This window comes from Pelecanus crispus, chromosome 6, assembly GCF_030463565.1.
Source record: "Pelecanus crispus isolate bPelCri1 chromosome 6, bPelCri1.pri, whole genome shotgun sequence".
NCBI lineage: Eukaryota > Metazoa > Chordata > Aves > Pelecaniformes > Pelecanidae > Pelecanus > Pelecanus crispus.
The window spans coordinates 17,347,354-17,490,298 of record NC_134648.1 but is presented as its reverse complement, the minus strand read 5'-3'; the positions used below and the strand labels follow the sequence as shown (position 1 = coordinate 17,490,298).

Below are 142,945 nucleotides of genomic sequence, written 5' to 3'. Positions count from 1 at the left end.
CTGCACGCAGAAATGAGAACCGCAACAAAAAGTTTCATTTCCAAACCAAAATCCTGCCCGATGTGCAGTCACATCAACATTCAACCTAATCTCTGGATTAACCATGGAGGGGATGAAAACCTATCAGCACTGAGATTAAAATCTTCCAGACAAGTGTCTTCCCCTCGGATGCAGAAAGAAGTGAGGAAATTTGGAGCAGCAGTTCCCCCGCAGCCGCCTGGCAGCGGGGCAACGTTTGCCTGCACCAGCCACTCCCAGGGGAAACCACCGCTCGGGTCCCTGCAGTGCGGCAGCGCGCCTGGGCACAGCGGGCACGGCATGGCCACTCAGCTGAGCGGCAGCAGGCGAGCGTCAAGAACGGGATGTTTTGTACCGAGCCAGCTGGGGAGCACGTGAGCAAGGCTCATCGTGTCGCAGGAGTGCCAGCAATGTGAGATCGCAGACGTGGCTGTTGCAAAGGTCTCTTCATGATGTTTGCTCTCCAAGTGTGATTTCTCTGCCACAGACTGCTGTCTATCCCTAGCCGTAGGCACTGCTCCAGATAAGTCTGTGCTACCCAGTGCTTTACCTTAGCCATGCTGTGATCTACCACCAAACCCCTTATCGTCTGTTGTACAGGAGTAAACTTCTGAAGGGGATTGTCTTGGATAGGTTTTAGGAGAAAACTGCACTGAACACACAGCGTATGAAGGATGTTTAAATAAATGGCTCAGAAAGGTAAAAGAGAGAAGCATTAGACAAGCTTTGTGGCCTTCTCCAGAGGACAACAAAATAGCTACAACCGTGAATGGTCATTGTGCCATGGTCAGGGAGGGAGACGAGCTATAACAGGCAAAGGTGGCAGGCAGCCTTCACTTCCGCCCCTTCCCAAGTTAAGGCAGGAGGAGCCAAACTGCCACTCACATAGAAATAGCAAAGCCCATGTTAGCAAAACTGCAATATTAATACAACAGCAGTCCCATGTTGTCTTCAGTTGCTTAAGGAAAAAATAAAAAAATGCTGGGTGCTGAGCAGTCACACTGACCGTGCTCACAGGGCTGCTGATGAGACCAGTTTGGCTCAGCAGCCAATGTGACCTGGGAGCTCTTGGACATTGCAGCTCTCTGCTGCTAGACCCACAAGTTAAAAAAAAAAAAAAAAGCATCTGCAAACACCTGGGATATAAGATAGTGTGGGAAAAAGTCACAACTAGGAAACTGGAGTCTCACCTTCAAAAGGCTCCTTGCAGGAGGCCTTAGAAGTGTGACAGAACAGTCCCATAACAGCCTAAAGTAGAGGCAGGTGGTTCTGGAGCCAAGGAAATAACCCCTACCACATCAGGGCACTGCCTGTGCCACATGTTCCATCAGGAGCCCACTCCTGCTTCTTGCCTTTTAAACAATGACATTGCCCAAAGCTATCTTGAGATACTGGACCACAGTGTTCCCTCCAGCAATTAAGGAGGTTACAGCATCCATAAAGGTATCTCCTGTACCAAATACAAGAAGAAATCATGTTACTTTGGCTAACTGTGGTCAACAAGCTATGCAACAGTGTCTCTGGGACCTTCCTCCACTATGCAGGACCTACTGCTATCAGGCCAGGCTAAGTGAGATACCGCTACACCAGCCAATACCTTACAAAGTCACTGGGGTAACTGCCCTTGGCTTTCTGGGACTACAGGGAAGCCTTCAAGACTGTGAAGCCTTTCTTTTGCAGATGTTAATTCATAAAAATCGAATTACAGACAAACGCATTTCACCCTGAACTGAAGGCTCAGCTTGGATGCATGTGTTTTTGCCAAGGCTTGCTTTGGTTGGGTTGGTTTTGCTTTTTTCCATTACCAAGCATCATCTGTCCTGTGTACCAGACAGGTACAGGACCACAAGCAGGGCTATTTTAAAAACCTTTTCTTAACCTGCGGTAGCAATGATTGACTCCACATCTATAGCAATTCTATAGCTGTCAGCAGTTTTGGAGATTGCCTTCTGAGTATGGTTGGCAATGTACCATTGCCAATGACCAACAATGTTACACCAGTCAAGAATTCAAATGTCTGTAGGGCTGTAGGAACTGTCACATACTAATGCTTTCAGGGTAGTCCATTGGCTCTCAGAAATTGAAGCAAAAACATAGCATTTGCCTACCAGCATCTTATCTCAGAGCAAAGATTGCTTTTCCCTCCTGGGATTCTAGATCTTCCTTTTTGTGTAGCAGAAAGCAAGCCTCTCCGAACATTTCCTTTGCTGTAACACTCACAAAAGAGCCCCTTGCAGATGTTTAAAAACCTGAACCACAATGGCTAAGACAAAATGTCTTTTCATTTTGCTCATCAGAGCTTCAGTGCTGCCACCGCAAAGGCAGGCACCCTTCCTCGGTGAGTGAGGTCAGGTGGGGCTGTGTCCCCTAGTGCTGCCCAGGACCTCAGGGGGATGCTGTGAAGCCACAGGGAACTTCAGGAGCCAGCCAGCCAGCACCCTGAAATGCAGTCAGTGGCTGTCGCAGGCAATTCCTCTCAGCACGGGAAGGGGCAGTTATTTGGCTTGTCACACTAAAATCCAGATAAAAAATTTCTACTGCTTATGGAAAAGTCTCTGCAACTCATCCTGGGGATGGTTTCCAGGCTACAAGCACACGTTCTCAGACTTGTCATTATTTATATCACACTCTTCTGTGAAAGAGAATGCACTCTTCTGTGAAAGAGAATGCAGATTTCTGTTACCCAGAAAAAAGTAGTCTTAGGTTTTATGTTGCTCTAAGCATTACCTCGGAGGGGCTAGGTAAGCCCAGCATGCCAGCTGTGGGGCACAGGGCCACAACAGAAAGCAGCACCCCCTTGCAAGGCTCGTTGCTGCAGACAAGTGCCACGCATTGACATCTGCCCCACAAGCTGTGGGGCAAGACTGGGACCTCTCTCCAGTCTCTCTGAGATGGGTGCAGACCCAAAATAAAATGCCCCAGGGAGAACTGTCAGTTCTTTTCTTGTCAGCAACAAGGCAGGCTGAGCCTCTAGGTAATAGCAGTGAGGGGTCTGCACGCAGAGTAATTTGTCCCCAGAGCTGAAATCCACCTTTTGCCTTCACTCTCCCATTTCCAACCTTATTTGCACCCCAAACCCCAACGCAACATTTATGCACTTGTTGGAGGGCCCCAGCCACCCCGCTGCTCAACCACAGCAGAGGGGATGCATGGACAATTGGGTGCTCAGGGAAATGGGCATTTGCCAAAGCTCTACCCCGCCACATGCTGCTTTGCCGGTAGGGATTCATAATCAGGAGGAAACGGAGGCCCCTCCATCCAAAAGCAACTTCTTCAGCAGAGAAGACCTCATTTTACCTGCAGTCTATGGGCAATAATGCAGGTCTAAATGAAGAGCATTGCAGACATCGGTGCTGTCACAGCCCCTTACGATAACAGCTCAAGAGCCATTAGTGCAGCAGAGAAGGCAGGTGGCACACGCCAGGCTGTACCAGCCAATCCCAATGACATGCCAAAGGTCAAACCACCTCCAGCACCCAAAAGGCACTTTTGTGGCTCACTCTTCTGGCTCACACACCAGACTCATGCACACCTGGCAGATGAGGTTTTTGCAAAAGCAATGGGAAGGCAGAACTGAGAGAGCCGGGGCAAGCGGCTGCCAGTGGCTGGGAAAGCTGGCAGCTCTATGCAAGAGATTTTCGCTGTATGAATCATCGCAAGGAGCTGCAGTAAAATCAGCAAAATCTGGCAAAAGCAAGCAGGGCTGCGCTGGGAAACCCAGGAGGGACAGCTCAGCTTGTCTTGTGCCTAATGCAAAGCTGAATGAAATGCTCTACCTGCATATCATGTCCTGCAGACTGAAAGCTTGTGAAACACTGATGTTAAAGAAAATTAGAAGGGAAAATAGCGATGTACCCCAATAAAGATATGTATTTAGAGAGGTGTCACTCTGGTACCTTATAAAAAAGCAGCAGCCCTCCTCACGTTATCATGGGACCAATATGCTTTAAGAGGCAGGAGGAGGTAAGGTCAAAGTATGACAGTAGAGCCAGAGATTTTATTTCCAATATCTGTTCTCATGCCTAGATGTTGTGACCTGGGCAAGTCCGTATCAGACAGAAAATACATGAAGATAAATTTGACTTTCACAGCCAGTCTCAACAGATGTGGGGTGGGCAGGTGCAATCACTAACATGTGCAAACACTAGCCCATGCACTCCTAGGATTCACACTAATATATCAAGGGTTTCACTTGCAAAACCCCTGCTGTAATCGGGCTGCGTATACAAATGCGGACCACGCTCACAAATGAACGTGCAGCTGCTTAGCAGGGATGTTTTAGTTACTGCAGTGCTTGCACAGAGTCAAGGCCTTTTCTGCTGGTCACCCCACCCCACCAGCTGGGGTGGGCTGGGGGTGCACAAGAAGTTGGGAGGGGACACAGTACGGACAGCTGACCCCAACTGACCAAAGGGATATCCCATACCATATGGCATCATGCTCGGCATATAAAGCTGGGGGAAAAAGAAGGAAGGGGGGACATTTGGAGTTACGGTGTTTGTCTTCCCAAGTAATCATTACGCATGACAGAGCCCTGCTTCCTTGGAGATGGCTGAACACCTGCCTGCCGATGGGAAGTAGGGAATGAATTCCTTGGTTTGCTTTGCTTGCACACACAGCTTTTGCTTTACCTATTAACCTGTCTTTAGCTCAACCCATGAGCTTTTTCACTTTTAACCTTCCGATTCTCTTCCCCATCCCACTGCGGGGGGAGTGAGCTAAGCGGTGGTGCTTGGCTGCCAGCTGGGGTTAAACCACAACAGGGTGCAAGTCCACAGATGCATGGGACATTAGCCAAGTGGAAACTTCACAAATGTCAATTAAGTGATAAACTTGTCATCATGCTCCTTTTACATCAGAGTTGCAGGGAAAAGCCATGCAACTTGCTTAGTTTCTCTTGTAAAGGAGCACAAGTCAGCACTGCTATCCAAGTACCCTGGCTGGCTCTGATTTATGCCGTAACAAAACTAAAAGACACAAGCAAATAGGGATACAGCAGCCAAGCTATGGGCACAGGCTCTCAGCCGGCACCAATCCAGTTCTGCTGAAGCCATGGGAGACAAAATGACTCACGTAAGGCTGAGGATCTGCCCCGTGTGTCTAGTATGTGCTGAAAAATGTGCAGCTCGCTTCACTTCAAACTTGCCCTCAATCTCAAGCAATGATTCAATCAGAGGCTACTTGCCACTAGCAGAAACACCCTCATTTTGATATATAATCAGACATGTAATGCCTGATGGCAACTGGCACCATATCTGTCTCCAAAGCTGGTGACGGGCAAAAAATGAAACCTCACCATTCAAACTTGACAAAAGTTCCAAGGCTAATTCAGTAACATGGCTTGTCTCATCTCCCCTCAGTGTTGGAAAGTACATGTTTTGCACTAATCTACAGAAATTAGGTTTTGGGAGAAAGTGTAGCCTGCTGGAAGAAACAAGGCATTTCCGTAAGCTCACAGCAAGGTGAATCAAAACAGCCACTGTCCTCATTAACAGGCAGACTTGCAACACGACTCAGCCTGCAACATTAAATTAACAGAAGAAGAGACACAAGTTGCACTTAACGCAGAGAGAAGCTGCACCCTGTGCAATTCTGAGTCAGAGTCTGCGGTGTGAGGCCCCATGCAGGTATCTGAAATCCTTCCCACCCCAGCACACTTGAAATCTTCCAGGAAAGCTCCCTCCCAGCCCACCTACAACCTTTCAGCTCTTGGTGGCAGGTAATCCTCTCCTAGACACAGTTTTCCGCTCCATGTCGCCTGGATACTTGTTCACGTTCAGCATTCATGGAAGGATGCTCCAGACTGACACACTTGTCATAAAGAAACGTGCCATTAGCTTAAATGCTATTTAGATTATGGCAGTATAAGAAATCAATATAGGAAGGGCACAAGCAAGCAAGAAGCAATAACCATCACCTTCATTTTGGGCATGCTGCATAAGCAAAATCTACATCTCTACTGTAATTACAAATCTATCAGGCGTTGTGTGACATGAAGGGCAGTAGGAAAATGAAGTGCTAATATAGTAGCCATTTAGGCCTCCAGGAAGGAAAGGAGTTATATAACTAATAATCTTTTAGCGGTTCAAGGGTTTCCACATGCTAGCAGAAGACAGGTTCCAGATGCCATCTTTTTCTAAGAGTCTAATTTCACCAGAGTTATTTCTTTAGTATTATGCAGTTACCCACAAAGAAAGAGAACTTTGGCTCTTCTGTCGCACTCAGTGTATTCTGGATACAGATACTTGAACAGGAAAAGAGAACGGAAGAAATGCATCTCTCTCCATTCAGAGGAATTATGTAGAAGTACAGGCTTCTGAACTGGACCCATAATCTTAAAGCACAAAGCACACTTTGAACAACAGACGCATGAGACTTGAGTGAGATACTTGAGTTAATGAAGCCTTTAATCTACAGCACTGCCCGCAGCAGTGATCGGCACTAACTGCTTAATGCAACCCCAGTGGGACTGGGAAGAGCGTGAGAGAAGCCCGCACTTTCCAGCCTCCAATTTCAGTTACCCGTATCTGAGCCCACCCTCTCATAGCAACAGCTACAGCAAAGAATGTCAATGTCATAGGAAGAATGCACAAGTTCAGTCTGAAAAAATAAATCATGGCATGTAACACTATGCCTGGGCTCTAGCTGGCATAAATCAGCACAGCTTTTTGCTCAGAAGGACCAAAGCTTTTAGGCTTCTCCCAAAAGGAGTGACTGACATAAATGTTACTAAGATCCTGCTAAGCTTACCTAAGGTGATGATTCCCTCCCTTACTTCACATAGTTCAGATATTTAAACATCTTTTCTATGATTCATTTAAGTTGGCTTGGTTTTTATACAAGTGCTACATTTCCATTATTGTCTAGATGGTATATAAATGTGCATGTTTAGAAGCCTCCTGTATAGTAAAATCCCAATTTATGATGTCTTCAAGTAATGCGGAAAATTACAATGAAAGCAACAACGTTGGGTATAAACAAAGACAACAAGTAAAATTAACCTCTCTACCGTAAGAGTTACTTCTGACTTGGATGGTTGCTAACACTTTATTCATTAATGCAGAAATAATACATCCTCTATTTAAGAAGCAAAGGCTGAAATAGTTCAAAGTGTGATCTGGCTTTCTTGTTTTCAACAGCAGTTTGAGGATTATAGAGCACACTTTCTAATAATAAACCTTTAAAACTATGCTTAGACCTACCACTGCTACAATTGCGCATAGCACAGAGTCTCTAAGCAACATGATTTACATCAGGTTTCTATATTCACCTGGATCAGTGTGGTTTGGCCGCTCCTCAGAAACTCCAATGATACCCACCCAATTCTCCAGCCCTATTCAGTATTTGTTACACATGATTACCTTTCCAGATCATACCTTTCAGATTTTTTTGCCCAGTTTTTGTAAGTCACCTTCATACTCCCCCCCAGTGACATCCTGCATCTACCCAGAGGGTCGACAAGGGCTTTTCCTGGGAGAGTTGCTGGCTGCTTCCCACCTAGCAGGGAAGGGGCCGAGGGTTCAACTTCCTTGATGCAGCCAAAACAACATATTCGTCCCCAAGCCAGCTCTCTCTGTTTAAAGATGGAAATACGTCGGAGGACAAAAGGGAAGCAATGGAGATTGTTAATATACGGCTTCTGGGCAAAAACCTGTCCCAGACAGGGTGTTTCACCTCCCTCCCATGCACAAGACTGTGCTAGGCCAAGTAAAAGTCAGGTATGGAGGGGATATTGGAGGGATGAGAGCCCCTAGTTCATCTCGCTCAAAAAGACACACCAGTATCATCTATAACTGCCTCCCAAAAGGAGACCTAATCTCAGCCAACTAATGTCTTTATATTTCCCATGCCCTGTTTTCCTCAAGGTGGTTTGAAGCCCTATATTAAGTTTAGCCCGAACTTTAGGAGGAAACAAAAAAAGTCCCTTTGAGCAAGGAGCATTATGTAAATGCCAGAATGACTGCGTGCCTCCAGGCTTACCTCCTACACGCTTGCAGCCCCTGGAACCGTGGTGCCTGCTGCGCAGAGAGGTCCTTAAGGCAAGGGTTATCTCCCACAAGCTCACGCCCAAAACTGCTTAACCAATGGGGGCGGGGGGGGGAACACAGGACAAAAAAGCACTAACAAGGCAGTCTCAGAAAGGACTTTTATTAAGATGGGACCAGCGATGACTGAACAAGAAGGGAATTAAACCTCACATATCCATGAAGCAAATGCGCCATTTATTAACACTGCTCTCCAACCGCAGGCTCTCAGCCCACACAGCTTTTTGCAGAAAAAACAGCTCTTAATCAGAGCAGTATCAAGAATAATAATTTTTTAAGCAGGATGCTCCTGCTTGCCTAGCAGAGCAAGCAGTGAAAGCTTCCCTCCAAGGTGACTTCCAATGGGAGTGAGCGTTGCTCACCAGCTGGAGCACGACCGGCAGACAAATGCATCTTCTCTGCCACAGCCCAGCGCCATGCAAATCTAGACTCTGGCATCAGCGGGACCTCAGAGCTTTATCCCAGCTGAGGACCTGGCACAATACGTTAAAAGGTATTTTGGCCCCAGACTTGTTTATTTGTGGGCATGCTCCCCCCTCAGCACATCTGAATTGTGCAACACCAGAGACAACAGCTTGGCTAGCTCTGCACAATGCCACGGTATCTCCTTGCGCGTGGGGCAGACATGCCAAACCCCCTGGGCCATGATGCACACCTGGCAGCCAGCAAACAAGCAGTCCTAGCCGCGATCTCTCCCTAGCTTCCTCTCCATGGTCCGTGCCTCCTTGCATGGTTTCTTCCAGCTACCAGTTGTACAGCAGACCTGGAGCTCAGGGTTTCTGACTCCTGTTACGAGAGTGTCCTAAAGAAGGAAAGAGGGGGAGACGCAGGAGACCAGGCTGTGCGTAAGTAGTCAGGACCATCTGCTGCAGTTATGTACAAAGGCCATCGCTTTGAAAACGGGAAGCAAAATCGTGCCACTCTCAGCTGTGCTCTTCTAGCGTCCTCCCCACTGAGGCTGATGCTGCAGCGTACTGGGAGAGGACATACACTGTAGACAAATCAATTCCTCTGGCTAATTTGATTATGCCTCGGGTACTGCCCCTGCAGAGAGCGTCCCCATCATATCACGGCAGAGCGTGCCATGCTGGCTCCAAACACCTGGTCTATCTATGCAGCAGAAGGCAGTGTAGTACAGAGATAAGGCCTGGGCCCCAAAGGTAGCACCTAGCTGTGGCCAGACCAATTGCCCGCTGCTGTTCCCTTCAGCAAGCGACTCGCCGGTGGGAGCCTGCCGGCTGTACAGCCACCCTGCTTCTCACCCCCTGCACGGCTCCAGCTGGCAGCTGTGCAGGGGCCACACCGTGCTCCCGGGCAGTGCACGGTGCTGCATGGCACCGTTTCAGCCTGCCCTTGGCGGACCGCAGCACAGCCGATGCCGGAGCAGCACAGCACGCTCCTTCGGAGGAGGAGTGATGTGAAAACCTGCTGAAGGAGATGTGCAAGGAACTGCTTGTTAACAGACTGAAGGCTGGCAGCTCTCTTTTTATGAGCTCTTTGGAGGATCAGACGCCCTTCCCTCCCACCTCTACAGCCACAGTAAACAGCTGCAGCTCTGGTCGCAGCTCCCAGTCTCATCGTCCCTCCAGCTTTCCGCAGCTTCACAGCGGTGTTAGTGGCCTTTGGTGGAGCAAAGAGTCAGTATGCGGGGGATGAAGCCAGAGCCGAAACATGCGTTGTTACATGTCAGAAGGGCAAGTGAAGAAAGCAGATGGTTGTTTTCATTTTCCCTCCCAAGTTACCTTCCTAAAGCATAATTTCTGGTGTAGGTAAAGCCTTCTGGTCTGAACTATGTACATCCTTCCCAACACATACTCATGCTTTAGTCATTTGCCTCCTCTCCAAGCTCAGCTGAAATATGCTCTGCAAGACCACACGGATTCACTAGCCTTAAAAGCCATGTACTGCCTCCTGTGGATTATGAAACAAATTCTGCCAGTTTTTGAGCCATTCTGGTATTGTCCCAGCATAAGATTTTACTTCTGAGGTACACGCACACAATTCACTAACCAAAAGCATTACTTAAGGATGAATTTAGCTTATCGCACAGAAGCAGAAAGATACCAGACCTCTTTAGTTATTTTTGAAAAGCATTAAAAAAAAAAAGTGTTTGGCACTACAATGGTATAATTTGCAAGCTACTTCCCTCTGTCTCTAAAGATAAAAATCATCCCCAGGCTGCTGATGAACTTACCAGGTACATGTTAGTAACTGAGGGAAAATTCATCTGAAGTATCAGACAACACAAGCTGCTGCGCAGAACTGGCAAAGCAATTTAAGTTTTGAACCCTGGCTCTGTGAGTTAAGAACTGGGAAGGGACGGGATTTCTGCCTGCAAAAGAGAAGGCAATGGACTGGCCACTAACTAAAATATTTCAAAACGGGATGACAATGGTCCCGCAGGGAACCAGGATACCAGCAATAGGCGTTCAGTGCTGCAGCACAGCACCAGGCAACTTTCCACCGAGAGTTAGCAATTCTCACAGCGCACGTTAGTCTGCTGGCGTATTCAGACAAACCCCTCGCTTTCTAGAAACAGGAACATGCAAAGCAGCGTGCCTAACAGCGCAGCTTCTCTGCTGCTCTGGCATTTTGTCTTCTTTCAGCACCGGAACAAACACACACACACACACACACATGCCATTTCGCCTGCAGGGCCAGGACCTGGTATTGCTGGTCCAGCCTGGCGTGAGCCACAGCTACTTCAGTTGCCAGCTTTGCTCCATCAATCCAGCTGTGCTGCCACACCTACTGACAGGACAGCGGCGAGTCGCTACCTTATTGCCGGTTGCGTTAATTAAGCACCGTGACTCCCGCATGAGACAGGCAGGTGACAGCATCCCCGCGCAAGCCATTAGCTGGTGGAAGTGCCAGACTGGCTTGTCAGGGGCGACGAGGTCTCGGCGGCAGGTGGCCCAGCCTACGGCAAGGCACAAGCCTGAGCCCAAGGCGGCGAAGCCAGCGCCGGGTGCTACGGCGGCGGGTGCCTGCGAGGGCAGGAGGATGCTCCCGGGCGCTGCCGCCACCCTGCAAGCGCAGGTGAGGCAGAGGTGCCGCGAGCAGGTGCAGGCTGCGTAACGCAGCCGGATGACAGAGTCTTTTTAAAAAACTTACGCAGCACAAGGAGGAGGAGACGGGAGCGGGGGGGGGGGGGGACCCCCGGGGAGGCGCAGCACCGCTGGAGCAACAGCTGCCGTGGGCAGGCAGCGGCGCGCGCCGGGGCGAGCATCAGGCACGCGGCGGGGGGGCGACTCCGCCAACGGACGCCAACGGACGCCAACGGGCGCCAACGGGCGCTGCCTCGCACTCCGGGGAGCGGCGGCGGGAGCGGAGCCGAGCACCCACCCCCGCCTCGGGGGGCAGCGGGTGGGGAGCGCCGGGCGGCGATACCGGTATGCGTGGGGGGGGGGTGGCGGGTCCCGCTCTCTCCCCCCACCCCCCCCCCACACCTCCGCCTGCCGCGCGGCCCGCACTCACCACGGTGACGGGGGACACCATGTCGGCGGCGGGGCGCGTCCTGCTCTTGCTGCCGCCTGCCCGCTGCCTGCCTGCCCGCCGGGGCGCTTTTTTAGGCAGCGGTGACGTCACCGCAGAGGGGGCCCCCGCGGCGAATGCGCTGCGGGCGGAGGGGGCGGCCCCGGTCCCGCCCCGGGGCGGGCGTCGCAGGCGGTGGCGGCGGCGGCGTCAGTGGCGGCGGGCGGGCAGGCGGCAGCGGCCGGGGCCTGCGCTGCGTCCCCTTCCCCGGGGGACGCGGCCTGCGGGGTGCGCCGGTGCTTGCGAACCGCGCTTGCAGCCGCTCCCCCGCGTTGTCGGGCGGGAGCCCCTGCGCCTCCCCCGGGGCCTCAGGCCCCGGGGGAGGCGCAGGGGCTCCCGCCCGACAGCGAGCTCCCTTCCTCGGCCGCTCACGCCGGCTAAACGGCTTCCCGGCCTTGGCGAGGGGTGCCGGCGGCCGGGTCTACCCCCCGCCCGTCGGTAAACACCCCGCACGGCAGCTGGAGGACATCCCCGGGCCGGGCAGGGCAGGCCCGCGTTGTTTGCCCCCCAGCCCCGCCCCAGTGCTGCCGGTGCCGGCGGTACCAGGCACGGGGCGAGGAGCAGCGCACCCCGTGTCCCTCGCTCTTGTCTCCGGGCCCTCCCGTCTCGGCGTCTCCCTGCCGCACGCCTGGGCGCCTGCCTGTGCCCGCACAGCCCCAGCCTTTCTCCTCCCTCGCCTTCCTCTGGCTTCCTGCCTGCCGCTCCCCTTCTCCTGCCCCTTCCCTTCACATGCCTATTTCCTGCACAGACCCCTGCGGCGTTCCACCCTTTCTGCTCCACCTCGACTCCTCACCACCCCCCATTGCCCCGTTTCTCCCTTTCCAGGGGCTTCTCTCATTTCGCAGCTGCCCCCTTAACGCTTTCCATCGCCTCCGTGGTCCTTGGCAGACCCTCTTCCCTGCAGGGCTGCCCATGTTTTCCAGCCCTGTCCCTGCTCCCAGCAGCTGGTGACGGCCCCAGTGCCCCCCCCCCCCCCCCCCCAGGAGCGGGTCCCTCCCAGCTCACCTCCCCATCCCCATCCTCCTGCCAAGGTCATCCAGAGGCTGCAAAAATGTTAGTGTTGGCACAAAGACAGGGTGAGGAACATGTAATGTGGGATACTAGGGAGTGGGACGCAGCAGCTCAGGCTTATTAAAGTGACCCTGGGACTACCTTCAATCTGTTTTTACTTGAGGATTAATATTTAAGGATGCAGGAAGCTGCTTTATGTGTCATATGATCTTGCTCAAAAGTTTCACTTCATAACAAAACAAACAGGTACTTAAATAGTAGATGATTAAGTAATCTGCTATTTGCAGCCTGAGCAAAAGTCATGTTCGGTATTTATCACATCAAGGGAACATTTTCTTCTATAAAGTAAAAAAAAAAAATCTGTGCGGTTCTTTTGCAGTCTTTGTGCAATAGGTTGGTATCAAGTTTCTGAGGACGAAATGTATACGAACAACAGTCCCGAGATCCCACACAGGCAACCCGATTTATATTAATAGAGACGTGTAAATAGAGGGCAGCGTTTGGCCCACCACCATCCGACAGGACTGGGATGGACGCTGCAGCCTTTGTGTCATTTACCGATCTAAGAGGGATTTCTACCTGAAAAAAGAAACTGCAAATCTGCACTATCAGATCAGGGAGGCGTTGCAGTGAAATCTGTGGCGAGTAAACCTCAGTCAGATCAAAGCAAACTGTTCTCTGTACAGCAAAGACCCAGGTGGCCACAGCCGGGGCATTGAGTGCTGTTCTTACAATTTTGGTTAAAATAGTTCACAAGGCAGTAACATTTTCATTAGGCAAGAAGAGAAGGATAAGCTTTCCCATTTTTCAGGGAGCTAGGTGAACTAGAGAACGGGAAGAAGTTTCATAGCTTTTCACAACAAAGGCTTCGCCTGGCTGAAATGAAGGGGGACGATCCCTAGCAGAAGCAGCACAAGGAAACAGGTGTTTAGATGTCAAAGGATGCAGTTAGTTTGATACCATACAGGATTTTCAGAAGGACCAATGGAGATTCAGAACTTGGGTTGCTTTTGAAAATCCTTCTGAGAGCTTGAGTATGTCTCATCATTTAAATACCTCAAAAAAAAAAAAAAATCTGCTCCTCGGTCCTTAGCTAAACTCTTTGTCTGCTTATCCTGGCCTTTATTTAAGTGACGAGCCAGGCAGTGCAATGGGTAGGGGCGTGTTTGCATTCGAGTATTGTCTCTGCTGCTCCAAAAGTGGGAGATGATGTTAGGATGGATGCAGCTTTGCATTCGTTCTTTCTTTCTAATGTAGTATCTGTCTTCACTGGTTAGCAGCTGAAGCTTCACCTGGTCTCACAAATGAGGTATTTCTCTGTGTCATTGTTGCAGACATTTGAAATATGTTAACACTTGGGGGTGGGTTTTCATGCTAAGTTATTAGCTCAAAGAAACGTGTCAGAAGTGAAGGGGGAACTGTGTGCACCTTCCCATCTCAAACAGGCACTGGGAAATTCAATCTCATTAGTTTTGCTTGGGAGAGGGTTGACCTTTTGTGATTTCCAGACAGTTCCTTCCACAAACCCTTTAAAAATAGAGATTCAGAAGTCCTAACGGCAAATATGGTATTTGTACGTAATAAAGAGATGGCTCCTATGACAAAGATTTTACAACCTGAATATAAGGTGAAAATTTGTTGTTGTTATTTAATACTAGATTAATTTCATGTCACTCACAAGATTATTCACAGGGTGACATCCATTTTTCCACTATCGAAATAAGTGCTACATCAATGATAAGTGATTCCTTGTAAGTGAGGGACACCTTGGAGTATAAATTAGGAATTTATGAATTAAAATGGTTTTACAATTAGAATGAATTAGAAATGTTTTACATTTCATTTTACATTTTATCTAAATTACATTTTATCTACATTTTATCTAAATAACAGAAATATTTTACATTTAATCTGAGTTAGGGTCACCTTGGAGTATAAATTAGGAATTTGGATAGAGCAGAAATATCTTACATTTTATCTAAATGCAAGCTCTGATAGAACAGGCCCTGGCACAAATCCATTCCCACTGTAAAACACCAAGCAACAGATGAAGCAAGCAAAGGGAATACAGGATTGATGGCTTCATAACATAGTCAAAATCTGTCTTGGTCTGGGCATGCCACGCTTTTGGTGGGGTATTTTGCTAGTGGTGTTCCAGTCTCCTGTCCTGACCAGTGCAGGCAAGAGAGATCTCATGTGGCTCATCACAACATTTTGTTCTCTATCAGCTGTGGGGATTTAACCAAAAATAGAAAATAGTTCTAATTTGGGGCGTGTGTGGTATTTTTAACTTGCTATCAGTAGGCAAATAGAGAGCAGCAATTACATGAGCATAAATTTATGGGGGTTGGGAATAGCGAAACACAGCATTAAGTATTTCTCTGCATGTTTGTGCTTGAAAATGCTTCCACTGGGCCATGTTTGTGGTGTGCAGGGGGAAAAAGAGAAAGTAAGAGAAGTCCCATCTTCAGCAAGGTTGCTACACAGCCAAATTTCTTCTGAAGGATCCCATGTTGTTCAATCCACTGCATATAGCCCCATGGCTCCGTGTGTGTGTAGTAGCTCCATGGCTCACGCGGGCATATTATTTCTTTTTAAAATTAACTGCTGTAAATTTCAATAATAGCTTGACCCTTTTTCTTCCCCTCTCTGTATTTTTTCTCCACTGGTTTATTCTCCTGTTGGAGAAGTGTCAGTGCATGGACTCCACCAGTCCGTCCTAGCTGGGTGCCCCCCTGAAGCCCAGTGCATCAGGAAGACTCAGAACTCTACATTGTTAAACGCAGTTCAAACACAGTCCAAAAAAGGCACAATCTTCCAAAAAGGGATTGCTTTTGCAGTGCAAGGGTCTGTAGATATTTACATGAAACAGAATACATGGGTGTTTATAGGAAAATGTTGGGACAACCATAAAGCTCTATGTTTTCTAGCTATCTATTATTCGGGGAGGTTGTCCTACCTCCAGCAACGGCTGGAAGAGCAGCAAGACATTTCTCACGCTCTGGAATGAGGGGGGCCCCATCTGCTCTCATTCTGCTGGAACGGGCTCTGCCAATGGGCCATGGAGGCACATGCTTTGTTTTGCACTTTCAGATTTGCTATTAATACAAAAGTGCCTGGGAATTAAAATACTGAGGAACCAGAAACAAGTGTGTGGTTAAGTGCTGGAAAAGTTTTATTTGAGACTTACCCGTGTGAGATGCTCCCGAGTCACCTTGCTGGCTGCTCCAAGCACAGTGCACCCCTATCCTAGGATGGCAGAGTTCATAGCCACTGCGGGATACATCCAATGTGGCTTTCTATTCCGTCATATCCAACTCTGTTTAGGCCCATTTGTGATTTGCATACTGCTCATTGCACTAGTTCCCGATACTTTTCATATTAAGTAATCTGGTGTTTCCACCTGCACATGAGGACATACTGGGCTGCTCCCTTTCTATACAGATTTATTTCCTGATGCCTAGAAAAATTCAGAAAGTGCCTTTACTTCCCTCATGATGGCAATTCCCATAATGATAATAAACATAAAGGATTAAATTTAGACTGCAGAATTAGTGTCTCAGTGAAATAAAGGGGGGACACTGCAAATTTATGCCTCCTGAGAGCACTTTTTCAGGCTACTTACTGAGCCAGAAAGGCAACATATCATCTATTTATAGGCTTTGTATTTGAAAGTTTTCTTCGCAGGCATAAAATCAATTTGCTCTTTGGGCTTAATAAATGCAGTGTGCACATGTGTGTGTACATGTATATGGAAAAGTTAGTATTTCTAGAGATGAGCATGTGTATAGCTAAGCAGGATCCAGAGTGCAGGTCCATTATAGGACTTTGCTTATTTGTGATTGGTTTATATCCTAATAGCCATCAAAACAAGCACATTAAAACCTTATAAAAAAGATTAGTAGGGAAGGAAAAATATTCTCCATTTTTTAAAATTCTCTATTTACAGCATGGAAGTAAATAATAAAATCTTAAATGTTTACAGTTTATAGAATCATAGAATGGTTTGGGTTGAAAGGGGCCTTTAAAGACCATGTAGTCCAACCCTCCCTGCCACAGGGCAGGGATACCTTCCACTACATCAGGTTGCTCAAAGCCCTGTCCATCCTGACTTTCAACACTTCTGATCATGGGGCATCCACAACTTCTCTGGACAACCTGTTCATAACCACCCTTATCATTAAAAAAATTTCTTCTTTATATCCAACCTAAGCCTACCCTCTTTCAGTTTAAAACCATTGCCCCTTGTCCTACCACTACAGGTTTCAGTAAAAAGTCACTCTCCATCTTTCTTACATACTAAAGGGCAGCAATTAGGTCTCCCTGCAGCCTTCTCTTCTCCAGGCTGAACAACGCCAACTCTCTCAGCCTGTCCTCATAGGAGAGGTGCTCCAGCCCTCAGATCATTTTTGTGGCCCTCTTCTGGGCCCGCTCCAACAGGTCTGTGTCTTGTACTGGGGACCCCATTGCTGAACACAGTATTCCAGGTGGGGTGTCACCAGAGCGGAGTAGAGGGGCAGAATCACTTCCCCTGACCTGCTGGCCACGCGTATTTTGATGCAGCCCAGGATACAATTGGCTTTCTGGGCTGCCAGCACACATTGCCAGCTCACGTCCAGCTTTTCATCCACCAGTACCCCCAAGTCCTTCTCCACAGGGCTGCTCTCAATCCACTCATCACCCAGCCTGTATCCATGTTTGGGATTGCCCCAACCCAGGTCCAGGACCTTGCACTTGTTGTTGAACTTCATGAGGGTCACACGGGCCCAGTCCTTAAGCCTGTCAAGGTCTCTCCAGATGGCATCCCTTCCCTCTGTCATATCAACTGCACCACTCAGCTTGGATTCATCTGCAAACATGCTGATGGTGCACTCAGTCCTATTGTCCATGTCGTTGATGAAGATATTAAATAGTATTGGTCCCAGTACCAACCCTTGAGGGACACCACTTTTTACTGGTTTTCATTTGGACATTGAGCCATTGACTGAAACTCTTCGGATATGGCCATCCAGCCAATTCCTTATCCTCCTATCAGTCCATCCATCAAACCCATATCGCTCCAATTTACTGGCAATAATGTTGTGGGGGACTGTACCAAAGGCCTGACAGAAGTCCAGGTAGATGACATCTGTAGCTTTTCCCTTGTCCACTGATGCAGTCACTCCCACTGTAGAAGCCCGCTAGATTGGTCAGGCAAGACTTGTGCTTGGTGAAGCCCTGCTGGCTGTCTCAGATCACCTCCCTGTCCTCCATGTGCCATAGCTTCTAGGAGGATCTGTTCCAGGATCTTCCCAGGCACAGAGGTGAGGCTGACAGGTATCTCTCACTAGACCAGGTTGCTCAAAGTCCCAGCCAGCCTGACCTTGAACACTTCCAGGGATGGGGCATCCACACCTTCTCTGGGTGCCTGCTCCAGTGTCTCACCACCCTCATGACCAGAGGCAGTTCCCTCAGCCTGCCCTTGTGTGCCGTGTGCCCCAGCCCCTCACCATCTCGAAGGCCCTGGACTGGGCCCACACCCCACCCATCAGTGTCCTTCCTGGGCTGGGGAGACCAGGAGGGGGCAGAGGATTCCAGACGCAGTCACCAAAGTACCAAATGAGAGAGGAGGAAAGCATTTTTACTGTTATTTTCTTGGTTTACTTCTGGGTTTTTTTTTAAATAGGAGGAGGGGATGGGGGATGGGAAAGAAGGGCTCACACCACCCATGGCAATCAACACAATAATTGTTGATGCTGGAAGATGGAATGGGTGAGCCCGCAGGACTGCCAGGCGCAGAGGCTGGGCCTCCCAGCTAATGGCAGGTGTGGCAGCTGGGCCGGGCACTCCTGCGGTGCCGGGTGCTCCTGTGACACCAGGTGCTCCTGCAACACGGCTGCCATGGAGTCATGGAGGGAAGCCCTGGTGCGGTGTAGGGGTGCCAGGGGAGCCATGCTGGAGGTGGATTCACTTCCATTGGTTCTTCGTGATCTTCCAGTGGATCCAACTCCATGGGCTCCACACCATCAGCCGCATGTGTCTGATGGTGCCCCCCGTCTGCAGTCACCTCCTCTTCTGCAGTTTCTGCAGCCACGCGTCTTCTCTCCCCCCACGCAAAGGCGGGCAACCATCCGCTTTGCTCTTGGACCTCTTGTTTCCAGACATCCTTGGAACTTGAGGGCCTTGAAGCTCAGCAAATTGTGGGCCAGCTGCCAGGGTCCCTGTGTTTGTAGATCCTGGAACAAACAGCAGCAAGGTGGCTTGTGGCATCAGGAGGCTGCTGTGATGGGGATGCACGTGGCCAAATACGGCTGTTGTGGGATTTGGGGTGCCCATGGCCTGAAAGATGGCCTCATGTGGGAGAAGGAGGAGGGTCAGGGGGGCTGAGGGCCCCTTTCCTGGGGATCACTCCCCTGTGCCCTTCTGCTGCCCTTGGGCACAGGGACTGCCCTCTCCCTCCCCTCATGAGCCAGGGCTGCAGCCCGCTCCTCATCCTGTGCCTGGGCTCCCCTGGACGAGATGACGGCAAGGGTGTTGCAGGAGGGTCAGGGGTCCCTCAGAGGGATCAAGATAGGCACTTGATACAGCCCTCTAGAAGTGAGTTTGGCCCTCTGCATCCAGGGATGTGCCCATGATTTAACATGAACAGTTTTACTAGAAGGAGCTTCCAAAACTACTGCCTAGTAGATGACAGCAGGATTATTGCATTCGCCCTCCAAGAGCGGCTGTGCCTGTATCTATTAAAGACAAGACATATTGGAAAACAGAGCTAGAAAATACACTTTCATTATAACAAACAAGGTGTTGCACAAGTCTTGCTTTGGTAAGATTTGGGCACTTCAGTAGCAGAGGACAGTGCCACTAAAGGATTCCTGAACAATTCAGGGATACTAACCTTTTTTACAAAGGTAGTTATAGGATAGTATCACACTTCCCTTGTCCACTCATGTAGTCACTGTACTATAGAAGGCCACTAGGCTGGTCAGGCAAGACTCTCCCTTGATGAAGGCATGCTGGCTGTCTTAAGTCACCTCTCTGTCTTCCATATGTTTTGACATATCTTCCAGGAGGGTCTGTTCCATGATCTTCCCAGGCACAGAGGTGAGGCTGACTCATCAGTAGTTCTGTGGGTCCTCGATTTCACCCTTTTTTAAATGAGCAAAAAGTCTCCTTTTTCCAGTTGCAGGGGACTTTGCCTAACTGCAAGGATTTTTCAAATATGATGGAGGGTGGCTTGGCAACTACATCAGCCAGTTCCTTCAGGACCCTGTGATGCATCTCATCGGGTCCCATGTATGGTCAGGTTCCTCAGGCTGTCTCAGACCAGATCTTCACTTATGATGGGGAGGGACTTCATTCGCCCAGTCCCTGTCTTGTTCAGGGGCTTGAGAGATGTGGGAAGAGAGATTACCATCAAAAACTGAGACAAAGAAATTGTTGAGTACCTCAGACTTCTCCCTGTCAGTTGTCACTACTTCTCCTCTCTTATTTACTGGGTGGTGGTGGTACATTTTCTTTAATCTTCTTTTTCTGCCCAACGTACCTGTAGAAGCCCTTCTTATTATTCTTCGCATTCCTTGCCAAATTCATCTTGAGCCTTAGCATTCCTGATTCCATCCCTATGCATCCAGGCAACATCCTTGTATTCTTCCCAGGATACATGTCCCTGGTTCAACTGCCTGTGCATTGTCTTCTTACACTTTAGTTTGACCATGAGATCCTTACTCTGCCATGCTGGTCTCCTGCCTTCCTTTCCTGATTTCCTCTCTTGTGCTCTAAGAAAAATGTCCTTAAAGAGCTGCCAGCTCTGTTCAGCTCCTTTATCCCTGAGGGTTGTTTCCCGGGAGGTCCCATACACTAATAACAAATGAAAGTTTGCTCTTCTAAAATTCAGGGTCCTGACTCTACTCTTCATTTGGCCCATATCCCTCAAAACTGTGAATTCCACCAGGGTGTGATCACTGCAGCCCAGGCTGCCACCAATCCTGTCATCTCTAATTAGTTCATCCGTGTTGGTAAGCAACGGGTCTAGTAATGCTTCTCCTCTGGTCATGCTGTCTATCACCTGGGTTAAGAAATTATCCTCGATGCGTGCCAAGAGTCGAGGTTACTTACAGTCATGGATTGCTTACAGCTTGCTGTGCCGCTTTTCCAGTAGATATCAGGGTGATTGGAGTGCCCCAGCAGGATCAGAGCATGCAAGCGCAATGTTTCCTGTAGTTGGAGTAAGAAGGCTTCGTCAACAGGCTCCCCTTGCTCAGGTGACCTGCAGTAAATACCAACCACAAGGTTTCCTTTGTTGACTTGGCCCCTAATTTTTACTTATAAGTTCTCAACCTGTTCATCACTGTTTTTCAAAGACAGTTCTATTCAGTCAACCCACTTTTTTTTACATGGAGGACTACCCCCCTGCCCCTCTGTCCTTGCCTGTCCCCTCTGAACAGTTTAGAGCCATCAACTGCAGAGCTCCAGTTGTGTGATTCATCCCACCACATTTCAGTGATAGTGATTAGATCGTAGCTTTCCAGCTGTACAGTGACTTCCAACTCCTCCTGTTTGTTACCCAACAAACAGTTTTATATCTCTGTATTATCCTTTAAAGCTATTGCATGTAACATGTAACAAGTTAAAAGAAATTGAGAAGGGTTCAACAGAAGCTCTTAAATAAACTAAAATATCCAGAACAGCCTACCTCAAATAAAAGTTCTGATGTGGTTACAAATTCTGTTCCTCACTCAGGTGCCCCATTTTCCAGGTTAGAAACCCACCAAAAAGAGCTCTGATTTATCTAGTGATCAATTCACTAGTGATTTAGTGATACACTTCTTCACAGCCAGGAGGTGGTGATAGCTGGAGTGTTACAACATGCACGAAAAGAGGTGAAGGCTTATCCTGGGAGACATCATCAGATGATTTGTAGGGGAAGAACACGATGCAATTAAATGGTTAGGTTACAAAACAGAATATAGGTAGGGCAAATGCTTTAGTGTCTATTTTCATTAAAGTAATCTAGCTGAGCATCTGGCAGAAAAATTGTACTCATGATGAGGAAGAAGCTTTAAGGAAGGAGAAGGAGAGGGAGAGGATCCCAGCCCAACCCAAAGCTAAGTGCTGGTGGTTGGTGGATGAGACTGACTTTTGGTGGCGTTTTAGGTTTTGGTGGGCTTATACCCATCATGAATGCATGGTGTCACATGGGATGAGGGCCAACCAGAAGCTGGGAGGCGAGCAAGGAATTGGCCTGGAAAAGGTGCATTGGTGGTCATTAGACCCATAGTAACCTGATGTTGTTCGTCTCAGGTTTTCAAAAGTGACCAGTGACCAACCTTTCAATGGATGGTTTAGGTACCTTAAGTACCTATTTGTCAGAGAGCATTTTCAGAAGTTCTGCTCCATTCTATGATATTTTCCAGTGGCCTACCATAAATTGCAGTATCCAAAGTCACTGATCACCTCAAAGTTTTGTCTGTGGGCAACAGGCATTTTCTGAATTACTCTAAAATCAGTCTGAGTCACTAATGAGTTCAGACAAAGTTTTTTTACCAGTATGTTTATTTAAAGCCAATCACTGTTACATTTCCCAGAGGAAAATGCTGCCAGCAACGTCAGCAAGCAATACATTGATTTTAAATCAGCGAGACCACCATTGATCTTAGCAGCTATTTATTGCACATGATCCCAGCAGCCACTTTCTAATGGCATTTTAACAATTCAGTAGGGTCGCTCAAAGGTCTTGAGGAAGCAAGAGAAAATTTCACCTCTTGCAGGAAATACCTCTCTAAGACAGTGCCTTCACTCGCAATCATAAGACAGAGTGGTGCACTTCTTGAGTTTTGGTGAATCCTAATGATTAGTTTTCAAGACATACATAGTTATTATTTTATTCAGCTTGTCCTAGCAATATATACACAGTTTCACCTCTGTCTTATTAAATCCCTGAGCTGCTGGTTGGTGGAGGCTGGGAATATACAAAGCAAATATGTCTAGCTTCTTGGCCTCTTCCGGGACTCTGCAGCAGTTAGCAGCTGTCAGCCTTAGGATAGACAAACCCTTAGTCTGGTGCAGTACATCTACCCTTACATTAGAAATACTGTTATAAGAACTGGTCTAAATATGCCTCTCTTTCTTCTTTCTTTCCTACAGAACATGGCTTTTTTCATTTGAGTTAAAATCTTGCACCAGAAGGACAATTTTTTGGTTGGGTATACTGTTTCCAATGGTTTAACAGGAAAAAACATGCAAAACAGTCTTCTCTGATAAAAAATACATTTGTTGCCAATCTCACTCTGTCTTCTTGCATGTGATGTCAGCTCTGAAAGTGTCACGTGGAAATGCGGGCAAAAATAGGAGTAGGAAGGGAATAATGATTGTAAAATATTTAAGAAAAATGTTAGTTTATCATAAAACTGAAAGGGATAGTGCTTGGTTTGGGGCTGGAGGAGGTAGCTGGTGTACGGTCTGAGTCGAGCTGGTGCCCTGCCTTCGGTGCCAGAAGAGCCTTGGCCAGCTCCATGCCACAGTTCCTTTCTGTTTGGAAAACACTGCATGCACAGCAGTACCTGTTGGGGACATTATGTCCCTGTGCCCCTTGGGCAGGCATCTTTGTCCCCGTCTGGTTGGCTGGATCTGCTGAAAAGCAGTATGCACACTGAATGGCCCCACAGGCCACAGAGACCCTCACTGATGTCCATGGCCTCGGGTGTTCCTGAGGAAAGACATAAGTGCCAGACCTGCTGAAAGGGTTCCTGAGATTTGTACAAATAGCACAACCACACTTTTCTCTACCTCTTACACATGGGTAATGCACATTACCTAAAAGCTACAAGTAACATAAGCACTTGACAGGTACCTGTAATTTTAGCCGAAAGTTGACCTGTAAGAGTGATGTGGTTATATTTCTTTGCATACTGCAGAATGCAACATAATCCAGCAGATAACAAAGGATGAGGGCAAACGAGCACTTTGAGTAAGTGGTGGTGTCCGTCACTTGCAAACTTCATCTGGCACGAAGCCGAACCTGGCGGATGCTCTGAGCCACTCTGGCATGCTTATTATGTGTTATGGCAAGGACCAGAAGAAAAATATGATTGTGTGATATTCCCTGGGCCCTTTTGGAAGGTCTGGATTATATGCATGGGTGGAAGTACCCAGTACAATGAATAGTGAGAGGGAAGGAGGGAGGCAACGTGTCCTAGTAAGTAAGAACCTGGGCTTTCAGCTGGGCTTCCTCTGCTGACTCACCAGATGATCATGAGCACATTTTGTTTTTTTCACACCAGTCTGCATTGGGAAACAATGGTTGAAAGCTGTCTTCAGATCTGGCTTTTCCCTTTATAGCAAAGTAAGCTTGAAGACAGCTAAACCCAACTAAAGCACGAACCAGTGAGCATATCCCTTTTTTGGAAATACATCATTTTACCTGTGATTAAGTGAAGGTGTAGTGCTCAGCTAAAAGTGTGGCTGGTGGGCAGAAAAGGTGTTTGAAGCAAAGCCCCACTGTGAAAGCAGCAGGGGCTGGGGGCAGGCTGCTCTGGAGCTGGCTGCACTGCTGAATTTCTGGCTAGCACTGGGCCTGGGCTTTTTGGACCTTGACAATGGTGCCACAGTTCCCTGTCACTATGGAAACCAGTTTTTGAAAAGGCACTATTTTTAAAAAGTGAATTGAAACCGAAACTTGGGCTTTGTCTTCATCCCTGGCTCTGGGGTTCCCCTGGAAACAGGGGAAGGCTCCCAGAGGCTGGCCTGGCCTCCTCAAAACCAAACTCAGGTTCCCCTTCGTGAGAGAGCCACAGCTGAATCAGTAGTGGGTTTTTCCATAGATATGGGCAGAAACCATGAGAGCTCCTAAGTCAGCAGGAAAGACCCCCAAAAGAGCTCAAGAGGAACCAAAACCAGTGTCAAAGTAACACAGCGTGGTCTGTCCCTCCTGCTGTTACATGGCCCACTGGGGACAGCTTCAGGGAATGCAGTAAAATTGTGTACAGCTCAGACAGGTTCATCTGAGAGTGTTAAACATATTCAGGAGACATTTCTTTAAATTACTTTGCTCTCTACAGTCTTGCCAAAGCTTAGATATAGGAGCAAATACTACTGTGTGGTTATTGAAGGAGCAGGACAACAGTATGGGGAGGCTTTCCCCTGTCTCTCTGCTCGGCATACCTGACTGCCGGGCCTTTCACAGTCTGATTCAAACCCAGCAGAGATGAGGGTAACCAAAAGGATTTTTCTTTCCATGTGTGGGCTATAAAAAAGTCCTTATTGAAAATGGCTTTGTCCTGGAGCCTACAGTGCATACTTTGCTGTGTTCATAACGCTCTGGATAGGTCATGTTTGGTTCCAGTGAGCCAGCCATGAGAAAAAAAAAACTGGCATTTTAGCCCTCTCACTGCAAAAATCACACAAGAAACCTGCCTGTGGGTGCTGGTCCCAGACTAGACCTGGTGGCACAGCCCTCATTTTAATGGTAAGTATTTATGCATTACTGCCCTGCATTAGAGAATCACACCTGAATCTTGACACTAACACTGTCATCTGGGAATTGCAAAGCACTTGCAAGCTATATTTTCAGCCCTGGAGGCATCACTGGAACCTAAAAGCCCTTTGCAGAGGCTCAGTGAGGACAGGCATTTCTCTCCCTGCCATTCCTGCTCCTTTCCTGATTTCATTGTTGTGCCCTTGTAACTCTCTGTGGGGCTCTGCTGAATTAAAAAGAAAAAAATGAGGGCTGGAGAAGTCCAGGAAGGGGGCAATGAGCAGCTTGAGGTGGAGAAAGGAGGAAGGGAGGTTTTTGAGTGAGCTTTGGCAGTAGAGGAAATTCTCAGTTAACTACCTTTCTGGGTTGAGTTCAGGAAGCCCTACATAGGGCATACCCTACCTGCAGCCCGTACAGACACCTAATTAGCAGGTGCCAGGGGCCAGGATGTGATTCAGAGTAATTAATTTCTGTATACAATTGACAGAACTGAAGACTCCCCCAGGGAAGACCCAGAAAGCCAAGTAATTATAAAGAGCTGAAAAGACAAAGCACGGTGTTTCCTTCTCTCTCTGAAATTTCAGCACCCAAACCCCACTCCCTCATCGCATTCTGAAACAATAAATTCATGTTTAGGAGACAGAAATGGAGGAACACAAACGTTATAGTCCCATACAGTACTGACCCAGTAAAAACAGTAGAAGTAAGCAGCTGGGCTTGCTTTTTCCAACAAAACTAATGCTGCTCCATTATCATGTGGCCATGCTGGATTGCCTGGACCTCTCAAGCCTTTTCACCATCCCTTCCCACTTGCTGTGTCAGCATCTTGCCATGAAGTCCATAGCTCTGCAAAGAACCTGCAAGAAGCCTGGGGAGAACCATGAGTAAGTCTGCCTGGGAAGGTGCCGCTGCAACGAGGTGCCTGCCCCTGCGCAGAATTATGGTGCAGACCCTTCTCTACAGTGCACAGGTGATTCCCAGTCCAAATGTCAGAGGCTGCCCCTTGTCTAATGCCAATGCACCATCTCCAGGGGCAAGTGGCAACCTGTATGACATGGTTGGGGACTGCTGGAGAGGACGAAGCCAGCGGTGGGAAGGGCTTTCTCAGCCCCAGGTGCCCTCCAGCAACCGTTAGACCAAAGGCACAAGCCAACAGCTACCAGCCCATGTAAGGGAGCCTTTGCAGTCCCCTTCCGCTCGCATTTATTTTTGGTCTGTTTTGCTTTCTCTCCCTTAGGGTTTTCTCTTTTCCTGGGCATGCTGTCAGGCCCTGGGCACTTTGCCAGCAGTGCAGTTCAGCATTGCTGGCCATGCTGTGCCCCAGCCTCAGAACTTCTGCTCCCAGCATCGTTGCTCCAGTCTCCTCCAGCCAGAACTGCACAGTGGCAGTTTTCAACAAGCAAATGCACCCACGCAGCCATCTGCAGTGATGCTCATTGCTCATTCTCATCAGAAGCATGTTCAGAAAAGAGAAGTGAGGCAGGATCCACGTCCAGCTCTTCTCAGAAACTACCAGCATGCCAACGTATCGGAGAGGAAAGACTGGAGAGTAGCTTAGGATAGCTAGTAGCATTGCCCTCTTACCTGGAATAGCACATTTTGTCTATGAATGTCCTGGATGCTGCAGGACACAAACTCGGGAGGAGCTCCTTTTTCAGCCACACTGCCCCTGTGCTTCACCTGTTTAAAGTTGCTAAGCTGGAAGGCATAGCCTTGAATTTGGACTAGCATTTCGTTACCATAAATATCTGTGATAGCAGCCTCAAAGACAATGATTTTCCCCTGCCTCCCTTAGTGGTTTTTTTTTAACATTTCAGTATGCTACCGAGCCATTAGACTTCAAAGTACTTTAGCGTTTGTGGTTCCCACATCTGCACAGGGAGGACAAATGCTGCAAATAGAGGGCATGAGTCTCCTGATGGGAAGGGGAGAAGCTGGCGCTGGTGCCAGACCTCATGCAGCAAGGCTTTACCACAGCTGCCAAGGGCAGAGAGTGAAGGCAAGAGGAGATTTCAGGTTAAGCAGTAGTGCAGTAGCACCAGGCTGGCACAACGAGGCTGCCTCCTGACCCACCTCACGCTCCCAGGGCATCAGGTAGAGGAAGGCCAGCAAGCTCATGTTTGCGCCCGTAAAGGCTCTGTCCCAGGAACATGGAGATGTGAGGTAATTCAATCATTATTTTTTGGTTTTGCAAGTATGGAAATATTTTAAGCTCATTTGGGACTTTTTTCAGCTCCTTCACAGGTATACCTTAAAAACATCCAAGCTTCAGACATTTGCCTGTGGGCAAAATACAGAGGAACATTAGAAATAAGATCAGAAGTAGGCAAAGCTGATATTAACTGATGTCTTTTGAAAACAATTTCAGGCCCCGCGAAACATAAAAATCTGGTTACTGGTGGTTCCCTTCTTGGGGTGGCTGTCTCTGACTGCCTTACCAGAAGATTGCTTTTTAACAAGCACTTTTCATTTTAGGAAAGAATACAACAGTTGTACCTTGCTTACAGGACCATAGGCAATCTGTGTGATGTCAGTTGCCCTTTTGCTTGTCTTGTGCATTACCTCATGCAAGATTGAGATGGTTAAACTAGAATTTTTATTTAGACTATTGAAGATTTTTAGCTAAAGAAGAAAAAATATTTTACAGAGGAAGATCTGGATGGTGTCTACAAATTCCTGTCCCTATTACTAACCAGCTGTAGGAGGCAAGTCATTTAAAAATCCCTATTTTGGCAGTTGAAAGTTAAGCAGCATTTAGGAACTGAAGTCTAAGACAATTATTGAGAAAGCATGTTAGTCTGCACTCCAAAGTCACTCTTATTGATCAGGTAAATAATGTGTCCTTGCAGTTATCATCTTCAGTGTTTCTGCTAAGCGCAGAGCTAATCTGGCTTTCCCCTAACCTTTCTTCCATAGGGCAAAAAGAAATGCAAATAGAAGATAACGAAGATCACCGTACCCTTTAGGAGAAGTCCAAAGTGCTTCTCTGCACTATTATCAGTATTGTCATGTCAGATAAATAGTTTTAAATTTTTCCTGTTTGGCACAGAAGAGGCTCTGTTTGTCACCAGAGTTCATGTTGCCTCTGAGACAGGGTCAGCAAGTGGCCAAAGCATAATGGACAATAAATCCAGCATAAATAACTGAATCTGGATTTAGATCAAGAGGCGAATTACAAATGTTTGAGAAGTTTAAAGAGATTTGAAACTTATCTTCATTGCTAAAAATAGGGTTTAAGATTTTTTTAAAGCTTTTTTAGTTTTTAAAACTTCTGGATAGTTAACGTTCATTTGTTTTCCTGAGGTAGAAACAGTCAGAAGACGACAGTGTGGTTTTGCTGTGAAGTAAACGTGCTGAGATCAGCTCATATATCTGTCCAGAACTGCTGACTTCAGGGTACACTGCTAAGTGCCTGCTTTTCATCTCATGATAACTCGTGTGTTCACGCTGCTACTGTGAAAAAATACGGCTCTTTTAGCAGTTAAGGCTAACTTTGTAGTTACGTGAGAGCATGGTATAGTTTCCAGCAGGGACAGTGCACTAACACCAATGTTTTGTTTTGAGTAATTAATGGGAACAAGGGTTTGCTTCAACTTGAGCTGGAACTTCTATGTTTTTACTACACTCAGTCACGGGTGGCTGCTTTCTAGCAGGACCATATAAACTGGGCAGCAAAAGTCCCTTCAGCTAAAGACTCTCCTCCAAGGCTGGATATTGCAGTGCATCTGATAATGCTGAAAAGTGGAATGGCAAAAGGCTTAGGCAACTTTGAGCCCTGTGAGACATGTCCACATTATCTCTTGCGAAGAGTCTTCTTATCAGGGAAACACTGGAAAGACTTATTCATTGCTGTCAGTGGCAGAGTCCATAATTGCTGCTATGCAAGCAAACAGCACTGGGGTTGATAGAAACAGCCAAGGGTCAGTCCTTCCTTTTGGATTAATGTTCTGCCTCCTGTAACATTATCAGACAAGGAAATTATTAGAGAATATTGCTCTTGTACAGGTACATGTGCTGTTGCGCCTCACTCAGCAGAACAAGAGGCATAGCTGGGAGCGGGGAGGGGGACAGACACTAAACTTGCACTTACATTAGCTGGATTTAAGTCTCAGTTCTGCCACAAGCCACCTGTTTGCCTTTCACTGTCTGTCTCTTGCTGGGTGCATGAGTGAGGCACAGTGCAACCTGTGGTTGGCATTTCTAAGTACGGTTTTAATAAATGTAGTACAGACTTTTACTTTCCAGTGTTGTGCCTACAACAGTTTGCATTTCTGCGTCAATATCATTAGTTTGATGAAGCTAGCTGAAAGAACAATAGAAACACACAGTAAAACAGGTGTTCTTGATTTCAAATCCTTGACCTGTGGCTATTAAAGCATTTACAGGAGGTCTGACCTGCAGCCTATTCAAGTTAATGACAGTCTGTGCGTTCACCTCAACGGGCTTCAGATCAAGCCCAATGAAATTAATTACAGAAACAATTTGCAGGAAAGAAACAAGAAAAAGAAAAGCATAGTACTGGAGGATGCAAAAAAGAATAGTGGCAACAAAGCTTAATCACTCAGAACTGCTTAAAGGCTTTTTTAGTTAAATGATCAAAAGTGTTGATGTAATTATTGTGAACATGATGACAGGAAAATGAGATTTTGTATATAAAAATTACTAGATTAGATTAGATTAGACTTTTGAATAACTGCATATAATTGACTTTATAGCAATAAACTGACTAAGAGAATGACCAACCTGTTGATAAGGCGGCAGCTGTAAGCAAAGATGTAAAGATGGGACAGTCTTGCTAAGGTACAGGCTACAGGCACTAATTCGACTGTTCTGGTCTAAGGCAGTGGCTTCAGAAAATACAGTATTTGGCAGCAATATCAGTTAGCGATATTTTCCTTCCCAGCTCCGGGGGTTACTCCATTTTCCCCCTTGCTCCTGCCTGCCCTCGTGCCAGCACAGACCTTGGTACAGCCTTTCCATGAATCACACGGCGAAACTGAGACCGCTTCCAAACACACACACGTAGAGACAAGCAAACATATTTTTCTGGGTTATTTTTTAACCCAAATTGCCCCCCCCGATCTGGCTCAGAGCAGGACTTTTGAGCGCTGGTGTTGAGACCAGCACCAGGATGGCACAAGGTGAGGAGAGACAGAATGGCTGAGACGGGCATGGGGCAGGGGCTGGTGGGGCAGCCCTGAGGCGCCAGCCAGCTGTCAGCATTTCAAGTCAACTTTTCCTTTGCTAAGGGGCCCACAAAACTTTCACGTGATATAAGATCACCAGAAATACCCATTCTTGGCTTTCCGTTTGTTTGTTTGTTTTAATGCAGTCAAATGGTGTTTTTACGGTAACCATTTGCTTAAAAAATTGTTTAACCTTGTAGGAAGTGATGGAGTGTTGATTACTCATTCACTGAAATTCAGGAGTCTGAATATAAATTCTCCTTGCACTCCCATTCCTAGCATGTCATTATTCCAATTAGGAGAGTGTTTAAGATATTTAAATAATCTCCCATTCAGCTACATGTATGAGAAAATGCATTCACTAAGTACAATAATGCAATTGTGCTTTTCCTCTGAGATGGCAGAAGAGGGTTGTTGGAGCCATTTTGAGAAACAGTAACTGAAAAGCAAAGGCAGTCAGACAGATTGGGCATGAGTAAACATAAAATCAAATAGCAAACATGTGAAAAAGCCCCTCTGCATGCACAGACAGCAGAGAACAAAGCTAACAAAACGATCTGTCTGAGATGAGAAACCACGTTGCTCCACCAACTAGAGAAATATGTTGATTCAGGTTGACTCTCAAACTGGCTAAGAAAACAGAGCGTGAGTGGGCTGATGCTCTTCTGACTTTCACTGATACAAATCAGGAGCAACTATGCTCAAGCAACTGATTTCAACACAGGTACACTAAAGTAAAAATTATTTAAGTGAAAAAAAGGCTCAGGCCCAAAAGAATAGGTGCAAAATCTGGCAGTCAACCCTTGCACTTTGTAATAGCCATGGCATTTTTGTGGTACTGACTTAAAAAAACACAAAGTCCCAGCAACAATTATTCACAGCACGGACACTGGGACATTTACTATACAGCCAAAAGATCAACAGCAGAGGAGTTCTATGTTTAACCAAAGAGAACAAAAATACATTTTTACAGTTGTTTATGTTTATTTGTTCTATAAATATTGAGACAGGATTCCTTTTTGGCCAGTCTGAGGATCCAATTAATTTGTTTCTCATTTTCATTTTTGTGACTGTAAGTTCAGAGGTGCCTTAGGGTTGCAATACACAGCGACCACGGCTGCTAAAAATAGACTGCAATAACATAATACATACAACAGTGTTTAACCACCACATTCCCCTATACCTCAGCTCTTTGAAGTCCCTACACTTAGGCAGACTAGCATATTTGGAGGCATGTAAACCTGATGTGGCTGTGAATTACCATGTCCAGAGTAACATGGGGAAGGAGACAAGATGAAAACAGCACGTCCAAGAGGCAGTCCAATAGGCAACCTAAGCTGCTGAATGCTGCCCTGTCCCATGGGAAAGCTACAATTTCAGCCTTTTCAGTGTTGCATGGCATTGATTTCAACTGCAGTTATTAAAATGGCAGCCTCTAAAATCAAGACAGAAAAGAAAGAAAAGGGTGTGATGGGAATCAGAATGATGCCATTTTGATGGATGTTTTTCTTGCAAAGTCGCAATCCTAGAAATAAATCTTACAAAGCAAAGTAAAAATTCTCCCCTTTCCAGTGGTGGGCAGTGGCCATTTTTATCCTTAAAGTTTTCAGGCCATCAGCTCTGAAGAAGAGCTATTAACTCAATGATGGATGGTGGAAGTAACCTCACCTAAGCTCTTGAACCCAGGGCTCTCTTATACAGGGTTTGGCCCACCTTGCCGGGCCAGGGGAGATCCAAGCAAGGTCTGCAATGGCCTCCCCAAACAGAAAGCAGTGCATCAGTGGTCTGGGAGCCGCTTAGCAAGCAGCCTGGGACCTTTCCAGCTCGGCTAGCAGTGGCAGAGCTAATGTTTTGCCCATTACCTGTTGCTCTCCTCTGGGTAACTGAGCTGAAGAGGTGGCCTGGCTGGGGCAGAAGAGCAGCCAGTAAGCCAGGATGTTGGGCCAAGAAGGACAGGACAGCTACAAGAGTTAGGGATAAGGCTGGAGGAAGTCAGGAAAGGGCTAAAATAGTGGGGGTGGAGGTGTTTAATCTTGCACATGTGTCAAAGTAGACACAGGAGAAGCCAAAGCAGGGCCAATTAATGAGACCTGCTGCCTCAGAAGCTAATTTCTGATATTGCAACTCGGAGCAGTTTCATGGCTGGTGAGCAAAGATCTGGGTGACATTATCCCATCTAATAATGCAATTTATAGTCTCCTGCTTGGCGTGTTCTCTTTCTCAGATCAGGAAAAGAAGAAACTCTCATAGGAAAAGCATAAAGAGTTTGGGTTTGTGCAAGGAAAGGCAACATTTGTAAGCTGGAAGGATGCCAGCCAGTAGGGTGGGGACGCAGCAGAGATCTCTGCCATTAATGGTCTTCTCTCAGTTTTTTCAAATGGTGCCTACCTGAAGTTACTTGTCCAAGTAACTTAATTGGTAAAATCAACAGCAGTGCAGCAGGTAGCCTGTGTTTCCTTCCTCTCTGACAGTCACCATCCTCTTCATCACTGGGGAAGAGGCAGAAATTTCTTGACTGATGGAGGGGAGGCCAATGGGGCGACACTGCCTGGAAGCCTGCCAGTATGGCAGGACAAATATCATGAGAATATATTCTCCAGGCTCTGCAAATCCAGGAGTGAGCAATGCAGTATTTGCCATGATCCACCATGGCAGGACTTTAGTTTTTTAGCTGCCTGTATTTAGGGTCTTTAACTTTGTGCTTATGGCACAAATTTGGCATTCATGCAGTACTGCAGGTGACGGGCTGATGTCCCTTCTTCAGCCCCTCTTTCCTGGCACTTTCTCATCTCTCTCTTGATCCCAGCTCCAGCCCTGGCTCTGCCAGTGTGCCAGTGATCCCACAGTTTCTCAGAGCAGCTGCTGACAGGTGGATGGAGATCCCGCACATATGGGGAAAATGTAGCCTTACTGAGATATGACATACCTGACATAATATCCCATTTCTCCTAGACAGCCCTTCATTCCCATCTGTGTCTCCAGCAACTGTCGCCTAAGCCATTCCTGCCATATCACTTCCTGCATGCAGGGGTATTTGCATGAGGCGTGTTTGCAAGACCACATTATGTGATGTGTTTGTTGTCTAGATTAGTTTAATGGAACTGCAGTATAACCTGCAAGACAGTTTCCCAGCTGGTAAATCGTGTTTGAACAGTGAAAAACAAATACACTTTCTTATTGCTCCAGTCTTTTTACATCTGGTTGCTTAGCATTGTTCCTATCTCGTGTCCACTTTGCAGTGTTTCAGCAAGATTGCCAAACAAATCGGCCAAAAATCAATTTAATAGAGATCAGGAAAAAAAAATCCAAATGAGGTATGACAGTCACTGATGGGATACACAGACATATCAATTTGGCAGCTAGTCAAACTCCTCAGAGCCATCAGTTGTGCTCATTAAATGTCAGAGTTGTGAATTTGCCCTGGGCATTATCAGCAAAGGCTTGAACGTGGCCCAGCTTGGTTGAAAGAGATTTTTCTCCCCCAAATTTCAGGCAAACTGATGAATGAGAAGAGATGTCAATAGCAACTCCATACCCCAGTTTTAGCTCCAGAACCAGATTTCTGTGCCACAAAGCCAGGTTGTAAACTTTTCCTTTATTCCAAATAAAGATAAATCTTTTCCTTAAGTATTTACAGGTGCTTCTCAAGCAGAGGCTCCCAAAACATACAGAATTGAACTTAAATGCCAGTAAATCTGGTACCAAGTTTGGTTTGATAATGTTCATTTATACGGTAATGTAAGCATTTACATAGACACGTTTGCCTCAAATCTTTTCACCTACACCGCAAAAGTGATAGGGCTTCTAAGTGGGTTTTGGTGGGTTCTTTTGACATGGAAGATTCAAGAAGCAGCAAACTTTCTGTAAACACTCAAACTTGGAAAGAAAGATGCTGTTTTGTTTTCTTTAATATCACAGCAGCCCATGGCAACTGCCAGGAGGTGACATAAAACTGAAGACAACTAGGGTGAGGTAGAGAAAAGCAAATTCGTCTATAGGTCAGCAAAGAAAAAGCAAGAGGTCCCTTCCCCACTAGCACTGTTGAGCAGTGCAGGAGAGGGCATGGCCAGCACCAGAGAGCTCCCTGGCCCTGTTAAGTTTCTCTGCTCTGCATATCAGGAGGGTTCAAAAAGTATAAATTAGAAGACCCAGGGGCTTGCTCTTTTGGGTAGGCTTTGGGAAAATTTTGGGACATGAGTGTATACTGAGCAGACTTCAGGAAGATCATCTTTTTTGCACCTGACAGGGGCCTCAACAATGATAGGATTTAAGCCAGGTATTATTCAGATAACTACAGAAATCAGTGAGGTCTCCCACTAACAAACTGATTACCCAGTGTGGCCTAGGTTGTGAAACACACACTTGGCTGAGAGCTTTGCCTCACTGAGGACCTTGGGATTTGACCTTTAATTTTGAATGTGTGGCTGTATAAACAAGCCATCACAATTTGTCTGCACTGCACTCGTCACAAAAACCATTCACATAGAAAGGACCTGGAGGCAAGTAGAAGGCAGAGGCCATTCTTATAACACCTAAGCCTGGTGACTTCTCTGAGGGCAACAGACCTCCTTACCTTACCACAAAGGTGGAGAGCTGCCCAGCTTTATAGCCAGGGCCCTAAGCTCTCTGCAGGTCCCTCCATAGGAGAGCCTTTCCCTGGGATCTTCATATATCTGGACACTGGAAAAATGTTCAAGAGTCAAGCATTCCCCTGTTTAAGAAAGAGCTACTAGTGCTTCTGGAGTGCAGTATTACTCTTGCATTAAGTAAGTCACCATCAGTGCTCTGACTAACGCTGCCTGCTTATATTTCAAAACATGCAACAAATCTGTGGCCTTTGCTGCCAGCAGAACTGTTGTGTGGATCTGAATGGAGATGGGGATACAGGCTGGTGGGAGGGGACCTGCAGACCAGCTAAACCATCCAAATCCTTGTACAAATCCTTGTACAAACAAGTAAATCGGGAGGTTTCTTAAGAGTGAAAAGTCTATGTCAGACACTGCATTTCCCTAACACTAGACCCAACGGGGACCAGTACCCTTCGTTCCACTGCTGAAACACAGCAGCACCTTCAGGAGGAAGTGGCATTTATTAAGCGAATGCTAAGTAGCATTTGCAATGTATACAAGACTGTTATCTTGGATATTATTTACCAGAAAGGAGGGTATCGATTCTCCACCTCTAGCATGCTAATTCTCAGGAAAGAGTTAGAATTGTACCTGCAACCTCAAAATCTGCAGCTATTTGCTGTTTTGTGTCAGCAGTTTGCCTAGTAAAGGAGCCCTGACCTCCTCACCTGTAGAGGAAAGTCCAAAGATATCTTCAGAAGGTTTCAGGGTTGTTTACCAAAAAGCAGAAGTGCATAAACCCACACAGGGAGGCAGCCTTGAAATACAGGCAAAAAAAGATGTTGTAACATGGTGGAAGCCTCCAACTACCAAAAAGAGAGTACAGGTCTTGACTCATAACTTTGCAATGCCCCTCAACCATTTGAAACCCCAGCGAAAGGATGTCTCCTTTGAGTGACATGAACTGAATCTTGCTGAATCTACAATTCAGTGCCATAGCTGCAATGCTTCCTGCAATCCCTCTGATGCTGAAGAAAATGACTTGCCTATTATCTTTACTGTTAAAGCCTGGATTTCCTGTACAGGGGAAGTCCTCATGTAAAAAAAGCAGAGAAAATGCTTTAAAGAAGGAGGAGAATGTGCTCAGATTGTGAAGCAGCTGATCTAAAGGCAGCGAGACCCTTAGGGAACCCTGGGCCACAATAGTTAACATTTGAGGCAGGAAATGATGGTTTATTTAACTAACTGAACTGAAAACTGCCAGGGAATTTATATGAGGGAAATGGTATTACTAAAAGCAGCATTTAGCTAAGACAGACATGAAGGCTAAAACGCCTACGATCATGGGAAATACTAAGAGATATTTGATACCTGTAAGCGGAAGTGGCCTCTGCTTTGTGATTCATCTAAAAGACAGATCAGGTGGGCAAGGGATTCCCCTGGCAGGTGTTCCTGCTTGCTCATCAACAGTTTCTTGTGATGTCTGCTGCTTCTCCGCACGGTTTCCCTTCCAGCCACAGACCTGCCTTGAAGTTTCTGAGATATAATAGCACAACTCTGCAGCTAGGCTATTCTGCTCCTAAATATGCATGTTTTTTTCAAATGCTTCAGTAAAAATCCTTTTGAACATATTTGCTGGTTACAAAGGACCTTTCTGTTCAAATAATGGCGGTTTTTTCAGAGGTTTTCTTCACTCTTCTTAGCAATATGCAGTAAACACTGGGATTTTTCACTTTTTGGGGTAGTGAATGATACCCAGGAGTCTGACTTTGCTAGAGGATCTGGCTACAGGCACCAAGCTGAGAGGAGAAAACCTCTCTAAGTCAGACAACTTTAGTAACAGCAAAGGAAATGGCATAGCATAAAAGCATTCATTAGTCATCAATTGATACCCAGGGGAAAAAAAATCCGTGAGCAGTTTTTGGGTTTCACAAACCAAATCTGACTTTGCCAGAGCCTGGCTGGTCTGAAGGCAGAGATCCCATAGGTGAAGTCCTTGATCTATGATCTTCTCCATTTTTGTGCAAAAGGGACATTCCCCATGGCCCAGGTTTCTCTCCTGTGTGTCCCTCCCCCTCCTTTCTCCAGCCCTGCTGAGGGCCAAGGAGTCAGTGTTTTGGGACTGGAAGCCATTGTCCCAGCTGCCCTTGAGCCCATTTAACAGGGAAAATGGCAGGTAGCCATCCTTCTGGAGAGCCATGACCTTAACCTTCTCCAGCCCACTGGGAGAGCAGAGTTCAGTGGACAACAGTCTGGCTGCACTGGTGAAAGTGTGGCCTTAGGGGAACTAACTTGTTTTTGTTGTTAGGTTTGCTTCCAGCCGAATGGTTCCTGGTTGGCTTCATTGTGCAATTGTACAAATCCTGATGGGGGCACAAATAAGGGGCAATGGAAAAGCCGGCAATGCAGGCAAAGCAGAGGTTCTTCTCTCAGCAGCTGCGCTGGCTTAGGGCTTCCACAAACGCTTGTGGGACGCCTGCTCCAAGGAAAGCTTGATGCAACCACGTTGAATGTAAAACCCTCTGAGATGATTATTCAGACTCTCCTGCAATTCTGCACAGAACCTAGCATGGGCTTGCTCCTCCCCTATACTGCACTTTGCTCAACTTCTGCGTGCTGCATGCTTTTTAAATATTCACATGGCACTATCTGGAGGAGAGTGCTGCAAAGGGGAATGAGTCTATAACACTAAATCATCTGCTGAGCACCACCAAATCATTGCAACCTTGGACAATCAATCAACTGATTTTGTGTTATTTATGTTGCCCTACAGGCTACATTTCAAAACCTGAAATGTATGGATTGGAAAAGCTGACAACAATTCGTTCTGCTCAAGCTGTTTAATAACACTGCACAGACCTTGTTTGAAAAGCTTACTTTCAATGGAGGGAATTTAACCAACTTCTAGACCAACTTTTCCTCCTCAGTTACAGTGAACGAAAAGTCTTCAAAATGTTTAGAATCTGATTTAAGCTAACAAGTCAAGGAAATAAGTGTTAAAACTCAAACTCCTGCTTGACGCTCTATTTGTAGTTTATCCAGTGGTAACGAGCCAGATTCTTGCCTAGTATAAATGGGCATAAATCCACTTAAGCCATGCAAGAATGTTGATTTATGCTTGCTACAAATCTGACCTTTATTTCAGTATTTCATGGTAAGCTCAAATCCTCTTTGCACTGCTCATTTATCGGAATGGAATTAGATTTACCAATGTATGCTCTGACAAAATGGATTGCTTTTCCCTTAAATTTTGGTGCCAGGAATAAAATGGTGGTCTATTTCAATGTAGAACTGTTAATAAAATAGTTTTGTTGAAGGAAAGTCAGAAATGATAGATCATTCATTACAATGCCACAGGTTTTTTTATTCCTCAGAGTTACACCGAGTACAATATGCTCCACAAATATTACAACGTCCTCCTAGGAAATCTGAGGTAACTGCAGAATGGAGGTTGAAATAAGTTTAGCTAACATGCAATTGCATAAAAGCTTAAATATTTGAAGCCAAATGATTTGCTGAGAGTATATTGGAATGAATATACCCTTACGTTTGTTTAATTGAAACTATGTTGCTCCAAATGACCTTAACGTTCTTTATTTCTAAGTCCACAATCCCTGCACTGAGGCTCAGCACACTGTACAAAGCTAGACTTACCAGAAGATGATAATCAAGAATTTATTTCATTAGTTTTAAATGTAACACTCTTGATTTTTGACTATGCTAACTGCATGGTAAATACAGCTTATCACTGCAGAGAACCGTGCTGAGAAAACTGTGTGTGAGATTACACTACTGTGAAGTGCTCGCTATGGGGGCTACACTCAAAAGACGGAGCTCATGTAGGAGGCAGCAGCCTCTTTGCTAAATTCTGTTTCACACAGGCAACATCTTACGCTGCTGTCTTCAATCTGCACTAGCTTTTGATTAGCTTCTTGATGATGATTGAAGTGTTAGTTTGTATTGAATTGTTTACAGCCTGGCCACCAGGTAAAGACTTCTCCTGTAATGTGGTGGTACACCCATAGGGATTTGACATAGATACATTAAGGTTGGTATGGATGAGGTATGAATGGCAATGTACAAGTGTGAAATCATCACGAAACAAGAAGAAGGGGCAAACACATGGTATGTGCAGCTTCTGAAGGCACCCTGTCTGAAAAACAAGGGCTGCCTCCTGGGTGGATCTCAGACTTATGTTGGAGGCAGCTTTTCTCCAGCCCTGACTCCTAGATGAACCTCAGATCTATACTGGAGGTAGCTCATCTCCAGCTGTGTCTCCTAGGTGGACCTTGGACCTGTGCTACAGCCTTGTTTCAAGCCTTGTCTCTGGTTCCACCTCCTGCTACTCCTGGACAGCCCCTGGACTTGATTCATTGACTTTGCCTTGTTTTGGACTGTTGATGGGCCCTGTTATCAATATCCAGGTCTGCGTGCCATGTTTAGGAACAGCACCCAGTCAGTGAAGGCACTGCTGTGCTGGGTCACCCTCGGCCCCTATCTTGCACCACAAAGAGTCCTGCTGAGGCTACATGGCCACATGCATCTCCATCCTCACACACGTGAAAGCAGGAGTGAGAACACTCTGTGAGAAAAAGTGTGTGTGAAATCAGTTCAAAATAAAATAAGCTTCCCCTTCTGTGTGGTTTTGCATTGAACTTTGCTACGTTAGCCAAACATAAGTGAAGGAAACAAGGTAACTCCGATCTGATAGAGAGGTGCAGATTTTTCTTTTTTTGTGTGTGTGTGCCCTTGATTCTGGAGCTTGTTTCCTGATAATATGCAAAAGAGATTGGATCTGTTAATCTTGGAGGATGGGGAGTACGTGATAAACTGGCCATGAGTTTCTTCAAGGCAGGGAGAGAATGAGATACAATAGGTAGAGGAGCAGAGTTTCAAGAAACAGTTCATTTTAGCTTGCTTTCATTTGGCAGCTTATTATGCTGGTTTTATTTTCGCGTATAATATAGTAGAGATCTGTAAAAACAGCTGGGAGCCTGACTTTCAGAAATGCCATAGCCCCCAAAAATGAAGTAGATCTTCAAATCAGGCTCTCAGCACTGTTTGGGAAATAAATCCAAATATTTCTCTAAGTGTTTGAAAAGATGCTTTGGCTGCAGAGCGATAGGAGAAAATGTACAATCCGTTTGATCCGCTTCAGATGCCACAACCATCTGCAACTGCATGTGGCAAACACACATTTCTCAGCTTCGCAGGCACGTATGATTACGAAGAGCTTATAGAATCATAGAATCATAGAATCGTTTAGGTTGGAAAAGACCTTTAAGATCATCCAGTCCAACCATTAACCTACACTACCAAGTCTACTCTAAACCAATCAAGGGTAGACTAGACTAAACCACGTCCCGAAGTGCCACATCTACCCGTTTTTTGAACACTTCCAGGGATGGGGACTCCACTACCTCTCTGGGCAGCCTGTTCCAATTCTTGACCACCCTTTCCGTAAAGAAATTTTTCCTAATTTCCAATCTAAACCTCCCCTGGCGCAGCTTAAGCCCATTTCCTCTCGTCCTGTCACTAACTACTTTGAATACTTCCAGTAAAATAGATAAACCTTTCGTATGCTCTTTTCGTCGTTTACTTATCTCTCAGCAGCCTTCTGCGGAAAGACCTCCTCCGGGGAGGCTCGGGGCCGGAGGGGCTCTGCTGAAGCGCAGAAGACGAAAGCGCCTGAGGAGCGGCCGACGTGAGCGCCAGCGGCCGGCGCCGGGGCGGCTCACAGCTGCTCGCCTGAGCCCGCCATTGTGCGGCAGCGCCGCACGCGTGGGCTCGGGCTGCGGCTGCGGCTCCGCTCGGGCGGCGCCCGCCACCTGCTGTCGCAAACGCGGCCCGCAGCGGCGAGCGCGAACGGGGAGCCGGAGCCCCGCGGGGGGCCCCACCCGCCCTGCCCTCACACCCGCCACTCCCGTGGGCCCCGCCTTCGTTTCTCAACTTCAACGTCGTCATTTCTAGCGTTGCTCTCAATTCTTACGGCTTCTTTCTTTCTTTGCTCCCAGGTAGAGAAAACAAACTCGTGTCACCGGGCATCGGAGCTGGCGTGCAGACGAGCAGGCGGCAGCGGCACTGCGCCGCGTCCTGCTGGGGATGCCGCCCGCCGTGTGAGATGGGGACGGAGAAGGACTCCTACTCAAAGTAACCGGGGACTTCAACCACCCTGACATTTGCTGGAAAAGCAACACAGCGAGCTGTAGGCAATCCAGGAGATTCCTGGAATGCATAGATGACAACTTCCTAAGCCAGGTAATAGACACCCCTACCCGAGGGGATGCGATACTGGACCTGATGGTCACCAATGCAACTGAGCTCATCGGTGACGTCAAGACTGGAGGCAGCCTGGGCTGCAGTGATCACGCATTGGTGGAGTTCACGCTCCTGAGGGACATGGGAAAAGCGAGGAGTGCAGTCAGGACCCTAAATTTTAGGAAAGCAAACTTCCAGCTCTTCAAGGAGTTAGTCAGAAGGACCCCCTGGGAGACGGTCCTCAGGGACAGGGGAACGGAACAGAGCTGGCAGATCTTTAAGGACACCTTCCATAGAGCACAAGAGCTCTCAGTCCCCAAGTGTAAAAAATCAGGCAAAGATGGGAAGAGACCAGCATGGCTGAGTCGAGACCTGCTGGTCAAACTAAAGAGTAAGAGGGAACTGCACAGGCAGTGGAAGCAGGGACGGGTGTCCTGGGGGCAATACAGGGAAACGGCCGGTTGTGTAGGGAGGAGGTCAGGAAGGCCAAGGTGAGGACGGAGCTGAATTTGGCAAGGGACGTAAAGAATAACAAGAAGGGCTTCTACAGGTATGCCAACCAGAAAAGGAAGGTTAAAGAAAGCGTACCCCCCTTGATGAACAAGAAAGGCGAACTTGTATCCACGGACGAGGAGAAGGCTGAGGCACTCAACAACCGTACAGCCGGCATGTACACATGTATGCCTGTATGTACCTGTGTGCGCACACAGCTGCTCAATACTGCTAACTGTTGCTTCCCATGCACCTGAAACAACATTTTCTCAGAGTTTATATTCCATGCAAATACTTAGTCTCTTAGCTGGGAAGCTCGGATGAAATGCAGGCAAGGGGGTTGGTTCAGAGTAGTTTCTAGGGCAGAGAGCTTGCCCGCGCTGGATGATGGATCTGCTGGAAACGGCTCGCCTGAATTGGGGCAGCTGTCTCTCGGCCCAGGTTTTCTTATCTGGGTTGCTCTCCCCAGAGGCTCATGTTTCTCCAGCAATCCAAATCAGTCTAATCCCATCATGGAGGAAAGCCCCTGTTGCTTTGCAGTCTGTCTTACACGTGCTGTTTAATTTCAACAATATCTGGGTGCTACAGCTGCTGTTCAATGTTTGAATACTGCGCTTTCGCATTTACTCTGATGGTGGGGTTTTTTCATTGCCTTCTTTTCAGCAACTTTGGAAAGGTGGTTATTCTTATAAAACAATCCTTTCTTTGCACCTTATTTTCATAATTAATTAATATTTATTCATTTCATTAATATATTGCTTGCTTAAATAGTTCAACCTACTGGCTATATATCCTTATACCACATATTACGCGGTAGGGGGTGACTATTTCCCATATACTTATCCTTCTGGATTTTTTACATGTTTAAGCAACAGGCACTTTCAAGATACTTTAGCTAACTAAACTATTGAATAAGCTAAATAGCTAAATTAAATATAAGTATTTTCTCTTTTTCTATTCTTAATCTTCTTTCTTCTCTGGTTAAGAGAATACTTTGCAAATACAGCTATTCCAGCAGCTGGTGTTATTCAGTATCATTACCCTCACTTTCTGGCAGACCTACTTTTTGTTCATGTTGTGGGTTTTTTTTCATGAAGATATTCATATTTTCATCACCTGATAGGTGATCCACAGGGTCCAGTTCTTCACCCTTGTAATAGAGTTCACCCATTGACTTTAGGGTGCACTGAATATTCACAGGCAGTCACGGGGTGCTACACGGCTGACTGCTGGCTGGGGTGCAAATTTATTTGTTTGCACTTATCTCTGGACCAGAAAGTTTCATAGCCTTTGTTTAAAGCATGAAGCTGAAAATTGTCCTCAAAAATCCAAGGCAGCTACTTGAAATCACTTTTAAAGACTAGGGAAGTTTATTTCTTGGCATCTTAAGTTTGTGTCTGTCCCCAGTGTACAGCAATGTAAAAGTGGTATTTTGTGATTGCTCTGGGTTTGAAATATATGCATTTTAGATGACTGATAATTTTAGATCATGTACAGAGGAATTCACATTCTCTGAATTTAGTTTGTCTAGCCTGCATTCCTGGGATAGGAAGCTGTACCCCTTCTGTGACCAGCTGAGCCATTAAACAATGAGCTGCTCGAGTTAAACTTCTCCCTCCGCTGACACATTTAAGTACCTAGAAAAGAAATTAGTATCAGTGAGATTACTTTGTCTAGAATAAATCACGTCAAACAAGCTCATTTCCAGCTCTGATTAGGTTCCTGTGTATAGCAGAAAAGCCACAGATGCCAGATATCTTGGATTTAGAAAGACTTCTAACACTCTCACATGACCATCTGTCTCACAAGTCACAAAAACCCACGAATGGACAAGTACACAACTGGGTGTAAACTGGTCCCAGAGAATATTTAGCAGGAGTGCGTTGTTAACTTGGCTGATGCATCAAGCAGAATTCTGCAGGAGTATCTCCATAGCACCAATTTGATATTTTCATTAAATAATTTTGATGGCAGAACAGACAACTTGCTTACCAAACCTGCTGGCTGGGAGGGGCAGGAAGTGTTGGAGGATAGGGCTAGGATCTCAATGAACTTGGAAAATTACAGTGGGGGAAAAGAAAGCGACTCAAAGGACATGCTTTCACTCTCTGCAGAATTACCAACATCACAAATGCAGGTTGTGGAATTACTGGTCTGATAGCATCACTGTATAAACAGACTTGGTGGTTAGCACGGATCGCAAACTAAACAGGAGTCAGCCACGCCACTACAAAAAAGGCAAAGAGTACCGGGGGCCATATAAAAAGGAATATTGTTTGCCTGGCAAATTAAGCTATTCTTCTGTGATGCTTGGGGCTAGTAAACCTTCAGTGGGAGTACTGTATTCTGCTTTGGCTAGAATAGAGAATTAGAGGTTTTATGAGGAACATTGGACAAATTGGAGTAGTTTGTCCTGGAGAAAGGGGAGACCCAGTGAGGGGGGGCTAAATATGTGCACTGTATTTCTAAGGGAGAGGGCAATAAACTCATCTCATCTGCTGAAAAGGCTCAGTGGGCAACAGAGATCTGGGTTAGATGTTAGAAATAGCTTTCTCATGGTGCAGATTAAAAAAACAGCAAGAGAGATTACTATGGGATAAGACAGCCTTGGGTTTTGAGTTTTCAGATGCAGATTGGACAAGTATCTATCAGAAATTACCTAAATATAATCAATCCTGCTTTTTGGGTAGGAGAAGGAGACCATTGCCATCTCTTTTTCTGATATTCCTGTCTGGAGCCTAAGGTCATAATTTAGACACCTAAGTTAGATGTCTAAATTAAACATTGTCAATACCAGCTAATTATCATCCCGAGACTCTTGCTTTCCATTTCTGTTTAATATATCATCAGGAAAAAAATCTTAGCAGTTAATAATTCAAATCAGAAGCATCTATAAAGTAGGCTGGCACCACGCTATGCAAACTTGCTTTGTTCAAACTGGTGTTTTCCAAGTCCCAGCCTACTTCTGAGCACGTACTGTCAGCTCTGCTAATGTCTAAAGAGCTTATGATCTAGAGCCCCGCCTAGATCGGTTGGACATTAGGATGATCCAGTTAATTTAATAAAGGCCATATTGGAACACCCATTTAACTTACTGCAGAAAGAATGCTGGATGAAAATGGGAAAGGAAAACTCACACAAATATCGCTCACTGAGAAAATGCTAAAACTCAGGCTCTGAACAGCCTTTGATATTTGACCTCTGCAGATGTCCTGTAATTAAGACTCTAATCCTTTAAACACTCAAACACAATTAACTTAAAGTTAATAGCATTAGTCACATGCCTGAAGTGTGCATGGCTGGAGCGAAACACTGTTGTTGAGTACAGCTGATTAAAAACTTGCAATGAAGACACTTTCTGGTGGAATATTGTCTTATATTTTCTAAGTCTTTTCTAAACAGTTCTAGTCCCAAGTAATTTCCTAATGTGAAGATATATAATAAAAATAAAACTTAACCAAGTTCTTGCTTAAAAAGGTGTACACAAAAAGAATAAATCGATCTGAACTTTCTCAGAGGCAGAAATTACGGGGGTTCTTCGGAGATTTGAGAGGAGTTATTTTGGTTTTCTGGAAGATGTAGGCTTCACTGACTTTTACAATTCTTTCAAAGCAAGTTTGAGATTAAACATGCACAGAATCAGACAGATCAGAGAGCTACAAAAAGAGGAACATTTTCTATCTTGGTTTTTATTTAGCAGAAATATCAGTTTGGCTTAAAAGGCACAAAATTTGTTTCTTCTCTTGTCGTGGACAGACTAGCTGTACTTGGCAAACCTGGCAAGCCTAGTCTGGATCAGTTCATCACATTGTAAACGTATGAAAAGATTATGAAGAGTGAACACAATTTGTGAAGTGATTTAAGATATAGGGAGGCCAGAGCTGTAGGCATAGTCACAGAGGTTCCTATTTGTTGTTGCACATCTGCCAGAAGAAGAGACTGGACCACATCAAGGCATTGTGCTGACATGTAATGTGCTAGATCTGGGTTTAAGTGCCATGGGTGCAATCTGGGAATCCTGACACAGCTCAGCGTTGTTTGCTACTGCCCTGTAAAATGCCTGCAGCATACATTTTACACAGTGCTATTATTTCTCCCATTGGCCCTAGCACAGACGTAAATCCCCCCTGCTGAAGGACATGCAATATCACAGTATTGTCATATACAGGGAAAGGTAACAACTGTGCTTACAGGTTTCCAAAAAGTGGCATGCAACAAACAACTGCAACGCCATCCCCTGGCCTGGTCGTAACTCCTCTTTTAGATGCAGGGAGAGATTTCTCCACTCATCTTCAGGATTGCAGTCAGCAGAACAAAGACTGCATTTAGCCAATTATTCCTGCCAACTCTTAACACAGACCAAAGTAAGCAAACATAAAAGCCAAAGAGCAACAATCATCGTTCTGTCAATGCTGCTGTTGTTATACAGGAATCTGAGTCATACTAAAAAGTGTCTCAAGGAAGGGAGCACTGGAGATACAAGAAATTCAAGACAGAGCAGGGAAATTCTGATTAAAGAAGCACCACAGCAGCGATGGGGTGGCAGATAAGACTACCAGAAAATGGCATCATATCCTTCTTGACAAACCACAGGAGGTAACAGAATGCGAAAAATGAGAGAAAAATTGGTGAACCACTGTTCACCAGCCTGTAAAGAGAGACTGACTACAAAGTCTTAGAATTAAAAAATACCTAAAACTGAAAATTTAAAGAAAGTAATAATATAAAGAGGGCGGAAACCAAAAGAGGTGATCTAGGCCTAAGTCAGAAGTAAAAAGTCAGTGCAGTGTCTTATGGAGATGAGAATTAAAAGGGTAAGAGAGAGAAAGATTAAGCTCTCACAGGACAAGGGGTTAAATCAGGGCTGTGGCCCAAGAGAAAGCAGTGGGAGATCGGGAGGAGTGTCTACTCTGCACAGAGCCACACACAGATACCCGAGCAGGCATGACAGAAACAACTTCAGATCTCCTGTAGTTCAAGACCTACAAAAGCCCTGCGAGTTAACTGGCGCGGTGCCTCACTCAAATAAATTGTCCTGTTCCTCCCCTCAATTAGGGCCACACTGGGCGTCTTTACACCAGGCTGCAACACGACAAACAGAAAGGAATTTCAGATATGGTAGAAATAAAGTGAGGGTAGCAAAGAGGCAAAGGGAGACTGGAAAAGGCAGGAACATGGAGGAACTGACAGTGAAGAGTGGTCAAGTAGTATCAATGTTAAAAAAGAATTTGTGTTGAAGAAGGGTAAAATTAAAGAAAAAAAGCTTCCTTTCGGTGCCCAGTTTTCTACAAGAAGCAGTGTGGCGCAGAGGAATTTTTGTCAGATGGATCTCAAGTAACAGCGATAGGAAAACAGCTGACAACCAAAGCAAGGGAAGAGTCTTCAGTCAGCTGGTGTTCTTGCACAATTTTCCGGGTTGTCAGAGACTCAGAAAAATATTTGAGCACACACAGAGCGTTTTGTTTGGCTGCTCCGAAGGCCAGCATTGCTCCTGGGAGCCCCGTTCCATCAGGCACTATTCACGCGGCCAGGAGCGCAACTGCTGCCGAAACCCTGACATGCCTAGAAGCCAAGCACCGTTGCTCAAGCCCTGATCCGCCAAGGCAGATGGCTGCAGAAACTTAACACGTACTCCGCCTTCGCTACGGGATTTCTGCTTGGCCGCCGTGCCCTCGGGCAGCCGAGCTGGCGGCGGGAGCCGGGAAGGCGGGCGGGCCGGGGGGCCGAGCCACCGCCCCTCGCCCCAAACAGCCTTCCCCTTCAGCTCCCCGCAAACCTCACCGCCACCGAAACGGCCAGAGCTGCTACGAAAGCAAACAAGTAGCAATTGATGTCGATTTGTTGGCGCGCCTCCGTGTCGAGGCCGGGGGGCCGACGAGGCCTTTCTCCGGGTGAAACTGAGGGGCGCGACGGCGCGGCCGGGGGAGCCCGGGGGGCCGGAACCAAGCGCCGGCCCCACAGCGGCGCCCGCTGCTTGCGGCGGGCTGCGGGCGGGGCGGGGCGGGGCGGGGGCGGCCCCGGCGGCCCTTATTAGGCCGCCCCCGCCGCGGCCCCGGGCCCCAGCACTCCCCCGGGGCTGCCGGCGAGCCGCCGCTCCGCCCCTCCTCCCCCGACGGACGCGCTTCCTGAGCCAGGCGCGCCTCACAGAGGAAGTGACGCGCCCGCAAGTGTGACGCCGGCGCGAGGCGAGGTGATATAAAGGGTAGGCGGCGGCGGCGCCTGGAAGCGAGCGGAGCCGAGCGGCGCGGAGCGGCGTGGCGGGGCGGGCGGCGGGCAGGGGCAGGCGGGCGGCCGGCGTCGCCTCTGCCGGGCGCGGAGGGGCGCGGGGAGGCGCAGGGCGGCTGCCTCACCCCCCCTCCCCGGGCCAGCCATGGATTTCCGCAATATTCTCGTGATGGCCTCGGAGCAGCAGGGGCTGAACTCGGTGCCGGTGAGCTCGGGGGCGGCTGGGGCTGTCGGGGCGGGGGGGGAGGGGGGAGAGAGGCGCAAGGCCGGGGCACGGCGACCGTTGCGGCCGTTGGGGCGGCGGCGCCCCCGGCTGCCCGCACTCCGGTGGCCCCGGGGGCCGGTTCGCGGCGGCTCGGGGCTGGGCCGGGTCGTGCGGGGCCCCGCGCTCCCCTCACGGGGCGTCGAGAGTCTTGTTTGGGCCTCTGGCCCTCGCCTCGGGCCTGGCCTGGGAACCCGGCCGAGGAAGCCGGTTCGCGGGCCTGGCTGGCACTCGCGGAGCCTGCCCGGCCGGCCCGACGCTGGGCCTCTCGCCTCGCCGTCCGGAGGTACTCGCTTTTGGGGGCCGGAGAAGCGTCTGTGTGCAGCGGGGCGAAGCGGGGCTCCTTCTGTCAACGTGTCTCGGCACGCTTGGAGCTGGAAGGGGCAGCCGGGGTTTGTGCCTTCTGGTCGCCGAAAACCCCGAGATCCCGAGAGCAGAAGTGGTGGTGCGGGGGAAGGCAGTGGTTGTGGTTAAAAGTCGGGTAAGTCCTTTTGTTTGCTCCGAAAACAGAAGACAGCTACGTCTCAAATGCGGCTCGGAGACAAAGAATGACAAGTTTTGGATGAATGTGCTGCGTTGTCCAACACCTCTGTATCTATTGCTAAGGAACGACCTGCGACAGCTATATGGGGATGGTTGGTGAAAGGCATTTGGTCTATTATGAATATTATTGGGTTTATTATGAATATTATTGTGAAGTCTCTATTTCATCAGTTTGTATTTTAACTCAAGCTGTCAGTTTTATGTTGATTCAGTATGAAATAACCCACTTACTTGGCTGAATGAAGTCTGGCAGTAGGAGGGGCCTGTGGCCTTTTGGTACGTTAGTATACTGGGTTTCATTCCTTTGGCAGGGCCCAGATTACAAGTCACGTGTGTTTATTTGGATAAAAAAATATTTTCTGTTTGGTAGCCACCAGCTAGGGAAATGTTTTTCCTGTCTGGTCTTTAAGGGGGTGCCAGAGTTCTGTGTTTCTATGATGAGCTTGCTTAAACCAGTGTAAATGAGAGGGGTAGTTGTTTTTAGCATAAACTGTAGGAAAACCAGAAAAAGTGTACTCTTTATTTCTGACAGAGCTGAAATGGAGACACTTGAGAATTGAGAGTGTCTCAGTCTAATCACTAGTAAAACTTTATCAACTGGTCACAATATTAGTGAACATTACCAATACGGATCAACCATATGGTAGGTATGCATAATTTGTCAGATTCCATCATGTTTTAAAAATCTTATAAAATGTGCTCTTTAATATTTAGCCCGATTTACTTTGTCTCTGACTCTACAGAGAAATATGGGTTGTAACATTAAATGCCTGTTTTATGACTCTCAAAACAAGCTGTTCCACTAAATTGTCATTGGATTGTTGTAGTTCTTACTTCAGATGTTTAAAACTTCTTGTTACCTTCTCAATTTCTCATGCAGTTTTAATGTACTGGACCACTATTTTTTGTCACAAATAGTTATAAACCATGATGGTGAATTGATGAAATATCTGCCATGTTCTCTGTTGCAGATGTGATGGTGGAGGGAGGCGATCCTACTCGTTGTGCAACAGATGAGGGTTTTGTCACTCTTTTTGGAAAAGGCAGGATTGGGATTTGCTTACCTGATTAACTCATGGAGTGAAAGTGCAATTCAATCCATAGCTGAAGCAGTTTGTTTTCCTGCTGTTCTAGCATGTTAGTGGTGCAGCTTTTGACTGTAAAGTTGGCCTTAGTCTCTGAGCAAAAGTGGAGCTGCACTTGGCACTGCTTGAGGTTATCTGCAGGTGTTAGGCTTCAAAAGAGGGCCTATGGAGGTTTTCTGATCAATGGACATCAAAGTAAATCCACTAGATTAAAGCTAGTACCCAAGATATGTTCATATAAGAAGAATATAATTAGTCTTAAATATTTTTATTAAAAATACCATACAGACTAATTACAAAATTTACTGGTATATAAAGTTAACAGGTTTCCAGAAATGTTAGTTCCTTCATTAATCAGCATATCCCTTGAATTTCCCTTTGAGAAGTTTAAAATAAACTTTACAGTGCACTAAACTAAATATTCTACACCTATTGTAATGAAAAATAGAATAACATGTGCAAGTAGTATATATATCTCAAAAGTAGAAAGTATAGAAAAACTATTTAAGAAATAATACGGTCTTGTATCATAAAAGAGGGACCTGTGTAAAACAGGTATTGCATCATGTCCCTGTAAAAATGGATCTGCTTGTTCATCTCCCTATGGTAATCCAGATTCAAAAGGAACATTGCTGAAATCAGCCTTTCAATGCACTGTTAGTTGCATCAGGTTTTTGTTTCTAAATAAAACAGTACATATATGAACTAGCGTATAAGCTATTAATGATGTGTTGCTAATGTGTCTTTATAGCAGTTGCTGAGAAGAGCCCCAGTTTTTCCTCATGTAATGTTCTGTAGGGGCTTCAGTATTGTGTGTATGTGTCTTGTTATGTGTGCTCATACTAGCAGTTCATTAGATTTCCAATGCAATCTGGCTTTGATTAGACATGATGCCAGTTATGAGATTTAATGTTGATTTCAGTAAGATTTAAATACTTTCTATGTCACTCCTCTCTTTGGTGAAATTGGTATACTCTTATGCTGCAAAGTTTACATGACATAATGGATGTGGTGAAGCACTTTGAGATGTTTGTATGGAAGATATTGTAAGTATGAAATTGTGTTGCAGTTTTTTTAAAAAAAACACTGAGCATAGTTGGAACCAAGTCAATCTTTTATTTCACCTTGTTTCTGTTGCAATTAATAATTTCTTAGAAATGATCTCTCATTGCTCCCTACTCCTTTTAACTGAGGATGAATCTTTGGTGTACAGAACTTTAAAAAATCTGATACAGAGTAGCATTTAGCCACAAAGAGGTGACCCAAAACTGAAACAGCTTGTCATCCACGTCAGCACTTGTGGAACGCTCATTTTAAGTCAAACTGATATATAGTGACCATCAATTGTTACAAAATAGCTTCCAGTAAAGTTGACAGGTGCATGTGGCTACCAGAAATTAAATATTTGCAAAGTAAAACACTAGCAAAATCCCAGAGTTTGTTCAGAGGACCTTGTGTGTTACAGAGGCTGCTCATGATATTGTGATCTGCAAACTATTCAATGTTTGCCCATAAGCAAGAGAAGCCCTGCAAGAGGAATATGGAGAATGGCTGTGGAGTACAGATTGCTGTTGTAGAATCAGACCACTATTTGATTGGGGTGTATGCGTTTATTATGTGGTTAAAACTTGTCTCAAAACGGAGCCTAGAAATGCTTTATATTATATCAGCATCCACACGAGGAGAACTGCAAGTTAATCAATGTAAAAAGTTGGCAAGGCATGAGGAGGACTTTTACTCTCAACTTGACTGAACTTGATAGTTAAGTTCCAGGTGGCTTGCAAACATTGACTAAAATGTGTAAAGCTTTTCCTATTCCTGGTCTCTCTTTTTGCATAAGCAGATGAAAATGGGGACCACAATACCACTACGTAAAGGAAAGCATAAAGTATGCTTTTGATTTTTTTTTTTACTGTGTGAAGCAACATTTAACAGAAGAAATTTCTGCTTTTTTTTCAGCTAAGGGTTCAGCTTGGGTGTTGTGACAGCAGTTGCAAAATGTTAAGAAAATTATTTTTGCATTTTTAGGAGTAAAATGTATGACCCTGTTAAATTGGTTTGGGGAGATGAGAAAATTGGTTTGGGGAGATGAGAAAAGTATGAGCTGATAGTTAAAATACTCTTATCAGTAAAGCCTTTTTCTTGGTAGGGGTTCTTAGAATATGAAGAGAATCAAAGTTAAGCATGCTTGGTAACTACCATTTACTTTGTCATGACTAGATATTGATAACAGTAGTTGAGAAAGCATCACATGCACATATTCTAAGAAAGTCTAACTGCAGAGTGGTAACCCCAGCATGGTGTCTGCAGAGCAGACAGTGCTAAGACTGTAGCAGAGGCCTTGGAAGTACAAGCACAGGATGATCGCAGAGGCCCCTGGGCAGCTAACACAAATGACCACTTATCTATTTGGAAAGCTGCCTTCTGAGGAACTGGTATTAGGGCATTGTGAGAGGAGTGACACAAACGAGGATGTATGTGTGGCTTAACTGGGTGTATGAACTGTTAATGATGTTACAAGAAAGTTATACCCTGAAGAATATTTAGGGAGAAACAGGGACTTCCCATTGGAGAAGGCTACATGTCTTGATGAATGGTGTCGTCGTGGTTTAGCCCCAGCCAGCAACTAAGCACCAGGCAGCTGCTCGCTCACTCTCCCTACCCTGATGGGATGGGGGAGAGAATCGGAGGAGTAAGAGTGAGAAACACTCCTGGGTTGAGATAAGAACAGTTTAATAATTGAAATAAAATAAAGTAAAATAATAATAATAACAATATAATAATGATAATAACAATAATAATATACAAAGCAAGTGATGCACAATGCAATTGCTCACCACCCACCGACCGATACCCAGACAGTTCCTGAGCAGCAATCGCTGCTCCCCAGCCAACCCCCCCCAGTTTATATACCGAGCATGATGTCATATGGTATGGAATAGCCCTTTGGTCAGTTTGGATCAACTATTCTGGCTGTGCCCCCTCCCAGTTTCTTGTGCACCTGGCAGAGCATGGGAAGCTGCAAAGTCCTTGACTAGCATGAGCAGTACTTAGCAACAACTAAAACCATCAGCGTGTTATCAACATTCTTCTCCTACTAAATCCAAAAGACAGCCCTATGCCTGCTACTAGGAAGAAAATTAACTCTATCCCAGCCGAAACCAGGAAAAATGGTAAGGAAGAACCGGAAAAGCATTAAAACATTGTACAGGGGTCACAACTTGCTAGTGAAAAACAAGCAAACAAAAAAAACCCTTCACCCTGTGAGAACCTCTGCAAGTTGCCCATACTGGATAGCACAGATGGAATTGTCTTTACATTGTGTGTGCAAGCCCATAGAGCACCTGTGCAACTAATCATTTTTGCTACTTGAGAATCAGGTTTGGCAGAACTGATCACTCATATCTTGCATTGCTACCTGTGTAAATATTGGGCATTGTTAAAGGTGATACTACTTCTGTTGCTTGGGTCTGGGTCTAGTGTTTGGTCTAGAGCTTCTGGGGCTTCATTTGGATGCCACAAAGCTTACAACTTTATGAAATCTGTTTTACAGTCCAAGATTTGGCACTTGAATGCTGACATCAGAACACCTGCAACTGTATCAGGATTGTGTGCCATGTTTTAAAGTCAGTGATTTAAGAGCAAAACCTTGGTTGCAGATTATACAGTTCAACTTGTGACCTGGAGCTTGCCAGCTGGCTGCTAGGCACTGGTGCTCTGCATTTAAGGGACGGGTGTCTTAGTTATATGTATATAAACTATATCTGACACGTATCTCCTGCAAGTCAGTATGCATGTGTGTGAACGCATAGGCACATACAGCTGGGGGGGAGGGGGTTGCTGTTTTAAACACAATCTTTTTTAATTAATCTTTTTGTTTTGAGGTATGCTTTTCAGAGAAAAATCAGCTTCTTTGTTGGTCATGTAACTTTGTATTCTAGATAGTCCACTGAAACAGTTTATTCTGGCTGTAAAAGGAAAACAAATAGGATTTTGCACTGTAATGGACTTTCCACCGTACTCTGAAAGTACCGTTGGTCAGATTCAGGGAGAGACAGTTATGGGGCAGGTTGTTACAAGCAAGGTTTGCAGAGATGAAGGTAAAAATGAGAAACCTCAGGAGAAATACTACTCATTGGTAGGAAAAGACTTGTTATTTCTTGAGGGTACACAGCTGAAGAAAGGCACTTCCACAGCCTTTACTTTTTCCTTTGGGTAAAGCAGTGCCCACTTTGTGTATCTCAGCAGTATTCAGTTAGAGCTGTCACTAGGTTCTACCCAGAGAGATAATCGGTGTTTACAACTTTAGTGCAGTGTTCTGGGAACAGCTTGATCTGCTCTCTCCTCAAGGCTAAACATTTCTGTTTCTCTGTTGATTTAACCAACTTGGCAATAGCTATAAAAAGCCAGAATAGTGCAGCTGCTGCTTGGATGATAAAGTAGTGACATGCCCTGGCTTATTTTGTCTGGTTTACCTGGAATCTCATGCATGTTCATTTGCACTGTAAGTAAACCACTTTACCAGTGTGTGTGGAACATGTGCATGGTTCAGTGCTTTTAAAAAGACTAAACTTAAGCTCTTATTTTATGCTATTTCTAAATGAAGGTGAACAAAACTTTTCTCAACAATAGTAGTGATTCAAAGTACAGAAAATGGGTATTCATTTATGAATCATTTAGCTATGTTTTCAGTTGTTAGTCAATATCAAGAAATGCTACCAATAGGAAGACTTTTAAATCTTGAATTTTGCACAATTTTGCCACATTAGTGGCAGTGAGAAAACAGCATGTCTGTCAAGCTGCTTTACAAACCTGCTCCTGGATAGGACTGTTGGCTGTAGTGCGGCAAAATAAAGCCTGAAAACTGCTTCCCCATCACTTTAATTCTTTATAAGGCTTCCTAACAGGATAGATCAATCTACATTTGTCCCTGTTGTTTAGCAGTTTTGAAAGGTGCTCTTTAGGCCTAAAACTCTTTGCAGAATCATAGAATCATTTAGGTTGGAAAAGACCCTTAAGATAGAGTCCAGCTGTATCCTGTGTTTTGAAAATGCTCTGTTTTGTCTGTTTTTAAAAACTGTGTAGAAATTGAATAATTAAACCAAGTTTTGCCAAATTAGGTTACCAATGGACATTATACTAATATGAGTATACTACAGAGTACCTCACATTGTTCCTAAGGTACTGATTTCCTTCAACCTTTTTCTGAAAGGATTTTCACTGATAATGTGTGGATTGCTTTACTTCTCTGTCTGTTCTGATTTAGATGAAGTGTGCCAGATTACTTTGGGCCACTGAGTCACGGGCTACATTTGGGCAAAAATTGAGAGGCAGTACTGCATTGTGGTTCAGGTTTTCTGAACAGTTAGGTCTTGGAATACTTTTGGTGTAAACAACACAAAAGTTGGGAAGGACCTCAGCTTCCCAGAAGCAAGGGGCCCAGCTCCAGCTATCTTCTTATCCTTTAAATAGTCCTAGCTATGGTGATGAAGTCTAGTGACTTCAATTTTAAGTACCACAATTGTTCAGAGGTGGAGCTTCTCCAAGTGATAAGGATTTACAAAATCAGTCCTCAGATTGTGGTAAACTCTCTTGCACAGAGGTGAATCTTGGTAAATGAACTTGACTGTAGTAGGTCTTTAACATGATGAGGCAACGTGTCAGGTTTTACTACTGCAATGTACATGGATGGTGTATCTTTATAATTTTGTTTTAGTAATTTCAGAAATTACTAAAGGCAACTACAAATAGCTGTTACTGTAGCTTCTTGGACCCTGTTTTGGCAGCATTTTAGAAATGAGTCTCTGACCCTTGCTTCTTAGTGCATGTATATACAAGATAATGTATGGGTTTGCATGTTAGTAATGAAAGTAATCGAAGGATCTATTCATGTATTGCTGTTTTGATGAAATAGAAATTAGAATGAAGGCTTCCATTGGGTGATATTGAAATCTATAGGGAGTTATGCTACTAGCTTGCCTGATTATTGCTTCTAAAACATTTGGATGTAGGTATCTTTACTGGATATTTTAACTTAATTTTTTAGTGAAGTTACATAAGGCTATATGAAGATAGGAAGATATTTATGGGAATACTGACTTGTGTGGCTTTTATTAGTGATACTGTTTTTATTTGGGACCATAGCTCTTCACAGCTCTTTCAATTGATGAGGATCCCAACTTTCCATGTGGAAGATCTTGGTTTAGGTTATAATCTATTGGTTTACTACTGAAGTCCAAAAAAACCCCAAACCTCTCAAACCTCAAATAGAATTTTTTTTTTTCCTAAATGTATTTTGCTTTCCATCTGCCTCTGAGTTTAACTGGCTTCTATTGCATGTATCTTTGTAAGTGTCTCGGTCCTTCTCATTGCTTTGTTTATTTTCTCTAGTCTGTGGGAAAGAGATAAAAAAAAGTCTTTGTTTCTTTCCATTTTATCATTCTAAAGCCCAGTCTGACAGTTGGTACATTTATGAAAGGTAATGTCTGAACAGGTATAGCACACTAGTGCAAGTGGTTGTTATAGATCCCAGTAAGAAAGCACTTGGACTCTTAACATTGATTAAAATAACATTTACTGGAGATAACAGGAGAAAGAAAAAAGGGCATAGCATAGATAACTTTAGATCTGTTCAGCTGCTAGAACCCCAAGTTGTACAGCACTGGACAGACATCCAGGCATGGAAAGTTGTGCAAAACCTGTCTCTGAGGATGACCAGCCTTGTAGTCTTTAGAGCTTTTATAGGGTGTTCTTGGAAGTAAACACCTCTATCATTTATTTCCACTGTCAAGCAAAAGGGTTGTTATATGAAAACATGCTGCTTCACTTCAAGATATAATGAGACATAGAATCATAGAATGGTTTGGCTTGGAAGGGACCTTTAAAGGTCATCTAGTCCAACCCCCCTGCCATGAGCAGGGACATCTTCAACTACAGCAGGCTGCTCAGAGACTCGTCCAACCTGACCATGACTGTTTCCAGGGGTGGGGCATCTACCACCTCTCTGGGCAACCTGTTCAAGAGTTTCACCACCCTCATTGTAAAACATTTCTTCCTTATACCTAGTCTAAACCTACCTTCTTTCAGTTTAAAACTACTACCCCTTGTCCTGTTGCTACAGGCCCTACTAAAAAGCCTGTCCCCATCTTTCTCATGAGCCTCTTTTAAGTATTGAAAGGCCCTAATAAGGTCTCCCTGGACCCTTTGCTTCTCCAGTCAAATTACACCACATGCAAGTGGTGTAATTGCCAGGTGCCAAATGGAGGCTGTATATTCCGTCATAATTAGTCTGCTGAGTTCATCCAGTGGTCTCAAGTGGTAAGTATAGTAGAGTGCAGGCCTGCGCCTATTCAGGTCAACTGGTAGGCAGACCACTGACTCCTTGATGTACAATAGTCTTTAAGATCACTGCAGCAGGAGTAAAATCAATACCACTGGTTTTAGATCAACCTACTAATTATCCTGGTAAAGTCAGTTCCAACTTACTTTTGGAGTAATTACATTTTTTGAGTTGATTTATTTGTTTTCACTGAATAAGGTAACCTGAAACTGAAATGAGCATCCACAAAAAAGCTGAAGCCCTAATAGACCTGTAAACCTGCAGTCTGGAATAGAACAGACTCTGGCAGCTTGGGCTGTGGTCTGCTTTTGTTTCCTGCTTGGTCAAAGACTAAGGCCGAACTGAAATATTTTTCCTCCATTACTGATGCATTTGTTGCATTCCTTCTCAGTCTAGTGCATTTTATTCATTTCTTTTGGTTTCCTTAGCTGTCGTCTGGTTTTGCTCTCATTCCTTCGGAAAGCTGAGTGCACTCTTGTCACGGATGAGTGGAATGCACCTCTCAAAAGAGAGAAGCAGCAGTATATTTTATTGAGATAAAATAATTTGACAGAGTTCAGTAAGTTCGATGATATTTAACAGTTTTAACAATGGTTTGACAAGGTTCAATAAGTTGGCGAGGGTCACCTTATTAATTACTGCATGGAAGAAACATACAAAGGAAAATTGAGTTGGAATGATTCACACAGAGACCAGAGATACAAAGATTAAGGAGGACCCTCCTGTTAAGTCACAAGATTCAGAGTTGTCGTGGTTTAGCCCCAGCCAGCATCTAAGCACCACGCAGCCGCTCGCTCACTCCCCCTACCCTGATGGGATGGGGGAGAGAATCGGAGGAGTAAGAGTGAGAAACACTCCTGGGTTGAGATAAGAACAGTTTAATAATTGAAATAAAGTAAAATAGTAATGATAATAACAATATAATAATGATAATAACAATAATAATATACAAAGCAAGTGATGCACAATGCAATTGCTCACCACCCACCAACCGATACCCAGACAGTTCCCGAGCAGCAATCGCTGCTCCCCGGCCAACCCTGCCCCACCCCCCCCCCCCACCCCCCCCCCCCAGTTTATATACTGAGCATGATGTCATATGGTATGGAAGAGCCCTTTGGTCAGTTTGGATCAACTATTCTGGCTGTGCCTCCTCACAGTTTCTTGTGCACCTGGCAGAGCATGGGAAGCTGCAAAGTCCTTGACTAGCATAAGCAGTACTTAGCAACAACTAAAACCATCAGCGTGTTATCAACATTCTTCTCCTACTAAATCCAAAAGACAGCCCTATGCCTGCTACTAGGAAGAAAATTAACTCTATCCCAGCCAAAACCAGGACAAGAGTGGTCCCCCTTGCTTTCTAAACTCCTTTTAGAGCCTAGGAGTGGCTGGATCCAATCTTAGTCTCCAACATGGTGAATGGTTTATGTCTAATGGAATTATCTATACAATGTTTATAATAATATTGAGTAGCTGCATGGATTAGTAGTGTTTCATAGTATTAATTCAGCATGCTATCAGTCACTTACCAAGGATCTGTTGCGGGTAAGAGATCCCTCCGCCTTGGGTAAGGAAGGATCTCTTGGTCTCAGGTAAGGAATCTCTAACTTTGAGAGGTGTCCCGGCTCAAGGGGAGAGTCACCTGGTATGCAGCCCAGCTGCAATTCAGGGAGAGACCAAACTGGGCCCATCCTGATGGTAATATTTATAGGGTGAAGTAGTTGGCGGCTAGTCAATAGTATAGACAAGATAGATGTCTTTGTTTTAGCTCTTGTATCTTGTTCTGTACTTTGGTTGTGTTGCACTTTTGGGTTTCAAAACCACCTTTCAAAATATGTTTCAAGGCACCTTCACTCCCTTGTATGTGAGCTAGGGGCTTTCTAGTTCACAAGCTCATCTCAAGGACGTGAGGCCTGTTGCTCCTTAGCCTGAACCAGAGTATGGTTAGGAGTCAAGTGTATTTGTCACAACTCTCAGCTTCAGTGGAAATTCATTGTTTGTTTATTCTGTACTATCTTTATGCTCAAAGTCAAGTACATGACTGTTATGCAACCCCTCAGTTTTAAAAACTAAGATTTTTACATTTCTTAACTTTTCTGACATATTTCTTTGTTCTTTGCAGAAAAGGTACAGTTTGGCTGTTGGTCCTCCCAAAAAGGTTCCAAAAGTCAAGGGTGTAGAGTCTGCAGCAGTACAAGCATTTCTCAGACGGCAAGAAGAAGAAAAAAGAAAAAAAGGTAACAGTCCAAAGTATTTCCTATGGGAGCCTTTCATTGACTCTTTGAGACTCTGTCACCTCATTCAAAGCTCTTGCAAATACAGCTACACATCTGTGTCTGGAATTTATGCACATAACTGATACTAAGGGAAAGCCAGGACTAAGTAAGGACTAGGGATGTTTGCATGCTTTCCTAAGGAGATAAATATTAATCAGCTACACTAGCATTTACTGTTGGAGATCAAGAAGTAGTTAAGGTGAAGAGATATTGCAAGAAACCATGTGGACTTTTGGTAACTTAACTTTGAAAAGCTTTATCTGTGTGAAAAAATGGTAAGAGTTCCTGTTGTTGTCTTAATCTAGTGTATCAATACAGTCTGAATTTGTATGGCAGAGGCTTTGTTTGAGCCACAGTTTTTTCACTGTACTATATTCCCTTTAAATAGCCTATAGAATAAACTAATACTGCATTGCTTCTGATGTTAATATTTTGTTAAAGGTAAACAAATCTGATGGACGGGATGGCCCGGGGTATTCCTCCCATCCTGGACCAGTCATGAGCCTGCTCCTTATTCCTGCTGCCAGGTCCAGCCAGAAGCAAGACTGAGCATGAATTCCACATAGGCATACATGCACTCACACTCTGTACAGTCACAGCCCTTGACAATAGAATAACATAAGCCAGGGATGGTACCTTTACAGGCACCCACAGCGTGAGTAGCCCAATCCATTTTCTAGGAATTGATGCTTTTCCTAAGTCTTTCTGGTATTTAGCCCCCACTCCCCTGGTCTCTCCAGTATTTGGTGTTCAGACCTCTCATCCTATTCACCAGCTAGCTTAGCCTGAATTTTGTCGGCAGATTACACACAGGCTCAAGATAGAGAGCATACTTATGCAGAAAATGGCTAAAAAAGTTCTGTAAGAATATAGGACAGACTGTGGCGATAGGGCACAGGGCTCTACCAGACTGTCACAAATATGGGTTTTTTACATGGCTTTGGTTTAGGAGCATTTAAGATTTATTAATATTTTTGAGATAGATAACAGAATTAGGTTGTATAATTCTTAACAGCACTTAAGCATCAGTCAATTTAAGAGCAATTTGATGGAATTTGTTACAATCAAAATAGCAACTCAGTTAAAGATTCGAGAATGGCAGGGGTCACCTGCAAATTACAGCAGGGTTGCACACACAGATGGGGTTTAAATCAAATCACACACAGACAGACTGACAGACAGCTCTAAATCAAATAGCACGCACACACAGACAAAGAGTTTTGAGTCAAATTGTGAACATACACACCCCCCAAGGTTAACCTGTGATTAAAATCTCCATTTTTGTGAGTTTCATTACTCACTTTTGTGTGCTGGTTTTGTCCCAAATAGGGCTCATTTACCCCGTGTGCAATTGAGCCAGTGGTCAGGATCTCCCCCTGCTGAAATTACCTTTCCCATACTTTCCTTCTTGGCAGATCTTTAATAACTATTCATGGTTTACTAGTCAAGACAGTAATACATCACCTTGTTCCCTGTTCCTGGACAACTTGTCATTAGCAATCTATTAACCAAACAAAAGCATAGATAGGGTAGGCCTTTACAACAGACATTCTGTAGCAGCATCAGTTTTGGATAACACCGGCATTCATCCACTAACGGTTGGTGAACCTCATGAAATCAGGCCTTTGAGTCCTCGTGAAATTGTTGATGGACAATCCTTCAATCCTTGGGAAATCTACCCTGAGAGGCATCCCAACTCAGGGGAGATACTGGGTCACACAGCCTGCTGCGGTCCTCGAGAGCTCCAAAAGGTCTCCCTTTTGGATCACTATTTATAGGATCTCGAGATGATTGGCTTTGGTCAGTATTTTACATTCTGGCCACAATTTGTGCTGAGTCATTCTGGTATACAATTCAGGGAGCAGATGGCCCAGGTGTGGACAGAGACTGCCTGATGCCCAAGTCACTGCATTTGTGACCAAGATAATAGCACAATAGGGCTTATCCTGGGGTCTGAGTGGCCCGTGGGGGGGCTGCACCACCACACAGACAAATGTAGTGACCAGCAGCTTGCTTATCTGTGGCTGGCTGCTTCTGTCTCTCCCTGACACCCCTCTACACACACCTTCAGCCTGTTTTCCAATTCTTGTCCCCCACGATATTCTGATTTCCTTCCTTTCCTCATCTTCCCTTAAACATCTAACAGTAAATTCTGTACAGTCTCAAAATTCTTTTGCTCAGTCTCAGAACTCCTTCCATTACCCAGAGATCCCTTAAGTCCTGTACATCCTCACACAGTAATTCTCCTTAGCTTGCATAGCATTCTGGAGAGCTGCTTTGGTTGAATCACCTTAGTGGGTTTTGCAATAGCAGCATTTGACTTAATTGTTTGCCTTTGTTTGTCAGAGTAGCTGATTCAGGTGGGTTAGCTTGCCCTGTTGGCACACCTCTGATTGCTTTCTGGTCTATTTTGAACAGCTGTTAGCCAGATATCCTTAAGCTACTGTCCTAAATGGTTTATCCGTTTGGAAGAAATTGAAATAAAAAGTAGTGCTTTTGCATAACTTTCTCCTGGTTTTCTTCTACAGCACTGGAAGAAAGAAGAAAGAAAGAACTACTCTTGGCTCGACGTATTGAACTGAAACATGACAGAAAGGCAAGAGCTATGGCCTCACGAACAAAGGATAATTTTTATGGCTATAATGGCATTCCTGTTGAAGAGAAACCTAAAAAGAGGAGGACTTGTGAGAATGTCGCTCAGGCCCCAGAGGCTGAGTATGCAACAGAAGATGAAACTGAGCAACTCGAATACAGTCAGACTGAATCTGAGCACGAGCAAGAAGAATATGAAGAGAAACCATCCAAAGTTGCAGTTAAACCAAAGGCGCCTCCCAAAAGTGCACCAGCACCTCTGAACTTTGCAGAGCTCTTAAGGCTTGCTGAAAAAAAACAATATGAACCGGTGGAAATAAAAGCAGTGAAAAAGGTAGAAGAGAGACCCAGAACAGCAGAAGAATTGAGAGAGAGGGAATATTTGGGACGCAAAAACAAAAGACTAGAAATGCATAAGAAAAGTGAGAAGGAGATTAAGAATACAGGGATATCCAGTTCTTCAAAAAAAGTGACTTCTCGGAAAGAATCTGTAAATGCAAAACTTAACAAAAGCTCAGTAGATAAACATTCCACACCAAAAGGCAGTCTGTCATCTTCTATGAGTGGTACTGATAAGAAATCCAAAGCACCAGCATTGACTGAAAAACACTCACGGTCATCATCATCCTCCAGATTTGATCAAATGGAAAAAAACTCACAAAATGGCTCCTTAAAAAGCTCTACTGGTAGCAGTCATAGTAAATTACCTGTCAATGGTATTGGAAAGTCCGGCTCAAGCTCTCATGTGCCACCCTCAAAACCAGCGGCCAATGGGGCTCAGAGGCTACCATCTGCTAAAGAATCCAGCCTGAAAAAGTCTGCCCATACAAAACCAGGAAACGTTGCAGCCCTTCAGCATGGAATCAACTCCAATGCAAAACGATCAGGCAGCAGCTTAGGAAAAGGAGGACCTGGACATCCAGGTGGCGGTTCAAGTGCAGGACCTGGGCGATCGAGCAGCAATTCTGGTGTGGGACCTGGAAGGCCAGGAAGTGGTTTAAGCCCAGGACCTGGGCGACTGGGCAGTGGCTCAGCCGCAGGACCTGGAAGGCCAGGCAGCAGCTCAAGCCCAGGACCTGGGCGACTGGGTGGTGGCTCAGGCACGGGACCTGGGCGGCCGGCTGGCAGCTCAAGCATGGGACCTGGGCGACCAGGCAGCAGCTTGGGCACTGGACCAGGGAGGCCAGGCATCAGCACAAACGCAGGACCTGGGCGACCAGGCAGCAGCATGGGTACGGGACCGGGAAGGCCAGGAGTCAGCCCAAGCACTGGACCTGGGCGACCAGGCAGCAGCACAGGTACAGGACCAGGAAGGCCAGGAGTCAACCCCAGTGCTGGACCCGGGCGACCAGGCAGCAGCTTGGGAACAGGACCAGGAAGGCCAGGAATCAGTCCAAGCACAGGAGCCAAGCGACCAGGCAGCAGCTTGGGAACAGGACCGGGAAGACCAGGCATCAGCCCAAGTGCAGGACCTGGGCGCCCAGGCAGCAGCTTGGGTACAACTGTAAAACCCAAGTGTACTGTTGTATCAGAAACTATTTCTTCTAAAAACTTAGTCACGAGACCTAGCAATGGACAGATAAATGGAATGAGATCTCTTCAAGGGCATAGACCTGTGTTTCCTTCACAAGGTATAGAGTTCTGGAGCAAATAATTTTTTCACTTGGTTATTTGTTTTGTATTTTTTATATATGTCTGAGTTGAGGTCCCTGAGGGCCTGACAATTATAGATGCAATTAGGAAGACTTGGTCAAATACTGTATTTGCCTTTTTAAAGAGTGTGTTTAACAGTAGAATGCTTTTTTCTGCTTTGCAACTTTTTATTTATTTTTACCTGCGCTCATATTCCTTGAAATACAGGCCTGAGGTGTGAAGTATTAAGTGAAAGAAAACTAAGCAGCCTGTGATGGATGTTGGTATACGAATGCTGTTAGAAGGAAAAGAATTGAAGGATTCACTTCCTGCATTGCTTAATTATGCTTAGTCTATAAATTTTGTAGTGGCTTAAATAACAGATGCTTAAAGTAGTACATGAAAATTAAAACCACACAGCAAACTTGGACTGATACTTAAGCGTTTTGACAAATTCACCTTACCAGTAAGCAAGCAGTTCTAAACATTTATTTCTGAACAGAAACAAGCAGCATGGGCTCTAGCAAATAAGTGCCTAGAAAACCCTGAACAAGAACATAGATTTCTGTCTGGTAGTTTCCTTGGGATGCAGTTGGTGATACTGATATGTAATCTTCTATAGCACAACTTAGAGGAAGTATTTCCTTTTACTGCATTTCTGAGAATTGCTAGTTAACTTGAGGCAGAAGTTTTCCACCTTGAAGCCCAGAGCTGTAAAATGGCTGTGCCCAAGGTGTAGCAGTACTGTTTAATGTTATATTAATGTTATTAATTAATGATTTTTTTCACTCCCTTGTCATTTAGGTCTTGGAAGACCACCTATTAGTTACAAGAGACAAATAGAAGATGATGATGATGAATATGACTCTGAAATGGATGACTTCATTGAAGATGAAGGGGAATCCCAAGAAGAAATATCAAAACATATTCGGGAAATATTTGGCTATGACCGGAAAAGGTAAGAAAAATTTCAATTTTAAGATATTGTAGAAGAAGCACCAGAACAACAGAAATTAATATGTTCAACAAATAAAAATGCTTTAGAAATAGGGGATGTGCTGGTATCCAAAAACGGTTTTGCATTGCAGAAATTTAATAAGCATTAGAGCTACTTCTGTACAGAAGGGACCTTGAATTTTCACACTGCCTGCCATGCTCTTCTGGGAAGCAGTAAAATTTGATGCAATAGGACATAGTTGGAAAACAACACAGCTTCTTCAATGTCTCACCTGTGGAATTCCTAGCAACTGTTTCCTATCATTGGATGTTAAAATGCTTTTTATAGCAGTCTGCAGTATTTCAGAATTCATCAGATGTAGCTGCCTGAATATGAACTGCTAAATGCAATGGTGTTAGCTGTTCTGTAAGAGGATCTAACTTGGTATGACTAGGAACTGCTGGAAAATGAAGGCTCTTGTTTGGCTTATTTAAATACTTCCCTCTTGTTTGACAATAAAGTATAAAAAAGCAAGCATTTTAAAGGCTTGTAATTATTCTTTCTAAGAATGTGTGTGAATTCATAATCCAACTGTACATTATCATGGTTTTTTAGTGTGCTGAAAAGTAATATTTACTTTCCAGATACAAAGATGAAAGTGATTATGCCTTACGTTATATGGAGAGCAGCTGGAGAGAGCAACAGAAAGAAGAAGCTAGGAGGTATGCATAGATTTAAACTCAGAAAGTGGGAAGTTTGTTTATTGCCCAAGTCGTGGAGCTAAGTTAGAGTGGATATTTGCTGCTTTTTATAGCAGAGGTAAATTAAGCCTTACCACTTTTTGAGAAAGCTTAGGTAAAGATGAAACTCAGCCAGCCAGTAGTGGGTACAGTAAATAAATCTTGTTCATTTTCATGCATCACAAACTTTGCTTGTGGTTAAAAAAACCACACACACAAAAAATTCAAACCAAAACCCACTTACACCCAAAAATCTTTTAAAGAATACTCTGAACTTTAGTTGAAGTGCTAAACCCTTAAATTTGTACCAAACATTACAATACTCTGCTAGTTTGAGGACTGGAAGGAGATTTATTTGTTTTTATCTATATACATGTGTCTGGGTGTATATTTCTATGTATGTACACAAAGTACTCTGACAAACTTTTGTAATTAGTGATTTCAGATATGAAGATTATATTTTCATATTGGTTTTGACCATTGCTTTTGGCCTCTAGACCGGCACAATTCTTATGTTGCTATTATAAAACCTGATGTTCATAAACTTTTTGGTTTCTGGCAGAACAAGGTTTGTGAAAGTTATAAGAAGGTTTTATAGAGAATGGAAAACATTGGAATATACTGAGTTACCAAATTTTTTTGTTCTTCTGAAATGCTTATATTGTTATTCAGAAGGTGCCTTGAGCATTGGAAACTTGCAACTTTTTGAAGTTATGGTCAGTGCCCTTATTCCTCCTTGAGCCTGGGGAAGAGCTGCAGCTCATGCAAAGCTATAGTCTGTTAAATGGAGTTAGAGGAAGCAACTGGAATTTTACAGTGATACAGCTATTGACCAAATTCTCTGCTGAATATCGAGAGTGAGGTTTTGCAGAGCTGAATACCTGGCTAACTTTTAACTACACATGTTAGCATAAAGGAAAGGAAGATAAACTTCAGTAAAAATGGGTTTAACTATTTTCAATGCTCAGCTACTTTTCACTGAGAGTTTGGTTAAAAGCATTGTGACCCTTGAAATGAGGAACTTTTTCTAACCAAGCAAGCCTACTGAAATTATAGTTAAGTTCTAAGTTGAAATGAAAAATGATGCTTCAAGCCAGAGTTTTATCACATAGATCCTTGATGCATTTGTTCTTAATTTGGATGACTGCAGTTTCCTGAATTCAAGATGACTTTGCTATGCTTGTTTAGGCGTAGAAAATCCATTTTAGAGCCTGTACTGGAATGGTTTAACCCAGAACAGTTGAATCCTCATTGTCATGAGGTCGAACATTTTGCATCGAGGTGCATGCTACACTGCCTTACGTTGTTTCATAATGAACTATGGATGTACAAATGCACTTGCTAGGGCTGCAAACGAGGCAGTAGCTGCTCACAAAAATGGTAACTTTGCCACACCCATTCCTAGTATCAAACCAGCAAGACTATCCAGCCCTTATTTATTGAAGAGGAGATCAGTGATTGCAGATACTGTTTTAAGTATCACTTGCAACATACAGACTTCTAGGAAGCTGAAGAAATTATGTAGGGATGTAGCTAGAACATGCTTTATTAATAGAGTCTCTTCCATGGGCCTGCTCACCAGAGTCATGGCAGCTAGATGGACTGAAGGTGGAGCAATGCTGTGTTTGTAGCTGCCTGAATGGTGCCTCAAGCCAGGAAGTTGCAACAAAATCTTTTGCTTCTCTACTCTTTGACATATCCATTCTCTCCCTTGCCAATGTAAAAGGTTTAGGTGGCTCTCAGAAGTTGATGAAGAGTCAGTCCTGCTATGACTTGTATGTAAGAGTTACATTGGCAAGAATTGATGGGTGTGTTTCAGCAGCTTCTTTTTGGAAAAAAACAACCTTTCGTGTTAAAATCCGAATTCTTTTCACAATCTTCATTATTTTTAATAAAAGTTTTAAATAATTTTTCCCTCAAAAGATTTGATTCTAATCTAATGATAAAATCTTGATTTATTTTCTTAAAGCTGTGTTCTTGCTATAATTAAAGAAAATTTATGATTTGTTGAAATGATCTAAAATTTTTGCTCAAACCAGCTATAATAATTTTAGGATTGCTTTTCTTGGGGGAGGGGTAGAAGGCAAACTTCATGTTTCTCAAGTAGCAGTGTGTAAAGGATTTCATCTTATTTGGCAGCTTGAGGCTTGGTGTTCAGGAGGACTTGGAAGAATTGAGACGGGAAGAAGAAGAATTAAAACGCAAGAGACAGTCTAAGAAGCTGAGGACACGTTAACTGACTTATGGTGTTGACTTTGTTCATGTTTCTGCTACCCTCTGCCTCCATACATCTCTTATTCTACTTCAGTTTCCATTTGCTTGTTAGAGGGCAAAAGAATATTTAAAGCAATTAAAGTACTGAAAAGCAAGGCTTTAGTTTGACCTAAATAAGATATTTATTTTTAATACTTGCCAGGGTTGGTTTTTTATGAAGAAATTAATGCACTAATGCTTATCAAGTGGAATAAAATTAATAGAAGTTTCCATTGATTAAACCAGTTCAAGATGCCAGCAGAAATATTGACTAGCTATGCACTAACTCGGAACTGTGTGGGCCCATATACCAGTAAACCAATTTTGCATTCACTTGAAAGAAGGGAATAGCGTTCTTGTTCCCTGATTTCTTGAGACTTAGAGAAATTGCTTTATATCATACTCTGTCTCCCAACTTGAGCCTCAAAGTATTGAAATATCATCTTCTGTACAGAAGCAGCTTGGGTGTAAATTCATCCATTGCCACAGAATTTCAAAGCAATGAAGTGCTACATATTTTCTGATTTGAGGACCCATAAAAATAATTTGAACTTCTTTATTTCTAAACAGAAAAGTGCATGTCATTTGCAAATTGTACAGTTATAGGTATGGCCAAAAGATTCTGTTGGCTTTTGCTGTGTCTGGAATTCCAATGCCAATCTAATTCAGTATGATAAATACACACCCTGAAAACAGGAATTGCTGGTGTTTGTATGTAACTTGTGCTTTTGGGCTCAAGCGGATGCCTGGGAATTCTTTTCCTGCCCTGTAAATCTTCACATTTGTTTAACAGCTTCTGCTGCTTTTACAAATTGTGTACAGTGCACATGTTTTTTCTTGCATTAAACATCCGATGTGTTAAATGATTTAACATGTGAAGCAGTCATTTTTCTAATTAGGTTTACTATTTAGAAAGCATGTCAGAATTAAGTTTTGTTAGAATGTATTTGCAGCTCTTCGATATTAACAACTTCATGTTAACTAGTTAATACTTGTGATTAATTTCATCAAACCAAAAATCTAAAATATTATGTATGGCAGGAGAGTCAGTTCAGTTACTTACCTTAATGCCCATATTTGCACATTATTTCTAACTATGCACTTAAAGACTGTTTCTTTCAGTAACTGAATTTGTTTACAATCAGCACAGGGCTCGTGTAAGTCTACAGGAGTTGTACTGAGAGTCTGAAGCTCAAATCTGGTGTTGCATCTACTTTGATTTCCCCAGGTTGCCCTTCAAAGCTCACCAGTATCACTACACAGCTTTGCCTCAAGCTCCAGCACTCTGTTGATAGTACCTCTGGCTTCAGCTGCTGAGGCTGTTATGTTTTAATGCTAGAAGTATTTGGAAAAGTACAAAAAGGGCTTTGGGTGTTTGGGTAGAAAAAAAAAAGTAAAAGAATAAAAAGGAAAAATTATCTTGTAGAAAAACGACAAAGGAACCTTTCCTATCAGGGGCCTATTCTTAACAGTGCTGCTTGTAGGAAGCAGTTCAGATAGCAACCTGTAAGGAACAATCTCAGAAGCTGCTGAAGTTTAAACATCTGACTCTTAATGTAAGAAAAAACAGATTTGCCTTTTTTAAGATGTTTTCTGTCAATGGTGTAGCATTTCACTGCCTCAGTAAAACAGACATGAGTAAGCTATTGGAATAGACTCTATAAACTAATTCAGTATTAGCTGACAGGGAGCCCAGATGAAGATACCATTGTTGCTCCTCTGTATTTTTAACTTTCTATATTAACTAACAAAAACTGTTTCTCAGTGTATGCACTTGATCATGCAAGATAGTGTAACCTCACTGCTTGTCTAGAAGTGTGTTGTATTCACTCTGCTTCATTGGGACCATCTAAAATTTTCTGTTGTAGCTCCTAGCGTTATTTACTCAAGACAATGAATGCTGGGACCATGATCAAGTTACTGTTTTTTTTTTTTTCTTTTTAATTCTTTTTGGCTGGAGAAAGGCTCTAGGTCTGTAAGCAACTTCCTGCCTGGCTGGGGCGGGGGGTAAATGTCTCTTATGAAGCAAAAAAAAAAAAAATTCAAAATTGGTTCAGTTGGGAATTAAATCGGCATTTCAGATAAATACAGGTTAAATAAAACCTGATTATTTCACCACTTTCTGATTATTTAACCATGCAAGATCAGTTAAATTTCTTAATCTGTAAAGCACTTTGTCATTTGTCTTTTAGATGGTGACTGGAATGTACTCTGCTAGCCTCCCTAAGACACTGTACAACTGTTTCTTCATACAGTGATCATTGCTTAAATTTTTTCTCTTTCATATGAAAAATTATTCAAGGACACATTTGTAACTTTACGGTCAAGAAGTACTTTCTCCTAATTGGCATGGGATGCTAATGGTTTTCAAATTTTGTACAAATGTTTGGGGTTTAATGTGTTTGCATTTGCTGCATATTTGTAAATCGGCTAGGAAGGAACTAAACTTTTGGTTTTTTAATTCCTGACCTTGTATCCAAAAACTTGTTTACTGTTTGCCAGATTAATAGTATTAATCTAATGAGAGTATTTCCGTACTTGTCCAAAGTGCATCTGAATTTGAGGTCAAGAAAAACTGGAAGAATGCTTATATTGGTTTATGAGGATCTGATGTTAAGCTAAGGATTTAATTGTATTTAATGAAATTCTGGTTTGGTTTTTAGATTTTTAAGTCACTGTTTGACAATGTGCCTTTTTTACTAAATTGTGTCAAAAAAAAAAAAAAAAGAATGTAGGAGTATAAAAAGGTTGGTCAGTTTCTGCTATCTCAGATTCTATATCCTTAAACTTGATAGTGTGAAATGACACTTTTCATAAAACCCTTCCAGGTCTGGCTTTGCACAATTACAGTAGCTACTTCTTTACTGCTAATGCTAAATCAAATGAAGGGCACTTTCTATTGATGACTAATTTTTGAAAATGTCTTGTATTTACACTTGAGCTGTATATCACTTTACAGCGATGTCTTTTGGAGGCCAGGGTTTTGCATATCACAGGAAGCCTTAGTGTGCAACTCTGTGCTGTGCTTTAAAATAAAAATCTTTCAAGAAGTATATGAGATCTCTATGGAAATCTGGATTTATTTTTGTGTAAAGCCCAAAATATTGTCCAGGAAAACTAATTTTCTATTTTTTTTGCATTTTGTAACATAATCTAGTAGCTGATGCATATTTCTAGATATAGCATATTTCTGGAGACCAAAACATGTCAGAAAGAAAATAAATATATGGAGAGACTGGTGTTTAAATTGTGATGAATGTACTTCTATTTATTTTGGTGAGTGGGTGTGATGCAATATTAAAGTGTTAGTGTGTAAATAAGGGTGCTTATAGTTTTAGCCAATGATTTTTCTTTTTTTCTTTGGGGATATCATTTGTGCACAATGTCTTTTTACACAATGTGACAAATCAGGTTAAAAATTCGTACATAGCTTAACTGTTTTCTGGTGCTTTCAAGAAAGTGTATACTTTTGCACACACCAAATGCATATAAGGTTTGCAGAGTATGTATACAATAAATTACAGGCATTAAACATTTTACTGCTATTGCTCATTGGTTTACTTTATGGAAGATTTTTCAGAATTCTTTTCTGCTGGTTTCCTCTGAGCTGTCACATACAACAGCATTAGACTGCATGTTCTCCAAGAATTGTTCCCTTGTTCTCATGTGGCCAGCAAGAATGTATGAAAAATTAATGGAGTCACTTAAGCATTCAGAAAAGATCTGCAAATCATTGGTGTCTCCTGCAGTTTAGGCTTGTGGCATAATATGTATTTGGAGGTACATGTATTTTAGAATGATAATACACACAAGTGTGCCAGTTGCCTTTAATCTCTTCCGTTTGGAGTGTGGTGTTTCATCCTGCAATTTCATAAGCAGCATCTTTCTCAGGGTCTCTTATTCCCAGGTGAAGAATCTGAACCTCCTCGATTGCTCTCTCCTGTGGAATGGTTTACTTGCTCTGACAGGTGGAGGTAAATACTGGTGACTGATCTGCTAGTGCTGTGGCCTGCTTCCAAATAGATAAATAAATACACATCAAAGTGAGCCCATCTGCCTTTCCTTTGCAGCAGCAATGCTCGCATGCTCTTGTACTTAAAAAAAAAAAATCTTTTTTGAAATCATATTGCAAATTAGCATTTAATCAGTGTCCTAAGTGTAGCTTGTTCTGAAGGTATGAAATCTTACCTTGTTTGGAATGACCTTGTATGGAATTCCCTTGATTTTTAATGTGTCTTAATAGCTGTAATCAAGTCATTATATATTCTGTTCAAGGTGGAGGGTGATTCTATGTTGAGTTGTTATCTTAATCCAGCCAGTGAAGCTGTACTTCTCTGGAAGCAATAAAATTATTCTTCTTGGGTTTGGAAAAAAAAAAATAATTACAGGTTTCCCTCATTTGAGGGCAGTTTGTAGTTGTAATTTACTTGAAATAACATTTTACTTCCACAAGACAGAACTGCAGTCATCCCATAGATAGTCTCTTCTTACTACCTGAAATGCATTTGGAAACACTTATTTATTTTTCCATGAGCCTAGGGATCCAAAAAGCCTTTGACATATCATACTTAACATACTTTGTGGGATGAAATTAAAGACAGAAGAGGTTCCTGAAGTAATGAAACACATCACCAGTTTAGTTCTAACTTCTCTGTCCATAACTGATGAATGGTTTTGTTCTCCCAAACCATCTGGTGCTTAATTTGCTTTAGGGTTTTCCTGAGTTCTTCATGGGAGTCTTGGGGTTTACCTATATGCTTTTCCTTGCACTGGCAAATTTGTTAAGTTGCTGGGGGGTTTTTTGTATGCTGGATGCAACTTCTGCCCAGTTTCTCAACATTCCTCAGGTGAGGGAAGGCAAGTAGCTGATGCCATCTCCTATCACACTACGTGTGTGAAAGTTGATGGCAACTGACAATTTAAAGAGAATCAAGAGCTTTGGTGGGTTTTTTTCTTGTTAAAGGAATAGGCTTGGTTCTGACTTGAAAAATGCTTCAGTGTAGTGTTCCAGGTTTTATAGTGCACTCAGAATGAGGGCATAGTTATGCACACACTGAGTGTAAAAAGGATGTTTCTGAGTGCCTTACATGTACTTCTCAAGGTATTTAACCTCTTTTGTGGACTTCTTCATGAGAGGTAACCAGCTTCCTTGAATGATACAACTAAGGATATATGATGTTTGTTATTGGTCTGTCCTCAACTCCCTATCACAATAATTCTCCTTCCTGCCAGCTTCTTCCAACTCTTGTGTTGCACAAATACCTTGTGGACCCTCAACACATTCAGTGTGTCATGAGATTTGTCCAGACAAAGAAGTGGTGTATATGTTAGCACTACACCTTTCAATTGACCTGCTGCTCTGCAATTGATAAAGGACTCTGCTTATCATTATTTTTGCACAGCAGGGGCACTAATGTGAGTCAATCTACTTTATCTGGTTCTTGATTTCTCTAGAACGTGCAGGAAGTCTGTTTCTGAGACCTCTACAGGGGTGTCGAATGTGACTGTAAAGATGTGTAGACAGGCAGCCCGGTCACGTAAGGTGAATCTTCAGAGTTCATGCAGAGTGACATGTTGTTAACCGTCTTCCCCCAGCCAAAATGAGTTACCAGCAAACCCTTTATTAAGCTGGCTTCGGTTTGCTAGCTGCGTGTGCAAAGGGAATATGGTGACAGCTGCGTGTAGTATGCGATGTGGCCCCGGGCTATGGGGAGCCCTGTTTATGGGCAGTGTGAGAGATGCTGAAACTTGCAGGAGAAATTAGCTATTTTCTGGAAGACTACTTGCTGCCATATGCAGCTGGCAATGAGGTCTGATGTACCTCAAAACCGCTGGTTTAAATCCAGCCTTGGTTGGATGGTGCTCTTAAACTAATAGTTATGACGTATAAAATGGTCACAGTGTAGTTCATGCACACAGGGGACTTACTGGTTGTTCAGAACAAAGGTAAACACTGAGATAAATAATGCTCTTGTGATATTTCCAGAGCTGAAGCCAGTTTGGGTTTTGTGAGGAAACTTGCTCCTGCCATTTGTGTTGTGGTTGGTCCTCGTTTATTCCCCGAGCTTCATCTGGGACAATCACTTGAGTGTATTTCAGAAGTGCAAATTTTGCCCATAGCATTTAATGTTTATAAGTTCAACTTGTAATTTCCATTCCATTACTTTTAATTTGGACAACTTGTAGTATTGCATGATTTTCTCCACTGGAGAAAATTCTTTGAAACACTTCCTGAATTGTAGTTTCACGTGAGAAAGAACCCTTTCCCTTGGCTTTGATCTAACCTAGCCTACCTAAAGATACAGGATGCCCACAGGTAAGCAGAAGAATGAGACTAGTATTTAAAGTTTAAGACAGTAAAAATGATGCCATTTTCCTCTTGTGTGGAGGTGAATAAAATTCAAGAGACACATGCTGTAGAACTACCTCCATCTTCCACATGACTGTCTGGTGGGGGTTTTTTTTGTCCTCTCCCTTAGCATCTGAGAAACTGCAGCCTATTTTCTGTATAATTAACCATCTTAACTTTTCTACCAAGTCTCAAAGAAAACATCGGTCAGTAAGAGGACCCATACTGCTGGCAAAATGCTATATTTTTGAAAAGATAGGGTGAGCTTTTATGGAGAAAGGAGTTGTGATAAGAGTTGGATGTATTGCTTAATAAATGCTAGTTTGGGAAATTTTCTGTAGCTTGTTTGGCAAGAATATATGCAAAATGCTATGGCCTCATTTGGAAGAGCACAGTGTTACCAGTTGCCCTGGCTTTACCAGATCATTTGTGTTGAAAGCTGATATGCTTTTGAAAGCTTTTCTAGAGCAGAGGCAGTGTTTGATAATATATGACCTGATCCTGAAAAGCTAAGTTTCATATTTTTACCTCTAGAAATCATAGAAACTTAGAACTGACACCAAATAAAAGAGATGTTAGTCAAAACTCTGGCCAATAGACACATAGAATAAAAGAATGAACCTTTTTGTAGCCGATTAAAATTTAGTATGTCCAGTAAAGGACATATCATTACTGTCTTGCAATCACCCACGGGTGGTGTAAGGCAAGGTGTGTTTATCTTCAAGACTGCATTTAACAGAACACCCTCGTTGCTCTTGGAGCTATTGGTATCTCTCCATCTGGCTGTATTCAACTTCAGCACTACCCCGAGTGCTTCTGGCCTGCCTCATACTACTTTGGCTGATTCAAGCAAGTGTGTCAACATACACAGATAAAGCAAATAACTGGCAGGAAATAAGTTCAGAAATGACAGTTGTACTGCTGGCTTCCTTCTTGCTTGATGCTTGGGAGGTGCTGGGCTAGGGAAGTAGAGAGCTAGCATCAGAAACTGAAATACAGAGGGAACTTCAGTAAGGAAAGGTAGATGTCAAGTGACGGGGGGGAGAGGAACTACTAGAGGGCTGGTACAGGGTGGTACCTGGGGGAGCAGGGCTGTGTTCTGTGCGGGCAGGATGTTAGCCTGCTAGCAAGGTATTTCATTACCTAGAGATTAGTTGGCATTAGGATCTGTTAATTTAATACAGTTATTCCTTGCAAATGACATTTAGAGCAGATTTTGAGTCGGAGGGTGCAGACACAGCTCTGAATTTAAAGGAGAGTTTGAACAGCGAGTACTAAGAAATTTGGATCTGTAGTTTGGGTGCAGGCTTATTCAAGGGTGACCTCTAAGTCTTGCACAGAAATGGCATTACCACTCTTATTCTTGAGATGATAGTGGTGTGTCACTACCAAGGGTATGGTGTTACTGTTCTGGTTTCTGTGATTATTTTGGTTAGTATGCACATAGAGACTTTTAAAAGTGTTTCCAAACACCTAACCTACTAATAACTGTAAATATCTATCAGACTTTCCTAGTTGTTTTTACTGTGTAATAGGGAGAAATAAAAATTTAAATGCTTGAGATTACAAATTTAAAAGGAATGCTGTATTCTCAAACATTAGTCTGTGCTAGGACCTTTGTGAAACAAGATAATTTTCAAATTGTCTCTTAAAAGGGTTTAGATAAATGTTCATGTAGATCATTCTGTAACAGCTCATCATAGGGTTTGCTATGGGTTTTGCCACCCTCCAAAAAAGCCTGTAGCCACAGAGTGTGCAGGAGGCTGGCGTGAAGGCAGCTGCCATTGCATGTGTCCCAGTGCAGAGCTCTCAGGGTCCCAGTAAAACCTTGATTTCCTGTTCCTCCTACCACAAACCCCGGGTTGCCCAGAATACTTCGCGTTTACAGAGCGTCTCCACCACAGCACCCACCACCCCACAAAATGCAGTGTGCAAGGTTATACTGGTGACAGTCCCTGAGACAAACTTCCTTCCCTCCCCTCTTCAGGGCAGGGGCTTCTCTGGGCTGGTGGGGTTAGGGACACAGCACCTAGGACGCTGCCAGCCTCGCGTGTACACTGCAGAGTAGGGACGGGGGCTTGGAGGTGATGTGCCGGGTCGCTGCTGCTGTTTCGCGCATCCTGTCCTGCAAACACTCTCCTGGAGGTCAGCAGCTTCTGCACAAGTATGGGCCTGGAGGAAGGGTAGGGCCAAGCAAAGCGAGTCCACTAGGAAGGAGGAAAGGCAGTCCTCGCCGTATCTCCTATTCACAGAGAGCCGGTCTGTGGTGAGTTTGGCATCCTACCCGATGCCTCACCCATTCAAGAGGTCCCATACCCCTTTCCCCCTTGCCCTGGGGTTCACAAAGCCCCAGCTGTCACTTGCTGGGGACTGAGTGCCAGCCTGGCTATTTCCACCACTCCCACTGCTGCTGCAGCTGTGGGACACTGTCCTCCTAAATGCCAAGCTAGGGTTTCTAATTCCGGACAGGCTTTCACAACCCTGGATGCAAGATGCTGTTGTGAATCCACCTAGCTGGGATTCTCAAGTGCAAGAAAGACCAATATGCAATGGTCCTAGCACCCTACTGCAGAAAAAGATAAGGTCTGTCTCTCCTTCAAGCTGAGTTGCCTGTTAATATCTCCTTCCTGAAACTTACATTGAATGTGGACAGCTGGAAACTAAAGTATCTGCTCTACATTATACATCAGCCTCTGATATGGAGAACATCATGTCTTAATAAACCGTATTTTAAAATAATCGGGCGCTGATTCATTGAGAAAGCTCAAAGGGCCAGGAAGCACAGATCCTCAGTGTGTGTAAGTTACTGTAAGTCTGCTGAACTACAGGAACTTATTTGGGCAGAACGCCTGTGCTGCCACTTGAAAAAAGCATTCTCTCGGGATCTGCCTTGTTAGTGGAGTGTGCAGAAACAGCTTAAAATCTGAAAGTGTTCTTTTAGGAGTTCTGCTAGTGGTGTTATGACCTTTTGCATAAAACAGATAATACCTTTGCAGGGATGCAGATTTATTTTGAACTTGCCTCATAGTACTTCTCCTCCAGTATTATTCACAAAACACATCCAAAAGGTAATGACTGTTGTACAATTGTTTGCAGAACTTCATTACCGAAGAGGTACTGTGCTTGCTGGGCAAATGGTGTGTGTGTGTGTGTAGCACATGCTGGAATCTGCAATGCCAATTCCTGATGGACTGATCTTGAGCAGTCCGGTTTTGTGGCTTTCCTTTGAGGCTGTGGTACTCTCCAAATTGAACACTGAAATGGTAAGGTCATTCCTTACATCACAGACAATTTCAGCACAGAAATAGAATGGAGTCAGTAAACACTACATCAGGTTGTTCTAAAACTAATTATTTTCTGCTATGGTGGTAGCAACAACAACCTGTGCTCTTGATTACTGTCTGCTTCAGGCCTCACATCAGCAAGGGAGGAAAAAATTGTATGACCTTTCTTGAGGAAATCTTACTCCTTGTAGAAACATGCTGCTATCATGTTTGGTCTGTTTTGTTATGACCTGGCAGTTTTCTGGTAGGTTATGGGGATAGGACTGGCATTTGTCTCCATTTACCAAGCTGAACCCACTGTGTTTTCCACTGAATTGGCCATCAGACTTGCAAAGCCCACTTTCCAAAAGGCAGTTTTCTGGTAGCTTTACTGTGTGGTAGGGAGGCTTACAAAATAAGTAGTAGATTAATGTAGGGAAAGAAGTTCATTCCAGATTTTTATTTACATACTTGTAACTCCCATAAAGTTGCAAATCAGTTCTGATACTGTCAACAGAAAGGGAAGAAATCCCTGAATCTCTGTAATACCTATGTATGGTCTTATACCTGAGATTACTTCTCTGTTATTGCGCACAGCCAGATTACATTCAAAATTCATGTTAGCTTAGTGAGAGAAGAAATAGAAAGGAAAGGAGGACAGTAGCTGAGAACGGTCTGGTGCTGTCACGCGTTAGAAACGGTCTGCTGGAGGAGCATTCGTTCATCTCCCACATGGGCTGTCTCATGTTTTTCTGCAGATTTCATTTTTCCAGCGCAGGAACACTCCAGAGCGTGCCCCTGCTGAGCGGGTGCCCCAGGAGCAGCCCGTGGGGAGCCTGCAGGACCTCTGCTCTCCGGCTGCGAGTGCCACATGTGGCATACCCTTGCCTGTCATCTTGAAGAGCGTGTCTAAGCGGGCTCCCGGATAGCTGTAAGGGGTTTTTTTCCACAGGTTTCAGCCTTTTTTAGAGGCTGCGGCCTGGCCGGCAGGTTGGTGTATATACAGCTGTTACCTGGAAATAAAGCTCCCGAAACCAAAAATGGGTTTGGAAGGAGATATTGCTTTATCCTGCGCAGGGTGCAAGGTGGAAGAATTCCACAAATCAAGCGCACCGAGTTTGGATGCTGTTCCCTTATTTATACATCGAATATACAATCTCCACACCTTTCTAATACATAATCATTAACCTGTCTTCGTTAACAGTTTACTCGCATAGTCTTTAAAGCTATAGTGTCTTTTTAATTCACTGAGCTTGTGCGGGGGGGGGGGGGGGTGTACTTGCTGCAGTCCTGAATTGGGTCGGTGGTCGCGATCTCCCCCTGCCCCAATGACCTCTTACCTGGTTTCTCCTGATTATGTTCATGCCCATTTTGTTCTGCCATCCCCTTTTCTTTGAAGGTCAGCAACCAGCCGCTTGGCCATCCTCCCTTCCTTCTTACCTGTTACCAAGGTAGCAAAATATGCATTGCTTCACTGCTGCTCAAGGACTATATTTCATTAGCATAACAAGATCTACTACTTAAAGGCAGAGGACCGTATTTCATTCGTATAACAACATCTACCACCGAAATCTACTACTTAAAGGCAATACCGCGATGGGTGGAAATGGCACCCAACCGGGAGCTCGTTGCATTCACCTGTCGCAGTACTGTACTGAAGCGTTTATTTGACCTCCCACTCGCAGATGATTCTATTAGAAGGAAAATTGAGAGGGTTGTGGTTTTTTTTTTTTTTTCCCGGTTCCCCTGGGGAGCGCCGGGGCGGGCCGAGGCCGCCGCCCTGAGGGACGGCAGCCGCGCGGGGGCCGTTGGGAGGCGCGCGCCGCGCCGCCATGATGGAGCTGTCGGAGGAGGCGCTGCGGCAGCGGCTGGGCAAGGTGCGCGGGGCGGCCGGGGCACCGGCGGGAGAAGGGCTGTGGAAAATGGCGACTTTTTAGGCGGGGTGGAGGGGACGGAGCGTGCGGTTGCGGGCTCTCGGCGTGAGAGATGCAGCGCCCGGCGGCCGGCAGAGGTTCCCGCGAGTCCCCTCATGAGGCGCTGGGAGGGGACGGGACGGGACGGGACGGGTGGAGGCGCGGGTCAGCCGCCCTCCCGTTCTCGGCCGTCCTTAATTTCGCGATCATCGCTTGTCAAAAACTTCCGTCCCGTTCGGGGTGCAGGATTTATATTGCCGTAACGCACCGGAGTTTAAAGTTGCGACACGCATAATTTTATTGCTGTGGTTCAGGACACAGGAACACCCGTGATGTGCTGCATGCAACTGAGACCTTACGCTGCATGAAGAGTCACTAATTTTCTTGGGGATTTTTGTGTGACAATCCCTGCATTACTATCTCCACGCTTTAGGCACGCTGATTTATTTTTATAGCATTCCTCTGAGGTAAAGACGTTTTAATTTCCATATGAGAAACTGAGGTATGCCTATTTAAATTTTGGGCATGCCAAATAACTTTAGGTGCAAAATGAGAAAGGTCTGTATCTGACTCGCCTCATAAATCTTCCGATCTTTAGAAAAGAACAAAATATTTAATAGGAATGCCTCACTTTGCATTACGAATAAGGGGGTCAGCTGTGGAAGGATGGCTTTGATTTCACAACCAAATGCGTCGATGCTTCTGAAAATGTGTTGTGTAGACATTCCTAATTTGAGCACCTTTGATTTTTTTTTTTATTTTTTTTTTACTGCTTGACTTTGCAGTATCCTGTAAGATTGAACGTGGAGAAGCTGACTAAAAGGTGTTTCTTTGCAGCAGCTTTGTGTTTTCTTGTACGAAGTGGAAAATACTCGTACCATCCATGTAGCTGTAGTGTTGCTGCTCTTCCTGATGGGTGCCTTACTGAAGAGATTGTAGATTTTAGCTACTACTTCATGACAAGTATTGCAATGCAGTGAGCACCTCTTTAAGCCATTGTCATGCCACAGTTGTGTTTGCTTAGGCGAGGGTTCCAGGACAACTCTGGACTTCCTAAAATGCGAAGCAGATGCTCTAATCTAGGAAATGGAAAATATTCTTCATAACTTTAAGATGGAGGAAGATGCAAATCTCTTGGAAGATCGGGTATCAGACTTGCAGGGGACAGTCTAAAGTAGCAGTGATTCATTCTTGCTGATAATTACTTTCAGATCACATTTCAAGCATCAGTACTTAGTTAATCTGTGAGCAGATTTTCTGCAGGCGGGAAAGAAGGATGCATTATTTTGTTTGAATTTTCTCAGCTCTCAAGGAGAGCTTAAACATGGAAAAAAATTTGCAAAGGCTAATTACACGTTTAATATGTTTGTGGGAAATGGACATCTTATGAAACTCTTCTAAAATGTGTGCGGGTGGATCTGAGATTTTAGTAGTAACTGAGTCAGTAATAAGATGACTTCTTTTTTCTAAGAGGTTTATTATTTTATATTGTCTTTAATTATCATGTGCAGAGGAGACTAAATTTTATTAAGCCTCTGCTCACACAACTGTAAAGGGGAAGGAATGGTGTATAAGGAGCGATGTTCGGAATTTGAGTTCTAATGTAGCAACAGCAGACCTGCGATGTTTAAAGTGCTTTTTTTAAATCAAATTTTTTGATAATTTATTTCACACCAAAACTATTTGTAATACTACAAGTAATTATTATGTTCCCCTTCTTGTGTTTCTACTTTCTCTTTGTTCCTTTTCCCTATCTCTGGTAATCAAAGAAGAAGCCTTTGAAATGAAACATTTTTTTCTGATTTTTATTTTTCTCCTCTCTTCCCAGTATAAGTTCAGAGATCTGACCATAGAAGAACTAAAGAATGTTAGCAAGACCTACCCAAACTTCACGTTCTCCATGAACACATACAGTAAGAAGTGATATAGTTACTTTGAACTAATTGTGATTCTTACTTGCCATAGATTCGGACTGTGTATAATAGACTCTAAACAGTGTGACTATCTTTCAGTTGTGTTCCTATCTTTATTTTGACTTGCAGTAGAATTTCTTATGTCATGTGACTATTTTTGAAAGCTCTTCCAAGAGCGCATAGATATGAAAACCTAAGCAACTCATTCACTAAATCTCATTTTATTTTAACTTCTCAATAATTATAGAAGATTGGTGTTCTTTTAAATTCTTTATATGTAACAGCATTTTTCCCATATCCCATGACTGTACTGAAAGCATTTTGATGTCTTTAGTTTGTCAAGCATAACTTCAAGAATCCCTCAGCCTGATTGAATGTTCCTACAACACCAGAATTACCAAGGACAAGGGATTTTCAGACTCATGATGTGCTTAGTTGTGCCAATGCAATTTTTATTAAGATTCCATTCAGGAATTATGTCAAAGCGGGAGAGGGGACCTTGGTAACATTTTAGCCTTGGTTCTTTCAGGAGCAGTGTATTTGATTTCTAAAGAAAAATTAGCGTTGTATATTGGTAGTTGTGGATGGGATTGCCATGCCAGATTTGAAAGGATTTATTATTATTATTTTTTAAAATCACATTTTTAATTTCAGCCTTCAAGGATGGATCCCAGAAGGACCTCGTGAATTTTAGTGGTACTATTCCGGTGAAATATGGTAAGATAAGTCAAATATGATTTCCTTACCAGTTATGCATCTAATTGTAAAATGTGTTGGGTACTGCCTGTCAACAATATACTGTGCAGCTGCTTTAAAGGTGGCTATAAAGGATTTTGCATGAATTGTAAGAAGGCACTTCTACTGCATAAACAAGTGCCTTCATGCACTCATAGATGCTGAAATAAGGTGGTATTAGATAAGTCAAGTAACTATTAAAAAAATGATGTAGTTTGAGACTGTGTAGGCAAACTGGTTGGTTCTCATGGAGGCTGCATGAACTCCACAAGCCCTGTGCTTGTATAGGCGGTGTCCAAAAATAACTAGTAGGTAATTTTTTATTTTTAACTTAAAGCCTTTGAAGTCTGAGGTAAAGCTCTTAATAGATGCCTCTTTGCATCAGTTGTTGAGTCCTAAAATAACTCTGAAATGGGTAGTTGTACGAGATTTCTTTGCCTGGAAAAGGGGACATGTTGGCTGATAGAATACCCTGGAAAACAAAACACAGCAAAACTTTATATTAAGAAAGACACACTGGTAGCACTTCAAGTTGATCCAGGCAAGTCTGCTTTTATTAACTAGCCTAAGTAACATAAATACTTTCCAGTGTGAGTCTAGAAAGTGATCTGGCAGGCTTTTTTTCTTTGTTATTATGAAGTGTGAATCACATGCACACACGCCTGGTTTTTAGTGCCTCCTCAATGCAGAAGTTGGCAATGGCTTTTGTTTTGTGTTGAACAGGTAATTCCTATAACATACCTATTCATCTGTGGATTCTGGATTCTCATCCCTTTGCTCCCCCCATTTGCTTCTTGAAGCCGACTGTGAACATGGGCATTTCAGTGGGAAAGCACGTTGATGCTCATGGCAGGATTTATTTGCCCTACCTGCAAAACTGGAGCCATGTAAGAGGTGGAGTCGCTGACAGGGGAGGAAAGTATTTGGGAATAAAGCATGGTATCATATGGAGATCAATGGAGAGGAGTGGGTAGGGTTTCAGGGCTTTTTGTTTTCTGCATTTTTTTGTTAATCTTAAATACGGAATGATTATGAAAAGAGAAGCAGAATGTTATGTCTCTTGAAATTACAGCTTTCAGACTGTCTGAAGTGATTGTAAAGGAAGTTAACAAGTGAATGTAAGGAAAATTATTTTAAGCTGAAGAAAAAGGGACTGACTTAGTTATAAAGGAGTATAAGCCTCATGTGGGCCCTTTGATATTTTGTTGCTATGAATAATGAATAATAATACTAGACCAACTGAGCATCCCTCAAGAAAGTTCAGTGGAAGTTCCTACATTTTGACTATGTCTCTTTCAGCAGAACTCTGAAACATTAGCATAGAGATTCAAAAGCCAATGCTGTTGCTAAATGATTTTATGCACTGTATTAAATAACTTAAATATGACTGCCAGGCCAGTAAAAATGATTTAATGAAGTGCTAGTTTTCTGAAATGGGTGGGATATATTTGTCATTACTGATACAGAAATTCCCAGGCTTTTCTTTACCTTAAGTGTTTATGTAAAGTGTTAAGGGTGTCAATACTTAAAATTTGATTAAATTTTGTATAGCTGCGGTTCTTTATGATATACTGCAGTTTACAGCTGATACCACTATATGAAATAGCTAGTCGACCGTTTTGTCTTCTGCATTGCTATATTTCAGCCGAAATCAACTGTCGTTGGATTAATCAAGGAAATGATTGCAAAATTTGAGGAAGAGCTCCCTTTGTATTCACTGTCGTCTTCTGATGCAGCCAGGCAATCAGAACTTCTCTCCTACATTGCAAAGATTACTGAAGGTGTGGATGTTTTCATTTATTTGTTTGTAATGTTCCTGCGCAATATCTGTTTTATTTATTGTTATTACTTGATATCACAAAGATGCCTACCCAGTTTTAAAATCTGACTTTTTGGTGTTTGCATGTCCACAGTGTTTGGTATTTTCTCTGTATAATTGTCGTGGTTTAGCCCCAGCCAGCAACTAAGCACCATGCAGCTGCTCACTCACTCCCCCTACCCCGATGGGATGGGGGAGAGAATCAGAAGAGTAAGAGTGAGAAATGCTCCTGGGTTGAGATAAGAACAGTTTAATAATTGAAATAAAATAAAGTAAAATAGCAGTAGTAATAGTAACAACATAATAATAATAGTAATAATAATATACAAAGCAAATGATGCACAATACAATTGCTCACCACCCGCTGACCAATACCCAGACAGTTCGCGAGCAGCGATCGCTGCCCCCTGGCCAACTCCCCGCAGCTTATATGCTGAGCGTGACATCACATGGTATGGAAGAGCCCTTTGGTCAGTTTGGATCAACTATTCTGGCTGTGCCTCCTCGCAGTTTCTTGTGCACCTGGCAGAGCATGGGAAGCTGCAAAGTCCTTGACTAGCATGAGCAGTACTTAGCAACAACTAAAACATCAGCGTGTTATCAACATTATTCTCCTACTAAATCCAAAAGACAGCACTATGCCTGCTACTAGGAAGAAAATTAACTCTATCCCAGCCGAAACCAGGACAGTAATCCAAAGTGCCTCTTTTTGAACCAAGATCTCAGATTCTCTTTATTTGAATAAGCAGCTCATTTTGCATGTTTGCATTTAAGCCTACTGAAAAATGCTGTAGACTTGGTACTGCTCATTTGTTGGAAATTACTGCAGCAAAATTCTATGTGAGGTCTGGTGGAAGGGAAATGTGATTTTATTATAAGCAAGTTGATTTTACCCAATCACATTAATTCATTCTCTTAGATCTCATTCACTCATGCTCTCGCACCCACAGTCGCAAGCCCTGAGACCCGTCTGACCACAGTCACTGGTGTGCAGCACGGAGGACAAGGAGTGCTGGCTCTTGAGCCCATATCATGTCTCTTGGGTTCTTCTTGTTCAGTGGTGACAAGCTGATTTCAGACTTGTCTTTCCCACCCTTCAGGTGTGGATGCTATTTGGCATTTTTGTTTCATTACTTTATCTCACCCATTGTAAGTCTTGGGCAAAATTCCTGAATTTCATGGTTCTCATGTTTTCCTTATCTGGGTATTTTATGGCTCCAGTCCTTCTGTTCTTTATCCTGACACGTTTTCTTCGTGTCGGTCTTTTCTTCTTCCTTCTTTTAGTGAAATCACAGATGGTGATCTGGGACAAGCAGTGCAAACCTTTCCCTTTAACCCTTTTTTGCTGTTTCTTCTGGTAATTGTGTACACATACATGCTTGTGAGCACACACGTGTGTGTGTGCGCACAATACACATTTCTGGTCAATCAGTCTTAATGTTTCTGTTACAAATCTCTGCATTATACTCAGAATGAGAATCTTGTTACCAGTTGGCTAAACAACCTCAGATAGTTGTATTTTAATCAAATTCCATTTTGGATGTCTTTTGAAAATACAAAGTATTTTACAAATTTTATGACCATGGTATATATTCACACCTGTAACAGTACCAAAGGGAGTATTGTTTGGTCTTAGTGTCTAGCTTCTTGATATTGTTATGCTCATATTTTCTACTTAGTGAAAAAACTTTCCTATCCAGAGAGGAATACTTGTGTTTTGTACCTTGCAAGTTGTGATGAATTTTCTGTGGTCAGGTTTGACCGCTAATTTGAAGAAGTTTCTGTAATTTGGTTTAACTCTGGCACAACAGTGATCCCTTATGAAGCAGCGATACCTGTGTTGATACAGTATGGACCAGCACTTAAGTTTGTGGTTTTCTTTTAATTGTAGGAGAGACTGACATGAAATCAAAGAGTAAAATTGGTGGAAGCAAAAACGAAGGATGTTTTAACAAAATTACTGTTGTTGGAGCTGGAGATCTTGGCATTGCATGTGTGCTAGCAGTTGCAGCAAAGGTACGTAATTATTATTATAAATAGCAACAGACCTGATTAATAGAGAGGCTTCCAGCCTAGTTCTTGGTGTCTGACACACAGCAGTTTTAATAGCCATGTCACTGCTTATATCATTCACCTCTTCAGTTAACTTATGGATGCTCAGAAATGTTAGTTTCTGCCTTGTTTTCTCAGTCAGCTTTTTAAATACAGAGGGTTGAATATTGAATTCACTTATTTTGAAAATCCTTAGTTAAAGGATTCTTGTCTGAGTGGTGGCCTGTTACAATTGGGATCTCCTTGTCCCCTGGAAAAGGGTAGTCTGTAGATGGTCTTCATTATGGCTATATGCTCAGAGACAACAGTAACATCAATATTTATAACTTGCGGGAAATGGTTTTGTGAGTTCTTTATGTTTGTTTTGTAGTGAGTCATTTTCCAATTGAACTCACTAAACTTAATTCTTTTTCTTGTGATTTGACAGTAAGTCTGGTCAGTAATTTTGTTTGGTTTATACACAGTACAACAAACACTGGAATTGGAGGAATACTGGTTCTTATTCCTCACCCCCACAAGAACAAGTTTTGGTTTGTTTTATTGTTGATCTGCATTATTTTTATTCATACAGGGTGCTGCAGACAAGGTGGTTCTTTTGGATCTTTCTGAAGGTGCAGCAAAAGGAGGGACCATGGACTTGGAGATCTTTGCTCTGCCAAATGTGGAGATCAGCAAAGGTATTAGATGTTGTTGCTGGAATGGGAGCGAATCCTGTACAGCATCTGCTTGTGCTCGTTTTAATGAGAGCAGGACACCTGGGGAGATACAGAGGCTCTGGCATATAGGTCATATTTTTAAGATGTTCTTATCTTTTCATAGCTTCTTGCTTTTCTTCATCTTTTCAGGGCAAAATTGGGAAGGGAGGGTTCATCATCAAGCTTGCATCTCTTTTATTTCAGGCTTTTTTCATTCTGTTTATAGAGGTAGAGGTATGTGAGTCTGTATTTCCAGGGTAAGAGGCTGATGCTGAAATTGGACTTGTGCAGAAATAGAAGCCAAGCTAGTACTTCAGTGTCATGGGTGGAGAGAGGGAAGGAAGGGGGTTAAAAATAGATGTGTGTTAGGGAATTAGAGGTAGCTGCGAGAGCACTGTTAAAAAGGCTGATAAATAAAGGTAAGTTTCAGAGCACTACTTTCCTAGATTGACGTTCATTAAACATGCACGTGGCCAATAGTTAGTTCTTAATCATTATCACTGCGTATTCAATTAGTTCTTAACAATCTTGTCCTCAATTAGCTGTGAGTGTACCACTCAACAGAGTCGATGCCATGTCTCCATAATTAGTGATGATGGCTACAGACTTTGATGGTCTTAGTTGCAGAGGTTGAGGTGATGCGGCTCGGAAGTTCTTCCACAGGGGAAGCTGGAATGTATTGAGCCACTGCCCTGTTCTTCCTTGCCTGTCTGTGGTGGTTTTATGTTCCTTGCACCCTCTGCAAAATGAAATGAGTGGCCTTCTTGTGCTTCTGATGTAATGTATCTTATTTCAGGGACAGAAACTTGTTCTTGTGTCACCAGGCATCTTATCTGCTTATTCTGCACCTGACATTGTCTGCTCTACATCCTTCGATCTTATCTTGCAGGTTTTACTGCTAGCACATTTCTTCCTGAGCCCTGGTTGTGCAACTGTACCACAAATCCCTGCCTGTGCCTTTGTGGTTACCTATTACATGTTTACATTTAGCTGTGGTACAAAAAGCTTGTATGTTGTTGCTGGCTGTGCTATTAGTAGTGTTACAATATTACAAAATGCTTATACCCTGTCACCTGTTATTTTAGTATGTTTATATCTAGGTTTGGGGCAAGCTGGTATTAATTATGTCCTCCTTAGTATGCTTCCAATTTGTCAGTGCACTAGGCCTCTGCTTTGGCGTCAGCTATTTCCAGAAGTGGTGTGACAGTCAAATTACCTTGTTTCTGTGTCCAAGCTGATCACCTGTATGATACTCGGATACTCAGTTACCCACTGAAGACAGCTTTGACTTACGAATTTCTGCAGCAAATGTAGTTGTGTGTTTTCTTGGGCTAATAAATACATGTCTTTTACTTGAGTTAATAAATAGACTCTTGGAACACTTTTTATGGTTGTCTACATGTCCTTGATTGAGCTATAAGATCAAAAATTATAGAAGCGTCAGATAAAGGAATGAAAGTCTTTCCTCTTCTTTAAAAATCAGAATAAAAATGAAGTCTTTTCATGGATGTATTTTTTTTTTCTCTCTTGCCTAGAAAACTTGGAAAAGCTTACCTGTCAGCCCTGTCTAGATGTTTTCTGGTCTCTGCTCTGTAACCTTGGACAAATTGCAGTCTGCCTTCTGTGTTTGCCAGCTATGAAACAGGGAAAGTAGTTCTGTAGGGAGAGCTGTGTTTTACAGGTGCTGTGGAAGTGCCCCAAATTCCACACTGGGGGATATGCAGGGAGACAGGAGGGGAAGAATCCCTGATTGGATGCCTTTAGGATGGCTCTTTGTTTTGCACTTGATAGAAAGGCATAAATTTTAAAAACATATTTTCTTCATATTTTCAGATTTTTCTGCTTCAGCTGATTCAAAAGTTGTGGTACTTACAGTTAATTCTCTTGGTAATGCTCAGACGTACCTTGATGTCATACAAAGTAACGTGGATTTGTTCAGAGGAATTATCCCAGCAATATCACACTACAGTCAGAACACTGTTCTCCTTGTTGCTTCTCATCCAGGTATGTTGGTACTTTGCCAAGTGTTCTGCCCCTAAGCTGGCTTTCTCTTTGGCCTGTTTTAAAATTACGTTACTGCCAAATACACCCACTTAGTCAAAAATTTTTGCTACTCTGAAAGATGTTTTCCTTTTCAGCTTTGAGCAGGACACTGTCTTTGAGGGTTTTTTCTTTACTGTTACCAAGATAAAAGAAAATAGTATACTTTGTTTTGTATAAAAGGTACGTATTTCTGTATGTTTCTGTACGTAGTTTCCACCTGACTGTATCTACAAGATTAGCATCCATTGACTGTTGTCTTGTCAGTTGTTTTACGTATACGTTTCTCCTGTGCAGTATGGGTAGATACATGTGTGCTATGTATGTGCCATATAATCAGACTCACAGACTAGTAATATACATAATGTAGTGTTGGTAGTAAATATGCAGCTACATTTTGGTGGAAAGTTTAAATCTGTTGGGCCAGTGATACTGTGAACTAAGAGCAAAAACACTACTCTAAAAGGGAAAGAAGTATGTGTGAGCCTCTGGCCTGTAAATGCACTGAAGACAGCCCTTTTCAATTTTTCAAGCGCTTCTTACCCTTCCTATCATTTAGAGCTGTGGAGATGGAGAAAAGAGTGCTTGCCAAATTAAAAGAAATTAAACACTGGCTGAATTAAATTTAGAAGCATGCGAGATTTTTGGCAGAGGGAAGCATAGTGACTCATTCTGAAGTTTCACTTGACTTCTCTTAAAACTTCACTTGGGCTGTGAATCCTCCCCACCTGACTGGGTGTTTTAGGTTGAAATAAACTACTGATACGTCCTTACATGCTTATACCTTTTCTAAAGTAAACAACTTGGTCCTGAGTTTTTCATAATTGTGATTCGTGGTTTGCAGTTGTGTTGAATTTTGAGTGGTTCTTCATTGTCAACATATTTTTCTTTCACATATAGTTGAAATAATGACGTATGTGTCATGGAAGCTGAGCGCGTTTCCTAAGAGCAGAGTTATTGGAGTAGGTGCCAACCTAGATACTGAGAGATTTCAGTATATACTGACAAACCTTTTGAAAGCACAGGTGCTGGCAAAAGATGCTTGGATTATTGGTGAACATGGGGAAGACAAAGGTAAAATGATACTTTATTATGACTATAAGTATATAATGTCCTGGCAGTGCTGAAGTAATTGAGTAATGAAAGAATAATTGAGAAAAGTAATGAAGGTAGTCATGAGCAGAGTGGCAGATTTTCATAATAATGGTTCTATATAATACAGTTTTGGTGTGTGCCCGAGACTATAGACCTGAAGTGGTAGTAAAAGTATTTGACATTTGTCACAGTAAAAAAAAAATATAGAAAATACAACCTCAAATGTTTTTTATTTGGCATAACAATATGCGTTAGAGGTACAGAACAAGGAAGGAAGTGTGGTATAATATATGGTAGGTTACTGCTAATGTAGGAATTATTACATACTACTTAATTTTTAAGCAAGTGTCTCTGGCCAGGTGCTACTATAGAGTTTATTTCAGCAGGCCAGGGGACCTTAGAAGGTCATTAACTGCATTTGGGTGGTTGTGGGGGAAGGAAAGCTTGGAAAGCTTGAGGGGTTTTTTTAATTTTTTTTTTCTTCTCCTCACCTTATCTGGTACCTATTTTAGTCACTGCTTAGATGTGCATTTAAATGTTGGTTGTTTCTATTTAGTACCATCATGGACCAGTTGTAATTCAGTTGCAAATCAAATGGAAGCAATGGCTGCTCGTAACTCAAGGGAAAAGGTGGCTAACAGGTAACGCCATCATAATCTTAAGGTTTTTTTCTTCATGTTTAGGCACTTGATCTTTGCAGAGTTTTCTCCTTCAGCTATTTAAGAAGAGGAGGAAGTTTGCTCTAAAATGTTCGCACATTGAGTTTATAGGAGATTGTAGGTCTGAGTGTCATTCACTCTCATGTGTGTATATGCCCACTGTTTTTCTGAAGTTGTCAGTAATGTTGTGCCTGTGATGATCTAAGGACAAGGCAAGCTTTCTGGAATATACAGTAGAATATTAGACTTGCCAGTTCAATTGTGGTTTTTTTTTTTAAAAAAATAGTAGATAAGCCTTCTGGCACAGTTTTCTCGGAGCTTGTGTGGAAACAGTTTACTTCAAAGCAAAGTACACATTTGGATCAACTTAACCTGATTTAATTAGTTAGCCACATATCAGTTATACCTCTTGGCAGAAAATAGGTGTAACTCATGTGGGAAAAATATACATAAAGAAGTTCTTTAAAGTAATTCTTAACTCACTTCTGTTGTTTTCCAAAACAGAGAATCATGTTTTTGTAGTACACTTTACCTGATATGATAGACTTAATCTGTCTTTTGGATTTTACATATAAACCAAAATAGGCATAATTAAAATCTAATCATCATGTTTTTCTCCTTCTCCTGGTTTATATAGAGCTATGGAAATTCTGAAGGGAAAAGGTCAGAGATCTTGGTCTGTTGGGCTCTCGGTTGCTGATTTGACTGACAGTATACTGAAAGATAAAAGAAAGGTTCATTCTGTATCCACTCTGGCAAAGGTAAATGTGTTATTAATATCTTTTGTTTGGCACTAATTATATTATTTACTGGATATGACTGTCAATTTTAGCAACGCAGACATCTCACTTAAAGTAATGGTTCTGAAGTAGTACTACTTCCATTACTTTCCTATAGAATCATAGAATCGTTTAGGTTGGAAAAGACCTTCAAGATCATCAAGTCCAACCATTAACTTAACATTACCATGTCCACCACTAAACCAGTTAAAGGTAGAGTAATAATTTCATGTTTCCCGGCCTGGTGGCTGGATTATTTTTTAATGAAAGTAAAAACTAGGAATCATTAAGGTTGGAAAGGATCTCTAAGATCATCAGTCCAACCATCAACCCAACACCACCATGCCCACTAAACCATGTCCCAAAGTGCCATGTCTACCCGTTTTTTGAACACTTCCAGGGATGGTGACTCCACCACCTCTCTGGGCAGCCTGTTCCAATGCTTGTTCTTCCAACAACAGCTTTCAATTCTAGTCCAAAAATGAGCAAAAATCAGTTGTTGTGTTAATCTGAAACTAGTATTAAAAGTGGATTACTATCCCAAAAATACAAGAGTCCAGAGGGAACATACATTCAAGGTTGCTGACCAGCTCCCCCGGAATAGCTGGATTTGGCCAATGAAGAGAAATGTGTGTGTCGCAGTCTCCAAGTGCTCAGTATTGAATGTAGATTTTTCCAGGGGCCCAAAGAGTTCAGTATATTTTATGAAAGTATAAAATGCATTTTTTGCCAGTATTTTTATTTGACCAGCTTTGAAACAGCTGCTTTTTTCCTCCTTGATACTTTACATTGAGGAGAAGATCATGAAGCTATCTTTAACTTAAAATTATAGACTGAACCTTGTTTAAAGTTTATCCTAAGAGGCTTCCTTAAAGCATTAAGTCATTTCATACGAAGAAAAAACCCATGTAGAAACATTTACTTGCATTTACAGGCTTCAGAAGGGTGATTTGCATGTCCCAGTGCAGGGAAGTTGAGTAGGCTGCATATGCATCAAGTACAGACATACACCTACTTTCATCATTATGTTTTCAAGTAAAGTTTTTAATCGTTTATGAACTAAATGGAGATATAGAGGAGTGACAAGTCTCTTAAACTGCAGAGTAACTACAGAATGTAAATTTTCCCATACAGATCCTAAAAATAAACAAAATCTACAGTGTAAACTTGAATTATAGGGGTGTAACTTTAATAAAGTCTCTCACAGAACGAATATGGGATCAGTACTTCAAAAATATTCCCTGGATAGCGCTCTCTGGCTGCATTCTTTAATTTCTTTTGTTCAGTCCTAAAAGAACTAATGATACTGTACTATCAGGTGTCCCTGCTTTTTCTACCTAAGAAACTGTTTAAACGGTGTTTTGTAGTATGAGCTTTCTTTTGCGTTATAGAGGTCTGATACATCTGTACTGGGAAACTCCTCCAAGTGTGGCATGGTTCAAGATTTTGTTGTAACTGTACAGTTATATTTTACAGTTTCTATACAGTAACCCATTGCAAAGGATCTAAAATAACTGGAATTTGACCTATACAAAACATGCCATATGATGGAATATCCTTGCTTAATTAAGATAATCAAGCTACTTTGTGTAGTTCCATGCTTCAGACAGAGCAGAAATAATTAACTGTGTGACAGTCTTCTCTGCGTGTTGTTTCAGGGATGTTGCAATATAAACAGTGAAGTATTCTTAAGTCTACCGTGTATTCTTGGAACCGATGGAGTGATTGAAATGGTCAAACTAGAAGAAGATCCACTAGTGCAAGAAAAGCTGCAAAGCAGCGCAGGATCAATTCATGACCTTCAGCAGCAACTGAAACTGTAAGCAAGCACAAGGGAAGCCACAGTGTCTGCTCACAGAAGTCGGAGATTAGCTAGGCAGAAAGGGTTGCTTGGTATATATGGATTTCTATATAAAATAAGAAGGTTTTTTACTTTCCTTTCAAAAAGTGCTTTCTCAGTTTTGGTTGAAATTATTTAATACTGCACTGCACAGTAATTTCTTATTTGAAAAGTGCACTTTTGGTAGCCAAAATAAGGAGGGTAATGTGCAAGAATGTTTTACCTAAATTCAGGTGACTTTTGCCTGTGGGTTTTTGTTGCTAATTATAGCCTGATTCTTGGGTTATTCTTAGCTCTTTGCACCTCATTAGGACACAGTCTAGGAGAGCAGCTTACACAGCTCTGCAGAAACTCCAGTGTGTAGAGCCAACTAGAACTCTTCCTCCTGGTTTAAGTGCTGCATCCATATTGTCTAGAATATGGTCACACTCCAGCTCTTCAGGGCACTGGGGGATGCAGTTTGATAGCTCTATCTTTCATGCCCACCACAGACGCTCTTATGCCAATGGACTCCTGCTTATTACTGAGGGGAAAAAAAGAGCTAAAAGCATGATATTAGCAGTATCCTTCAAACCTGAAGTATTGGATATGAATTTCTGTTTTATGTTTACTGGTGTCTGAGACTTTCTGGTCATGACTCGCTTGCTCTTACTTTATAAGGATATTCAGAGCACTAAAGCATCTGCAGTTCTCGGTACATACATGCAACACTCTCACCCTGTGCAGCATTGGAACAGGTGCTCTTCCTGAAAGGGAGGAGCAGGGGGTGGGCTTCAAAGAAAGAAGAAAATCTGACAGTTAAGTATCTGCAAGTTCAGGCCTTGGTCCAAAGCCAGCTGATGTCAGGAAGCTTTACATCAGCCTGAGGAGAATACAGCTACTTGAGAAGGCAACAGAACCTGTAACCCTCCTCGGGGGAGGCCAAGGATGTGGTGAAAAAAGCAGGATGTGGATTTTTAGATAAATCAAAAAGCAGATGGTTTTAAGGTAAAGGTTTTTTGGGAGTTCTAAACTCTTGATTCACTGCACTGCTAAAAGACCATATTCATCCTGATTATACCTCAGCATCACGACGCAGGCATAGGGGACGTGGGCTCCACTCCTGCTGTGTGCAGTGTAAGAATGTCACTCCACGTTTACATTTTGAGGTGTGACTGGGTAAATATTGATGAGTCTGTCTAAGCAACAGGATATGCTGTAGGGTAGGATAGGATATGCATCAGAGCGAAAAATCTATTCCTTTGTGCCTTCCGGTTATATCTCACAAAGAGCCAGACTTACAAGGAATTCTGAGTTTATATTGATCTCACAATTAAGATAAAAATAGAAAGGAAAAAACCTTCAGTAGTTCAGAATGTTTTTTTTTTTCATGGACTACTCAAATTTCTTTCTTTGTGGTCGTCAGTCATAGAACAAAATTAGTGATGGCTGCAGGTGTCTTAACTTTGCTGCTATATTAAAAAAAAAAGCGCCCAACACTATGGCTGGACTTTGGGGTTGGTTTTTTTTTCCTCTTACTTTGGAAAAAACAGCATAAAATTATGGGTTTATGTTGTTCTTCAACGTGTTGTGTTTAATCTGTTGAGCATTTATTCTCATGTTGAACAGTCGAGGTGTTTTGTTTATTTGGGTTTTTTTTAGTAATAGTTTTAATCATGAAAAGCTGCAGACTCTTCCAAGGGCTGTCTTTTAGATCGATGCTTATGTTATACAATAATTAATCTTTGCTCTTTAGAAGAAATGTCACTCTCGTGCTTGCGTCATATTCCTTGAAAAATAACCAAAGGACGGCAGCTTGATCAGCGTGGTGGGAAAGGGCACTTTACATTCTCGCGGGACATTAATTCCCAAAAATACTTGTTAACAATAAACTGCACTGCAAAGAATTTCTAGGCATTGCGTGACGTATCCTTGATCCGCGAAGTACTGCTAGCGCGTGCCGCCTCTGGGGGCTGTCCGCGGGCAGGGCGGGAAGCGGCCGCCAGCCGGTGGGGGCGGGGGTCCCGGCGGGAGCCCTGCCCGGGGCACCCGGCACCTCCGGCACCGCCGGCCGGGCTCTGCCAGGCGGCGCAGGGCCAGCCTGGGGGCCGCGGCTCCCCCGCCTCCTTGCGCAGGCGGCGCCCGGCCCCTCCGGCCCCGGGACGCCCGCCCCTCGCCCTCTCACGGAAGTGTCGTCACGGCCGGGCGGAAGCGGCCGCTTCCTGCTTTTATGTAGGGGCGGGGAGGGGCGGCGGGGCCGGGCCGGTGTGTGGCGGCGGCGGCGGCGGCACCGGGAGCGGCGGTTGGGCGGAGGAGGGGCCGGCCGCCATGGCGGTCTCCGAGAGCCAGCTCAAGAAAATGCTCGCCAAGGTAATGGCGCGGCCGGGGGCACCGAGAGCCCCTTGCCCTCCCCGCCGGCCCGGCTGGGTGCCCGCGGGCCGCCCCTGCCCTCCGCCTGCCCCGGTGCGTCGGGCGGGCCGCCCTCTGCGGCGGCCCCTGGGCCGAGGCGGCGGCGGCCTCAGCGAGGGCTGGGCGGAGGGGAGCGGCGTCCTGCCCGCGGCCTGCTGCGGGCGGCGCTCGGCGCCGGGCGTGGGCCAGGGGCGGAGCGGGGGCCCCGTCTCTCCCTCGGCCTCGGCGCTGGCTCCCGGGAGCGGCCGGCTCCCCTTTGCCGTTTCCCTCCTCACGGGCGGTCACGGAGAGTCGCCAGCCCGCGGCTTCGTCCCGGGCCGGCAGCCGGCGCGGAGCTCCGGGGGTAGTCCTGTCGGCGGCCGGGGGGAGCGGCGGTGGAAGGCTTGTGTCCGGCCGCCTGCGGACCGCAAATGGCCCTAGTTTGTGAAGCGAGGTATGCTGCACCAAAACCTAGCGTATTTCGTTATTTGTAGTCCTACGAAACTTCAGTTTCGGGTTAGGATATTGCCGGTAGAAGCTGAATAGAAACCATTTGCCCAGTTGAGGCTGTCGCGCATCAGAGTGGATCAGAGCTGAGGTTTGGGTTGTTGGGTTGTATAGCGTCATTTGCGTTTGCTGATTAAATGAAGGTGAAAGGCGAGTTCAACTTCATTGACTAGGATAAGGGTGGGGTTTTTTATCACCCTTGTTTAAGGAAACAAGAAAATCTCTTGGAAGGTAAATCATTAATCACTGAATCACGCAGAGCCACGTGTAGTTGTGCCATTCTTCAGGTGAAAACTGGGCTTTGCCTAGCAGTTTGAAATTAAAGCCCATACTTACTGTATGAACGCTGGAAAAGATTGTCTTGTAATATTCTAGCACTTTTTAGACTGGAAAAGATAAATAAGCACAGAAGAGTATACTTTGTGATTTAAATAAAAAATTTTAGAAAAGCCATCATTCTCATTAGGAAAAACATCTTCATATGTCATTTTAATATACAGAACTGCCATCTTCTGTAGTTATCTGGATCTGCGTACTGAAATTAATAGCTGCTGTAGCACTTAATTTTGCTTGTGGCATTAGCTGGAATCTTACAAGCTTACTTCTACTAAGTAAGTAGAGATAAAGGATTGTGTCCCCTGGGAGGCAGTCCTGAAGGGCAAAGGAGTCCAGGAAGGCAGGACATTCTTCAAGAAGGAAATCCTAAAGGCATGCAAGCAGGCCATCCCCATGTGTCAAGAGACAAGCCGGCAGGGAAGACGACTGGCCTGGCTGAACAGAGAGCTTTGGCTGGAACTCAGGAAAAAAAGGAGAGTTTATGGCCTTTGGAAGAAGGGGCACGCAACTCAGGAGGACTACAAAGATGTCATGAGGTTATGCAGGGAGAAAATTAGAAGGGCCAAAGCCCAACTAGAACTTAACGTGGCTACTGCAGTAAAAGGCAATAAAAAATGTTTCTATAAATATTAGGAGGGCTAAGGAGAATCTCCATCCTTTATTGGACATGGAGGGAAACACAGTGACAAAGGATGAGGAAAAGGCTGAGGTACTTAATGCCTTCTTTGCCTCAGTCTTTAAGAGTCAGACCAGTTGTTCCTCCAGCTACCCAGCCCCCTGAGCTGGAAGATGGGACAGGGATCAGAATGAAGCCCCCATAATCCAAAGGGAAATGGTTAGCAGCCTGCTACACCACTTAGACGCACACAAGTCTATGGGGCTGGATGGGATCCACCCAAGGGTACTGAGGGAGCTGGCGAAGTGCTCACCAAGCCACTTTCCATCCTTTATCAGCAGTCCTGGCTAACCAGGGAGGTCCCAGTTGACTGGAGGTTAGCAAATGTGACACCCACCTGCAAGATGGGCCGGAAGGAGGATCTGGGGAACTACAGGCCTGTCAGTCTGACCCCAGTGCCAGGGAAGGTTATGGAGCAGATCATCCCAACTGCCTTCACATGGCACATGCAGGACAAGTAGGTGATAGGGCCTGGTCAGCATGGGTTTATGAAAGGCAGGTCCTGCTTGGCTAACCTGATCTCCTTCTATGACAAGGTGACCCGCTTAGTGGATGAGAGAAAGGCTGTGGATGTTATCTACCTAGACTTTAGTAAAGCCTTTGACACCATTTCCTACAGCATTCCTCTGGAGAAACTGGCTGCTCATGGCTTGGACAGGTGTACTCCTTGCTGGGTAAAAAACTGGCTGGATGGCCGGGCCCAAAGAGTTGTGGTGAATGGAGTTAAATCCAGTTGGCGGCCAGTCACAAGTGGTGTTCCCCAGGGCTCAGTATCGGGGCCAGTTCTGTTTAATGTCTTTATCAGTGATCTGGATGAAGGGATCGAGTGCACCCTCAGTAAGTTTGCAGACAACACCAAGTTGGGCAGGAGCGTTGATCTGCTGGAGGGCAGGAAGGCTCTACAGAGGGATCTGGACAGGCTGGACCAATGGGCCTTGGCCAATTGTATGAGGTTCAACAAGGCCAAGTGCTGGGTCCTGCACTTGGGTCACCACAACCCCATGCAACGCTACAGGCTTGGGGAAGAGTGGCTGGAAAGCTGCCTGGCCAAAAAGGACCTGGGGGGTGTTGGTCAACAGCCAGGTGAATGTGAGCCAGCAGTGTGCCCAGGTGGCCAAGAAGGCCAACAGCATCCTGGCTTGTATCAGGAATAGTGTGGCCAGCAGGAGCAGGGAAGTGATTGTCCCCCTGTACTCAGCACTGGTGAGGCCACACCTGGAATACTGTGTCCAGTTTTGGGCCCCTCAATACAAGAAGGACATTGAGGTGCTGGAGTGTGTCCAGAGAAGAGCAGCGAAGCTGGTGAAGGGTCTGGAGCACAAGACCTATGAGGAGCAGCTGAGGAAACTGGGGTTTTTTAGCCTGGAGAAGAGTAGGCTGAGGGGAGACCTTATCGCTCTCTACAACTACCCGAAAGGAGGCTGTAGTGAGGTGGGTGTCAGTCTCTTCTCCCAACTAACAAGCAATAGGATGAGAGCAAATGGCCTCAAGTTGTGCTGGGGAGGTTTAGATTGGATATTAGGAAAAATTTCTTCACCAGAAGGGTAGTCAAGCATTGGAACAGGCTGCCCAGGGAAGAGGTTGAGTTCCCAGCCCTGGAGGTATTTAAAAACCATGTAGATGTAGCGCTTAGGGACATGGTTTAGCGGTGGACTTGGCAGTGCTAGGTTTGCGGTTGGACTCGATGATCTTAAAGGTTTTTTCCAACCTAAGCCAATCAATGATTCTAAGTAATTATTCATCACTCAGTGTAAAAACTATTTGCAGCAATACTGTTTTTCTTAGTTTTCAGAGACATATGAAAATAATTTTTAATTTTCAGGTGTTGGACCTAATTTTTAAAAGCACCCCAGATAACCAAAGCTAGGTTTTTATCAACCCTGTCAACCACTGTGTACTAGACTCTCAGTATGTGTGCTGAGCAGGCAGGCATTGTTCTTTCTATTCTTTCACTAAACTCACTTGAGACTCTTGTGCCAAAAGTGGATTTAAATCCTGACTCTGAATCCTTGTGCTTGTTAGGAGCTTCTGTTAGTGGAAGCCAGTTCTTTTTTTAATAGTGATTAGGCCAATCTTCTTGAGTCTATATCCTGTACCATAATGTACATTCCTATAAAAAGACCGCCTCTTATGTTTTAAAGTAGCTGGTGACATGCTCTCATTCGTGCTGTAGTAACACAGTCAGTGATGTGGGTAAGTACTGCCAGTCTCTGCCTGACCTAGCCAAAATTTCAGAGACCTCTGTCTCCATGTTCTAGCAATGCCTGCTCTCTATTTCTCGCTTCCGCTAGGTGTTGGGGAGGGAGGGATGGATGGAGGAATGTACTCAAATGCTAGCAAAGTTGTCTCTCCTCTGTCAAGCCCCTCCTGCACGCTCCCAGTCCTGCACCCACTTTCCAGAGGAGACTGAGATGCTTTGCTGCAGCCCACCCATCAAAACAGCATCCAGGGGCTGCCCTGACCCCATGCCTGCCTGACCTCTATGCTGGTGCCTCCCTGCATATGCAGGCATCCCTACCGGAGGGGTTGCTTTTCTTTCCCACAGACCAGTGTTTTGCAGACTGACCGTATGGCTGGTTTGGCCATGGTCATTTCAGGAAGGTAAGTCACAGCATCCCCCAAAGCACGGGTGCTTTTTTTAGACTGAGGTGCCATTACGGGAAGTGGCGTGGCATGTTCATCTCTGCTCATTAAGTAAGAGTTATCATGCCCAGGAGTAGCATCCTTGTCAATCTGTAGATAATAGGAAGAAGAATTAGTTTCTAAGCTTCACAACTTAGGAGTGTTTGTTGGAGCAAAGGAGACCTTTAGCTGTGGCACCACACTTTGCTCTTGGATACATGTCTGAATTAATTTGTTCAGATGTTGTTAACATCTGTGCGCTTTGGGTATTGGACTTTTCATTGTGCTGGGCCCTTTGTCTTCCTACCATGGTTGAATGAAAGGATGCTGTCTGTTTATGTTCCTTAAGACATCTGAAGACTGTAATTTTTTTTTTTTTCAATTTTATTACAATGAAAACATTGTCAAGGGACACTGTTGGCTTTCTTTTTAATGGTAGTTATCAGGAGGAATGGCTACAAGGTTAAAGAGCTGTGCCACATGGCGAACCAGCTTCTTGTTGCCCAGGAGCATCTCCTTTGTTGTCTGTGGATTATAGTTCTGAGATTGTTAAATTCTGTAGCAGTGTATCTGTGTTTTACAGATCTTCTGTGCTGTGAGTTACTCCCTGCTCCTGATAAAAGGAAGGGGGTGAAACCAGTATTATTACTGATAATATCGTGCCTTGAAATGTCTGCTTTCTAGTTGATAAAATACATGAAAATACTGATCAACGATTGATACTGTGATGCTTTGAAAGGTGCTACAAAAGATATCTGTGAGGTTCAGATCCTAGATAGCTGTGTATCAGGAATGTTCAAAACATCACTATAGTCGTTTGGAGATGTGTTTTTAACATCCACATATATCTCTCTGATACTGTTGGTTGTGGCAGAACGTGAATGAAAATGCAATAGCTTTGCCCAAATCACTTGATGTATGGACCCTTATTTAAGACTAAAAGCATCTTAACACCTTGTTCAAGTTTGGTAAGTTCAATAGGTAGTATTCAGTTAAGTAATACGGAGAAATAAATCCTTATTCCAGAGTGGAGAAGAATGCCCGTATATCAATGTAAACTCTCCTAAAAGCAGTCTATTGGGTAAAATAAAACCAAATTAAATTACACTGAAAATTTAGTCTCTAAAGTAATTCTTTCTCTTTTGTTTTCCAGTATAAGTATAGAGACCTAACTGTACAGGAGACGACCAGTGTTATTACTCAGTACAAGGACCTCAAACCTGTCATGGATTCATATGGTTAGTCTGTGCATGAGAAAATTGTTGATGGTTTAGATATATTTGGAAGTTTTTGTGGGGGAAAAAGGAGATTAAAACTAGAAAACATAATTTGAGTTTCTCTTCTTGATCTTTGACACCAATACTTCCTTAGAAACACACAGTTATTTTCTAAAATAACCTTTCTATGTTACTGAGTCTATCTAACCTGCCAAGAAGCGTTGGCATTTTTCACAGCTTAACTCTTAGTTAATTGCTCAGTGATGTCATATCAGCTGGTGTCCTGAGATTGCTGGTATCTTACAAATTCAGCTTTGCTCTCATATAAAGATATTATTAGAGTTCTATTTAGAAAGAACTGTAAATCAATGAACAAATACATAATTGAAAGTAATTGTGGCAGTCCTTAAGAGTACAAGAAAACATAGCCAAGTAGATAGAAAATGGGGATGAGGAGGTTTGTATTTGTAAATTAACGATGACAGTCACTGTTTGTTAGCTATTTTAAAGGCTCTGACTAAATTTGAGTGCATTAAATGACGATGATCTCTAGGATCAGCTCCAGAGGCTGAGGGCATGGTTTCACAAGATACAGTGAGCCAGCATAGCTGCTGAGGTCATCCTCCTTCTGATCACCTTTTTTTAACCGTCACCTGTGGGATTCCTCTGTTAGCTAATTTATATTACTAATACTTCATCAGAGACTTTATAGTCTTCTGCTTTCTAAATTCTAAATCTGGATTGAGAAGTATTAAGAAGGGACATGGACAGGTAACAGATAAATTAGTTTTAACTTGAATAGCTGCAAGCCAGCAGCTGTCACAGAAATAAAAATTCATCCTGTGACTGGAGAATCAAAAACAATAGTGAAGGGGCTGTGGTTGGAATAGCAAGTTTGCATAACAGTAGTGATTAGAATTCCAGATAGCTTCCAGCTGTGGCAAGAAGCCCATTTGTGTTACTTAACTCTTTCTAAGCTGCCTCAGAAAGGCTGAGCGCAGAACCACTTATAGATAATTTATACTATTCAGAGCAGTGAAATGAGCCACAAGAAAATGGTTACATTGCTGTTGAGATAATTTTCAAGTTTATATTAATAATGAAATATATAACCCCCCCCCCATTTAAGTCCCAACATGTTCTACCTGCCTTTGCAGAATATTAGCACCAAAAGAATTGTACACGATAAGCTATGTTTGAAGTATGACAAGAAACTTTCAGGTGAAATTAGGAAAATAAAAGCTTTGTTACCAGAAGTTGATTTATTCAGCCAAGAATAACCTATTGGATTGGAAGGGTGAGAAAACTAAATACAGCAACTCAGTAAATTGAGGTCAGGGTTCCCGTGCAGTTTGTGAACTAAGACTAAGATGTGGCAGTGAGTCAAGTGCTACGCATTTCTCCCTCTTCAGTGTGTTATTGTTTGGTTAAATTACCTTTACTGACTATGTAATAAATGCCTGTGGCCCAGTAATTTTCCATATTCTTGCTGACCTGTTTGTTTGGAGAAAGCATAAGGAATTCTTTGTAATTCTAAAATGACAGTTGTTTTTTAAATTAAGTTTGAGTTCAGATTATCTTTGCAGCAATTTGTATGATTTGCAGTTTGTATGGTTCCAACGTGTTTTAATTGGTCTCTGAATGAGGAAACAGTTTCATTTGCATGAAGGTAGTTTGACAATAATTAGTCATCCATTTCTCAGAAATGTTATTCATAAGAAGTTGACTGTAGACAATCATTTGTTAGTCTAAAATGTGCAAGAGCAGAACCTTTCAAGCTGAGATTATATATGTGTAACATCTGAAAACTGATGCTAATAAATAGATGGGGTATAACCTGAACAGAAATTAATGTAGCAAATATGGGTTTTTTAAAAATACTGTTCGTTCTCTTTCAGTTTTTAATGATGGCTCATCTAGGGAGTTGATGAGCCTCAGTGGAACCATTCCTGTGCCTTACAGAGGTATGCGGTTTTTATTATTATCATCACCACCACCATTATTTTCCCAAATCACATGAAAAACTGTTTAGATTTGTCCTGGTTCAACTTCACTGCTTCGGTGATCACTCTTTTCTTGAAATCCTTTACTTGTCCAAAGTATAATGTTTTAAAGAAATAGTTCCCTACTTTTGCTGTGGAATAAAATTTTAATGTTGAGCGTTGCTTCTTCAGTCTTGTACAGCTCTGTAACGTCTGTTTTCTTTCAGTACTGCACATTTTTCAAGCCTCTCGAATGAGGGTTGCAAACCATTTATTGCTGCAGCTAATGATAATTCAGATTAGGGTCTAGTAATGTTGCATTGTAGAACAAACAAGATAATGGCAAATGATAATTGTAAATCAAAGTTAAATTGATCTGAAAAATGTTGAGTTCATAGCCACATTGTGAACTCTTTGTTGAATGTTATTAGTAGATTTTGGCTTCGGATTCTGACTCCATGCAGTTGCATTTGCTGTGTTTAGGAGTTTTTTATAAATCAGGATACAAGACAACAGCTAGCGAGTTGGAGTAACATTTAAAATCTTTCAAAATATCTTTTCTAGGTAACACATACAATATCCCAATTTGCTTGTGGCTGCTGGACACCTACCCTTTCAACCCCCCAATTTGTTTTGTTAAACCTACTAGCTCTATGACAATAAAAACTGGGAAGCATGTTGATGCAAATGGAAAGATATACCTTCCTTATCTGCATGAGTGGAAATATGTAAGTATAGGAAACTTGAAACCCTCAAATTGCTCAGTTCTGAATTCCTTTAGATAGTTGTATCATTTTTAACAAAAACTGTAATCCTCTTTATTTGGGATCTTAAACCATTTTTTTAATTAAAACAGCTGCTTATTATTTGTAATGTCTTAAAGTTCAGGATGTTGCATTCTGTTGCCTGGTTAATTGCGTCTTTAGTTAACAGTTTGTCTGATTAAACAGTGCAGCATAGGCAGCCTTCCCTGGCAGTACACTGACATGAAGATCTGTGAGAAAAGAATATTTACGGAAGGGAAATTATAAAGTATGTGAAACATCTCTAGGCTGAAATTAATCTCTGTGACTAAAATGGACTTGTATGCACACTTGGACTTCTTTATGTAGACATTGCTGGAGCTTCGCATATGTGGATATATTTGCTTTACCAATAAATACAGGCATTGAGCAGTGCAGGCCTCATAGAAGTTTTGACCAAAGCAAGGACTTGTAAAGAAGGTAAACTGTGCTTTTTAAGGTCAGAAGAATGGTACAAGATGCATAGTTCTGTAAAAAGTGATGAACAGGAATAAATTTATTAAGCATGGGTGGTAGTTCACCACTTGCATGGCAATAATGGAAAATGATTGCCCAGATCAGGATGTAGGTCTTGCACAAGCAAGAGGATCATCTAAGATAGAGGTGATACAGAATTCATTCAGTTTGAGAGGTTGGTAAAAATAAGTAAGTGGATTGTAGAGCTAAGAAAATTGGAAATAGGATATTTAATCGGGTGCTGCATTCATGATGCTTGACCTTATTTTGGTGAAATGAAATCATGTCTATATAAACTGTAGTTATAAACTGAGAAGCTAAACTAAACATAGTTGAGCTATATTTAAAGGAGGTTTGTGCTACTCCTCAGTGGGTTAATATATTTTTTTCTCTTGAGCCATTCTGAACCTGAGCAAACGCTATATGCTGTATAAAATTGAAATGTCTGAAAACTTAGTGATCTGTACTTTTTTCATGTTGGAGAGTGGATTTAAATTTTACAAAATTATAATCCATCATTGCACAGTCATCTTCAGTCATTTATTGCCCTGCAATTGATATGGAACCATGTATTACCCAGTTTATTCTGAGTGTAAACACTACTGTATTTTGCTATACCGTTTTGAATAGCATCTGCCTAGGTTCGGAATCTGTAAAGAAGTCCATAAAGGAAGTTAAATAAGCACACATATATATGTGTATATATAAAAATATAAAAAAACCACAAATAAAAGGATGGCTTTTGAGAGCCGATGGATTGGTACCATTTTGTTATTGCAGTCAGTTAAACTGTCTGTTAACAAAATCAACAACTTGTGATTTGCTTACCCTCACAGCCCAAGTCAGACTTGCTAGAACTGATTCAGGTCATGATTGTTGTGTTTGGTGAGGAACCTCCAGTCTTTTCTCGGCCTACTGCTTCGTCAAGCTACCCACCATACCAGGCAACTGGCCCACCAACTAGTAAGTGGTCATGGCTACTAATTTCTGCAAATAATCACCTTAATCATAGAATCATAGAATCGTTTAGGTTGGAAAAGACCTTTAAGATCATCCAGTCCAACCATTAACCTAACATTACCAAGTCCACCACTAAACCAATTAAAGGTAGAGTAGCAATTTCATGTTTCCTGGCTTGGCAGCTGGATTATTTATAATGAAAGTAAAAACTAGGAATCATTAAGGTTGGAAAGGATCTCTAAGATCATCAGTCTGATCATCAACCCAACACCACCATGCCCACTAAACCATGTCCCATATTCCAAGGCGAATTGTTGCTCTGCGCAATTTGTCATCAAATGATGTAGTCTACTCTAGAATGACTTTCTATGTTGCTGGCTAATGAATACACCTGTGCTGTACTTGACCTTTTTGAACAACATAGTTGTTAGGAAGAATGTGTAGGTTTTTTTGACTTTTAGAAGGGATGGAAAAAACAAGTTTGTATTTAAAAAAACAAACAAACAAAAAACTCCACAGACACACACCCCCAAGCCCCTCAAAACAAGCAATAACCTGTCGATATTCAGAGATAACCTTAAAAAGAGCTTATTCAGATAACTGTATCTTAATTTTTTTTTTTTTAATTCTGACAATACAAGTCCATCTGGTAAGTTTCCTGCAACCATTGATTTAATAGGCCAAAGCATACTGCTTGTGTTTTTTATGCCCACACTCCTGTTTTGTTTTTTGGGTTTTTATTTTTTAATAATTGCTGGCTGAATATGAAAAAAACCTGCCTTGTGGTTTTTCATTCTTCTATGTTGATTTGGTACTCTGACTTAGTATTTATTCTTATTTTCTTGCAAAAATTCGCAAGAATTTTTGAAGTCTTTTATTTATTTAAACTTCTGGAGGCATCTTATTTTAAAGACTGGGGACAGGTGGGTGGGGGAAAAAGGGGAAGTGGGAAACAGAAAATCCTAGAAATTCTTCCAAAAGGAGACTCTGCTTTGGGTGGAAAAAAAAAAAACCCAGCAGAGTAGACATACTCAAGCCAAAGACTGGGGCAGGAGGGGGAGCAGATTAGCTGTAGCTTGTTTAATGATACTGTCACAGTTCTACATTAATTTAATGGTAGAGTAGCTGTATTTGGAGTTATATATTTTTGCTGTATTTTTAAGGCTGTGTATGTTTTCTATTGAAAGACAGCTTTTATCAGATCATAGTGTTACATCTGAAAAGCTGAAGTACTATTCATTACAGTTTCCAGCAGAAACCATTTTTAATAAGGTCTTAGGTTCTTAACACATGAGAAAAGGGGTAGCAAACAGAAACAGGACCATTAGAGATAGCTTGCTAAAGCTAAGTGTTTGGGACTTTTTAGGTTGTCCAGTGCTAGCCTGCCTATAAGGCCACTAGATGAGTCTGCTGTTCTGATTTTCCAAGAACAGTGGGTGTCAGTACAAGTACAGTTTTAGGAGAGACTGTGACCTGTATTGGGTTTTAAGGAAGGACCATCAATTGACACGCACTTGATTACTCTTGCTGTCACTCAGTGCCAGCACAGCTGAAGTAACTTTAGTGGAAATGTTTCAGGATTTTCACATTGTTAATAGCTACTTAGTTTTACTAGTGTAGTCAGTTTTTCCTTATTTTACAGACATTTAGGTTTGGGGTTTTTTTAAGTTCTAGATACACTGTTTAAGAAGAAATTAAGCCCTTCTTAAAAAAACTGAATCATTTGAAAGCATTCAAGGATGAAAATAGCTCATCTCTTTGGAAAAAAAAAAAAGCTATTTGCTGTAATATTCCTAAAATTACTAGAAATGTGGAATAAATATATTCAAAACAATTTTTATAATAGAATTGTCATATTTCCAAGAAGAAACTTAAAATTGCTAGGACTGTTAAAGCCTTAGACATTTATATGTGTTGATAAAATTTTTTTAAAGTATAACTTCTAAATGGCAGAAATTACTGGATAAGAACATGATTGGACTGTTAAACAGCTAATCAACTGTTGTGAAATCTGGCTACTCTGAAGGTATTTAAATGATATACTCATTATTTAGTGAGTAGAGAACAATGGCTACGTTGGAAAGGTTATTTTCTTTTTTCAACTATTATATAAAACATGGGGACAGCTCTTCATGTGTGTCATCTTTGATAACATGCCATTGTTTTGAGTTCCCTAGCTGCAGATACTTTTTCTTCTGTATCCACATTTTACTTACAGCTACTTGTTGTGGATTTTAAAATTGACATCCATTTTTATCATGCAGTGGTTAGTTCAAAGTAATAACTAAGAAAAAACCAAATACACAGTGAAAGGTGTTCGAGCCAATTGTTCTAAGGAATGCGTAATTGACTTCAATTACTGTTCTCATGATCTCCCTCAGAACAAAATACTCTTGAAAATGTTTTCATCAAAGTTGATAGGTAGATGTAGAGTCTTCAGAAATGCAGAATTTGGCGGCGTTTTGTGAAAATGGGCTTGGATACAGAAGGGAAGTTCTAGCTGGTCAATACATGGAGGGATGATCTGCTGCCGTTTAGTCCTTTACGTGTTTTGAGGGGGAAAACCTGCCTTGGTCTGTTGGCACAGAGATCGCTTGCAACAAACATCTGCACGTATCCCTCCTGCCAAGCTGCGCAAGAGCAGCATGGGAAGCGTCTGAGAGTGTTGTGAGAAGTGATGGTGTTAGGGGATGCAGGGTACACGCTGTTGAGGGGCTTTGGCCGTAGAATAACTTCTCTTACTCTTGTTGTTTCATTGTGTTATACTGTATTCATTGTTCAATAATATTTCGAAAAGCATCTTAACTGCAGCATAGGTACATTTCACTAGTGTGATCTTAATATATATTAAACTTCTGAAAAGTAAAAATACACAAAATCATTATTTTATTTAGCTTCCTATGTGCCAGGCATCCCAGGTGGAATATCTACCTATCCAGCAGGAAGCACACCAAACCCGAGGTAAGAACCCCTTTAAGCCATCATCATTTACATAATAGACAGTTTCACTGAATAGTATCTAGTCTTAGTTATATTTTCTTATGGTATATTTGTTGTATAATTATCATGTTAGCAGTCTTTTTTAAAAGTGAGGACTGAATTCTTGTCAATAGCCAAAAGAAAAGTTTGAGAAAGGTTTCACTTTCTTAGTGTTGCTTGCTTCAAATACAGTATACTTGGGTGATAATTATATTTTGAAAATTGGTACCTAACTCCCAGATGTTATCTTGCTTCACTCATATATCAGATTAGTTTTTATAAGGTTGGTATGTTTACGTGATACAGAAAGAAGTGTACTCCTACACGTTGGGCTTTTTTATTAGCATTGTTAGTATTGTTTGGGGTAACGAGCAACTCAAAACATTGAACAAAACAGTTACTGGATTAATATAAACCTTGACTCCAGCATAAATGTGGGCTTAATTCAGAGCCCTCTAAGAGAATTTGAAAGGCACAAAATTATTTTAAAAGCTTTTTATTAATATAAAACAAGACTTTTTCTTTAAGTATATAGTTTGGAATAAAGCTTTTCCAGAAGACTTGCAGTTCTGTCTTAGCAATAGTAAGATGCTGATCGCTGCCTCCTAGTGTGTACCTACATTTTTTCACATCCTAATTAATTCTTTTTATTAATATCCTTATGGCATGATTTTGTCTTAGGAGCATATGAGGACTTGCTGTAGTATGTACTGTTTTGACTTAAAAAAAAAAATTAAAACCCTGTAAGCATTAGGAAGGTGGGGTGTTATGTTTTAAGAAGTGAAAAATGGGGATTTTGGTAAGTTATGGCAATTTTTTTCCTCCTAAATACGCTTATTTAAAGTGTTCTTAATGTTTGTACAAAAATGAATAATAGAAGAACTATTTTAAAAATAATATAACATGAATCAACAGAAAGGTTTTAAGAACTATTACATTTGCAATTATCTGGAGAGGCACAGAATATGCTTATTTTATATTTTACATGTTTTCTTGGTCCATTTTGTTTACTTATAGCCATGGTTAATACTCTGCTGTATGCAGGTGTTTGTCAGTCTAGTACTGACTAAACTGAGTTCTTATTTCAGTTGATAGTAAATGTATTTTAGAAAGGTATTGTAGACTGTCATGTTATGTGTCATCTCACAATTGTTTCAGTGAGCAAATGAATACTTTTGCTTTTCTTCATCTTTTAGAGCAGGGCTGAGAATTTGTGGAGGAGTTCCATCTTGCAACCATATTTTGCACAATATTTTTAGGTTTACATAAAGTGGTTGAGCAGTCATCTTGTTAACTATTCTCATATTAAGAATTATTAAATTGAAATTGCTGTTTGTGAGTTTGTAGCTAGAAAAATTTCTTTTGGATACTTTTGGGTTTTCATATGGCAAGTTAGAAATTGCATGGCAAGATTAAGAGATTGAAGAGAATTTGGAATGATCCAAGTGCTTGACCAGACAATAACTAGATAGGGTTTCAGGTAAAATGGTATCTTCTTAAAACATACCAGAAATATAAATTGTGAAAGATGTTAATGTGAACAGGAAAAGAGAAGAAGTATAACTTGGCCTGCAATTTAAACATTTTATTATGTAAACAAATGTTCAACATGGTGACATAAAGATAACATACATGGATGATATTTTACAAATAGTTACATAACAGTAGTATATCTTTCTTTATCAAAGCAGCTACCCAAACTATGCTTATCCAGGTGGTGTTCCATTTCCAGCAACCACTAGTGTTCAGTACTACCCTTCTCAGCCTCCTGTGACTACTATTGGTGAGTAGCTTTGAAAGGATTTCTCTGAACTGAAGCTTCCCTGTGTAACTGATATGTAAAGAAAGAAAATGGAAAATGAAATGTATTGATCTTAACCTGACCTTCCAAATTACTGATCTTCAGTTAGAAAAGTTATTCAAAGGAAGAATAAAATACATTTTATGTCCTTCGACTTATGTTTTATTCAGTCTGGAACTTCATAAATTCCTGGGTTTCTGCAGTGCATTGTGTGTGCTCTATGAATATTTTGAAGAACGCTGTGTGTAACTACCTTAAGTTTCTTTCTCACCCTTTAACTGTAGGTGACTTTTGATTGTCTGCGTTGCTCTGTTTGCAGTTTATAAAAATGCTTTTGTCCTCATTTAATCATCTACTGGATTCACTTTATTTACTCTTTATTTATACTTTCTTTACTCCAGAAGTCATAGCTATCTAAAGCAGAGGTTTGGAATAAGCTTAATTTTCACTGAGTTTCTTCTCCAGCCTCTTCACTGTTACTTCTTAATGGTCCCTACTTGTTACTTCTTTCTTCCCTTCAGCAGCAAGATCTAGGGTATTAGCATGTATCATTTTCCCAGTGTGCTGCACCATGGCCCTGTGCTGGCAAAATACGGTAGCTTGGTTTCCGCTCTGCACCTCACTTTTAGTGTATGTGTAACAGATTGGGAACCAGTTAAGTAAGAAGTTGGTGCGATAACTTTCCAATTGGATGACAGTCCTTTTGGAGTAGTTATATGGTAAGGACATAGATTCTTTTGTGATCTTGTTCAGACTATCAATCATTTGTAGTCTCTTGCACCATAACTTGAAAGTGCATCTATAGGGTCTTCATTTAATGTGTTAACTCCCAGTTATTTATACACAGTCTTCCTTCCAGAACTGTGTGTATTTTGAAATTTTCATTCACACAGATGGGGACAAAGCAAGTTCACAGCTTGGCAAAAGAAGATAGATGTTTCTACTTCACCCTTAAAATATTTGAGGAGTTGTTCTGTTGTCACAGAATTTGGAAACAACAATAAGTTGTATGCTATATTCTTCTTGTGCCTGATCCCATCCTTTGTGTCCACTTTCTTTCAGCCTTCTGAACTAGAAGAGTCTTTTCTGAAAGTTGTTGGCTGTTTCAGTGGTCATCTCCTCTCTGAGGTGACGTGTGCCTACCATGCACACTTCAAGAAAGCCGCTGTCCCACTTAAGTAGCTTAAACAGTACTCCATGTTTGGGGGCTGTAGTTGGGTCCTTGAGAATTGGTGGTCTCCACTGGCTCTCATGTAGGGAGGTGATAAGAACCTTATGAGGGAACATCAGCTTTCTGCAGTATCTTTCTCAAACAGATCCGGTTTTGCTTTTATGTAGTAGAGAGTTAATTTAAAATATAGATACGTCCTATTCCATTTCTTTCCCTCATTTTCATCCTCAGTGAAGATGAACAGAGGTGGAATATCTGCAAATATCATAGAAAGCTCTTCAAGTCCTGAGTTAGATCATCTGATACCACATTGTAATGCCAGATTTTGTAGTGGCAATTTAACATTCATGTGATGCAGCTAGGTAAAAGTCATACACCTGTTATACATGGTTTATCTCTTGTGCCAAATTAAATGCAAACATGTCTCTTTAATCATCCACTGCATTTACAGTACTGTTTGGGTTTTTTACAGTCCAGTATTGTTTTTTTTCTTCAACTGCAAATGTTTATTTCCTCTACAGATTGTTTGGCTAAGGTTTATTGTGATAGTTTATCTAGGAGCATATCAGGTGCTACAACTTTAGAGTTTTGTGTGGGTGGTGGTGGAGTGTTTCCTATAGTGAGCTTAGTTTGAATTGAATGAAAATACTCATTCAGAGTAACTTAAGTTTTTAATAATAGCTGGTTTTTCAAACAGTCCTTCAGGCTTTTTCTTTCTGTTCAATCATGTGCCATTAATTACCTTTCTGATGCAGTTACTACTTTGATGATTCTGTAAGGTCACTTCTGAAACCAGACTCTGCCTGGTAAAGGTTAAGGGTTTCAGTGCTCTGTGGATTTAATGGCTATGTGCCATAAAATCTTCCCCAAGCTGGGCTAATTATGGAAGTGACAGAAAATGCTAAGGGTTCATGCTCTTTAAGAAGATACGTAAAATCTGATTGAGCTGTATTAAAATGATCCTTTATAAGTTCAAAGACCCCTTGCCTATCTGTTGGCACTTCTATGTGAACTTTCATTGTGTTAGGTGTATTGTGATTTTATTTCTTTTTTTTCTCTGTCCTACTTTACTGTTCAAGTGAGCCTTGTACGAAATCTCCCAGAGTGGGGGAAGAACTGATGGCTGGTTCTGACTTTGTGTTAGAGAATAATTCATTAAGTAAAGTAAACAGTAACTGAAATCATGCTAATGCTATTCTTGAAGTGAAATTGGACCTTTTTGTTTCAATTTGGAACATGTATATTTACAATTGTCTGCCTTAAACAGGAAGTCCTAAACAGTGAATAAACTCTTTGTCCCAGATAGTTTGACTGACTTGGTTTAAGTTTTACTTCTCAGCGTAGAAAGTACTGTTCTTTTCTGCTTTTCATAAGAATCAGCAATGATGAGTTCCTAGGTTTGTGTGTATGGTGCCATTTGCCAGCTTCTGTTGCTGATTCTAATAGATAGTTAACCAAATATTGAAAATTATCTTACTGACTGGCAAGAGGGTGAATTTCTTAAGCCAGAACTGTAAATCAGATCAAGTGTTGGGACATCTATATTTTCATAAGGCTGTCTTTGTACCAGTTGATTAATAAGTCAATCTCTTTTTTTGCAATAGTAATTAGCTTATTTTTAAAACAATTACATATATTCTGGTGCAATTTGTATGTAAGTAAAGTGCTCACATTAGTAATTATCAAAATCTGACGCTTTCTTAATTTTAGAAGAACTTGGTGGTTTAGTAAGCATGATGTGCATCTTCCCATAGTTCTTCTCGTGTCATTTGCATAGCTTTATTTTTCCAGGTATTTGGCTTGGTGTAGGTTTTGTGGACAAGAGTAGAGTAAAAGGCATAGGGAAAAGAGATGAATTTATGCTATCTTGTTCTGTTAGCAGCAGAAGTCAAAAAAATCCTCTGTATGTTTTAAGGATTCTAAGTCTTGTCAACAACAGTTTGCATTTGTTAGTCTAACAATACCAACAGACACTCCAAATACAAGAATTAGTAGTAGTGGTAGTATTATGAGACCCTAACAGAAAATTGTTAATTTTTCTATTCAGATGCTTGTTTCTAAAGGCAGAGTTTAGATTTTTAAACTGTGTTCTGGATTGTTGCTGATTATCAGGAAGATATCCAACCTACCCCAAGAACACTGTAATGCTGAATTTTCACTAAACAGCCCACCCTTTTCCTGAATAACTGTAGCAAAATTATTGTAATCTTATTTCTGGCTAATAGAAGTTTAGTTATTGAGTACTATCAATAACTTATTAAAAATATATTTATCACTGTTTATCTTAGTGTAATTTACCCTAAAAATACAAAATTTTTAATTACTGTGTTTAAATGGCAAAATTAATGTACGGTTTGAGTTGCTTGTTTGCTTCTGCTTCTTCTTGAGGGCCTGTGATTATTAAGAAAGGTGAAGAGGTTGATTGGATTTCAGCTGGCTCGAGACACTTTTCTGAACCTTTGGGAAGGAAAAATGAAAGATGTGCTAATGGTTTTGTCTTTAGCTATGTAAGATTCATGGGGGCCTTGATGAGTATTTTTTCACATTGTAATTTTTTGATGTCTAGGGTACTGGGAAATACAAGGTACCTAATGCCGTAACAACTTAGAATCGTAGAATCGTTTAGGTTGGAAAAGACCTTTAAGATCATCCAGTCCAACCATTAACCTACACTACCAAGTCCACACTAAACCTCAGGGTTTTGATAACTCTGTCTCTGGATAAAAAGATACTCTGGTAAAATTTCTTTTTGCAAATTTTCTTTCCAGTTACAGAACTTCAAAACTCTCTACATTTCATCCATAAAAATTGGAAAGTTTAGGCACAAAACCTGCTGTAATTCTTGCATTATTAGTAGTTGTTACAATCCAGTTGGAATTTCACTGATCAAAAAGGTGTGAGGCATAAGCATGGGGAAAATGTGACACTCCAGTTTTTCTGCATAGAAAAATGGTTGACGTGGTTTGTGATAAATACAGATACAATTCTGCAACCAGTAGCCACTCTACATTCTCTAGAGCTATCTGAGTTTCCTGGTCTGCAGATATCCAGCACTTCCTGTGACAGACACAAAGGATTTGCCTTTCTATTTAAAAAGGTGTTAGTGACAGACTCTTGAAATTAGGTAATCTCATTGAAAGGCTGATTTGCAAAAGCAATAGTAATATTCAGGCTTAAATGTGAAAGCCTCTAGGGCTTCAAAGGGAGAGGGACTAATGAAATACATTAGAGAATTTATTTTCTTATATTATGTTTTCTAGTATTGCTGCATCAAAATGTGATTTAATAAACTGAAATTACAAGTTGTACCTAGCAATCAAAACAGTCAAAAAAGGTAGTAATCTCAGTTGTTGTAACTCAGTTTTGTAGCAGCCTCTGCTGCTGTTTAACTGTAATATTGATCATTTATAGAAGCAGGTTATATAATACTAGAACAATATTGGTTAGTAGTTTGTTTCACTACTACTAAAATCACTACCCTGAGTTTCTGGGCATGATGGACCAAGTGAAACTGGCAAACTAATATACCTGCAATCAAATTGTATGTCATCATCTTTGTCTTACACTTACCTAAAATACCTATGCTTGCTTTTGTTAGAATCAAACTGTATAATTAATTCCACAGAACCTCTGTATGCTTGACTAATACTCTTTATTCAACTAACAGTAAAGAAGTATTTTATCCAGAGAGAAGTTTTACAGGTTCTTCATGGTTGCCATTACCTAATTTTATAAACCATGCTCCTCCCCAGCCCACTCCAATTACAGTACCATCCTGCACGAGTTTAAAAAAAGAAATGGTAGGCTGGGCCCAGTGTAACACTGAACATGTATCTAAAAGACTGCCATCTGAAAAAAGTCTGCGAGAACATACCTATAAACCATATGCTAATACGGTTGTTTAGCATTTCTCTCTCTGCTTTATAATCTTTTAATAAATGTTGCTTGTTACAAGTAAGATTACCTCAATAACAAATGTTCTATATTAATGCTGATTGTTTCACTGCCCTCCCATACTGCCCTAGGATGGCTGAATGATAATAGTTGTAAAACCAGTTGGAAAGACTAGATCATATTGTAGCTTTTTAATCACTTGATACTGTCCAGTAATTCATCACTTAGACCCAGCTATTAGATCTTCATAAATACAAAAGGGCAGCAGTTAAGATCATCTTCATTGAAATTATTTTTGTTAGCTTAGTGTTCATTTATTTTTATTAATCTTAAAAAAAAAAAAAACACCACCAACCCAACAAAAAAACATCAAAACAAGAACCAAACCAGTAATTGGCAAGCCTCAAGACAGCGTACCTATGGCAAATTCACTGTCTCAAGCCAGCCGTTACATTAATTGTGGAATTAATGGATAATGCATTCAACCTATAGAGTTTACCAGAAATTTGTTCTTTTTTTAAAGAATCAGACTAACAACACTTGTAGAGTTCAGGGGAAAGAGCCAGCCCATTTTTAAATTAAAGAAGATTGTGGATATGGGAATGGTAAAGTGAATGGATACGTACTTTTAAATTTTACTTGTGTTTTATTGTACTGTGGTCTTTTCACTGCTTCTGAAAATTATTATGGAAAACAGTTTCTTTTACTGTCTCATATTGCTAAAGCACATACAGCAAGTTAGCCACTTTTTTTTCAGACTGGCTTTATACTGAAGCCAGTGCACAGCAGAGTTAATTTTATGCTTGTGAATTTTCTTGTGCAGGACCCAGCAGAGATGGAACTATCAGTGAGGATACCATTCGAGCTTCCCTTATTTCAGCAGTCAGTGATAAACTGAGATGGCGGATGAAAGAAGAAATGGATCGTGCACAAGCTGAACTCAATGCCTTGAAACGGACAGAAGAGGACCTGAAGAAAGGACACCAGAAACTGGAAGAGATGGTAACTCGCCTGGATCAAGAAGTGGTAAGCAGAGATAAAACACTTCTCTGTATCTGAGTGTTCCTGGTAGCGAACGGAAGCATATAACTAATTCATTATTAAGCACAATAGAAATATCAAAGCTTCCAGTGTATTGCTTTTTAAATATATATATATTCTCTTTCCAAATTGAGGTGCATGTGTTCAGACTGAAGCAAGTCAGAAATAGCAGTGACCGTAAGATGCATTGTCCTGCATGTATCTTACAAATGTAATTGTTCAGTTAGTAGAGGAACAGTGTTATTTTTCTCCATCCTCCCTGTGAAAGATGTCAGTGCTGTGGGATTATTTCATAATTGTGTCTCAGTTTCTGGATAATAATGTGTAACAGCAGCACCAGAGAACATTTCAGTGTCTTAGTGCAGAGACACTGATTTAATCACGGCTGCCTTGTATAACCTGCAGACTTTTCCTTTCACAGACAGGAGTCTTTCCTACTCAGTATGCTCAGAAATTTCTGCAGTTTTTCATCAAGGCCTGACATCATCTGCTTAGTCCGTCTGCTCCTGGCATTACTGCTCAGGAGTAAGATGTGCCCGTTTTAAATGTAGTGTGTAATTCTAGTCTTTCCTATCTTGGAAAGAAAGGACATAATAGAACTGCAGATGTTTGATGCAAAGGCAAGAAGGACGATCCAGCATATCAGACAGCTTCCATGTGAGACGTGACCGAGTAAGCTAGGACTTCAGTCTGGAAAAAAAGACAGTGGGGACAGAGAGAGTGGAATATGATAATGGTCTGTACATCTTTGAGTGATATGAGGAAAAACACAGCGGTGTGCAGTCTTTTACAGTGTGTTAGCTGTGGGATATCAAAAATATCAGGAATAAAATTCAAAAGTAGCAAAAGGAGGTACTTCTCATACAGATGCAGTTAAATTATAGTTACCATTAGTGGGTAAAGCCAGCATGTTTTGTTTCCTGTCAATACAATTAAGTGTGTTGTGTGATCCATGCTCAGCAAACTTATCTAGGAACTTACTCCAAAAGACACATTTCCAAAGAAAATAATTATTTTGGCTTTGCTTTTATTATCTTTAGCTAGTTTAAATTATTATTTTTCCTTATGTGGCACCTTCAAAATACTTAAAGACTGTTAGCATGCCTTCTCTACAGTTATAAATTGGTAATGGATTGACATTATCTAAAACAGCCTTTACTTTTTTAAAATGAAAGAATGTGAAATCTATAGATTGGTAGCTCGCTCTTTTGTAAAAATCGTAATAGAGATGAGTAGAGAAGTAAAGAATCTACTGGCATGTCTAAAAATCTTTCATCTTGACAGTTGTATCACAAGAAGACATTCAGCTCTTGAGACCTAAGAAATAAACAAACATCTTAATTGTTTTTAGGCTGAAGTTGACAAGAACATTGAACTTCTCAAGAAGAAGGATGAGGAGCTCAGTTCTGCCTTAGAGAAAATGGAAAATCAGTCAGAAAATAATGACATAGATGAAGTTATTATTCCTACGGCACCGCTTTACAAGCAGATCCTGAACTTATACGCAGAGGAAAATGCAATTGAAGACACCATCTTTTATCTTGGGGAAGCACTGAGACGTGGAGTGATAGATCTAGATGTCTTTTTAAAGGTAAGCTTCTTGGGATGTTTTTAGGATGTGCATTTTAAATGTGTTTAAATACTTTGAACTCTTTTGTTCAGCTTATTGATGTTAGTGATTTCTTCACTGAAGAGGATCCTCTAAGCACATGAATACTTATATGTTGAAACATAAGTTTTAAAAGAGGAGTTTCAGAATTAAGATGAAAGACCAATTTTAAAAGCATTATAAATATGAAGTAATTTATCATTAGACAGGTGCAAGTGTCAACGTAAGCTTTCCATTGGGCTTGCATCCTTATTGTGGAGAAACTAACTTTAAAGGTGGTTGGGGTATTCAGACAGCTTTTCACTTGCACTCTATGGATGCCTCTGCTGAGGCAGCCAGTGGAGTGTTAGAATCATAGAGGGGAAAAAAAAAAAAGCCAGCTAGTTTTGCATCTCTAGCAGAGACCTTCTTAGACAATTTGTTCCCTTTCTTTGCTGTTCTTAATGCTGAAGGTTTTCATGTCTGATCTAATAACCTTCCTTTATTTTGAACTTATGCGCATGGTGATAGCACATGAAATAAAAACAGATCTGTTGTTATTTTGAAAATATCAAAAACAGTTTTTAACATGGAATAAAACTACACAAAATGTATATGTCAGAGTAATTAATGTTGCCATTGGACCTGGAAAAATGAGCGTGCAGAGGTTCTAACAGTCTGTACTGGGGCCACTGCCTGAGAACAGTTACCAGTCCTTCCTTTTTCTAACAGTTGAGGTTCCCCCCAAGTTACCACTTAAGCTTTGCTTTTAACATCCAGCATACAACGCGCTTTGTACAGACATATTATTTCCTTCTTATGGAGCTTGCTAGTTCTCTTTATGTGCTGTTAGAAGAACTGTTCTCTGCTCCATGGAAAGTGCATTAGTCTGACTTCACCTTGGAGTACATATATACTTCTTTTCTCTTTGACAAGAACATGTGCAGAGTTAAGAATTAAAATCACAAAAAATATACTATAGTGATTGCATTTGGTAGCCATCTGCAAGTCATTTTAAGGCAAGAAAATGCCATTTAGTAGACTAATGCATTTAGTGTTTCCAAAAAACTAACATCCTCTTTGGGTCATGGAATATGTCATGCTTTGAAAATTTGTATTGCAATATAATTAAGATTCTATCAAAACTTTCCCAGTAGCCAGCTGTTCTTATTCTTTCTTTCTGCAGCATGTACGTCTTCTGTCTCGCAAGCAGTTCCAGCTGAGGGCATTAATGCAGAAAGCAAGGAAGACTGCTGGACTCAGTGATCTCTACTAAATTCTCAGACTTTAACTGGGAAGTTAGATTTCCTTATGAAGCAGCCATTCTCTTGATATTTCTCTTAATCAGTAGGTGCCTACAGTAAGTTATTACATCATTCAAGTGTAAGATATTTTGAACCAATAATATATTTTCTTTTTGGTAAAGACTAGCTTTTATTAATGCAGTTTGTATGTCCTGTAATTTTGTGTTGGTGGTCTTACACTGAATAAAACTCGTTGCATACTTTCTTCCTCTACAGAACTGTGTATGATGCACTTTCTTTACAAACAGACCTGGCTTATGCAGTGTCAGCTTAACCATACTTTCACTTCTGAGATTTGGAAGACATTTCAGTGTCCTGAACCAGAAAAATTCACGCTTCAGTGTAACTCACTTCTGTTATGACCAGTGAAAGCTGGAAACTGAAAATTTCAAGGCCCTGCTGTTTGACATCCAAGGATTGTTTTCTTGAAGTGAGCTTAGTAACTGTTATGTTGACTTGCCTATTCTACCACCAGATCATGGTCATAGTGGAGGACTACACCTTCTGGTGCCTTAAGAAGCCTTGATGTGTATTGCATTTTTCCACTAGAAAATGCTAGGAAAAAGAAAGGCTGCTATGTTTGGTTTTGCACTACCTGCCAGGCAGAAAATGCTACACAGCAGAATGCCACAGGAAGCATGGGTTCTGGCTGTATTAGCTGGGACAGAGCTTGTGTTGACAAGCCTGATGGTTAAACACTGCTCTGCCTGCAAAAGAGGGTACGTTGTACAGAGGAGTGCTGTAGGGATTCATGGTGCAGCTCTTGTCACCTCTCAGCAGCATGCTGCTGTCCTCTTCCGTTTGCTTTTGTAATGGAGCAAAGCTAGCTTGAAAACCAGTGTGGCTGAAAACTGAGCATTTATCATAAGGCTTTTCAGGTTACCATTGCATCTGAAGAGATTGGAGTTCATGTTAAAAAGCTAGGTGAGACTTCACACAGTAAAATTGCAAGTCCTGTGGATCTCCTGAAAGCTTTGAAAAGGGCTTCATACCATCTTCCTGCCATCTGCATAAAACCCTACTGCTATGTGCTCTATTTCCAGGTGTGATTTTGGTCACATGGATAGAAGAGAAAGCGGTACAGTAGCTACAGCTTTTCCTGTGTTACCAAAGTTGCTTCACAAGCACTTTCAGCTTATTCTATAATACTTTGTTCTGAGAAGTATCACCAGCTGCAGTCCATACTAAAAATCTAACCTGGACTTTATCAGGTGATCTATTTCTGTGTCCTAATGTTAGAAAAAGCTAAGAATAAGACCTTTCCCTCTTCACTGTAATGAGGTATAATTTTAAAAATATTAATGACAGAAAAGATGGTTAATTCTTCCTTATCTAACTTACTCTGGGCTTTAGGAGTAACTTTGGTCATTGTTTCTATGCATAGCTGCTATTCTAGAGATGCTTTTCTGTGCTTAGCAGCAAGCTGACTCTTTATGGATGCAGAGAGATTTCTTCCTACAGGCATTTTTGTATGTACAGGTAAGGAAGATGCTTCCTTTGCTCCATTGTTTCTCCCCTCCCATAACACAGTATCAATAGAGCCCATTTCTTTGCCTTAAGATGGGAATCAAGTTTAACTTCTGATTATTTAAATACTGCTGTTTCTGTTTTTTCATTCCTACCTTGAGAGTGTTAGAAAGTTCACTACATTAAGTATCTGGAGCCTACAACAGAGTAGCTGCACACAAAACATTATTACACAGGTGAGGTTGGAGTTAGCATTACTGAAGAAATAGAATTGTTTGGTTTAGATGGGTGCGAGTGGAGCAGCATTTTGGAGACAAAAGAAAAACTAGGAGACAGAAATAACAGTTTGTGGTTTATTTGGTGTTGGAGCTGGTACTACAGTTGGACATCACTGTCTTGTTGCATACAGAAACCTTAACATTTTTTAAACATGCTCAGGAAACAAACTTACAACTAGGCTGACATAGTACACAAAAATAAGGTTCTCAAAAAAAAAAGTATACACAGAAATTCCAAAGCAGTGTTAGGAAAATACATTTGGACCTACCAACAGTGAAATATTTAAGCTATTCAGCCAGCAGAGAAGGTTGGTCAATTGGCTTGACAATCCTTTAACTGCAAGAAAATAGTCTTTGGTTTCACATTATGTAATAATTAGTTACTTATTGTTCTGAACCAACATTAAACAAGATGAGGCAAAGGGTTTTCTAGGCAGTGCTGCTTTGAATGCTGATTTCTGTCACACCACTTCACTGTACAAGACTGAGTAGGTTATCTAGCTCTGGCTAAGAACATGGGTGTTCGAACAGGAAAAACCCTAGAACAGTTTCCTAATGCCATCTTCAGGAAAGTCGTTTGTTCAGATTTGAGCTTTTTGTGTGTTCTAGTTGAGATACATACATTGAAAGACTTGACCTACTTGGTAAGTGCAACGTAAGACAAACCACGAAACCCATTAAACCGCAGAGTGAACTGCTTGGGCAGATTTAAAACTGTAGTTCCTTCTGGATTCCCCAGAGCGTATCTGCACTCTTCCTTAATTTTTCCTCTTCCTCAGGTTTTAGGATCATCTTCACTACATCAGTGATGCCATTATTGCCCAGTACACAAGGAACACTTAGGAAGACATCTTCTTTTATTCCATGCATGCCCTGAAAAGTAGGTAAGGATGGTTAGGCTAGAATTCATGTACATCTATGTATTTTATAGAATGTCCTATCAGGAAAACTCAACTAAATTTAGTTGAAATTAAACTAGAAAGTTGTCACTGTTCTTCAGAATTCCCAAGGTTTTTAGTTCTCAGTAAGACAAAAGTTAGCAAAAAGGGGCTGCTCACCTTAACAATGGTAGAGATCGGGTGCACTCTTCTCAAATTCTTCATAATAGTTTCAGCTAGATCCGCCACAGAAAGGCCAATAGCCCATGATGTGTACCCCTTCAGTTTGATGACCTCATAGGCACTGCAGAGACAAAGTTGCTCATTAAAGGACAAGTACCATCAACTGAAATACTTGAAGTTTGTAGGAAGGGCTTTTGGAGGTGCCTTAATGTGGACACATCAGAAGCTTGACTTACTCGCTGACAGGACTGAAATGAACTCAGCAGTGAAGAATTCTGTTTGCATTTTATACTGCTCCCCACAGTTATACTGGAAATTTGGAAGTTAAAGCACTTCCCTAATTCAAAGTTCACTAACGATGAAAAATTAACTCTGCCAAATCTACATTACTCCTTAAAATACTATGTCAAGATCTATTATGTCTGCATCTTAACATTTGTTTTGGGCTACTATGGTATTTATGAAACCAGATATGGATACTGCAGTTCAGAGGTACTATAGCTCTTCATCATTTGTTCTTGTGTTAGGGGGTGGGGTGGGGTGTCCCATATTTACCTGTCCACCACCTGCTTATGGATCTCCGTCCAGTGTTCCTTGTCTGCAGCAGTTCCCAAGTCTGGATTAAGAGCCTTCAGGGAGACGCCAGCAACATTCACTCCACTCCAGACAGGTACTGAGAGTTGCACATAGATTAATTATCTCACAAGAAAACTTAGTTTTGTCCTCCTCAAATGAACAGTTAACTTAAGATCTAGTTGGATTAATGTGCAACACAGGTGTCACTATGATTTAGATATGACTTTAAATATATTATGACTTACGAGGCCAATCTAAATTGTGGGCTGAGAACCTACAAGCATACAAACATCTTTCTTTATGCATGATGTCACAATGTTTGAATATACCTTTATTAAAGCAAAAGACCTAGGCAACATGAACTAAAATGACAGTAACTCTGTATTTTGCAAAGGTTTCTCAAAATAATTTATTCTAAATGAGTCCTTCTGAGTGTCAGGAAGCAGACAGTACTGAGACAGTACTGCTCTGGTGCTGCTAGAGGAAGTACAGGTTAAGTAAGGAGAAAGCTGCTCTTTCTCCTGTCCTCTAGACTTGCCTCTGCACTTCAATTCCTGTATATAGTTCTTAAAGTAATCAAGAGACACCAGTAAAGACAACTGAGTGACTACCAGTAGCTCTAGTGCAGCTCTTTGGGAGTCCCTTGCAGAGAACTTTACCCTCTTGCTGCTTCAGTTTGGTTTTTTTTGGAGAGTTATGGGAACAACTTAGCCTAGAAATTCTTAGCCTCCTCAGGTTACAGTAATGACCTTTTCCAAGCGGAGTAACTCAGGTCAAATATAGATCATCTAGGGTTACCCTACACAGCAGAAGACTTAAAGCAGAACTTGTATTCTTAAGGTGCTGCAGTGCAAAGGCTTTTGAGCAATATTTTGCTGTAGCTTTTAGATAATGTTTCTTGCAAACAAACCATCAGAAAAAGTTGTGTGTAACAGCCAGCCAGATTTCACCCTTACCACTGGAATCTCCGTGCTCTCCAACAATCCATCCATGGCAGCTCAGAGGATGGATGCCCAGTCTTTCTCCCATGAGGTGGCGGAAACGGGCAGAGTCCAGGTTGCAGCCACTACCAATCACGCGGTGTTTAGGAAAGCCACTGATCTTCCAGGCCACATAGGTCAAAATATCCACTGTAAATAGAACAGGGAAAATAACAAGTGCCACTCACGAGCAGTGTGGTAACTAGGATCGTATCTTCCATTCATCTGTAAGGGTTTTATCTGCACACTAGTTATGTGGAATAGAGCATAAAGTAATGCCCATCGCCAGGCCCTGCAGTGGGCTAACATAATGACTGCTTTAAAGGCAGAACTGAGAGGCTGTTTATGCTACACATGCAATTATCAGTGCCCCTTACTGTGTCCTACGCTAAATACCACTTTAAGGGCAACTGTGAAGACCCAAGTTGGAGGCAACTTGGTTTATTTTTCAGAGGACCAGCTTACTGAGTGCTGAGAGGGAAGATGGCACTTCTTGCTATGTGGTTATGTGGCATAAGTATTTTCTAAAAGCCTATGCTTGGTCATATTAGTATACTAATGCCACCTTACTTTCTTACTGAAGAAAGCACTATTCTCTAAGCTAAATCCTCTTGTTAAGGCAACACAAGACAAACCTGGGTTTGAGACAATAAGCAGCTTGCAGTCAGGACTGTATTTAACAACGTTGGGAATGATGAATTTGAAGATATTCACGTTGCGCTGGACCAAGTTAAGGCGGCTCTCTCCTTCTTGCTGACGGGCACCAGCAGTGACAATGACCAGCTTGGAGTGTGCAGTCACACTGTAATCTGCAGACAAAAGGCTGTGTCAAACATGAGCTCTTTCTACACATAGTTCAGAACAGGACTTCTCAGTTCCTTTTAGTATTGGTATCTAAAATTCTCAAGCTTGAGGGTGCTGAAATTCTCCTGCTAATTGTTACCCTTGACTTTGCTTCTATAGAAAAGTTTTCTTTTAAGACTCTGGTTCATCGCCACATGTGGCAACCTTAAGGGCATGTCAAAGTCTTAACATGTAGAATTGGGCAGTGGTATTACATACTTCTCAGGCACAGACAGGTATGGGGTAGCTGTTGGGATGGCATCCAGTGCAAGTGCTGTGTAGAAAAGGAAGAAGGCTCTGCCCTTGTAACCTACTACCTGTGGACACGGGAGCTATACCTTAATTAAGGTATGAGATGGCTAGCACTTGCCCTAGTCAGGTTGCCACTGAACGTAAAGCTGTCAGGCATTTATGGCCAAGAAGTTAGCAGTAACACATTCAGGGGCTAACTGGCTGTGAAATAAAATTCTCAAAGGTGCAGGAGTACTTAAGAAATTCATCTTTCTATACTGAGTGATGAACTATGGAACAGAGGCTTCCCAGCTGGACCCGTATATGAAACAAAGGTATATGAAAAACAAGGTATATGAAACTGAATGTCAGCTGAGCAGAAATTATTTGAGCTTTCCTCCTGACAATTAGGAGGACAGGCTAAGTGCTAGACTTGGATGACCAGTTTGAGATCTGCAGCGGCTATCTCCATGTGGAAATAACAAGCACATTAGAGCCAACTACTTGCCTTTGCCAGAGACGATCTTTGGTGTTCTAAGGAAGAGGCTGCCATGCTGGAGATCTAGCATCTCTCCTCTGAGCTTGTCCTCCACAACATCAACAAGGGCAAGTTCATCAGCTAAGTCCTACAAGAGACCAAGATTAAATAGTAAGTTTATTGCCTCTCTGAGCAAAGTACCCAATTTGTAAACTGTGAAGTTACAATTCTTTTAAAAGCAGTGATCTATTTAAACAATTTTGCTCATCTGTATCACTTCACTTGTTCCCAAGCACAGTACTTGAATTAGTCTCCTGGGACATCCACTTTATTGAGTTAGTTTTGTACTTTTCATACCCACATTCCGTGTGGAATAGTTGTACAGTTTAGCATGACAATGATGAAGAACAGTTTGATAGCTGTTCATAAACAACCCATTTAACAGTTAAGAAAAGCAAGCCTGATGTTAAACACGGCTTTGTCAGTATAATAATGCAATGCAGAGGACAAGTCATTCTGAGTGTCTAGGACCACTTTTTCCAGTCCACAAAGAAGTATTCCATCACACTCTCTGCTTCAGACAAAATGATGCCTCAGTTCTTAGAAGGGATTCTGGAAGTCGTTCAAAGGTAAATGCAGCTCTTAAGTCAAAGCGATACATAGAGCATGTTCCGTCTGATACTGGGATAAACATGGTTTACAAGAACTACAGCTATTTGTTCTCTGTCAATAGCTTGAAGATTGCTGCTTCATTTCAGGCCCAAAGAAAAGAACGGACGACCAAAAGTTCATCTTGTGTGCTAGCCCAATTAGTCTATTAAGGGAGATTACTTTTTGCCCCTCTTTTAGACCTCAGGCAGTCACAACTGTGCTGCTTCATCCCATGCTTGACACTTACCTTCATCAGGATGCTGATAGCACAGGCCATTCCAACTGCACCCACACCAACCACACTGATCTTATTGTGGGCATGACTCTGCTCCTGTTTGTGGACATTGTGGATGAGCTGATCCTTGACAGACATGGTGCACTGCTGCAAGGAAAGCAACAAATTATTTCTCCAGGCTTTGGAGCTTTTACTGACACCAGAATATTTCTATCAAGCATGATGGACTTTTTCCAGGATGATAAAACGAGTATAAGTCAGATGCCTGAAACATCTGGCAGTACTGCCTATATACAGCACAATGATTAAAAAACTGAATTATTGATGACAATGCACTGTTTAGGCTCACTATAGCTTTCCCTCAAATACGGCCTGAGAACCATTGATTATATAGCTGGGTGGCACTCCAGCAGCATTAGTAGAATGTTGTAAATGATCATCCATATTACATTCAGGTAGAGGAAGCCATTTTAGTACTTCTAAGCACAGTCTGGCAATCTCCATTCCACTGGCCTGAAAAACTGGTATTCTGTGCCCCGAAGCCTTTCCAGAGCTGAAGTTATACAACACTTAGGCAAGCCTGTCTTAAGGACAGCGTGATCCTCAAAGTCAACTTTATGGATTTATTTTGAAGTGAAACTGCATAGTTTTGAATTAAGATATCTAGAGTCTGGTGTTACCATCTCTCCTACTACCCTCAATTTTTTTTTTAGCTACCAGCTGCATGGCAAGCTGGTTATATGGGTTCTAATCTGACAGCCACAGGTGTAGTGAAATGCCATTGCAATGACAGAGTACTGTGCTTTCACCCCGGGGTCCCTGCAGAAGCCGACACCGTGCTTTCCCAGGTGGTGCCGCCGCGCTGGCGGCAGCCCAGCTTCTGCCTTGCTCCAAGAGCCCGAGGCAGGGGCAGCCTCGCAAATGGATGCGAGCGTAGACACAGCGTGGTTCTAAAGTTAGGGCTGAACAGGCGGCAACTTGTTCAGGGCAGGAAAGGCCAGGCAGCATTGGCAGAGCAGGTAAGGACTGGGGGTGGTGGACAGGAAAGGCAGCAGTGCCCATATTTAGGAGAAGTTAACCAAGATATGTCAGCCCTCATTTGCAGAAGTCTCCTGAAGCATGGCCCAGTATAGTGCATGCTCTCTCCATATGCAAAGTTCTCCCTTTGCACTATAAGAACTTTAGCGTGCAGGGCTAGGGAGGAGCATTTCCTCAGTTACGCTTAATACTCAAAATTTTTGTTTTTAGAGTGCTATTCCCCTGAAAGAAGCAGGTCAGGGGAGCGCCAGAACCCGAGGTGGTGCCTTAGCGCTGTTATTTCAAACGCAGCCCTAAGCCCACCCTCGCAGCCCTTTGCAGGGTCACTCCCAGCACCCTTCCCAAACAGGCAGGTCCCTGGGGGGCCACACGCACTCTTGCCGCCGATTAGGGGAAGCAAGTTAATACCCGCCAGGCGAGGGGGAGAGGAGAGGAAATGGCGGGGCAATCTCAAGGAGGGTGGATGGGCGGGCTGTGGGGAAATCACACCGCTCGCCCAAGGCCGCCGAGCAGGGCGCGGTGCCTCGCCACACCGCACCCAAGGTGGCGCCGGGCTGAAGTTCAGGGCTGTGCCCGCTCGCTTCCTCGGTCGGGGGGGACTCGGTCGAGCAGGCGGCGCCGAGCGTCCGCTCGGCGCCGCCTGCTCGACCGAGTCCCCCCCGGGGAGCTGGCGGCCAGCGGTGCCCGCATTCCCCCTTCCTCCCCAGAGCAAGCACCCCCCTAACCCGCCCAGACGATCGCACGTACCGAGCGTCCTCCCCCAAGCGCGGCGGCGGCTGTAGCGGTGAGGCGGGAAGGCGGCCGCCGCCTTAAGTAGGGGGCCGGGCGGCTGACGCGAGGTGGGGCGGGCCGCCACGGTGGAGACGTGCCCGCCGACACGTCGGGGTGGAGAGGAGGGGGAAGTGGTACCGGGCCGGCATTAAAAGCGGGGAAGCTGGGGGTGAGGCGAGGGGGACGGGAGCGCTGGGCACCGTGAGGGAGGCTGAGGCGGGCGAGGAGGAGCTCCTCCCTCTCATGGGCGAGAGAAAATGGGCTTAGGACGAGAGGAAATGGGCTCAAGCTGCGCCAGGGGAGGTTTAGGTTGGAAATTAGGAAAAATTTCTTCACGGAAAGGGTGGTCAAGCATTGGAACAGGCTGCCCAGAGAGGTGGTGGAGTCCCCATCCCTGGAAGTGTTCAAAAAACGGGTAGATGTGGCACTTTGGGACATGGTTTAGTCTAGTCTGCCCTTGATTGCTTTAGAGTAGACTTGGTAGTGTAGGTTAATGGTTGGACTGGATGATCTTAAAGGTCTTTTCCAACCTAAACGATTCTATGACCGGCACAAGCCGTTCAGGTTTACGGCCGTAGTTGCAGATGGAGCCTCTTGTCTGGTGGCTAGAAACCTGCTTCTAATTTCCATCTAAATCTATAGATGTTTGGGGTTTTTTTGTTACAGACATCCTTCTCTGGCGTTTACTTCCCCTCTCCATGTATTTACACATCCAATTCCCACTCGTTTGCTTTGTTAAGCTACATAAGCCAAGCCTTTTCAGTCTAGCATGATGCACGACGTGCTCTGGTCCTTCGGCCGTCCTTTTACAGAATGCTTTGGGTTGGAAGGGACCTTTAGAGGTCATCTAGCCCAACCCCCCTGCAGTGAGCAGGGACAGCTTTAACCAGAGCAGGTTGCTCAGAGCCCCATCCAACCTGACCTTGAATGTTGCCAGGGATGGGACCTCTACCACCTCTCCGGGCAACCCATTCCAGTGCTTCACCACCCTCATTGTCAAAAAATCTCTTCCTTATATCCAGTCTAAAATCTTTCTGTGGGACTCTCTCAGTTTGAATGCTTTTCTCTTGAGAGAGGCTGCCATGTGGAGTGTTTTAGGCAGTCTTCCCAGTGATGCCTCAAACAGGAACACCAATGTTTTCCTGTCGTTACTGGAAATACCATGACTGGACTCACACTTGTCTTTTTCACAGTCACGCCACGCTGTCAACTCCCTGTCACCCTGTGGTTGGTTAGTAAAGCCAAGTCCTTCTCCACGTACTTCTTGCTAGGATACTAACAAAGAGCAAAAAATATTATTTCCTGGATGCCTGAAGTTTCAATTTTATGCTATGCTACAGGCTTGTCCCACAAAACTGGCTTTTAGTAAACCCATGCTACTTTTTATCCCTTTATTCACTGAATTTCATATTTGTAGTTAAACTTTCCTTCATAAGTTTTCCTGAAGAACTGCAGTGACATCAAAAACACAGGCCCAAACTGCTTCCACCATGGCTCACTTAAATACTTGCTGTTCTCTGGTCCTGTGGTAATGCCTCCAAGTCAGCAAATTTACTTAAAATCTTTGCACCTGGATTTGTGGTTTACTGTGCATCAGGATTCTGGGATTGAGAATGTCTGGTTCCTCCAGTTGGAGCACAGTAGACTCTCTGAGTTTTGCTCGCCAGCTGGCTGTGTTCATTTATTATCTTGTATCCATTTCTCCCTTCTACCCCTCCTCTTGGGCATCCTGTCTTTACCCCATGGATTAACATGTTCATCCATAATGAAAATCAGAGAATCATGTGTTTAATCTTGTGTGAGTAGCTGCATTACCTTTTTATTTTCCCATTCTTGTTTTATGGTGACCCTTTTGTCTTCCTCTTTTTTTTTTAATTTCTTGTAGCTGCGGTACCTTTGCAATGTTTGTCTTAGTTTCCTTTTGGGATTCTAACTCTAGCTGATTTTTTGCAATATCTATTTGCGGCTTCTAGGATGTACTTGACTTCCTTTCTGAGGTGTTTATCTTGCAATGGCAGAAGGCCTTCCTTACTAATTAATTCCTTTGTCTTCCTCTACCCATACCAGTCTTTCCATCTCTCTTTTGTCTGGGATGTCTTTTCTCTCTTCTAAACTCACTTTAGTTTACCTCTTTTTAGTTTAAACTCACTAAGCTTACCTCTTAGTCACTAAAGTTAGCCAATTTACAAATGAGGAGGTTATCATGGAGACCCTGATCTCTCCACGACCTCATCCCACTCACAATGTGTGCAAGCATAAAACATGGCCCTCAGTCATGCTAGACCAGAGCAGATGGTGTGAAGATGGGTATATCTCATCACACCTAAGGCTTGTACTCATCTACCAAACTCTGCTTTACAGCTGAAGGAATTTTCTGCCGCTGTTCAAAGCACACTAACACCTTGTCACAGACCATCTCAGTGACAATTCCCTTCTGCTGTGGCGATCGGATGGGAATGGTAGCCCAAAGCCTCACCGTTTCTTTGATAGTCCATTGGCAAAACAAAAGAAACAAAAAACACAGGTGAGAAAGCATCTAAAAATGCTTGAAACATAGAATAAGGAGATTTGCATGAAACAAGCCAGAAAAATGCAAAATTTTGGTTCTTATTATAAAGACTAGCACTTCTACCAAAGGAGGTTAAATATAATGACCTATCAGTTGCAAAACTAGATGTGCTTTGTTCCTTGCTGCTGCTTGAGGAATGAGCGATGCTTGTGAGATGTGTCATGTCAGAGGAGACTGGTAGCTAAGGAAAGGAAAGTGCGAGTAGATGCTGAGTAGGCCTGATGCCGCATGAATGCAGAATAAAAGGAAATCTTACAATGTCATTCTGTTGTTCTGCATTACGCTGGGTTCACTGAGCATCTTGTTCTATCAGAAATCTCAAGGGTGGATTAAGAAGTTTAGTTCTGCATCCCAGGAATCTGTATTTACAGTGGCTTTATATGAATGGGACTAAACATCTCATCCAGAGTTTGGGTTCCAGACATCTGGCAGGACAGAAAATGAACATTTGACAGGAACGAAGATGAAGAAGAAATATTTTCTACCTATAAAAATTTTTACTTCTGAAGAGTTTAAATGTAAGATAATAGGCTGCTAAGGCAACACTGGCTGTATAAGTTAATGTGTGTTTTAAAAATAGGTAACTAATGTAGAGCAAGTGGTATTTCACTACTGTCACGGTGAGACTAAGGCTCCTAAGAGAAGAATGTTGGTATTAGAAGATTGTTCTAATCTATCCTGTGGCTCAGACAAAATAATACTGGACATGGCTTTCAGGGTATAAGCTCCAATAAAATCTTCACTTGCTTGTGTTTGTGTTGCTTGTTACTGAGAACAGAACCAATACAAAATCTCTATTATTTATAACAAGGCATCAGGTTGTCCGTAGCTGTCTGGTGCCTATTCAGATACCAGAGGTGCTACCTTTAGTAGAGTAGGCCAAAGCAAGCTAACGAGGATGTTTCAAAACCATCCTGGTCCCAAGATGTCCTCAATGATGATAAGCAGATCAGAAGCATTGTTTTGTTAAACAATAGTGTCAGCTTTTAATATGCCAGTGTTAATTCACCTGGGTTACAAAACTGAGAAGGTGGCTGTGACTGCCAAATTTTTCCTTTTATGCATCCTTTGTGGTCTTAGTAGCAGCAGTAGATGCTCAGGAGAAAAGCAGTCATCTGGCATGATTGACATTGATTTTCTGCCTCAGAGAGCTTCAGTCAGAGAAGGCTCAGAACAACACAAACAGAACGGGGTGAGCAAATTAAGGGCATTTTTCTTGCACTTGGAAGATGGAGGCCAGGTCTGTTTTGATTTCTTTTAAGTGATTGACTTAAATCACTTTTAAGTGATGGGGCCAACTTTCCTCACTAGTATACATAAGGAGTTTTATTCTTCCTGTTCTTTTTCCACTGGTGCCTTTCATCGCAGTAGCGGGAGGTGGTGTTGACAGAGTGATGAGAATGTTTGAAATGAGACAGGGTTTCTCTGGGGAAGCTTGGCCCTTCCTCAGTCTGCTTGCCCTTTTTTCCATATTAGCTTTCACAGATTAAACATGAAAAATAAAGCAATAGAAGTTGCTGAATGTGGAAACATTTTATTCTAGGAGTTACAAACGGAGCCTTTCCACTGGCCTCAGGTGGCATTTGATCAGGCTTTGGTTGATAACAGAAGGAAACGATGCCACATTCGTATTAAACAACGTGTTTGTCTTTAAACTATGAGATACTGATTAAACTTTTATCACAAAAATAAAGTCCAGAGACAGTTATACAAGGTGAGTTCAATGTGTGCGTCTCGCTATTTTCAATAAAACACAAAGTGTTAGTAATTTTCTCCCCATTTTGCTAATATGCAAGAGGTTTTACGTGGCGATACTTAATTTCTACACTTGCCATTTGCTCGGGTCCTGGCTCAAGACAGACTCAGTCAAATCTGATGGTGCTGCTAGGGTGAATAATGACACCAAACCATGACCTGCACATATTTGCTGTATGAGCTACAGCTCAGCTTGGAGGTTAGCGGTAACCCAAAGCCACCATTGATGCTGACCAGCCCTGGAAAGGTCAGCAGAATCTCTCTACTCTACCTGAGATCTGAGGTCTAATTTGCTCCTAAAAATCATGTTACTCCCAACATGATCGGTCCTGCTTTTGCTCTGACATCATCAAGGGCTTTGCTTTCATATGATGTCAGTGTGTGAGGGAAAGACCCGGCACTAGACATAGCTACATGTTCCAGTCCTGTCTTTCCCTTTGATTTATTCTGAGGCCTGAACAGCTTCCTCCAGCTTTAATGGGTTAATTTCTCCTTTGTAAAATGGGAAGGGTCTTTATCTACCAACCTGATGGTGGTACTGTAGGGATTAGTTAATTATGAAACATTTCAGCTTTGTAAAACAAAATGAAAATGATGGAGGTTTGTTACCTAAACCAGAGAGGCATGGACCCCAAAATGGAGTAGTTGGCACCAAATGTTTCGTATACTCTGCTAAATTGACATCATCAGAAAAGCTCCCAGAGCCAGAATTCTTGCAATTTTGAAATACTGATCGGGGTAAGATACAGGACTTTCATTCATACTCCATAAAAATCCATATTTTGTGTTCTTCAAGTTTGGAGAGTATAGCCACATCAAACCATTTGAACTGGTCTCCTAAGAAGACTAAAAGCTAAAAGATGAGTTTCACCTCGGCTTGCATTAACAGGTATCTCTGCACATAACTGATTAGCCGTGGTCGATACACCTCCGGGTCCCTCTCCTTGGCTGCTTCCATGCGTGCATGTTACGGTAAGGACGCTGGTATTGCAAAGATCCAGTGCTTTTGCTGCTTCACACCCTCTTTTTCTTTGCACTGTCATTGTGGGGGAGGGGCTAGCTGATGCAACTATAATTTCCAGGTATTTATACATATGTGTTTCTACAACCTATTTTTAAACGTGCACCAGGGTGATATATATATATGGAGATGTGTGTAAATAAATGTCAATTTCTGAAGATCCCAGACTTCCACAATGCCCTTTTGTCAGATGCACGTTTTTGATTCCAAACTCTTTTCTAGCTGACATGTTTCAATATGCAGAACTTCCAAGTTACACCAATTTTTCTTTTCCCCTTAAAAGGTTGGTTATGTTTGCAAGTACAACAGCAATGGGTTATGTATTCACTATAAAGCTAGATAAAACTGTATTTCTTGCAATGAGTTTCTCAATACAAAGCTAAAGAAAACGGTATTTCTTGCAGTAGCTTCGTAAATCATCACTCTAGGTAGCTGGACTAAGGAGAATGCGTGACTTGCCTTGCTTCTCTAAGGAAATTAGTTTACTCATGGAAGCATGAGTCACTGTGCAGGATTCTCAAAGCCAAACCCATTCCCTTAATGCAACTCTGAATACTTACTCATTTACTTAGGAACTGCAGGAAATAGGATGCTCAGATAAATCACATGGTCAGAGAGAGATGGAAAGGCACTCCCATGGACAGGGGCCACTATTCAGTCTTCGCCTAACAAAGCGCAAAGATATCTCAGCCAGTTCAGCACACCTGCCTCCTGTTGCCTGTCAAGAGGAATGTAATCATTAATGCATCCTTGCCGCTGCCTTCTAAACTGGCAGCAGCAGAACTATTACTGTTACCTAATTTGTTCTTGAGTGCCTGACAGGTTGCAGTAAGTGGAGACTTTCTATATATTACAGTAAAGAGCTGGAGGCATGAGAGGAGGGCTGTGGACTGCTGCCACTGCTGCTTGCCAATTCAAGAGGGCAGGCAGGTTCAGCAGCAAAAGGTCAGAGGCATGTCCCTGCACTCTGTCTGGAGCAGATACCCCCTTGCCCTTATTTTAATATTCATATTAATTCTGCAGCTGTCAGTTTTGACTTCCCCAGGATCCCTTCTCAGCACATCACATGCCAACAAGCTGGTTAGCTCAGGGTAAAGAGCTAGAGTCCTGCAAAGGCAAGTTTTTACTGATTCAGGCCATTTGGGACACAGTACGTCTAACGACACAGTATTGCCTCCCCTACGGAGGGAGATACTTTTCTAGCATTTCAGACCTTACGTATCTGGTTGACCCTGTGTGTATTCAAAATGATAGCAGGTCATGTATTCTCTTCCATCCAAAAATCACTGTGGCCAAACTTTCATTTCTGTGAATCAAAATTCCAAGTTACATTGCTGGAAACTCAGCATCCTGTGGTTGAGAAGTTACTGGGCCATACAACCACCATAGAAAGCTGAGAGTACATCTCAACATTAGACACAGACTCGGTGGAGGAATTTCCTGCTCTACAGTGCACAAGAAGGATGTGAATCCATCCCTTTATCTCTTTCATCCCTTTAGGAGTTGGGAGCATCGCAGCTGGGACTCTGCAAAAGGAAGCTCTCACTTCAGCAGCATAAAGTTACAGGGTCAAGGAAGTCCTAGATGTCGAAAATAGTTTGGTCTGTGTTTTCATGAAGGACACACTTCAGCATGCAGTTTACCTCTCTTCAAAGCTTTCGCTGAAGACAGCAGTGCTATAAAGCGTAACTTTTACAACTCCTGATATTTTCTGGATCTTGTAACATACAGGTTAGTTTCTGTAGCTCTTTGTGGGTCTTGATGAATAAAACCCAGTTCTGTGCCTGGAGTGGAATGGAAAGGCCAGAGATCAAGAGACAATCACATTTTGGTTTTGCAGTCTCCTTTTAGAGCCTGGATGCCACAACAGCCTCACAAGTCTATCCCACATGTTGGTGTTCTCAGGTAATGCCCAGTGAATATGGAAAATGTGTGTGTCTACAGACAACTATGTAATAAATGATTATCTGTTCCTTGGAGAAGGAAGAAGTTTAACTTGCAGTTCAACAAACTTAGCAATAGAATGGAAGTAGGTAACCAGCTGCTTCCATTTCAGCCCCCACACTTGGGCCACACCTGAGGCTCTTTAAAAGAGCTGCAGCTGGGCTGGTTCAGCCCTAAGATAGCAGTCCTGAGGGGTGACTTTGGCTTGTGTTATGATGGTGAACTTTTCTGCTGTTCCCATGCTTTTCAGATGGGAAAAGTAACTTGACTGTTTCTGCACAAGGTACTCTTTTAGATCTTTGTTTCTGTGGTGGTGGTTGTTGGCAGCTCTGTGGGTGAACACAGAGCCCTGTGTGGGGGCACACAACTGTGAAAGGCAGGTATTGTCCTGGGAGGTTCCTAGGCAGAGTTTTTAAATACTGTTTATATCATATATATTCCCAGCAGAACATACTGCTGGAGTGGACGTGGAGCTGTCCCCCAGGGGAAAGCTGTTGCTTTATCTCTTTGAAAGTTCTGCTCCCTGGGCTTTTACATTTTGTTCTGTTTAATTTTATTTTATAAGCAGAAGGTAGCCAAAGGAAAGAAAGACATGCACCATTTGCTAAATGACCAAGTTCTCCTAGCTCGTACTGTTAGGGGTTTACACCATCATCTAGATGTGCTGTAGCTGTATGTTAGTTGGCCGCTGTGGGCAATCAGTGGCCTGCTCTTTCCCTGGGCTTGTGGGTTGGTGCTGGACACCTCATCCTACTCACAGCAAAGCTAGATGTGAGCCCTGAGGTCACGTGTAGTTTCAAAGTGTGACTTGGCAGGAAGAGAGGGATGATTTCCAATCCTTTTCAAGAAAGAATTTTTTTGTGGTCTTAATTTTCTTCCATTACTTTTTTAGTTTTCAGTGCCCATGCTTCTTAATTGAAACATGATACGCTGCACCATGACTCAGTACCAAAGGTCTAAACTATGGCAGTGATTCCAAAGGAAAATAAAAGTGGATAGAGAGGTGCAGCCTGCATTGCTAACATGCAGTAGTCTTTTGACTCGGCTTCATTATGCAGCCATAGTGAAATCATTAGCATGCTTCAAGCAGGTACCAAGCTGAACATCTCTGTCGAGCACAGCTTCACAGCGCAGGCATCGTACAGACACACAGCAGTTCTCCTCAGCAAAGAGCTTATCAACTAACGAGGCAGAACAAAACAGGGGAGTGAAAGTGGAAGCAGAGTAAGGCAGAATGCCAAATACGGTGCTTGTCTTGGTATGCTGTGTTTTTCAAGAACATTACACAAATACTGACCCTCCTTTCTATCAATTAATTCAGTTTTCTTATTTACACTCAAATTTTAAATAGAAAATGAAAGGTTGCTGTTTGCCTATGGACTGCCAATGAATCATTTTCACAGCACTGTGCTAAGTGTGGAGTTTCTGGCTGGTGGACTCTCTGTTCCTGTATTTGGATGAAATTGCACAAAAGTTTAGCAAACATTTGCAGGTCATGCCCTTGTTGTTTTGCAAAATATGGTGAGTCTTGTTTAAGGAGATGGATGTTACCAAAGGGACCAAGCACCTGACTTTTAGCTCCTGCGGGGGGAATCCTGATACTTGCAGAATCTGTTGATTCTCTAGCTTAGGCCTTATTATAAGAGGAACAGCGTGCCTGCGTCCTGGGTGGTAAATGCAAGGTACGCCATTTCTCACTGGCTATCTCCAACCTTGTGTTATTTTTCTCATAACTTGATCCAGATTCAGTTGTATCCCTAGACCCTAAACAGTTCTGGCCTTAAGAGGCAATATCTCACTGCAGGTACCCTTTTAAAAGATGCCAATGTGATGAAAATGTGAGGTGCTGGGAGATAGTGTCGTGTATGTGCGTGCACTTGTGCACAGGACCTGGATTTCTGGAGGGTGGGTCTCCCGAACGCTTCAACCCCAGTATGTTCTCCATATCCTTTTTGCTATATTTGTACATCATTTCTGCTTTATACATTGTATAGTCTGTGTTGGATTCGTTGTGTGTTTGTGGAAGGTCTTTGATATTTAATGCTGTGATGTCAGAAGGGAAAAGAAACCAGCATGCTTTATCTTTTGCTGACTGTGTGAGGGCGAACAATTTTTGGAGTGGCAACGGGGAGGTGCAGTCCCCTTGGTCTGCATTAACTCCTTGCCACATGACAAGCCTTTGGACTGGCTGCTGGTGCAGTGGGGCTCGCCCATCGCTTCGGTCTCTGGACTGGCATGTTTGCAGACAGGGCAGTGCCAGTTTGGCGGAAGAATGTCAGTATTGGAATCTGTGACGCACAGGACAGACCAGAGCCCAGGTCTCTGACTGCCAGGATGTGACGTGGTGCATTTATGTGTTCAGACAGACTGAGCTAGGTCTGTTGCTTTCTTTATGGAGTATCGTTCTGTGTGTGTGTTTGGCTGCTAACCCAGTGTTCTTTCATTTTTAATCTCATCAACTGTTTGTGCCCCCAGAGTGGCACAATAAGGAAAAGAAATCTGTTTCACTTTGAAACTTCTGGAGCTAACTGGTGTTTCAATCTCCAGGTTTGGTCTTGAGAAGTGAAGGCAGTTGAAGGCTGAGGGTACTGAATAAATTTTGGAAAGTTCTGGATTAAGGATATGTCCTTATTATTTTTCCTGTTTGTATACGTTTAGCCATAATGTTGAACATACGTCCCTTGGGTAATAATCTCGGTCTTGCATCCCCTTTTAAAATACACTCCCTTGCAACAGCAACATCTGGAGATTTGGAGTTGATAGGGTGTTAGGTTATGGAGAGAATTAAAATAATAATAATAAAAATCTCTGTAACATTTCATCTCTCTTAAGTAGAGGTTACTGAGGGCCAGTTAGTTCAGTGCATGACCCCTGTAAGAGTTCTTAGGCGATAAGAGCAGCCAAAAATAGCTCCTTGGAAGGTCAGGGAAGGCATCTTTTCTGGATGTGGATAGCTTTGCATTTCTGACCTGAAACATCTAATGGCTTACGTACGGTAAGCAAGCAAGAATGGATGGAAAGAAAATAGAATACCAAGATGGACTTGGAGGGCAGCCAGAGCCTGTATGACATGTTCCTTATTCATATGAGCCTGTACAAACTGCTGCCAGCCTTGGAGATTTTTCCATATGTGAAATGGAGAAAGTCTGCATTAACTTCTAAACCATGCTTCAAAGGCAGCCTAGCCAAATAAAGGCTGGATTCAAACTGTCAATAGATGAACAACAGCAAGAGGGACCTGTTTTAAAATGGAGCCATAGGCTCGCATCCAAGTGATTTTAAGCTTCTGACTGACCCCAGAGTCTGAATGAAATTTTAGCTTGTCAGACCAAATGTTCTCTTTGGTTTGATATCTGCGTACTGAGACAGAGTTTACGAGAAGCTTTTATAGCAAATCCCAAAGTCAGAGTCACCGCAGAACACTTTAATTATTGAGTAGGCAAGAGCTAATGTGAGAGAGAAATGCTCTGGGTTTCTCTGCATATTAATCTCCCCCCCACCCCCCCCCGCCCCTTCCTGCCCAAATCCCCTTGGTTAATCAGGTTATGTTTGCCCTATTTGTCTCGGGGAGCAAGCAGAATGCAGTGTTGCTAGAAATGGAGGAAGGGAAGGAGGAGAAGGGTATGCTGAAAGCAAGAGTGGGTTGAGGATGCTCCGGAAATGAATGCTTCATTTTGGCAGGCTTCCCAAGATCACAGCAGGATGCCTTCGGGCTGTGGGATGTTTCTGTGACCTGTCACACTTGCTGACATGCGTGATCTCGCATTCCAGGCCGTGTGCCAAAGGACAGTGAAGGGAGTTTGCCTGTCTGTGCTCAACCTGAAGGCACTGGTGGTCTTTGCGGCCAACAGCTCCCTCCCCAAACACTCACTCAACAGCCTGTTTCAGCGAAGAGCCCCTAGGAGGGAGTAACTGATGTCTTTGGGGGAACGCGCTCTGCCTGACATTTGCTGGAAGTGCAGTGGTTAATTCTGTGGGTGGCAGCCTGTGTGTGCATGCACATACACACACATATGCACGCATACAGAGCTGTATGTGCTGCGTGCTTTTGTGCAGTCATGCAGCCTTTAATTCTTGCTGCACTGATCCTCTTGGACATGTGGCTGCAAGCCACAGAAAAATAGCACAGATGGACCTGCCAAAGTAAAATGCAGCTATGAGAGGCAGGGAGCCAGCGCACACGCAGACAGCACTGCTGACCTGTGTGCCGGTGAATCTTAAGTTCCCTTTGAGTCTGGTGATGCTGGAATTTAGCTCCGAGTGTGCTGAGATTTGGCAGCGTTCTTCATATGGGTGCATGCCTTGGAAATGCTCTTATCTTGCATTATAATGGGCAAATCCAGACTGGGAGACTGAGGTCCAAAGCTCTTTCATGACCAGTATCTAAACCCAAAGCTTGCAGCTCAAACCATTCCTGAAATGTGAAAAATTGCTTCTTCTGAGGTCTGGGTCTGGGCAGGCTTAGGAGAATCGGGTAAGTCTTGATGGGAGAATTAAGTGCAGTGACTTGGGTGATTCGGGGAGCGTGGTAAATAATTCAGAAGGATGTAGATCTGCAGGTCTGCATCTGCATTCTGTGTTTTGGGGTTGAATTTATCCAAAAGCTCAAAACCAAACCTTTCTAGACCAAATCATGAAGTTTCAGGGAGTTTACATGTAACCCTGCTTCTCTAACACTCTGATCCTGGCTCAGGATCAATTGAACGTCAGCCTGTGCTTGCTTTTCAGTTCTGCTAGAAGTGCCACGCCATGCAAATATTGGCTAATTCAGTCTTGTGTGCTAGTTTCTTTGCTCGGATCATGGCGCGTTGTTCCCGAGACACATGTATTAGAGTTTTAGCACCCCTCTTTCTTAACAGCATGGATCAGAAACATTTTTGTAGCTCAAAGCCAGGTGAATGCCAAGACATTCTTCCAAAAGCATAAGCATCGGTGAATGCAGACCCGAGCTACTAAATTCTGGAGCCATGACATGATTTTCACATGTTCCCCAGCACAGAGCAGAGCTAACTGGATGGCCACAGACTCCTGTTCCCGCAAGAATGAAGACAGGCAGGAAATGAACCACCAGAAACCGCTCCTTGGCAGGAGAGCGCTGTGGAAAAAAGCAAGGTGTAGCAAGCCCCGGGCTGTTGCAGAGCCGGGCTTTGCAGATGCCTACAAGCACGTGCGGATCCCAGATGCCTTGTTCCCACTGCGCAGTGCTCGCTGGCAAGCGTGTGTTGCAGTGCGTGTCCAGGACTTGCCGGTGCCCTAGCAGAGTGTGCTGCCCTGCCCTGGTTGCTCATAGCTGTAAGACACTGGCTGGCATACAACACTGTATTTTACAGTGGCTTTGCTGTGCTTGGGCCTCCTCTGTGCAATCCTCCTTTGCAGCAGTGAAGAGCAGAAAGGCTGAGCTGCTCCACAGAGCTGCTGCTTGGTTTAACCGCGGTAGGCGGGAGGGGATGGACGCAGCATTCCCCGGCCCCGCACGAGTGACGGTGGATTGTGCGTGCGTGAGGAAGTGAGGGAAGAGAGCCGAGCTGTGTGATGAGTGGCTTTGGTGCAAATCTGTCCTAGGTGGGAGCCTGCCTTGCCAGCCTGTGTGTGGGAGTGCTGTCGGAGCAGATGGTTAGCAGCCCTGTTGCTGCAGGCTTAGCTGGCTTGCGGGGCGCTGCCAGCTTTGCGCAGGGAGGAGGGCATCCTGCCTTTTGGAGGAGGAGAGCGGTGCACGATGTGGCAGCCTGGAGGCTCACCCAAACACAGGGGAGTCTACGTCTGACTTGAAGGCTGAGCCAAGTCATGAATCAAAGAGCAGATCTCATAAGTTGTTTGCAGATTAACAGGAGGCTTTTTCTACACCTCTCTGATACTGCCAGGTAAAAAGCTGTCAGTTGCACAAATATATACATAAATCTTCCCTTCTCCCCAGCCTCCCCCAAACTAGATTTAGGCTCCCAGAATTATGTGACTGGCTTAAAAATTCTGAATTTACCATCTGGTGTACTTTTAATTGTCTTTCTGTCTTCCAAAACCTTAATTCCTGTTTTCAAGCTTCTTTTTTATAAGCCATGAACTATTTTTTTTTTTTCCCTAAACAAAGTCCCAGGACTCCAGAAAGGGGAGCTTTAAGGAAAGCCACAGCAGTTGCTCAGATCTAGTAGTGCTGAAAGGAAGCCGAGAGGCCAAAACCTTAGCTGAGAAGTTGGGCCAGGAGGCAAGGCTGAAACAGTGGCTCCATTGTTTGACTTTAGCTGTAGTTGGTGGATATGGCTGCATGTCCCAGGGAGTTGCGTGTTACAAATACGCAGCTAATGGTGTGCACAGCAATTAAATCACGAGGTAATTACTGGACCAGTGGGAGAGGTGTGCAAGCAGCATAGGTTGTTAAATAATTAAAAAAAAAAAAAACCCCAAAACCAAACAACACTACAATTTAAAGCTCAGAACTCTGCTCCTATGATCTGGTTTTAGATGAGAAAGAAATAGGAAGTTCAGAGAGGAATAATATTGAGAATATCTGTCTCAGTTTTAATTGCTGATAAATGATTTTGATAGGGCCAGTGGTTATACTGAGTTCTGCTTCCAAATGTTTAAGTTTTTAACCATTTAGGACATTAGGCATCTAATGCATTGAAGGTCTGATTCTGAAGAAAATACTGGTACAAAACACCCATTAAAGTCAGGGCACTAAAAAAAAAAAAAAAATTATTTAGAAACATTGATATGACAGCACGGGATGAATTTGGCCCATAGAGTTTTGCACAAGGTCCATAGGGCTAATAGAAATAAGATAATTCTAATCTAAAATCCCTCATCCTTTCCCATGCTGTTGTGCTGAAGATATGACATGGAATTTGGGGAGTGACAAATAAAATGTTAGGATTTTAAAATGTAACATATATTAATGTCTCGGTTCTTACATGCAGTCTGAGGTATCATCACGTTCTTGGAAGTTGGATATTTCATGTCTGGACAGCCAGTACTTCTTCTCCATACAGGCTTTTTAAGTTGTTGCACAGTGTTTCTTTGAAGTTTATTGTCTCTGGATTGACTTAATCTGTCTGGAAACCTTGAGCAGAGCAATAAACTGTTTATTTCATATGGAATCTTGAATGTAGGTGTGTGATAAAGTTGGTAGATGCATAATATTGGCTGATACATTAAATAGTTTGTTGCACTTCTAGTACGTAGGATGCAAGTGGCTTGTGATAAAGCAGCTTTGAGAAATTATTTACGTGCCAAGTGGAGATAAAGTGCTTTTCATATGATTTGTATCCTTTTGAGGATATAGCACCTTTTAGTTTCTCTGAAACGAGCATAACAACCACTATCTCCTTTGAGAAAGAAATGTGAAAAAGAAAACTTGTTTTCCAGAAAGTATTGATGACCTGCCCAAGTTACCTGCAAATGCCTGTTATCTCAGCCTTGTAACTGGACTAAATATGTCATTAAAGGCCTCCTGTAAAAATGATTGTGCAAGGCCTTTAATAGGGAAATTAGTATGAACTTTGCGCTGATGACACTTCCTGATTCTATGTAACTTGCTGTTATTGCATGCAAATAAATAAAGGGGAGGAAAAAACAACATACCCAAAAGTAAGGTCAACCATTGGACTCTGGACTGCTTGATGTAGTGGCTGCAAACATGCAAAAGACATTTCAGTGTTAAAAAAGATTTGCCTTTGCAATTCTTCTATGAACTGTACACACCTAATGAGCCTGAGGGCTATTCTGGGAGATGCTCAGAAAGGTTACCATCCATGCAGCCAGTGGCACTTTCACTAGGGCTTCTTCCACAACCAAGTCGACCAAGAGAAGTCATTCCATGGATTCATCCTCTGGAAGAGCTGAAATTGGTCTCTCTTTTCCTTGGATGGGTTTTCAACCATTGTGGTTTTGGAGACCCTTAGAGCTGTGCGTTTGGATCCTTGCACTGCAAATGGAAGATAAGCTTGCTTTGCCTGAGGCTTCTTGCACATCTCTTACAATTAACTTGTGGACCTTCAGCAGTCGCAGACATGACTCCTCTGCAGCTGTGGTTTTATCTTCCATGAGAGTGAGAAGGAGAGCCCAGCTTCAACAAGCTGAAGTTAGCCTTTGTCAGAATCCTTCCTGCTTCTCATCTCATCTGCTGTTGGGTATCCATATCCATCAAGTATGACACTGAAAGTCAGCAACAATTTAAAAAAAGAATTAGCCAATCTCTCTGGGACATCTTGCTGAAAAACAAACCTCTGCCAGTGACCTAGATCCAGTGAAGTTTTGAATTATTTAGATCACATCTTGCAGATAATGCAGAAAACTTGTGCTCTCAGTTTTAGGTTGAATTAGGTAATCCTCTCTTTTCTTTAGAAAGTTTGATGCTGACTAGGGACAGCTGAAGGGCTGTCTTTGACGACTGGTACTGCCCTTTTGATTACATGAATGTTCTTAACAGTTGACCTTGTTGATCTTGGGAAATGACACATCTAAAATGTTGACCCTGTTTGGTTTTTTTTTTTCCTTATGCTGTTGTTTGGCAGGTGCAGATTTCAAAATGGACCTGCAGGTTGAGTGTGCAGCTGGCAAGGTTAGGGCCCTGTGCTACCCAGGTAGGCTCTTGCTGAGCAAAGTCAGTAGGAGGGATGGGCCCAGGGTTGGATTTTTAAAGAACCAGTAAGTATTTTAATCTTGCTGCATCCAGCGGGAGTTAGATGTGCAAATACTTGGTTATAGACTGTACCAGATAGGTGGGGGAGCTGCATACAGAGCTAGTGGCT

General features: G+C 42.9%; 4 protein-coding genes across 5 annotated transcripts; 3 read left to right on the top strand and 1 right to left on the bottom strand.

Annotated features, from left to right (window-relative positions):
- Positions 1 to 47,882: 47,882 nt before the first annotated feature.
- On the top strand, positions 47,883 to 70,961 carry SPTY2D1 (SPT2 chromatin protein domain containing 1). Its single transcript, XM_075711924.1, has 6 exons — positions 47,883 to 47,993; positions 59,140 to 59,254; positions 61,822 to 63,516; positions 64,322 to 64,475; positions 65,099 to 65,176; positions 67,334 to 70,961. Exons 1-6 carry the CDS (start codon positions 47,934 to 47,936, stop codon positions 67,428 to 67,430), a joined length of 2,199 nt encoding a protein of 732 aa, XP_075568039.1. The 5' UTR covers positions 47,883 to 47,933; the 3' UTR covers positions 67,431 to 70,961.
- Positions 70,962 to 78,894: 7,933 nt separating this feature from the next.
- Positions 78,895 to 100,295, top strand: UEVLD (UEV and lactate/malate dehyrogenase domains). Its single transcript, XM_075712335.1, has 13 exons — positions 78,895 to 78,936; positions 80,801 to 80,885; positions 81,540 to 81,602; positions 82,344 to 82,507; positions 83,266 to 83,401; positions 85,331 to 85,455; positions 86,063 to 86,168; positions 88,020 to 88,190; positions 89,127 to 89,300; positions 89,878 to 89,962; positions 90,618 to 90,741; positions 92,418 to 92,578; positions 100,261 to 100,295. Exons 1-13 carry the CDS (start codon positions 78,895 to 78,897, stop codon positions 100,277 to 100,279), a joined length of 1,455 nt encoding a protein of 484 aa, XP_075568450.1. The 3' UTR covers positions 100,280 to 100,295.
- TSG101 (tumor susceptibility 101) lies at positions 94,900 to 118,492 on the top strand. Of its 2 annotated transcripts, none has more exons than XM_075712342.1 (10): positions 94,900 to 94,948; positions 100,261 to 100,345; positions 102,223 to 102,288; positions 102,871 to 103,034; positions 104,402 to 104,528; positions 107,420 to 107,486; positions 109,196 to 109,287; positions 115,194 to 115,396; positions 116,763 to 117,002; positions 118,186 to 118,492. In XM_075712342.1, exons 1-10 carry the CDS (start codon positions 94,907 to 94,909, stop codon positions 118,273 to 118,275), a joined length of 1,176 nt encoding a protein of 391 aa, XP_075568457.1. In that variant the 5' UTR covers positions 94,900 to 94,906; the 3' UTR covers positions 118,276 to 118,492. The 2 variants fall into 2 exon arrangements, with proteins under 2 accessions (XP_075568457.1, XP_075568456.1); XM_075712341.1 differs by having other exon boundaries at positions 109,193 to 109,287.
- A 1,635-nt stretch (positions 118,493 to 120,127) lies between these two features.
- LDHA (lactate dehydrogenase A) lies at positions 120,128 to 126,907 on the bottom strand. Its single transcript, XM_075712344.1, has 8 exons — positions 126,889 to 126,907; positions 125,116 to 125,250; positions 124,248 to 124,365; positions 123,301 to 123,474; positions 122,642 to 122,815; positions 121,665 to 121,782; positions 121,107 to 121,230; positions 120,128 to 120,921 (listed from the first exon to the last, which is right to left on the bottom strand). The coding sequence occupies exons 2-8, from the start codon at positions 125,239 to 125,241 to the stop codon at positions 120,757 to 120,759; spliced, it is 999 nt and encodes a 332-aa protein (XP_075568459.1). The 5' UTR covers positions 125,242 to 125,250; positions 126,889 to 126,907; the 3' UTR covers positions 120,128 to 120,756.
- Between the last annotated feature and the right edge of the window lie 16,038 nt (positions 126,908 to 142,945).

Excerpts from the sequence above, each read along its gene's own strand:
- LDHA (XM_075712344.1), bottom strand. The coding sequence starts at position 125,241 with ATGTCTGTCAAGGATCAGCTCATCCACAATGTCCACAAACAGGAGCAG. Across the intron at positions 124,366-125,115 it reads CTATCAGCATCCTGATGAAG|GACTTAGCTGATGAACTTGC; the intron begins GTAAGTGTCAAG and ends GGTCTCTTGTAG. Across the intron at positions 121,783-122,641 it reads AGAGCACGGAGATTCCAGTG|TACCTGTCTGGAGTGGAGTG; the intron begins GTAAGGGTGAAA and ends TGCAACTCTCAG.
- UEVLD (XM_075712335.1), top strand. The coding sequence starts at position 78,895 with ATGGAGCTGTCGGAGGAGGCGCTGCGGCAGCGGCTGGGCAAG. Across the intron at positions 82,508-83,265 it reads ACCTGCAAAACTGGAGCCAT|CCGAAATCAACTGTCGTTGG; the intron begins GTAAGAGGTGGA and ends GCTATATTTCAG. Across the intron at positions 90,742-92,417 it reads CTGTATCCACTCTGGCAAAG|GGATGTTGCAATATAAACAG; the intron begins GTAAATGTGTTA and ends GTGTTGTTTCAG.
- SPTY2D1 (XM_075711924.1), top strand. The coding sequence starts at position 47,934 with ATGGATTTCCGCAATATTCTCGTGATGGCCTCGGAGCAGCAGGGGCTG. Across the intron at positions 59,255-61,821 it reads AGAAGAAAAAAGAAAAAAAG|CACTGGAAGAAAGAAGAAAG; the intron begins GTAACAGTCCAA and ends TTTCTTCTACAG. Across the intron at positions 63,517-64,321 it reads ACCTGTGTTTCCTTCACAAG|GTCTTGGAAGACCACCTATT; the intron begins GTATAGAGTTCT and ends CTTGTCATTTAG.
- TSG101 (XM_075712341.1), top strand. The coding sequence starts at position 94,907 with ATGGCGGTCTCCGAGAGCCAGCTCAAGAAAATGCTCGCCAAG. Across the intron at positions 103,035-104,401 it reads ATCTGCATGAGTGGAAATAT|CCCAAGTCAGACTTGCTAGA; the intron begins GTAAGTATAGGA and ends TTACCCTCACAG. Across the intron at positions 109,288-115,193 it reads GCCTCCTGTGACTACTATTG|GACCCAGCAGAGATGGAACT; the intron begins GTGAGTAGCTTT and ends TTTCTTGTGCAG.